Genomic DNA, 125,434 nt, shown 5'->3' with positions numbered 1-125,434 from the left:
ATTTTTTTTTAAAGTCATGTAGTCAGTCTAGCAGACTTTGTTAAAATACATAGCAATTCATGCCTAGATACTGTCTCTACACTTTATACTTTTTTAACACTTGCCTTCTTTTTCATTTGTTCACAAAACGGGATGCACAAACTTAGTTTCAAAAATCTGTCCAAATCAATTTAACAAGCTATTGTAGTGCCGAGAGATATGGAGTCAGAGGCGGTGCAAGGAAGGTGCAAGAATAGTGATTTATTCACAAGCTGCAAAGGACATGTTGTCGGGTCGCAGCCCGGGTCGACAAGAAAGAGCCAAGAGGGTACACACTATTTATAGGTAACCCATAACATGTCCGTGTGGGAACAATAACCGCAACTGTAGTTCCAAGTTTGAATTATGTCCCAGTGGTTAAATAGGTGGTCACCACACAAGCCCCCCCAGAATTCAAACATGGCAAAAAAATATATATCCCCACGTCCGTGGAGGAAGCACCACAAGGGCCGAGGAGGGTGGGGCCGCAGGTGAGGACCGGGCCATGGAACGGGCCACGAAAGGGGGCCGCAGGAGAGGGCAGGGGCCCTAACGAGGGCGAGGGCACCCACACCGGGGGCGGGCCGTCGTAAGGGGGCCGCAGTAGGTGTCGCGGAGAACCCAGCAGGAAAGAGCGCAACCCGGCCGCAGGCAGACGCACAACGGCGGCGGGCACGAAGTCCTCGGCAGGCGTCGAGGTATCCCCGGAAGAGAGGAGCAGTCCCCCCGGGAGGAAGGAGCGCAACCCGGCCGCAGGCAGAGGTGCAAGGGCGGCGGGCACGAAGTCCTCGGCAGGTGTCGAGGTATCCCCAGGAAGCAGGAGAGCAACCCGGCCGCAGGCAGACGTGCCGCGGCGGCGGGCATGAAGTCCTCAGCAGATGTCGAGGTATCCCCGGGAAGCAGGAGAGCAACCCGGCCGCAGGCAGACGTGCCGCGGCGGCGGGCATGAAGTCCTCAGCAGGCGCTGAGGCCTCCCCGGGAAGCAGGAGAGGCCAGACAGGGTCCCGGAGCGCGCCACCCATGGGCCGATGGAGCATGGGCGACGTCCAAAACCGTCGAGGCGAGGTCCAGGAGTGCACCACCCAGGCGTAGATGAAAACGTATTCTGGATTGTGGATGTTAACATGTAATCTCTTTGCGTCTATACTACTGGCCATACGGTAGTCTAGGTTGCCCTCTTGAGGCTGTGAAACGCATGCGCAGTTAGTCTGTGTCGACCTGGAGCATGAGGTCCACTGTTCGTTAATGGCTCAGTATTGGTGTTATGCACGTTGATTGAATAAACCAAGTTAACAGAAGATAAACGTCGTGTTTATTTGTAGTAGACTAACATTGGTAGCAGAGGATGGTTAGCAGAAGATGGCTACTGCTAACTACAAAGTTCCACCGAAGTTCGACGAATCCCGACCATACGAGTGTTGGAAAAATGAAATCGCCATTTGGAAGCTGGTTACTGAACTTGATAAGAAGAAACAAGCCCTCGCCGTTGTCCTGGGGCTGGAAGGAAGGGCAAGGGACATCGCCATGGAAATACCCGCTTTGGATTTGAACAACAACAATGGTATGGACACACTGCTAGCAAAACTAGATGGCATGTTTCTCAAAGAAGAGAGAGACCGCGCATACGATGCTTACTCTTTTTTTAACTGTATCAAAAAGGAGAGCTCGGTGTCCATGGCGGACTATGTGATTGACTTTGAACAGCGATACAACCGAATGAAAAAGTACGACATGTCTCTTCCTGACGCCGTGCTAGCTTTTAAACTTTTGGACACGGCTTGTCTAGACGAGAAAAATAGACAAATGAGGCTGACTGCGTGTACAGATTTAACGTTTGCTGCAATGAAGTCCGCGCTGAAGAGGATCTTTGGGGGGAGAGTGCAAGGCGGCACATCAAACGGAATACACGTTAACGATGAAGCGTTATTCACAGAGCAACGCTCACAAGGAAGATTTAGACGTCCAACAACGCAGCAGTTTGGACAAGTTGGACAACAAAGGCAACCGTCACAGGGATACCCTGATAACCCACTGGATAGGTTCGGTAAGAGATCAAAATGTGCTATATGTCAGAGCACGTTCCATTGGGCTAAAGACTGTCCTCACAAGAGTAGCGAACAAGTAAAGCTAACTGAAGATCGAACAAAGGTAGAGGAATGTGACATTACACTGTTTACTAAAGCCTCACTGTCTGAATCAGAGGTATTCCTAACTGAGTCTTTAGGGACGGCTATCATTGACACTGCATGTACCCGCACATTGTGTGGAGAAAAATGGTTGGACAGCTTCGTCGCTGATCTCAGTCAAAGTCAAGTGAACCAGATTGTGAAAAGTGAAACTCCAAGCTCCAGACCATTCCGTTTTGGAGATGGAAATATAGTGCATTCCTCCAGAATACTGAAACTGCCTGCCAAAATAGGACAGACAAAATGTCGAGTGGAAACTGAAGTAGTCAAAGCTGATATCCCACTACTTCTGAGTAAGACTTCACTGAAAAGGGCAGGAACCATCTTGGACATGGAGAATGATAGAGCTGTGATGTTTAAACAGAATATCCCTCTTGAACTCACCAGTTCAGGGGCCTTATTTATAAAGGGATATACGCTAAAAAAATGGCGTACGCCAGTTTCTACGCAATGTTTGCGATTTATAAAATACTAACTTGACGGGAAAACGTGCGGTCCTCCACGCAAACTCTAACCCATGCGTACGCACTAAGCACAAAAACGGGAGAGACGAGAAACTGCGACACCGCGTTGGCAGAAGGAAGAATGGAGAGAAATATGTGGAAATAATACCATAAACAAAATGTTACCTCTCATTTATCATATTGTAGCAGGATAGACTGTTCAGCCCTATCACCACACGGGGCAACCTTTATAAAGAGGGGTCAGTGTCGCTCTTGCTCCCTCTTGCTCTTGGGCACGAAGGCCACTTCCGGGTTCCGCTGACGTGCTTTCTCCGCTGGCACCGGTGAGTTTACAGTGGCTGCCGTTTGTTGTACACCTAAGAGGCTTCTCAATACTCAAATTTCCCCTCCTCGACTGCTCGACTCCTCGGTTCTCCGGTAGTGACCCGGAAATGAATTTCAGCGCGCCATTTTGAAGGACGTCTCATTTCTCTAAACGCACACCGAGGACCGAGCATCGAGCGTCGAGGAGGCTCTCTGGAGGAGCTATAACCGAGGATACACTGATGGTTCCTCCACGGCTCCTCCACGGATGCATTTCCGGGAACGGTGGAGGCGTGACGCACGGCCGGACTTATCTCAGCCAATGACAGCTCTGCATGCATCCCCTGGATATTATTTTAGAAACTGCTTTCATCGCATCGCGATGTTTCCAGAGAGAACAGCTGTAAGGTCCAGCAGTGCAGTGTGTATAATATATATCACTCAGTATAACAGGCCTACTCTCTTTATTTGCTTTAGTTTAGTAGATATCTACAAACAAAAGAGGCTTCTCAATACTCAAATTTCCCCTCCTCGACTCCTCGGTCCTCGGTCCTCCGGTAGTGACCCGGAAATGAATTTCAGCGCGCCATTTTGAAGGACGTCTCATTTCTCTAAATGCACACCGAGGATCGAGCGTCGAGGAGGCTCTCTGGAGGAGCTATAACCGAGGATACACTGATGGTTCCTCCACGGCTCCTGCGCGGATGCATTTCCGGGAACGGTGGAGGCGTGACGCACGGCCGGATTTATCTCAGCCAATGACAGCTCTGCATGCATCCTCTGGATATTATTTTAGAAACTGCTTTCATCGCGTTGCGATGTTTACAGTGAGAACAGCTGTGAGGTCCGTGCAGAAAGCAGAGCAGTGTACAATATCACTCAGTATAACAGGCCTACATTACTCTCTTTATTTGCTGTAGTACAAAGACCATTTAGTGCGTCACATAATAAAATACACAACAGCTGTAGCCTGATTATGCTTTAGGAGCTGTAAGTGTGTGTTGTAGGCAGTGTGTATGTGTGTGTGTGGTACAGTATGTAGGTGTGTGTTGTACAGTGCGTAGATGCGGCGGACAGACGGGTCTCAGTTGGTTTGGTGTCCTTACTTTTAATTTAATTTCAAATCTTTATTTATACAGATAAATCTCATTGAGATCATTGATCTCTTTTTCAAGGGAGACCTGCTCAAGTAGTTCCACATGAAACATAAAAACATAAATAGAACAACAAAAGGACATCATACAGCATCATTTACATAATTATCCACATAAACAGGTACCAATAGCTTCCGATTGAGTAGCATCCAACCGAGCTTTAAAAACATTTAGTGGCACCAGATTGTTCAGTTTCCATTTAATTTGCAGACTATTCCAAGACAGAGGAGCTGCGCATCGAAAAGCTGTCTTCCCTAAAACAGTCCTAGCAGTTGGCACATTTAATAAAACCACAGCATTCGATCTCAGGCAGTAGCCACTTACAATTCTCCGTGAGATCAGGGAGCAGATATAAGATGGAAGTTTCCCTAACATGGCTTTGTATGTTAGGGAAACTTCCATCTTATATCTGCTCCCTGATCTCACGGAAAATTGTAAGTGGCTTATTATTATTACAAGTTAATACTTGTAAATACAACTTTTGGCCCGTAATTTCAATTCCCCATTTCAGCGACCAAAGAGAGGGGGGGGGATATATCCAGTCTCTGATTGTGTTACGTTATTATGAGAGTGCTGAGCTCTCATACTTTAAATTGTATATATTTATATAAATATATTTGTGTGTGTGTGTCCGCATCTGTGCCTGTTATTGTCTCATTATACGGTATACCTCCACATCATTGACCAATTTACACGTGTTTCCGCGCTGGAAGCATTGTGAAAACAAAGAACTCCTCTGTGATGGTGAACTCTTTCCTTCATACATGGATCAGCGTCCACGGCCCACCACGGAGACTTTACAGTGACAATGGAGGAGAATTCAACAATGCAGAGTTCCGTGACATGGCAGAGAACTTTAACATTGAGACAAAAACCACGGCAGGATACAGCCCCTGGAGCAATGGGCTACTGGAGAGACACAATCAGACCCTCACCGACATCATCCAGAAGGTCAGACGGGAAAATGGATGTAACTGGCAAACAGCTCTAGACTGGGCTCTCATGGCTAAGAACAGTATGCTCAATGTGCACGGCTACAGTCCTCATCAACTGGTGTTTGGCCAGAACCCCAACCTTCCTTCTGTACTGGTTGATAAACCACCTGCGCTAGAAGGTACCACTATGAGTGCTAGAGTAGGAGAGCACATTTCAGCCTTGCATGCCTCTAGAAAAGCATTTACTGAAGCAGAGTGCTCAGAAAGGATAAGACGATCACTACGTAAGCAGCTCAGACCCACAGATGAGAAATATGAGATGGGTGACAAGGTGTATTACAAACTAGCTGAATGCACTGAGTGGAAAGGACCAGGGATAGTTATTGGTCAGGATGGGGCTGTTGTTTTTGTGAGGCATGGTGGTTGCCTAGTGAGAGTGCATCACTCTAGGCTTTCCAAGGTGAACACAAAGGTTAATGAAGAGCAAATGGTACAAAATGATGCTGACACAGAAGCAGGAAGTGAGCAAGGTATAAACAATGCAACTGGTAGTTTAGACAGTGAGCAAAATACAGAGAATGAACAACAGTTTGGTGACAGGGAAGCCAATACAAGTGAAGCGATCGATCCTCCAAACACTTTGAGTAGCGTAACACAAACTGAAATGGCGCATAGGCCTAATGCCCATAATAATCCTGCCCCTTCTGCAGGTGTGAGTTTAAAAACAGGACAGACTGTAACATATATGAACAGAGGTGACAATACTCTACTTAAAGCAAGAGTCTTAGGGAGATCAGGCAAGGCTACGGGGAAATATAAAACCTGGTATAACATGCAACATCTAGAGAATGATGGTAGTGATGGGCAAAAGGAATCAATTGATATCTCACAGGTTGATAATCTCAACATTGAAACAGAAGACAGAGAAGCTGATGTACTTGTAACCAAAGACATCTCATTTGATGCAGCTAAACAGGAAGAAATAAAGAACTGGCACAATAATAATGTATTTGAGGAAGTTAAAGATGCAGGGCAGAAATGCATTTCCACCAGATGGGTTTATAATCTTAAGGACACTCCCAAGGGTATAGTGCCTAAAGCCCGACTGGTTGCCAGAGGTTTTGAAGAGCTGAATATTCAAGAGTTACCGAAAGATTCCCCCACATGTGCCACAGATTCACTTAAACTTATGTTATCAGTGATATGTCAAAACCAGTGGGAAGTCATTCTATGGACATCAAATCTGCATTCTTGCAGGGTATGGAGCTATCCAGGGATATTTATATCCGCCCCCCTCTAGAGGCAGGATGTCAACATTGTAGAGGAAACTTCTGTGTAGCTATGCAGTGGGAGTCACCGACTCAGGAAGGAGACACGGGAAGAGCAGTAGCTTTGATGTCAAACACATGATGGTTTATTTGGAGTTAACGGCCGGAGGATTCACATCACAAGTCCAAGAGTCAGAGGTTCTGACTTCACGGTAGAGTTGCCACATCAATTCTGGAGAGCCTCTCTCTTGCCAGCCCATCTAACTGGTTTCGCAGAGAGTAAACAACATATTTGAGGAGATAGCCTAAACAGTGTGGGAACACAGAGCTACTTGCCTCGGACACTTATGACCTCGAAGATTTTACCTTGGAGTCCACAAATACAGAGAAGGAAGTGTCCCAGTGTACCCACAACACAGACCATCTGTATCCCAGTATTGACCGGTCACAGAATGGGAACAATAACATTATTGGCTAAGCCGCCTGTGTCCTTAAAGAAGGTAAACAGACATCGAGGTTTGTCCTGTATGTTACAAATTGGCATGATAATTGATGATGATAATTATTTCCACAACAAACATGTTGTATGGAAACTAAAGAAATGTGTATATGGTCTTGCAGATGCATCACTATATTGGTACAACAAAGTGAAGGAAATCATGCTGAGTACTGGTGGTAGAGTGTCACAGGTGGATCCGGCAGTCTTTTACTGGTTGGATGAGCAATGTAAGGTCACTGGGGTGCTTGCGTGTCATGTAGATGATTTTCTTTGGGCAGGCTCATCAAACTTTTCATCCAATGTGATCCCCCAACTGCAGTCTGCATTCAAGGTTGGGCGTGAGGAGCATGAACATTTCTCTTATGTAGGAATGGATTTGGTAACTGTTAACGGTGAAGTTCAGGTACATCAACAAAGTTATATCGAGAACCTGGAGCCTATTCCCATACAAGCAAGTCGGGCCACACAGAGAAATGAACCCCTCAACGAAACTGAGAGAGAGCAGTTACGATCAAAAATAGGACAGATCCTATGGGTTGCTAAACAGACAAGACCTGATGTAATGTTTGATTCATGTTGTTTGGCTTCTAATATAAAAGGGGCAACAGTACAGTCTGTTCATGATGCTAATAAGATTATCCGTAAGCTAAAGTCTGAAAAGGTGACACTCAGATTTCAACATCTGGGAAACAGTGATGCTTTGAACTTGATAGTTTTCAGTGATGCTTCATTTGGAAACCTCCCAGACGGAGGTACACAGGGAGGTATTTTTATAACACTTATGGGAGAAAGAGGGAAGTTTTCCCCCCTCTGTTGGCATTCAAAGAAAATCAGACGAGTGGTTCGCAGTACCCTTGCAGGGGAAACTCTTGCCATGTCAGATGGGGTAGACAATGCAATTTCTCTAGCCACACTATTTTCTGAGCTCACTACTGGAAATGCTGGACTGAATGCACCCCCTGTACTCTGTGTGACTGATAACCACTCTCTGTTCGATGCGCTCAAGTCCACAAAACAAGTCACAGAGAAGAGACTCAGGTTGGAAATCAGTAGCATTAAGGAGCTCATACAGAGCAAGAGGATCAAGCAGGTGCGTTGGGCAGACACAAAATCTCAGCTCGCTGACTGTCTCACAAAAAAAGGAGCTTCGGCTCTTGTGCTCTTAAAAGCACTCAGTGAAGGACAATGGGATCTGGGTTAAAGTGTCTGTTGAAATGGAACATTGAAAACTCCTTTGTTTCTTAAATGTTTCCCTACTACTCAGGAAAAAAAATGTTAAGTCACTGTATGATTGTTTTATGATTCATGCAATGTAAAGTTATTTTTGTTTGTTTATTTCTTTAAAAAGATAGAATGAGATTGTTAACATGTAATCTCTTTGCGTCTATACTACTGGCCATACGGTAGTCTAGGTTGCCCTCTTGAGGCTGTGAAACGCATGCGCAGTTAGTCTGTGTCGACCTGGAGCATGAGGTCCACTGTTCGTTAATGGCTCTGTATTGGTGTTATGCACGTTGATTGAATAAACCAAGTTAACAGAAGATAAACGTCGTGTTTATTTGTAGTAGACAAACAGTGGACTCTGGATTTTCTCCCTGATGAGGGGGATGGCGAGCTACCAATGACAACCTGAACACCTCATCTTTCCGCTACCAGTGGTAGGATTTTGAGGACCTTACAGGAACTGATCAAATAACTATTTTCTTTTGGGGGTTTATTTTAATTTTATTTGGGGTGCAAGCACTTTATTTAGAAGAATGTTGTTTATTCCTGTGCCAATATATATATTTTTTCCTTTATAAAATCTCAGTATTCACTTCATTCACTCTGGTGTTCGACTTCATTTATTACCCATCCTTTAAGAACCTGGAATACTGGTCCAGTTTTCACACACCTGACAGACTGGTTACACAGTATATCCCGCAATTTCATCAATTTAACTACTTCAAAATACTTCTGTTCAATGGTAACACTAAGATTTACTTACGTTATGGATGTTAAACACCACCAGAAGATGAACCGGCCCACATCGTCCGACCGGCCCATCGGAATTCGTCCCGAGCGTCCCGATGGCCAGTCCGCCACTGGGCTTCCTACATTATTTAAGGGTCTGTGACTGATGACTGCTACTTTTTTATACCAACATGTTGAAATCCCTCCAAAGCGGCAATTATGCTGCTCAAACCACTTAACCTACACTACTGGATATTTGTGAAGTGGAATAGTTCACTGTAAAAACACAGTCGCACTCCTAATGGTTCCCAAATCACAGTTTCCTGAACTGTGACCTTCTCATGTGTTTGCAGGTTAAACCTACTCATTTTTTTAAATGGTGCTAGGCTAGACTCTTAAAATAGTATGAATAGCTTTTGTACAAAAGAGCGCTTGGTTTTACTGGAATTAGAGCTGACAGGGAAGGAAAATCTAACAGAATAGTCTCTTCTGCAGTGGTTTTGGAGAATGCTTCCCTGTTTGAACCGGTGGAAACTGAACTGTCCCTGATGACTCGACCACTGGACGTTTTAATTTCTGCTTCTTTTGTGCTGGAGCCTGCTTACCCTGCCTCAGAGCTGGGTGGTAGTAAAATATTAAACAAAGTAAATCAAAAGACTGTAGCCAATGTATAGCCTGTATCTACTGTGGATAATTGTATAATTGCATTTGTAAGCTGTGGTCCAATTATATCTACAATCTAAATGTCTTCTTACCTTTTAAATATCATGGTTTAAACTAGCTATACATTACACTTTACATTTAATAAAGCAATACAACATCTTCACTTTTCATCATTTCTACATGTACACAGTTTGAAACTGCTAATCTTTCCACATGTAATACAATAATAATTTAATTTCATGAACAAAAAAAGTGGCTTTCAGAGAAAATAAATGTATCCTCTAGTCTAGTCTAAACAGTCAATTAATTGCTGTTTGTTTTTAAATCACCAACATGTCATTTAAAAAGGTTTTGTATTTTTATGAATGTCCTGTGACAGCTGTCATGTCTTTTCTTTCTGTGTGTACTAACAATAATCCAACATCCATTATTATGTAACCCTTCTGAATACAGATATTTATAATCTGAACATGCTGGAGTTATGACGTCACCCTGCACAGCTGACCATGACAAGCGTTTGGAGAAGCATGCAAACCGTTCTGTCATGGTAGGTTATTGCTTGTAAAGGGAAAACAGGGAATGTATCATTGGGATGAAATGTGATTGATGCATGGCTTAACTTGATATCCTTTTTTTTGTGCCAGGGGACAATGGGTTGTCAGAAGACTTGCAAGGTGGAGAAACTCCTGAAACAGTCTCATGGGGAAGTAGCGTGGAGCCAGAGACAAAGGTTAGCCCCAGCAAAGAAAAACAACCGGATGAGAGGCACAGATAAGGTGAGCGTGCCGTGTTCTTTGCCGGTGTGTTTGTGGTAAAGCTCTCCATGAATAAGCCTTGATTCAGTCGTGTCTGGACACTGGCGGGATCAGCACTTGTTGATGCCTGCAGCCATAATCTGACCTCACTATGCACTTCTTATCTCTTTACTGTCATTATGGCTCATCATTAACAAATGCAACCATATGTGTTGTTGTATTTTCATCTCTTATGAAGATGATTGAGCTACCAATCAAACAATATATTTGAATGCTTTATTTATAGTAAGTGTAATTTGCTTCTTTCCAAAGAGATTACCCATCATCGTATTATGCAATATTCATTTTTACTAAATACAGCCTTAAATATGGAGTCTCTACAAATGTATTGCACTAAGGAAGGTTTGCTATGGTTTTACATTAGTTTATAATATTTCAAAACCACCCCTAAAATTGTATGTTTATATTTGTCGATAACAATACCTACGTTATTTAATACGTTATATTGTCGGTATAGTGTCGGTTAAATTAATATGAATGTAAGCAAAACACTTTTGCTGACAGGGACAGACAGGAAGCCTTGCAGCTATTTAAGTGTGAAAACACTGACTTTTTATAACCTTAACTATGTGGCATTGCGCTACTGTGTAAAATAAAATTACCATTAAGAGACAAGTTAAGAAATAAGAAATTATTTAAATTGATTGTTGAAGCCTCGGTAGTGCAGAAATAAGATGGTACAAATTGAAATGCGGCTGTTATTCAGATGTGCAAAATGCAACTGGGTTGGCTTAAGAAGTTTATATCAGTGTCCATGTGAAGATTAACGTCAGTCTGTCAGCACAGGGTGGTGTTTGTTTTTGGATTGTGTTTGTGTTTGTGTGGCTATATAACAACCTGCTTGGGGATGTGGAAAGTGTTGGTTGATCTAGAAGGGTACACTGTAAGTCCTTTTAAGCTAGTTTGATTAAAAAAATGTATTTCTCCTGCTTCAACTGTGACACGTAGCTTGCAGCATCCTCTGTTTGGTGGTAAATAAATACAATTATGACTGAAGTAATTCTTATTGGTACGACTGTATTTAAAATGTATTGTATTGGCACACTGTTCTCTCACTGAGCCGTATAACTTCTGCTCACAAATGGAACAGCTTGATTGACTGCCACAGGTACCGTAATTTGCTTACCGGGACATTAAAGGTACTGTACTAGGTAATTCACTTTTTGTTATATTCCATGGAATGCTCTTAACATCCCGATAGCAATGAATACATTAAATGCTTTGACAATAAATACATTAAAAAAATTCATCTGTGGAAGCCGTAGCACTGTAAAAAGCACGACCAATCATCTGAGCCGGCCCGGCTAAAGTAACTGGATGGCCTACCTGCCTGTCAGCCTTCCATCTCGTGCACAAACTTATCTCGTGCCCTCATTGGTCATGTGCACGTTCGTGTGTGTTGGAGGAGGGGCTCTGTAAGGAAGTCTGAAGCAGCGCCATATAGATAGAAGTCTATATAAATCTATATATCAGTCTATATGGCGCTGGTCTGAAGGAAGGGCCGGGGCAGATTTTTTTCGGCTGCGTACTTTCAAATTCTAGCACACTCGAGCTGGTTTCTCCATTCTTACCTTTAAGAGAGGAGAGTGTGATTCCTTTTCAGCAACCTTAAGTGACAGTAGCAGTTTGTTCTCACATACAGCCTTTGCCTATTAAAAAAACAAAACACAATCCTCGCCGTGCTTGTTATGAAAGCACAGTCAGAGTTTTCAGACAGGACTGGGATGTTGAAACAAGAGGCTTGCTAGTGCTCAGTGGAGGCTGTTATGGATAGCACTGGAGTAAATCTCTCAGCAGGACAAGGAACTTAATTATGTCTGAAGTCAGAGCCACTGGTTTGTAACCACAAAGGGTAGCATTTATTTCCTGCTTAGGAATGGGAAAGACAAGAAATGTGGTGAACTCAACAAGAGGTTTTATATTGATATAGGATGCAGATCATTATATCATCCAGACTAGATATTATGAGATATTGGTAATCAGACTTTTGTCAAATCAGCATTGAAGACATATACTTTTTGTCTTAATGTGTCTTTGGTGCTGTTGTTCTATATATTCTTTTAATTTGCCGCCTCTTAATATATAAGCTACTGTACATCCTCGTGTTGTGGTTGGTGCTGGGCATCACACAGTCATTTGTTAATCTGCAGAACCCATCACAAATGCGAATGTCAAAACAGTTGTTCACACCTCCAAACGTGTCTCAGTCAGCTGTGTTAAGGCAGGCCTAGAGTTCCTGGTCTGCTTTCTGACATCCTCTGACAGCTGTCTGAACAGTTTTGGTTTCATTTAACATGCTAAGGTAGACAGGCATCCTCTGAATCATTATTAAAAAAACACAAGACCACCAGAAGCATCAGCTATTTGATTCACCTTGCATTACTCTGCCCTCGCTAGTTTGAGTGAGACATGCCTTGATCCCACTTTGCTCTGACAATGTAATAATTCCAGTTTGATGTTAACGGATTTAAAAAAAAGTTCCAGCTGTATTTTTTCATTTCCACTTTACTCACACTTTAAAAGCATGTAGCTACAGTATTTGAACTGTTCAGCTTTAATAAAATTCTATAGGCACAACAATGAAAGCCTACATTATTCTTACTCATGGAGCCATATCAAACTAGACATTTCAAGGTCATTCATTACTTCTACATTGAGAAAAATAGAATAAAAAGAGATCCATGAACACAGTTAAAATGATCTAAGAAGTGTAGTGCTTGTAGTTCTACTTTTACTCCTGTGTTGTTTTTTTTGTTAATTTACTAATGGCCCTGGAGGTGATCTAATCTACAGTTACCCCTAGCTGCTGACGTTATAGTGAAAACATCAGGTGTGTGTGTTGCTCATTGTAAAAGCTCAGCACCTCCCCCTTTTGTGTCTACACAGTTGGGATCATTTGACATCAGTCGTTTATGATGACGTGGTGCCTCAAGTGTTAAACAGCCACAGTGCAAAATAAGCTTCAATTGGGATTGCAGGGAGGGTCCCGCTGGAGGGGGAGGGAAGGCTCTAAACAGAGGTAAGGAGCTGCTGTGGTTGCTAGGCATCCACGCTGAGGAAAGCACATCTGTTTTGGGCCCTGCTCCTCCTCTCTCCTTTTCCCACAACAGAGTGCAGCACCACTGTCAACCACAGAGGGCAGCCATACTGCACATGCTGTGCTGCTCCCCTCCACATCTCCCTGTGGTGAAAAAAACCCAGGATGGCCCAAATAATCCCCTTTAATACCCTTCTGCACTTGATTTCCTGATCTGTGATTGGATGGTTAGGTTGTAACTGCTGTTTGTGATAGCTGATTGGTCTGGCCCACCATTCAGGGAGTGAGGGTTTGTCAAACTGAGCCTCCGCCCTCCGGGTAGCCTCTGTGGCATAATGACCCATGACGAGGCGAGGCAAAGTCCCAGGATCAGCTTGCTAAAAAAAAAATAGCAGAGAAACACTGCAACAAAACTGGGAGCAAAGACCAAAGGGGACGCCAGAGAACCTCACCTGACCTTGCCAGCTTCAATCATGGCTGCTCATCAGTGGCAGTTAGGTGGGCAGGCGGTACGATGGAGCACGTGGCTGGAAGGCTTTATTGACAGGATTGTCTGTGACTGCTGAGAATAGGACATAGAATGACCAATTCTGATTAAGGGAGACGAAAGACATCCTGGAGAGGGAGCGCTGCTCAGTGCTGCTGCGCACTGCACTGCCTCTGCACCCCTGCGTGCCTGTGTCTGTGTGACTAAGCGTGTGTGTGAGATATAAAGTGAGAGAGAGCAAGAGAGGGAAAGGGGGCGTGTTGATGTGCGTGTGTGTGTGTGTGTGCTCTGCTGCACAGTTACGGTAGTGTGAGCTGAGTGATGCTCGCTGGCTGTCTCTCTCTCTCCCTGCGCTGCCTGGCTGTGCCTCTTTCTGCCGAGCACTGATGAACCATTTTATGCTACAGAGCTGCCATAGCCATCGTACCGGTTCCGCTGCTTTTCTGTCCTTCTAACAACAGTAGGAAACACCTGCCACTGCATCGGCCCTTTAACCGCTGCTGCTAAGGTACTGTTACATCCACTGCCTGCTGTCAAGCCGTGTGTTTTTCTCAGAAAAGGATTGTTGTGCTGCCTCTGCTGCAGGATCCCTGTGCTGCTGCTGCTGCTGCTGAGTGAGGAATAAGGAACATCATAACATGTCTTAGTGTCTAGGACGCTTAGCTGCTACAATAAAGGAAATGTGCTTTTCTGGTTATTGCACATATGTAGCCTAGTACTGTAACATGCATTTCTTAAGAGAAGGATAAACCTGTTTTGGGCTGTTCTGCACAGGAGTGCAGAATATCTGGGTTTAACAGCACTGGGAAGAGCCAGAGGACATTGCACATCATTTGCATGCAATGAGGTTTCACTGTCATTTTGTTAAATTGAGTTCCTCATCCTAGCTGAAAACATGCTGCAGTGTTTTTTAAATATACTTCAGTCTGCATAAGAGGATCAATGTGTTTATGGTCTGGGTGATATAACATGATCTTTTGGGGTTGACGTTGGTTCCGGTTGTCACTGCCATGCTGTCAAATGGATCTTTTTGTAGAGTCTACATGCAGGGGAGATGCATAAGTCTTAACTTGAAAAATAAATCATTAGGGTAAAATAAGTTGTATTAATGATTTGGAGATGTGAATGCTAATTGGTAGGCAGCAGTCATCTGATATTAATCAATATGCTCCCATGGATATTTTCAAACATATGTGCAGATTATCCATCAATGATGTACACCAGTGTAGACTGTTATCAATATAAGGCTGTTAAAACAACAGCTTACACTCCATGGTGTTTTTTCCTCACATACCAGAAAATATAGTGTATTTGTATGTGTGCAATGTGCATTATAAATGTAAACTAGATTTATAGTAGGGTTATAGAGGGCATTTAAACATGTATGAAGGATGTAAGTGTTTCTGTATGTTGTGTCATCAGCTTCAGAGCTCACTTTGCAATAAGACAAGATCCTATAGGTGGCAGTCATGAGGAGGGTGGCAGTAGGAATAAACAGTGGAGGCTGAACTGTGATTTCTTACTGTGAGAAAACATGTTGTGTGTGTGTGTTTGCACAGGTATGGATATTTCTGTTGCCTCCCAAGGTTGCTCATTTGAAGAGCTTCCATAATTAGGGCTGTCAGTCTCGACCTGCACCTCTAATATGAGTACTTACAAACCCCCATTCATGTAGCTGCTCCTGTCCTCCTTGACAAGCAGACATGGCCATTCATCATTTCACTGGTTGTCCCTGAGCCGCCAGCAAGTGGCTTTTATCTTCATGCACAGGAGACGAATATTCATATTTCTGACCTAAATTTGTTTTCTGCAATGAGTTGGAGAGAGAAGGCAGGTGGTTGTGTTTGTGGTGCAGGAGTTCAAGGAGGGAGAAAGAGTATTTCATTTCTTTTGTAATTTTAAATCTGGCCCTGGGTCAGATATATTTGCATACAATTCTTAGTGTTTATTTGCTTCCTCTGGTAGCACCAATTGGGTGGGGTTTACCGCATAGGTTCAGACATTTTGTTCTAAGTCACAGAACTGAACTTAAATAAACAAAAAACGTCTGCTCAATGTTATACCATATTGAAGTCAGATTATGTTGTATTAGCCCAAATCTTTATTGATAAGACCCGAGGACATAAGTGAGATTTCGGTTAGTATTTGTTCATGACAAGATGTGAACACTACACTGACTGATATCATCATTCTTTAAGATGATACAACCCTGTTAGCAATCTATTTGTTATGTATGGAAAAGGCATTCTGCCATCCCTCTAAGGACCTATACACCTTCAGGACCTCGAGGTGAGCATGTATGATTGTACCTGACCCCTCCCGCCCCGGTAACAAACTCTTTGAACTCCCATCTGGCAGCTGGCCACAGCAACAAGGCCCACTGACATGGACTTAAATCCCCATCATTACTACTACTGCCTCCTTTCAAGTAGACGTGTATGCATTTCTATTGTAAACATTAACTTCTGTATTGAAGCAGGTTAAAGTTGAAAATAATCTTTCGCAATGAAGGAAGTGTAACATCCAACTAATCTTTGACTTTTCTGAACTGTCATTTTGTGCCACCTTGTATTCTTATATACATGCCAATACTGATATAACTGCGATAAGGTCAAATCATAAGTTCCATCATGGTTGTGTATCAATTTCATTCTTCCCTTTGAGGCTGGTCTGTTTAGGTCTTTATTAGGATGGTTACAACTTTAAGGGCACCGTGCAGCATGTGTTGTTAGAGTCTGTCATCTCTCGTTGGGCCATAGTTAGCAACCTTTTGGACTGTATCTGTATGCAAAGTACGCCACAACACGGTTGGTTTTGCCCAAATTCAATTTGAAGATTCCTTTACAATATCATTCATCTTCAGTATGTTATCAGGTTGCCTAGTTGAAATCTCACAAGAATGCATCAGCGTCTATGTGTAAACATTCCACAGCATACCATAGAATAGATGATGTAACAGGCCCAGGAGCATAACGTTGCAGTACCAGTGACCTGCCCCCTATTCTGGCGCTCTTGTTCGTACTACACCCATCAGGGAGGTTCGCCCTCAGTTTGGTCTTACGTGGTTTTGTGAAGTGGGGGGCATTGTCCCCTATCCCCCCCCTTGATCGGGCCACGCCCTTATTCGAACATGTCCTTTAATTTGATCTCGATTACACATAGGTTAAGTTTCATGACTGCGTCTTGCAAGTTGTGAGGATAACAAAATCCCAAACAAACGCATATGCGCACACAGGCACTTTTACATTTAAATAAAAAGCGAACTGCTCTACCATGTTGTGCTACATTCCTGCTATTGTACATATCACGACATCAGAATAAGACTTAAAATAAGAGTCATTTTGAATATACTAATTTAGTTTTTTCTACAGGAAACACTGTCAATCTGCAGTCAATCATGTCCATTTAATTGCAGAAATCAAAAATTGTGATTTCCATTCATTGTGCTGCCCTAACCCCTTACTAAACAGGATTGCTAGGTTAGAGTGTGTCCTCAGTGCTAGAGAGGCAAGTGAAAGTGAAAGGAAGAGTGCTGAGGTGCTGAACATGGCTGCTCAGTGGAGGGTGTAGCAGTGTGAGCGGAGCATGGCTCAGCATGGTCCTGAGTGACTGAGGCTCGGCTGTAGTAACAGCTGGAACACTGCTGCTGCTGGCGCCTGAATGTGGCCTGGATAAAGCACGTGACCCCGCCACAGTGTGAGGCATTAGTGATATGAACAGCAGGGTCCACGGCCGCTGTTACATAACACCATCTTCACTGGGAAATCTCTGTAAAGATGGCTCCGGGAGACTCAGAGTGACGGCAGAGTGAAAGTGCATTATCATTGTCAGCAGATGCATCACTTGCTCTGATGGTTGGACTGTCCCATGCATGACAAAGCAATCATGTGTCTCTTGTGTGTCCAGAAGGTATTTCCATGTGAGGGCAGATTTACGTAGATGTTTTGTGCTATATATAAGCCTATAGATTAGATCCGCTCTACACACATGTTTAGTGCATGTATCTTTTTGTCTATATGTGTGCATGTGATTGCATGTATCATTATACCAGCGTGAGTGTGTTGCAGTTTGTATCTCTACATATGGACATTGGGGATGTTTACAGCGCATGTTTGTGTTGCGCCATAGCTCCCGCAGCAATAATGTAATGTAAGTAGATATGTTGTGCCAGCTGTCGTCATGTAGGCAGTTTGACTGACTGCTGTAGTCGGGTTCAGAGGCCCGTTAGAGACTGGCTGCTGACTTCTCTGGAGGTCAGAGGAGAGTAGCCAGTAATCACCTCAGGGATCTGACTGCATTCATAATTGATTGTTCCTGGAGTTGATCAGCACTGTCCACTCAATCAGATGGACAACACTGATCTGGTGTGAACAGTCTGAGATTAGATGAGCCAAGAAGTTAGTTGTACTGATGTATTCTAAGGGTGATGCTATTTCCTTTTTCACTCCAGTTTACAGATGTGACTGACAGCTGTGACATTTTCCAAGGAACAAATATTTGCATAAAAGCCTGCAGGTCCTACCCTGGTTGTTCAAAGCTTAAACTAATGCTTTACTCATCAGAGTAACATTGTTATAGACAGGTAATTGATTTATAGGAATTGGTGCCAGAGAAAAGGTTGGACTCCAAGGCAAAACCCCTTTCTGTACACCAACAGGCTTTGGGTTAGCTTTAGCCAGGCTGAACTGATGTAAACATCTATATATACAGTGGGGCAAAAAAGTATTTAGTCAGCCACCAATTGTGCAAGTTCTCCCACTTAAAAAGATGAGAGAGGCCTGTAATTTTCATACCTCAACTATGAGAGACAAAATGAGAAAATCCAGAAAATCACATTGTCTGAATTTTAAAGAATTTATTTGCAAATTATGGTGGAAAATAAGTATTTGGTCAATAACAAAAGTTCATCTTAATACTTTGTTATATACCCTTTGTTGGCAATGACAGAGGTCAAACGTTTTCTGTAAGTCTTCACAAGGTTTTCAAACACTGTTGCTGGTATTTTGGCCCATTCCTCCGTGCAGATCTCCTCTAGAGCAGTGATGTTTTGGGGCTGTCGCTGGGCAACACGGACTTTCAACTCCCTCCAAAGATTTTCTATGGGGTTGAGATCTGGAGACTGGCTAGGCCACTCCAGGAACTTGAAATGCTTCTTACGAAGCCACTCCTTCGTTGCCCGGGCGGTGTGTTTGGGATCATTGTCATGCTGAAAGACCCAGCCACATTTCATCTTCAATGCCCTTGCTGATGGATGCACGTGGGTTTGCTGTCCTGGCTCCAAGATGGTGGAATGAGTTCCCCATTGACATCAGGACGGCAGATAGCTTGCACATCTTCCGGCGCAAACTGAAAACTCATCTCTTTCGACTCCACTTAGAGCGTTTTTATACTAATAAAGGACTGGCTTACCTATTGTAAGTCGCTTTGGATAAAAGCGTCAGCCAAATGCAATGTAATGTAATGTAATGATGGAAGGAGGTTGTCACTCAAAATGTCACGATACATGGCCCCATTCATTCTTTCCTTTACACGGATCAGTCGTCCTGGTCCCTTTGCAGAAAAACAGCCCCAAAGCATGATGTTTCCACCCCCATGTTTCACAGTAGGTATGGTGTTCTTTGGATGCAACTCAGCATTCTTTCTCCTCCAAACACGTCTAGTTGAGTTTTTACCAAAAAGTTCTATTTTGGTTTCATCTGACCATATGACATTCTCCCAATCCTCTTCTGGATCATCTAAATGCTCTCTAGCAAACTTCAGACGGGCCTGGACATGTACTGGCTTAAGCAGGGGGACACGTCTGGCACTGCAGGATTTGAGTCCCTGGCGGCGTAGTGTGTTACTGATGGTAGCCTTTGTTACTTTGGTCCCAGCTCTCTGCAGGTCATTGACTAGGTCCCCCTGTGTAGTTCTGGGATTTTTGCTCACCGTTCTTGTGATCATTTTGACCCCACAGGGTGAGATCTTGCGTGGAGCCCCAGATCGAGGGAGATTATCAGTGGTCTTGTATGTCTTCCATTTTCTAATAATTGCTCCCACAGTTAATTTCTTCACACCAAGCTGCTTACCTATTGCAGATTCAGTCTTCCCAGCCTGGTGCAGGTCTACAATTTAGTTTCTGGTGTCCTTTGACAGCTCTTTGGTCTTGGCCATAGTGGAGTTTGGAGTGTGACTGTTTGAGGTTGTGGACAGGTGTCTTTTATACTGATAACGAGTTCAAAGAGGTGCCATTAATACAGTCAACAAGTGGAGGACAGAGGAGGCTCTTAAAGAAGAAGTTACAGGTCTGTGAGAGCCAGAAATCTTGTTTGTTTGTAGGTGACCAAATACTTATTTTACCGAGGAATTTACCAATTAATTCATTAAAAATCCTACAATGTGATTTCCTGGATTCTTTAGGATGAAAATTACAGGCCTCTCTCATCTTTTTAAGTGGGAGAACTTGCACAATTGTTGGCTGACTAAATACTTGTTTGCCCCACTGTATATATATATATATATATATATTTGGAGTTTTTCTTGCCTTGTTGTCAGTAAGTCTGTGTTTGTGGTTCAGCTCAGTGAAGTGGAGGGCTGTCTGGATCCGAAGGTGAATGATAAGGCCCGAGGGTGGGGCCTGGGGGTGATTATGTGGATCTTACCAAAATCCACAGGCAGTGATGATTATTTGTCAGGATTTGCTTTGTAATAAAAAAGCTTATCCCCACAGGTTCAATCTCGGCCTCAGTCTCTGCCTTTCTGCTTACTTCGTCTGCTATGTCCAAACTCTGCTCATGTTTTAAAAAAAAAAAGAAGCATAATCCTGTTCAGTTTTATGTTGCATAGGTAAGTTTATCCCAAACTTGCTAAATTATATTTTTTACAAAAAAAGAGATACCGAGTGATGTTAAGCCTGGGTAATTTGATTTATTCAGTTTATACTCCATGACAGTAGCTGGAAGAGCAGGGTCCTCTGATGTCTGGGGTGGTTGTTGAACACCATGTCCAATGTGTATGTCTTTAATAAGGACATGGTTTACTCTGTGTATTTTCCACTATGTTGGAGGTTAATTGCACTCTCTTTGATAACATGTTATTTGCAGGCATTGCAACAGACACACTCTGCAGTCAGCTGAAGGCAGACTTGCTGTTTCTACAACACTTTTAATGTTGAGGATGATTAATGGAATGCTAATGTGCTCCAAAGTTAATGCTTTGTGTTTAGGTAGGGTTGTAATTGATTCTAATGTCCTGATCAAGTGGAATTTCACATCAGATTACTGGGAAAACATCTCTGCTTTTCAATAGGTTCTGCAGCACAAAGCTTTTTTTTTGTGCAGTGATTCATCTTTGTTAACTGTATGATAGGGCACTCTACATTGTTCGATGTTATAGGTCTCTGTGGACTTGGTAAGCCTGCTGTCCAATCCACTGCCTCCATGCTGTCCCATCAATGAAGAGGGGCACAGGGTAATTGCATGAAGAAGCTGTAATAAGGTGGATTGAATTAGCTTTGCCCTTACTAAAATGAATCAAAGAGACCGTCATGACATACAGACTCCAAAACTGACTCATTATACCCACCATGCCAGATATTTTCATAATATTCTGTAAATATTGTACTCAGTTTAGGACAGTCTAGGACTTCAGCCCAACATGGGTTTGTAGAAATGCCTGTAAGATGGAAAACAACCAGTGTCTGATTCTGCATGATTAGAAATGCCTGTATGGAATTTACACCCTAGGATAGTTGAAAACAGAAAGCTCTGACAATTATCACAAATAATGTAATTCAATCAGATCTCCAGTCCGTATCTGAGCAGGCCATTCAAAAACACAGTGATGAAATGTTTGTGAATGTTACTTCCAGTATTCAAGTTGTAAAAAAAAAAATCAGGAGGGATGGTGGATTTTATCATATGGGGACATCATTTGTGCTGATAACCCGCCGAGGGTGGGAGACCAACCAGCATAAAGATAATTATTATACTCCTAAAACAACATGCATGTTATGGATGTTCATATACTCCTTTCATTGCTCTTGACCAAGGCACCTCAGAATTAGAGTCGGCCCCGGGCTGCCATGGCACCACTAACATTTAGGGTCAAATGCAGAGGACAATTAGTGCAAAATCTTTTTTTCACTTTAATTTAAAGGGGGGGAGGGGATACAAAAATGTGGTACAAATCTTGTAGGTTAACAGTCCCTCATTTATTATTCAGATGGATCAACTGATTATATTAATAATAAAGTCAAAATAGGGTGTAGTTTTTAGAATATTGAATTATAGTGTATTTTTTCAAAAAAGCAGTTACTGGTATACGATCAAAACTGGTATCTAAAGGGTTACATTTGTATCGTAATTAATTAAATCATTATGTAAATTAAACACTTCATAACAAATTTGAGGAAAACATTTGAAAAATATTGATCCGTCATCATTTTATTGCAGTTCAAATACAAATATGTTATGTTAACATTCCCAATGTCACTTTTTTTAACAGGGCATTAAGTGCAAATTTAAATTGTTTACAAAATATGAAAATATATTAAAAGATTATACAGATAATACAAAATAGGACCAATGTTGTCAATGGCTGCCTTCTCCACTCTCCCCCATCTCATAGAAGTTTCCAAAGATTTTCATAATCATGCTTTTTGGTCTCCATTTTTCTGGCTCTTGCTTTCGGATTGTTAGCTAAGCAATGGCTTTGAAGCCAAGTCTTGACATATACCTCTGGTCTGAACTTGTTCAGTGGAGGGCCAACACACTTGATGAAAAGCAAGGCTGACATGCTTTGTACCTCTAGGGAGCTTCTAGTTGTGGTTAAAATGTTCATCTGACTAAACCCACGTTCACACACAGCTGTGGAGATGACCAGAGTGTTCACTACTTGGAGGAGGGGTTTCAGCTCTTCTGGTGCTGGTGGTATTATTTCATCAACAGTTTTGAGTCTTACCAGCTAGCTAACACGAGAGAAAAACGTAGCTAAACTCCAAACTAAGTTGTTATTGCTGCTTATGTCCATAGATTCCACCTTTGGTGACTAAATTAATGAGTAATGACTAAGATTACTGACTCTTGACTTACCTGAAATGTTATTTTTTAGTATTTTTAAATATGAAGTCCCTCAGATCGCGTTGTCCTCCTGGTCGCTTGGCCATAGAGAACCGCAGTGACGCGTCCTAAAACCCGGAAGTAAGTTAGCATTTTTACCACGTCCGGTTCCTTCGATAAAAAGCAATGCATTTTCTCCATAGGATTTTGGAAAATAGCTCCAAATAAGGTCTGTGTTTGACACAAATTGAAGAAACAGATCACGTTTTGTTCTACGACATTAAATATATCAGCAGTGACCCCGCTGGTGATTTTTGAAGAGTTTACGTGTCTGAAAAACGATGGTTGTTAACAAGTGGCTGAATAGGACTACAGAAGTTGTCCAGGCCATTTTACGTCATTACACCGAACATGTAAAACACTCACGCTAAGTTTGTTTGCCCTGTTCTGCTTGAAAGCAAGTACCTGCCTCCTGCAAACTGTTCAAACAAACACTTCAACTTGTACCATTTACAATCTGTATATTTGAATATGGATCTTAAGTTGGCGTGACGTTGAAGCAGCGACCCTGCTGTAGTTCCTTTATAGCATAACGTTAGCATTTTGCTTCTTGCTACTAGATTTATGATTCGAAAATTATAAAAGTAGGATAGACATGTGGATATTATCCGGCTGAACAAAACGTGATCCATCTCTTAAATGTGTGTCAACCACAGACCTTATTTCGAGCTATTTTCCAAAATTCTATGGAGAAATTGCATTGCGTTTTTGTCGAAGGAACCGGAAGGAGTTTACATCCGGGTTTTAGGACGCGTCACTGCGGCTGCGCTTCTGGCATCGATCAAACAGGCGCATCACGGTGCTCTGGCGCCCTCTAGGGCACTCGCATAGTATAGCGTCAGTGGTAAAAATGTCATTGAGTGTGTGCGTGCTCCCTCGCCCACAGTATTTTACTCAAAATGCGCAAAATTAATGTTGAAATAGCAGTAATACCAGTGCCACGTTCATTGATACAATTACACAAGGGATGGAAAGGGGGAATGGCAGTTTTAGAAGGGGGATGATTTTGACCGTTTTGATTTCAGGGGGGATGCCATCCCCCCTCATCCCCCCTCAACTTGAGTACTGGTTACTTCTCAAAAATGGTAGTCCTAAATAATTATACTTATACATATACCATTGACTAAATAAATTGACATGTAACTATTTAGAAGATTTGATGTATTTTTTATTAAAGAGAAAATCTGTAACTGACAAAATCTGACACCCAAGCTGCAACCAGCAGGTCTGAGCGGTAAAAGTGTATCTGCCGAAGTACAACAAAATTGCAGTTCATTGAACTTGAGGCTGGCTCAAAAATCGAGTCAATTTCCATATACCCATGTTAAAATACTCAACTATATAACATGTTTTTCAGCTTTACACAACATGTGTTTTTTTCTCTATTACTAATTGTTCACCCTAAATATTACAACCGTTGGATGGTGAACTTTTATTAAGTCAAGGCTTAAAGTTACAAGTGATCAGGGGCATGGTCACTTTGAGCAACAGGTGGGTGCTGCCACAGGTCGCTTCCCTGCAATAATGTTTAGTTGTAATTAGGGCTGTCAAACGATTAACATTTTTAATCAGATTAATCACAGCTTAAAAATTAATTAATCATGATTAATCACCATTCGAACTATGTCCAAAATATGCCATTTCTTTATATATATTGTTGTGGGAATGGAAAGATAAATGAAAGATATATCCATTTAACATGTTTATTGTAACATTTTTCTGTGTGTCAAAATGAAAGAGAGCACCTATCAATCATCAAACCGTGGGGTCTTAATTCATTACGTGTTGATTTCTATCAACGGGGGAGTACTTCAGGAAAGTCGACGGGGGGGCTAGTGGAGTACTTCGTGACCACAGAGTGTGAACGTTGTGATCAGCTGTTTTAGCGCAGTTCTCCAGTGAAGGGGGGGAGTCTCCCTCCTCAGCCGGTTGGCGTAGTTTTGGCACAATTCCGTTGTACAGACCGACGTTAACAGCAGCCCTGTCTGTGCACACGGAGACCGACTCTGTCGTCCGGTGATCTAACCGCCTTCTGGAAAAGCTTCACAAGTACGTCGGTACGCAAATGCGCTTTGTGACACAAGTGACGGTACGCATTTCAGATTACGCACATAACCTGCTGCGTACCAGTTATGTGTTACCTGTACTACAGCAAAAGTATTCTCCGTCGGGACTTCCTGCAACAACACCACGCCGTTATCTTGATTCTGATTGGCCAGAAGACATTATCAAAGATGTTCTCTTGAGAAGACGATCACTACGTGACAAAAGTTTTCAAAACCGTTTCAGGTCTTCGGTATTTCCAGACAAGTGGCTACTGAAATCAATCTTACTAACTGCTGTCTGTGCAATTCTCGGCGCGAGTTGGCGGACTTTATTTTGCTTACTTTAACATAATTTTTCATGGTGGTGCTAAGCCATTTCTTGGTATGGGTGTAGCCTACCCCAGCCATACCCTGGCGCTGCCACTGGTGGGATGTATGGGGCGGGCCATTCTGCACATGCGTTAAATGCGTTAAATATTTTAATGCAATTAATTCAAAAAATTAATTACCGCCGTTAACGCGATAATTTTGACAGCATTAGTTGTAATTCTATGTCCAACTCCATGTAGTGTTCTGAGATACAGTAATTGGAACATTAAAATCAATGGCCCCTTTGACAAATAAGTAGGCATGGACTACCCAAATGCTGCTACTGTAGTGCCGAGAGATATGGAGTCAGAGGCGGTGCAAGGAAGGTGCAAGAATAGTGATTTATTCACAAGCTGCAAAGGACATGTTGTCGGGTCGCAGCCCGGGTCGACAAGAGACAGCCAAGAGGGTACACACTATTTATAGGTAACCCATAACATGTCCGTGTGGGAACAATAACCGCAACTGTAGTTCCAAGTTTGAATTATGTCCCAGTGGTTAAATAGGTGGTTACCACACAAGCCCCCCCAGAATTCAAACATGGCAAAAAATAATAATATCCCCACGTCCGTGGAGGAAGCACCACAAGGGCCGAGGAGGGTGGGGCCGCAGGTGAGGACCGGGCCATGGAACGGGCCACGAAAGGGGGCCGCAGGAGAGGGCAGGGGCCCTAACGAGGGCGAGGGCACCCACACCGGGGGCGGGCCGTCGTAAGGGGGCCGCAGTAGGTGTTGCGGAGAACCCAGCAGGAAAGAGCGCAACCCGGCCGCAGGCAGACGCACAACGGCGGCGGGCACGAAGTCCTCGGCAGGCGTCGAGGTATCCCCGGAAGAGAGGAGCAGTCCCCCCGGGAGGAAGGAGCGCAACCCGGCCGCAGGCAGACGTGCAACGGCGGCGGGCACGAAGTCCTCGGCAGGTGTCGAGGTATCCCCGGGAAGCAGGAGAGCAACCCGGCCGCAGGCAGACGTGCCGCGGCGGCGGGCATGAAGTCCTCAGCAGGCGATGAGGCATCCCCGGGAAGCAGGAGAGGCCAGACAGGGTCCCGGAGCGCGCCACCCATGGGCCGATGGAGCATGGGCGACGTCCGGAACTGTCGAGGCGAGAGGGGGTCCAGGAGTGCGCCACCCAGGCGTCGATGAAAACGTGAGTGGCGTCTGGAACCGCCGTGGAGGTGGTGAAAAATGTGAGAGTGTCCACATGAGGTCAACCGGCTGGTCGAACCTTCTCTCCGGCACCAGAAAAAAAAAAACTCAAAAGGGCTGATAGCCGTTAGCACTAGCCGTCGTTAGCCCCACGTGGTTAGCCGCTAGCTGCCAGCCATGGGTAGCTGCCAGCCGTCGTTAGCCCCACGTGGTTAGCAGCCGGGACGTGCAGCCGCACGCCCCGAAGAACAAACCCATGAGATAGCAATGGGGTTGCTGGTCGACCCAGCAGGTCGTGCATCGTCCCCCCGTTGGATAGAAAGCCGATGCGGGAACGGCGAGCAACGTCTCCAGCCTTCTGCGGAGCGCGCACCGAGCCTCAGTCCGCGTGCCGGTGGCAGCCACGGACGTCTCCAATCAAACCCCGGCATTTCGAGAAAGGAACTCGAGTTCCTTTTGCCGTGTTCGGCTCCGTCCCGGAAACTTCTCAAGACGTATCAGGGTCACCAGTGTAGTGCCGAGAGATATGGAGTCAGAGGCGGTGCAAGGAAGGTGCAAGAATAGTGATTTATTCACAAGCTGCAAAGGACATGTTGTCGGGTCGCAGCCCGGGTCGACAAGAGAGAGCCAAGAGGGTACACACTATTTATAGGTAACCCATAACATGTCCGTGTGGGAACAATAACCGCAACTGTAGTTCCAAGTTTGAATTATGTCCCAGTGGTTAAATAAGTGGTCACCACACTACATTTGATATGGGGTTTAACTTCATTTTAGGATTGACTGATGCACCAAAGAGTGCTTAGGTCTAACCAAACCATATTAATTGGTGGGCCCCAATTTGATGATAAAGGATCATGTTCGCTGGTCAGGACACAGTCTGGGTCATAGACAATGTTGTGGGCAACCCTCAATATCTTTTTTTGCTAGGCTGATTCATAGGTTCTCAAGTGACCTGCAATCTTTGAGCATATCTTTTGATATTATAACAAATTCAATACATGAGTTTGTAAATAAGTCACATTGTTTCCATAGTGGATGGCAGCTGATGTTGGAGAGTTTCAGGTTGATGAAGGGACGACATGGCTTTAGGAGCCGTGCCTTGGGGCAGGGTTACAAGGCAGGACAGGAACAGTGTTTGTCCAGATGTCTGCTTGAGTTTGGGAGGTTACGGCACTGCGTCCTGCCATTAGAAACAAACACTAATTGCCCATTGGCCCCGGGTTGGAGATGTGCAGCTGGGGACATGTGGCTAAAAATAGCCCTGCTTGTTCCCATGAGGGGCGGGCACACAGCACCATAGCATTAGTATTCAGCACCAAAGCATGGCATGGACAGAAAAGGTCATCTTCTGGCCATGGCAACACATGTCAGAGTGGGCTACAGCGACACCAACACAGGGTTGGTGAACTGCGAGAGGCACCTCAGGCTTCGCCCCCCTTAGGACTAACCTACTGAACCATCGTCCTTCTGAACACAGGCATAAAATGTCACATGAAAACAGCCAGCCTGGTGTCATGACATCCTATGTTTTGTTTGTAGCCCGGTAGCATACATGCTTGTTCTATGAAGTCTTTACCTCCATGCAGCGATGGCCTTCCATGCTTGAGTCGAGTTACAGCTCTCCCTCTATGACACAAAAGCAGCATCTGGTTCCACCTGACTGGAGGCATGAATAATTTAATAGGGGGCATTATTATTTCCAGCCAGCTCCACTAGCTTGGCAATAACAAGCGGTTTAGGTAGTGCTATCAGCATTGCTGGCTAAGTGGTTATACATGGAGAGAGGATGTTATTTTACCTTGTTGGCATCTTATACCTGGGTGTGGGTTTGTAAGTATCTGGTTGAACGAGTGCTTAAGTGTTTTTTTCATTGATACACTCGGCCAACATGTTGCTTGGTTGTTTGCAGATTTTGGGATGGGAGTAGACAGAGCTGGGTTTAACTACTGGATGACTGATATAATACAATTAAGTCCCCCATCAAACCAATCACGTGATGTCTTGTGTGACATGCACAGTCCACCAGGATTTGATTTCACACCATTATTAAAAACTCTTTTTTTTTTTATATCAAGCGTGATATGAAAATAAACTAAACTAGACTTTGTCGAATGTGTGCTGACAGCAGCAGGTGGCCAGGTAGTCAAGTAAATTCCTTCTATTGTCAGAATGAGATTGTGAAGATCAATGAAGAGAGAGCACACTGTATGCACTGCATGAGTGTAGCTGTTAGCTGTTTTTCCACTTAGACCCCCTGCTGGCTCTGAGCAGCACTCAGAGAAAGTGCTAGCAGATTTCATCACCAGTGGGACTAGCAGGGGTGAAGGGATATTTGGAATAAGTTGTCAAAAAACTGCTCAATTAAACTGTAAAATGGTCATTGGGATGCTGATAACTAACCATTTTCTGTTTCCTCCACAGCTGAGAAATGAAGTTTTGCCGCTCCAGCTCCCACGTTTGCAGCATTTGGACAGCTTTCGTCTTCTAGAGAACAACAGCGGACCCCGACGACTCGACCCGGAGACCCTTAGCCACCAAAGGCTAAAGCAGCAGTTACTGGTGAGTTCTCTGAGTGAAAGGGAGATAAAGGCTTGTTGATGCTGGGCTGGGCATGGTCCATTAGAGGCAGTTGAAGAGTGTGGAGGCATTTGCTTAAAGCGACTGTCTGCAGTTCATGTTCCCCTCTCTCTGCTTTGGATTGTGAACTTTTGAAGCATGAGTTATTTTCCCTCCAGTTGTTGTTTTAATTTTCAAATGAGCTATGTTTGTGTTAACACTGGATAAACGCTTCTACTGAGGCCAAATGGTTAATTTTCTCATAGCTAAGTGGATGCTTGATAATAAAAAAATGACGTTCTGTGTTTTTGTGATACCTTTGTTTAGAGTACTGTTTTACATGTTCTTTTTCATTTCCTGTGGTTTGAAGAGACCAAGTAGCCATGTTGTTGGAAAGTAAACGTTAGATCCATAGTGAAGCTTGCTTCTTCTTCCTCAAGCTTCCTCTGCTGCGATCTCACAGCGAAGGCTGCTAGTAATTCCCCCGGCTTCCCCTGACGTCTGTGGTTCAATATGAATGAGCTGCATCGATTAAACCTTAGTGTGGTACTTGCGCAAAGGAGATGAGTCGTGTATGTGTGCTTGCTGGGGGGGTCTGTGTCTCCTGAGCACTCACCAGACTCTTGTTGTCACGGAGGCGACGATATGAGTGACATATTTAGTCTGAACCTAAACTGAAGCTTTGTTATTAGAAGCTTTTTCTTGAATCTTAATCATTTGAATTTACATTTCCTAAGGATCTGAGGAGAGATACATGTTATTGGTAGTAGCTGTGACAGAAGAAATGATCAAAAGTGCTGTCTGCATTATCGTTCCCTAGTTTCCGATTTGGATATATAGTGCAAACGTACACACAATGTTCTGCCTCCTTCCTCAACCCTCAAAGCTTCTTGTCTCACATACTGAGAGCATGGCCTTCTAGTTAAAGTCCGCCAGCTGTAGTCTATAGGGGTGCGAGGTTAGCACCGCTCACTATAATGGTTCTCATAATGAGGGTGGTGTGAACTTTATATTTATACTCTCGCCTGCCATTTCAGTCATGTGCAGCAGCAGAATCCATGCAACCACACATTTATAAAACTATCGAAAGATCCTGCGACATTTCTGTGTAAGGGATATTTCATTTACAGACAGAATGTTGTTTAGTAGTTTATGGTGTTACTTGGCAGTTGTTGCCTTCATTCAGTTGTAAATCTTCAGATAATTATACCATCCTTGAAAAAGATCTGGTCACACAAAAGCTCTTCCCTCTTACCTGTGGTGGTTGCTGAGAAACGACTGCTTTTGAAGTAATTTTGCATGCTATCATGTCATTAAGCAAGTGTTTTTCATCGCTCAGTCAACAGAGAAAGCGACTAGGAGGAACAGGAGTGTTGGTGAGGTGGCGGGTGAGTGGGTTGGAGATGGTGTTTTTACTTCCCTGAAGAGGAAAAACAGCCGATTATGGATGGTGAAAGTTTGGCATTGCGTCAGCAATTATCAATACTGAACGATCCTACCTAAGACTGAGTGAAGTGGTAATGAAAAACTGACAGAGCATGAGGCACTTCTTCAGCAAGCTCCATTAGCCTGCAGCTCTGTTATCTCATGAAGGAGATGCAATCAACAAACCGCAGACGCACTTTGGTAAAGGTATCTTCCCCGTGTACACAAGCTGTCTGCAGCCGTTACAGCTTCTTGTATTACACAGCATGGGTGTTTTCCTGTGAGCAATCCTGACAGAAGTGGTGTTTTTTTTTACTTTGCAACAGAGTTTGTTTAGCCTTCTTTCTTTCACTGCTGTTGCTTGTCCTCTTTTCGGCATGGAGATTTGTAAAGGGAATTTAAGATGTGGAATGATAGTTGATATTCTGCAAAAGAGGACGTTTACATAACTCTTTTTAAGGGATTACCTGCAGGAGTTTTTGAGATCAAGGAAAGTGGCAGAAAAAAGAAGCAGTTTGTCTTCGGTCTCTTTGGTTAACTCCTGCCCTCATAACTATTCATCACAGGCCTACGGATTTACTGGGCTGTGCTCCGTCTGATGGTCAAGTGAATCATCAGGCCAAGGCACATTCGAGTGCTGATCATAAATATGCATCACGCAAATTGAGAAAAAAAAAAAGCCACAGTCACTTGGCAGGATGGATATCATAGGCTGTGGGAACCCATCATGTTCTTCCAAACAAACCGAAGTAAAAATATTCCCTAGCGTCCTCTTAATGTGTCATGTACTCTCGCCTACACAACCATAAATGCCAGATTTATCATTTCTTTATTCATATTTAGATAACATAAACAGCACACAGAAAGGGCTGAGAATCGATCTTCTTGCTATGAGACAACAGCGCTAACCAGAGAGCCTGTGCTGCACAAGATTTAATGACATTCTGAATAGCTGATGCTGTGTTCCTGCTTTTCTCGTGCCACATAATACTGATTTCCCCCCTGATTCACCTTTATTACTTCATTAGTGAAAGCTCACAACCCTCACGAACACACAGGCTGAAACATCTGCATGCTGGGAAAAGATATCACTTGAGACGAGCAGGTGTAGATTTGATGTTTTGTAATTTTATTTTTATATGTGAGCCTTGTATTTTTATGCGTGTGTGCGAGTTGTGCATGTATTGATGTGGGAGGCCCCTGTGCTGGGGGCCAACCTCATGTTTACATCAGTTGTAATGAAATTAGAGCCATGTGGCGCCCACACTACAGGCCTCCACTGATCCTCTAATTCAATTACCCCCCTTATTAACGCTCACATGCTGCTGGCTGACCCAGGACCGCACACTGCTTTAGCTACACAACATTCACTCAGCAGCTTCTCTATTGAATTGACTATTTATCCGTCATTGTTTCTCCATAATACATGTGTGTGTTCATGACTGAAGTAGCCTCCTCTAAAGAGGGAACGGTTTACATGCCAAACAATGTGCAGCATGCGTGAGAATCTGCAGTAGGAGTGGAGCTTGTGTTTTTTTTCCACTTCATGTTTCTGTCACATCTGTTGCTAATATATGAAGTGATTGTTTATGAAAAACACTGAATTGTTGTTTTGAATTCCATATAAAGCCATTTAGCAAAGTTTATTGTTAATAGTGGGTGTGGGAGGCGTGTGGCGTAGTGGACTAGTGTGTTGGTGTTCGGATCCGGGGAGCACAGGTTCAAACCCCACTGCAGTCAGCATGTCGTTGTGTCCCTGAAGACACTTCACCCCTAATTGCTCCTGTGGGGATTGCCCACATATTGAGTATGTAAGTCGCTTTGGATAAAAAGCGTCTAACAAGTAACATGTAATGTATGTAATCTAATAGTGGTAGTACCAATACTGCTTCACGTATTGTTCTGTTGGGCAGCGCAGGGAAAAACTGATGTTAGATGGGGGACATTTTTCAAATACACTTTAAACCATCTTATTTCCATCTGGACCTTGTTCCTTTACATGTAAAATTATTCTATAAAAAGTCATTACTCAATTCAATCCAGTAAACCATGATGGCATTCTTTCTTTACAATAGATTTCTCATTATTTTTGTATTGACTCTTTAAGCCTACTTAACAATCAACTTCTCTATTCATGCACAAATGTGTACTTAATGTACTATATAATGCATTTAGAGCATTAATCTCAGCGTAAGCAACTATTTCCAAAAATAGTTTAGTTGCGTGTGTGAAAAATAAACAATAAGGTTGTAACTGTATCATAGTTGTGATATAACAATGTAATATAACAAGGCTTATTTGGTTTATTATTACCCTAAAAAATAAGAATAACCCAAAGAAATATCACATACCTACAGTATAATTAACCTATCATAATGTAATTAAAGCATGTTAGTTTACGTGTTTACTACTCAATGAAAACAAAACATCAGCCGTGAGCTTTTAAAATGTCTCATGATAATAAACAATTTATATATACACAGCACATCCAGACTGCTCCTGTCTTTCCCCATTATGTGTTTTCATTATCTGTAAACATGCTTCTCACTCCTGACCGAGACACACGGCTCGGATGTAAACTGTAAGGCTGTGTTGCTGTTGGAACAAGGCCCATCGCTGCTCTGCTGTAACAGGGCTGCAAAGTGCTGGAGGAATGTATGCCATGATTTTACACACTTGAGTGCCAACGCACACACACACACACACACACACACACACACACACACACACACACACACACACACACACACACACACACACACACACACACACACACACACACACACACACACACACACACACACACACACACACACACACACACAAACACGCACAGCACTGTAAAGGCCTTTACTTCACCAGATAACGGTACACTTATGATGCTGAGATTAGGTTTATCCCAGCCTTATCACAGATAGCAGAGAGGGAGAGAATCCTTCCCAGTCTCCTCGAGGGGCTTCTGAGTTTCTGAGCCTGCTGACACCACCACCTTCATCTTCGTCATGATCAGCTGTGTCATTTAGTAAAGTATATTTACTCAAATATTGTTCTTAAGTACATTCAGGCTACTTTATACTTCTACTCCACTACATTTTGGAAGCCAATATTATCCTTTTTATTCTACAGCTTTAGTGCCTCGACAGATTCTTATTATAAGCAAAACAAAATGTAAATAAACTGATAAATGATGATATAGTATTATAGGTTATTATATCAATAGCAGTATATAATGTATATCAAATTAGCTCTACATTTACCAGCTTTTTTGCAAAAATTAGGGCACAGTGGATAATAATCCAGTTATTTCATATAATGCTGACATGGACTATTACACAAAATATATTTCGATGGCAGTACTCTATTACTTTTACTTACGTTTGAATTCAGGACTTTTCCTTTTAGTATCGGTACTTTAACCAAAGTAAAATTCAGTATTTCTTTCACCACTGGTTTTAATGGACACACATTGCTTCTCCGTATTCAAGCAGCAATGTTGTTTTAAAAAAAAAATAAGACCACTAAAACAGGTTTGAGATAACATGTCGGTCCAGTAATATTAAATAAAACCTGTAAAATATATGTAGTCGTGATAGTATCTTATTACGCTGAGCTAAAAGGGACTACATTAGAAATAGCAGTAGAAACATTGCTTCATATCTCAGATTAAAACGCTGCGGAAGTGTCTGAAGTTAAGCTGGTTAATGGGTTTACCACAGGTTGGCGGAATCCCCTGTCTTTTAACCCACGTGAGTGCATGCATGATACAATGAGGCTAAATCGTCTCATGCCCATTTTGAGGATTTCAAAGCTAAATCTCTGCCAAGTTTGGCAATCTCTAGCCACTGCATTGAGCTTATTAAAATTTCAATCTGCTACAGGCTCTCTTTCTTGCCGCGCAGGATGAATGTGCCCTTTTAATAATGTAACCGGTTTTAACAAGATCGTAAAATGTTCATCTAACTTTCATAAGCCCTGTTAGCAAAGTGACAAATTCATGTGATGGCAGGAATCACTTTGGCAGTCCATCAGTTTCAGAAATGAGAACGCTGTTTTTTTTTTCTGTCGATGCAGTGCTTTGGAAGCTGTAGAGTTGTGCCTAAGTTTACAGCTGCCGGCAGGGAAGACTGAGCTTGTTGCTGTGTCACCCCTGTGGCTCTGAAATAGAGTTTAGTCATGATGGGGGAGATTTAGATTGGCCTTCTGGTAACTGATAGTGCTCCACTGAACACTCCCCTTCTCCTCTGCCTCATCTATAATGTACACGAGTTACACAGGGCTAAACCTTGAGAACACAGCCTTTTCAGATGTGATGGCATTTATAATCGATTTATGGCTGATGAGCTCTCTCTGATTTTACGCTCTTTAACACAGTGTGTGTTTCTATTAGTTGAACTGGGGCAGGGTCAGGGTGGCGTGAATGCAAAAGCTGCTAGCTGTTTTAGTAGAGAGTGTGTGTGTGTGTGTGTGTGTGTGTGTGTGTGTGTGTGTGTGTGTGTGTGTGTGTGTGTGTGTGTGTGTGTGTGTGTGTGTGTGTGTGTGTGTGTGTGTGTGTGTGTGAGTGATGCGTCCTCTCAGGCGTTGTTGGAGTAATGTGACCTTCATAGGCAGATTAAAATATGTAGCAGGCATGCATTGATTTTTAGACTGGCCACTGGTATTTATGGACTCAGCCGGTGCATAAATATTGATACTTGTTCTCCTTAAGAAAGATCTGACTTTGTGCATCTGTTCATGTTATGCAATTATTTGGCAATTGAGGTACAGTAAAGGGAAAAAAAGGTATGATCAGGTAGTACCTGATAAAAAAAATGGTAGCTCATGTGTTTTGGTAACCTGAATCTGCTTGTGACCCAGCAGCAGCTTAATAAGGTCATTCCCATTATGTGATGGCTAATTACAATGCCTGTCATTAAAGTCCCCGAGCTGCACATTATAGGAGCAGTTTAAAGGGACAGTTCAAGCCTAAACCTGTGCTGTTTGTCCATTCATTAAGATATTGTTTTTCCAGCATTTAACAGTTTGGCTGACATTCTGACGAGCTCAGCTGGGACCTATGTCACATCCAAATGAACATGAGTTAGCACGCGAACATGCTAAACTGGTCAACATTGTCAACAGTTTACCCACTGAACATCAGCATGTTAGCATTGAAAACATGCATCATAAAGCCCCATATGTGACCTTAGTGCTCCATGTGTTGCCCTGTGACTCGGAAACATAAACCTCTCACTGAGGGCTCAAATCTGAATACAAACTACTTTCTTCCCCGTTATCTGGCAGAAATGTCTACTTTCAAATGAAGTGATCTCGCAGGTGTTTATTCCCTGCAGGGTGAGAACATGGAAGTCCGATCAATACCAATGTTTAATTGTTTTCATAGACTGTGCCCTGTTTTTCAGCACTAAAAACATGGCCCCAGTGGTCTTGTATTACCTATTTATGGATTAAGTATTTTAATCCAATGTTTTGGCATTTGTGGCTTTTATTAGACATCCCCAGCTGAATTAAACTAGGGATGTGGTCGTTAGAAAGACTGGGTTTGGATCAGCTCCACGTCCACTTACCATCTATTTAGTTGGGTGTAATATATATAGGTTTAGATTTTGGTCGTAACTCCATTATCTCAGTGGCATCTATTTTGTGTTCATTTAGTGGGAATGCTGTTAACAGCATTCCCACTAACTGTTATTCTACGCACGAAAAGTTTATTATTATTATTCCGCCGACTTATTTTGGCCCTCTTCTCCTCCCGCATTGAACATCGCAGAAACTCCGTTCAAACATCAAAACGTTCAGCTCGGTCGGGAATCGATAGCTATTACTTTTCTCATTCATAACTTTCATAATTCCAGAGATACATCCCATAATACATCACATTTTTAACCATTGAAGTCAATGGAGAAATTCTTCAACTTCAACAAATCTTCATGCGTCTTCAACTGCTAACTGTTCATTCATACTTTCACTCAGAAACCTCATTCTAACTTTAAAATGTTACACATCTTTCTGACATTATTCGTGTAAAACAAATTTTAAATCTGATTCTTACTTTTAGAGATATTAAACATTGTTTAGACCTTGTTTTAGAGGTTTTCTTCAGATTTTAACATTAACTAGAGTGTGTGATGTCACAGCTAGGAAATCTTGAAATTTGCCTTCATATATTTTTTTAAAACTGCCATAATTCCCAAACCCTACATTTCTGAGACATAATTTTTCATGACAAATGTAGGAAAACATCTCGTAGCTTGAAAAATGACAAATAATTAAGCAAAACAATTCAACAAAATGCCTCTTGAGGGCATGAAGTGACAAAAACGTTCAACATTCCTCCATTAAAGCCCATTGTAATTTCAGGCAGATATTTCCTCACGGTAGCAGCCGCACACCTTTAGTTAAACTGCCAAAAAGGCCACATTATTAACCCGAAACTACACAAAAATTACACTTCAGATACTCAACTTCCTTGACATGCTTCACGTTTTTGAAATTTCACAGATATCTGTTACGGTTCTTCCACAAAACGTTCACATGTAAGAGGTTTATCTCTCATTCAGAACAATGGAAACCTTTGATCTCTGGACGCCTCGTTAGCTCAAATATAAACACCTGTGTAATGGAACACGATGATGTCATCACTCCAACTGAGATGCAGCAGACTTCAACAGTCCAGCCGTGAAGACATCTACGTGACAGTTTTGAGATTTCTTCAAATGCTGTTGCCATGGCAACACAATGCTCGCCATGAAACACGGTTTTCTCATAACTTCAGTGAAAATACTCCAAACAGCCCAGAACTTCACAGGTTTGATAACGATGCAGCCATCAATGCATCTAAGCGTAGTATGGGGTGTCATCAAATGCCAACTCGCCATGAAACACGATGAGAATGTAAGTCCAATTGACACGGTCCAATCGTCCCCCAATCTTCACTTGTATATCACCGGTCCATGCCTCAACAGCTCTACGCCAAATCTGAGATCTCACCATATGCCGTTTCCATGGAAACGCATCCCTCGCCATAAAATATGATGTCACTATAACTCCTATGTAAATGTTCAAAGAATGCTCAAACTTCACATGTGTGCTAATAGTCCAGCCGTGAAGACATCTACGTGACAGTTTTGAGAATTCTTCAAATGCTGTTGCCATGGCAACACAATGCTCGCCATGAAACACGGTTTTCTCATAACTTCAGTGAAAATACTCCAAACAGCCCAAAACTTCCCAGGTCTGGTAACGATGCAGCCATCAACGCATCTAAGCGTATTATGGGGTGTCGTCAAATGCCGTTGCCATGGCGACAGACCACTCGCCATGAAACAGGATGTCGCTGTAAGTCCAATGGACACGGTCCAATCGTCCCCCAATTTTCACTTGTATATCACCGGTCCATGCCTCAAGAGCTCTACGCCAAATCTGAGATCTCACCATATGCCGTTTCCATGGAAACACATCCCTTGACATAAAACATGATGTCACTATAACTCCTATGAAAATGTTCAAAAAGTGCTCAAACTTCACGTGTGCTAACAGTCCAGCGGTGAAGACATCTACGGGACAGTTTTGAGATTTCTTCAAATGCCGTTGCCATGGCAACACAATGCTCGCCATGAAACACGGCTTTCTCATAACTTCAGTGAAACTGCTCCAAATGCCCCAAAACTTCACAGGTTTGGTAACGATGCAGCCATCAACGCATCTAAGCATATTATGGGGTGTCATCAAATGCCGTTGCCATGGCGACAGATCATTTGCCATCAAGTTAGTTCAGAAGTTTGCAGTTCAAATATTCTGCTGCTTTTCCAAGCCTTTTTACTTTCTTTTCTTCTCTCATCACACATTCAAGCCCCCAGTGTTCATGTATCATTTCAATCTAAATTCTTCACTTTCTTCTTACACATTACATTTCAGCATAGCAGTTTAGTGTCAGCTTTTCAGCATAAAGCATTCCCACTAGCAATTTATTCAGGAATTGCATTGTCTAGTTTAGAATGTTATTCTACGGAGGAAAAGTTTATTGTTATTACCGCCGACTTATTTTGCCGCGCTTCTTCTCCCGCATTGAACATCACAGAAACTCTGTTCAAACATCAAAACGTTCAGCTCGGTCGGGAATCGATAGCTATTACTTTTCTCATTCATAACTTTCATAATTCCAGAGATACATCCCATAATACATCACATTTTTAACCATTGAAGTCAATGGAGAAATTCTTCAGACTTCAACAAATCTTCATGCGACTTCAACTGCGAACTGTTCATTCATACTTTAACTCAGAAACCTCATTCCAACTTTAAAATGTTACACATCTTTCTGACATTATTCGTGTAAAACAACTTTTAAATCTGATTCTTACTTTTAGAGATATTAAACATTGTTCAGACTTTGTTAAAGAGGTTTTCTTCAGATTTTAACATTAACTAGAGTGCGTGATGTCACAGCTAGAGTGGAGGACAGCTTGAAATTCGCATTCATATATTTTTTTTAAACTGCCTTAATTCCCAAACCCTACATTCCTGAGACATAATTTATCATGACAAACGTAGGAAAACATCTCGTAGCTTGAAAAATGACAAATAATTAAGCAAAAATAATTCAACACAATGTCTCTTGAGGGCATGAAGTGACAAAAACATTCAACATGCCTCCATTAAAGCCCATTGTAATTTCAGGCTGATATTTCCTCACGGTAGCAGCAGCACACCTTTAGTTAAACTGCCAAAAAGGCCACATTATTAACCCGAAAGTACACAAAAATTACACTTCAGATACTCAACTTCCTTGACATGCTTCACGTTTTGAAATTTCACAGATATCTGTTACGGTTCTTCCACAAAACGTTCACATGTAAGAGGTTTATCTCTCATTCAGAACAATGGAAACCTTTGATCTCTGGACGCCTCGTTAGCTCAAATATAAACACCTGTGTAATGGAACACGATGATGTCATCACTCCAACTGACATGCTCAGAGCAGCAGACTTCAGATAGCAGTGTGCAAACAGTCCAGCCGTGAAGACATCTACGGGACAGTTTTGAGATTTCTTCAAATGCTCGCCTTGAAACACGGTTTTCTCATAACTTCAGTGAAAATACTCCAAACAGCCCAGAACTTCACAGGTTTGGTAACGATGCAGCCATCAACGCATCTAAGCGTAGTATGGGGTGTCATCATATGTCGTTGCCATGGCGACAGACCACTCGCCATGAAACACGATGTGGCTGTAAGTCCAATCGACACGGTCCAATCGTCCCCCAATCTTCACTTGTATATCACCGGTTCATGCCTCAACAGCTCTACTTCTACTACTACTTCAAATCTCACCATATGCCATTTCCATGGAAACGCATCTCTCGCCATAAAACATGATGTCGCTATAACTCCTATGCAAATGTTCAAAAAGTGCTCAAACTTCACCTGTGTGCTAACAGTCCGTCCGTGAAGACATCTACGGGACAGTTTTGAGATTTCTTCAAATGCCGTTGCCATGGCAACACAATGCTCGCCATGAAACACGACTTTCTCATAACTTCAGTGAAACTGCTCCAAATGCCCCAAAACTTCACAGGTTTGGTAACGATGCAGCCATCAACGCATCTAAGCGTATTATGGGGTGTCATCAAATGCCGTTGCCATGGCGACAGATCATTCACCATCAAGTTAGTTCAGAAGTTTGCAGTTCAAATATTCTGCTGCTTTTCCAAGCCTTTTTACTTTCTTTTCTTCTCTCATCACACATTCAAGCCCCCAGTGTTCATGTATCATTTCAATCTAAATTCTTCACTTTCTTCTTACACATTACATTTCAGCATAGCAGTTTAGCGTCAGATTTTCAGCATAAAGCATTCCCACTAGCAATTTATTCAGGAATTGCATTCTCTAGTTGCTCTTAATACTGCATGTTTATATTTCATTTATTTGAAGCTTGAACATGAACTGGCTTTATTTTTGAAATATTTTTGTTATTGTAAATCATCATGAGGAAGATGATTGTGCTCAGCCTAGTGCCCCTTAATTAGATCTGTGCCTGCGTGGAATTAAAGGCCAACAATGGCTGCCAGCGTTTCTCATTCAGACGAGAGGGGGTGGCTGATAAGCCGGCCACTCACGGTGTCAGAAGAATTGCGATGAGCTGTGTCTGGAGTGCTGTTATTTTATTTCTCTATAACCCTCTCTAGCATCCAGGAATTGCTCCTTTGTCTCACTTGGGAATCCTTGTTCATCAGAGCGTTTTGTTCAGCAGTTAAGCTTTTTTTTTGTTGTTGACTATTAAACTCAGACTTCTGCCTCTTGCTGCATTTGGGATGCTGTCTTTTGTGAGGTATTGTTCTTTCTCTGTGCTTTGAGATGAGTGTGAGGGGCAAGAGATCATGACAGGCTGATTTGGGATGACTCACACTGCTGACATGACTCTTTGTCCAATGAATTCACCAGAAAAAAGGCTGTTTTCTGGGACATTTGCTTCGAATGCATCGCTCTCCTTCTCGCTGTCTTTCTCAGGTTTTTTTAGGTATCACCTAGTTTCAGGGAAACGAGAGCTAGCCTGTGAAAGTCCAGTAAATGTGCTGATTAGAGCAAAACCAGGGTGAAAAACCTTTTTATGAGGATCAAAAAAGGATGGCAAGGAGCCAATCTCCCACTCCCAGAGCTGCATCTCAATATACTCTGCAAACTTGAAATGTAATCTGATCGAGGTCTCACAGAGCAAAACATGGCACCGAGCCACTTACCAGGGACTGAATATTTAACTTGCACGAATATTTAACTTGCACTCCCTTAGAGGGTAAGAGAAACACCACAACATGTCTTGGAGTCAAAAAGTACCTTGTTTACATTATCAAAAGGCACTTTTTTTAACCACTGCTGAATAAAGAGACCATCCTTTACCACGTACAGTTGTTACACTGGCATTGAGTTGATATTCATTTACTGCGTGAAACACGCAGCTTATCAGTTAGAGTATGTGATGGTGTATCATTGGGTGACTGGAGCTATTGCAGCATGCAGTAATTTAATCAGCAGGCTTGGATTGCAGCATGGACTTGAGCTGAACTTCAGGATCAGGTTGCAGACTTATATGCTGCGTTTTCTGTGAAGGAGAGCTTAGTTTATTTCACCATCTCTACTACGGTCCGGACAGACTTGTGGAGGCCTAAGGACACAAAAAGCTAACATTTGTTACCTGCTCCTCTTTTGGATATGAGGGAACTAGTCTTTAAGGCTTGCACCGTCTCTGTGTGGGAGAAGGTAAGGCCAGGCCAGTGAGAACGCTTTGGAAAAAGTTACCTTTGTTCAGTGTGGGTAAGAAAATTCAGAAGGTACGGGGAAAGTTCAGGCAAGTTCATTGATTTGTGTCTGTTTGATGGTTTCACAATGAGACAAGTAGCCAGTCTCTGTCAGTGTCAGACACTCTTCTGACCTGTATGTTGAGCAATTGCTTTTTATTATTGTCACAAAAAAGGAAATGCTAGATTTGTAATACAGTAAAAGAGACTCTCCTTTGTATATAACAAAAGTTAGAATTCCTTTAGGAATTCAAAGCTTCATTCATAACATTTCTTTTTCTATTTGTTTTTTTCAAATGTGGTTTTGGTATTAAATCAATCTTGGGTAAACCTTTTAGTGTAAGGGACTTTATCAAGTCATTTAGTCTTATATTCAGGCTTGATTTTTTTACAATCCTGCCAGTATTGTGAAATAGCTCCTCCTTTAGTGCTAGAACGCCTCTGGAAATGTCTCCGATAGGCACAGAGGGGCATATTTCTCCAGTGGACTCTGCATTTAGCCAGAAACTAGCTCTTAGGGATTCATATTATGTCATTCTGCTGGCTCTGATAATATATGATGGATAGGGTAAATGATACATGTTTTTGCATTTTTGTGAAACATCATCAATTCCTCTGATTGGATAGTATGTTGTTGCTTATTGTCTTGGGATAAAACAATTGTAATAATCAATTGATAATGTAAATCAAGCTCTAAAGGTGAACACTTTAAAGAAGTCATTTTACTAATGTGTTTTGGTGAATATCAAACGTACCTTACACTCTGTACTGCGTCATACCCTCTGTGTGAAGGCCTGTCTTTATCACTGTAACATGACTACAATGGAAAGTCAGCCATCATTACTCAAACATTAAGCTCAGACTCAACCGAGTTCCTCATTCAATAGGCTACATGTGAGCTGCTGTGCTGACCTGTTGTTGCATAACACCGAAATAGCACATGCATTTACCTACTGGGAGTCTTTACCTGCTGTTGTTTGATATTTGGTTTGTGCTTTAACATTATTGAAGAGGCAGGGGGTTTGGTATTTCCTTGCTGCATTGCTGCCATAAGCACTGCCTTCGACTTAAAGAATGCCTCTCCCCTCTTTCTCTCTGCGCTGATGATGACTCACACTCCAACACACCCTGCAGAAATCTCCTCTCATGCACCCGAGAGAGGGAGAGAGAGAAGAGAGGGGAAGTGTTCTTTTATATGTGGCTCGAACACACACAATACCGGTTCATGTGTCCTTATCTACCTGCTCTGTCCGTCTGTTTACAGAAGTACCTGAGCTCATCAGTATTTCCTGTGGGATGGAAATGCAGCTGGTGTTTTTGCACGGTTAATCCCTTAGTGTATTTTCTAATTATTCGGGCAACAAATACTCCTATCTGCGACTGAGGCGCTTCAGAAGTGCATTTACATTCATCAGATGAATTTGATGCTTCTAAGAAGGGAGAAATCACAACCTGCGGCCCCTTGCTTCATATCATCCTCTCACTTATTCCCTTTCCTTTTTATCTACGGCTGTACTATTTAATAAAGGGAAAAAGCCCAACCACGAAATAAATACAAGTCCAAATTTGAGGCCATTATTTTAGCAGAGGGAGTTGTGTGTCAGACTAAAGCATTAGCAACATTATATTCATAAAGAGATAGGTGCAAAGGTGCCATTTATAGATTATCTTCTTGATCCTCTCACCACAGCCTGCCCTCCTGTGAACGAGCTAACATTGTGTGACATTTGCAGTGATGCTGAAGTCCAGCCTGCACGTGCTGCAGCGCCGTAGGTCCGCTGCCTTCGGGCTTGCCGCTTCTCTGGAAATAGAAAAAGAGCAAAGAGACCGAGCGTGATTAATGGCCATATATGTGCAGCAGAAACACAACAGGCCTGTCTTTCCGCCATTTCCTAACACACGGCCCCACAGGCAGGCAATTGCATAACAGATCTGCCAACTTGCTCATGCTGATTCTTAATTGCTTTGGTTTCGTTCATTGTATTGCGGCTGCGTGGCCGTGTGCGTGTCAGGTGGGATCACAGTCTCAGAGAGATGTGAGCTGTTTCAGATTCAGAGTGGTTTGCCCCGCAACTCTCCTCTTATTTACAATGCCCCCCAGTTCAGCTTTCAGGACTGTCTTTGCAAGAAACGTTTTTTCTCTCTCCTCTCGTGCCAATCTGGATTTGACCGGCACTCTGATTTTTTTATACTAAGAATGTTCTATTTTTAGCTCACTGTGTCGAAACACGGCTGTCTCATCCTGTGTATGTATGTGCTCACTGAAATAACTTCCCTTCCCCAGAAGGCTTGAGTGGTCTCTTCAGCTACATGTGCTGAAGCCCTGTTTTGCTGCGCTTCACACTGCATGCAGACCCATTACACAACCCTGTGCATCAGCCGTGGGGCCACCGGGCCAGAATGGCAGCCAGCTACCAATCACTGTCCCTCTCATCTTTCCTTTCCCCCCCTGTTTTCATCTATTTTTCCGTCCATCTGTTTTCCCCTTGCCCCCTCTGGTTGTCCCTTTTCACAGTTCATAGTTTTTAGGTAAAGGAGAATGCAAGATGCACTGATTTGTTTGTATACAGCAGACTGTGTTTTTTGGGAGTTGGTAAAAGCTGTGTTTTGCCGCCGGCATGCAGCGTGGTTCTCTCGGTGTACTGGAGTGTGAAGGCAGGTCAGTGGGGGCCAGCGGAAGAAGAGAGGACGATCTGTCCTCTGTTGTCAGCGGACTTCCTGTGTGCTCTGTCTCATCTTAATGCAAAGTAGAGGCTTGTATTTTCAGAAGAATGAGGATAGTCTGTAATTCTCACAGTGCAGCATGTTAGCAATAACAGAGCCTTGAATCCCTTATAATCCGTCTACTGATAAGGATAAAATGGAACATGGAGATCATAATCATATTATCATTAAAACATACTGTAGCTTGAACCAAGTCTGATTTCATTATATGTCTGTGTGTGAGAGAGTTGTTTTTCAAAAAGTAACTCACTACATTTATTCTCTATGCACTTAGGGTTGGGGACTTTAACATCTCATCAGATTATACTGCAACTGGTTCTAGCTTAATATTTAGTTTGTAGGTATATTAGTATAGTTTGCCTTGGCACAAAGTCTGTAAAGAGGGCATGGCAACAGCTAACATGGGTCAAAAACTTTAGAAAAACTGTATCTTAATCTCCGTAATAACTACAATCCTTCATATTTGTTCAATTTGTACAACAAGTGTAAAAACAACAAGCCAGGTTAGTTGTTCCCAGTCTTTATGCTAACTAAAGATAATGGGATGCTAGTTGTAGCTTCATATTTTATGAATATAGCTGAGAGTGGTTTTGAACTATTAACTTAAGTCGTAAAGTTTATAGTTTAGTTTGAGTAGTAAATACTAACTAAACCATGTTCTGTGTCATTTTCTGTAATGTTAGCAAGACACATCATAAAAAACCCAGAATCTGAAAAGATAAATTACAGGCAAATTACGTTCTACAAATTAAAAGCACATAATATTCTATTTAAGTGTGTTGAGAATATTCTGCCTTGACATCTCACATGAGTTGAACCTCAGATATCAACGCTAAGCTGTGACTCTATTAAGGTGGTAAATGAGCCTCAGACGGATATTTGAAGTAGCTCAGAGTTTTAATTGAATGAGCTGGGGTATCAGAGAAGTAATGTCACGCTCTCTTTCACACACAAACCACACATGCACACGCTCACAAAAACACACGCACAGTATTCTTATCCCATATTTTCAAAGCCTGAGAAATGCTTTGAAAAACATGCAGACTTTCTGTATGATATAATAATTCACTGCAGTGAAATTCAAGGCTGCACAGAAACACTTTTGATGTGGCATTGTACTCTGTGTGGAGAAATTAGAATCTCGGCACAGTCTGCATCAACGTGTATGTAGATGTAAACCGTTTTGCAAAACAGCATCTCTTCTGTTTCAAAAACAAACTTTTACTTTGCCAGCACAAATGCCATGGTAACTGCTTAGCGCAGGGCAACATTTGCTTAAGTGTTCTCAGTGGAAAGATAATCAGTAGGATCCTCCCGTGTTACGCAATTCACTGATTGTACTGGACTGTGCTTTGATAGGAGCAGCCATCAAACACTACATTGCATTTTTTATCACTGTATGCTAGCTGCTATGCAAACCGGGTAAAACTATTTCTGTGAAGACATCAGAATCAGAAACAGGTTTATTACCAGGTAGGTTTACACGTACGAGGAATTTGACTAGGTGTCCTGGTGCATAAAAACAAGAATTAAAAACACAAGAAGAGAACTAGAAAAACATTAAAAATATATAATAAAATACAGCAGTATTTACATTGCAATGGAATGAAATAGAGGAATAAAATATGGAATAAAAATCAACTGTAATACAAAATAATGTTGTACATTGTGTGTGCATTAATGTAATGCATAGACATGTTTGTTGTGTTCAGACCTTTCAAACATATAAGCGGTGTTACTGTATGAGGGCTTATTCAAGTTATTGGTCGTCAGTGAGTGAGCACAAAGGGCTTGGATCAGTATTATTGTCAGCTCTGTTCCCTCCAAACCAGCATCAGTCAGCCCCCGCTGACTGGAGGCAGTAGAAACCCATGGCTCTACAGTGGTTTCCTTTCTGAGAACCACAAACATTGATTCACACACACAACACATTTTACTCAATATATTCCGCTCTTTCTCGGCGGTCTCCAAGTAAATCTTGTCTTCTTTTATTGCAGGAAGAACACAATTCTGTGTTGGCCATTCACACAGTTCTAAATTGACCTGAGCTTATTTTTGAATACAGAAAGGAATCATTACTTCTGTAATCAACCTCACAGCTTGTAAAAAAGTGCAGTAATTAGATCCTGGAAAACCAAAAAAGTTCACTACATCTAGTTACCGGAGTAAGACATGAACCCAGCCTCTCTGTCTCCTATCCACTCACCTGATTTGGACCGAGTCCATTTTTTAAAAGCAGAAAGCTAAATTGGACTTATTTTTTTATCCTTCGGAAAACTTAAATTGTGAAATGAAGAGTCCGATGATTGACAGGCTGGAGTGTTGTTTTTATGCTGTTTATCCTCTACGCGTTGTGCAGGAATCAAAGTCCTGACAGCCCCTCTCTGATCCCTGGATGAAGACAAGCGAGCATATTGACAATCACGCCTTATGCCGTGGCAGCCATCTACTCCAGGCTGCTGTTTATATGCTAATGCTGGACTCCCGCACTGCTGTTGGTTGTACACAGCAGGCTGCATATTCGCCTTAACTCCTATTCAGATTGACAGAAATGTCACCTGTCATGATCTTGTGTCTGGAGCACCTGTGAGATCATGATACCTGCTTAATTTAGATCAGTAGAAAAGGTATGCTGATTACAAAATACCTTTCTGTGGCTTCTGAGGAGTATTGGGCCCTGAGAAGTTTCACATTTGCAGTTCTCATTTACCCTGGAGTGACAGGACGCAAGTGGGCAGCGTGGGCGATTTGCACAGCCTTACAAAGCCACTAGCATGGCTGTAAAGGGTACGGGGAAAAATGTATTATGTATAATATTGTTTTGCAATATTATTTCAATAGACTAATGGCAAGTACAGATATTTTATTACATAAATCATCAATAAAGAAATAAAGAATAAATTGCTTTCTCAGTGCTTGAACAGATAATAACATAACATAATTTGCATTTGAAAAAAGGTAATACATCGCAATTCATGCAAATTGCAACAATATCATATTGTGATCTCAGTATTGATTCCCAGTCAAGGAGACGAATGTTGTGTGTCTGTATCCATTGCTGGCATTATTTAGTTTCTCTGTTTGACCACTTGTATGATTTGTCAGTGTGGACAGCCACTCCTCGCTCAGGTAATGAACAGTAATTGAGTGTCCTGTAAATTGGCAGTGATGGTTAATGTCCCCCAGATGGGATTTAAAGGCGTCTGTTTCTGCTGCGATTGTGCCAGACTCCTGTGGGGTGAGAGCCTCACTCTTTATCTCCTCGTGGGCACCACCTGTCTCCCATTGCTGGACACAGAATCTCTTCACCCACAACCTAATGTGAAAACTCCTCACATCAGACTCTGTCTGGTTTAACTGAGGCCAAAAACCAAGTCTGACACCTCATAATAATCAATTCACAGACAGGCAGCCTTTCTAACTCGCACGTTTACAAGCAGATGATCCAGACCACGTACCACCTTACTCTCCATTTTTCTCTTTCTCCGGCATTAAACACCCATTAACGGACACTTCTGCGGGGCCAGGCTGACAGCAGCTCTTGGCAAGCTTTGAAGATTGGACTGAGGCAGGGATGTCTAAGCCTGCTGCTGAGGTTCAGGTCATAAAAAACAAGGATCTGCTTAGTCTTTGCCTGGATTAAATGTAAACAAACAAATCTGTTTACAGCAGTATTGTGAAAAAACGTTATTTTGCCAACATGAAGTTTCTACTGATATGTGCTGGGTCCAGGCTCAAGGGCGTATGGCACTCTCAACTCTTTCCAGGACATGCCGGGGCCCTGCCTGCCAGTAGCTTTGCCGATATCTGTGTTGATAGGTAATAGATTAAGAGCGGTGAATCATCTTAGATACAGGAAGCGCTCAAACGTTTGTGTGAGTTTATCTAATTTAGCAGTGATTCCATGTCAGCCACAGCTTGTTACAAAAAACCTGACTGATAGTGTGTTTAACAAACTTAAACTAGCTTTATTAAATGTCAGGTCTTTGGCAGGAAAAACATTTTTAATCAATGATTTTATCACTGAGCACAATCTCGATTTTATGTTTTTAACAGAAACTTGGATTGAACAAAATAACAGTGCAGCTGTTCTTATCGAATCAACCCCTCCCAACTTTAGTTTTATGAGTCAGGAAAGAATGCATAAGAAAGGGGGTGGAGTTGCTATTCTGTTCAATGATTCCATTCAATGCAGGAAGACATCTTATGGGAACTTTGATTATTTTGAATATGTGGCCCTTCAGCTGAAATGCTCCTCTCGAGCTCTGTTCCTAAATATCTATAGAACACCCAAATACTGTGCAAGCTTTTTTGATGACTTTACTGAACTATCGTGTGTATTGACTTTGACCGTCTAGTCATTGTTGGTGATTTTAACATCCATGTTGACAACCCCCAGGACAGAGGGGCAAAATAACTGTTTTGTGTTCTTGATAGCTATGGACTGACTCAGCATGTGACGGAGCCCACGCACAATAAGGGGCACATTCTGGACTTAATTATCTCAAAGGGTGTGAATATCTCTAAGGTTGTGGTGACTGATGTTGCACTCTGACCATTCCTGTGTTTTCTTTGAGAACTCTATTTCCGTTCACACAAATGTTCAAAAAGAGGTAACCACAAAGCGATATTTAACTGAAAATACTAGGGAAATGTTTACTCAGAATTTTTCTTCCACACTTGCCCCTGCTAACATCTCAGTAAATGAGCTAGTAGATCATTTTAATTCAAAAGTTAAAAATGTTATAGATGCCATTGCTCCAACTAAGGTAAAGGAAGTGTCTGGCAAGAAAATATCTCCATGGAGAAAGGCCATGACCGTGAAAACAGAAAAAAGAGAATGTCGAAAAGCTGAACGCAGGTGGCGAAAAACAAATCTCCAGGTTCACTTTGAAATCTATAAAGAGAGACTTGGCCTTTATAATTTGGAATTGAAAAACGCACGACAATCGTTCTTCTCTGACATCATTACCAAAAACAAAAACAACGCACATGCCTTGTTTGCTACCGTCGACAGACTAACTAACCCCCCAGTGTCAGTAGCCTCTGAATTTCTATCCACCAGGGCGTGCAATGATTTTGCCTCCTTCTTCACTGACAAAATTCAGAAAATCAGACAAGCAGTCAGTCAGTGCCTCTGCATCAGGAACAGCAAATGTGTTGTCTCTGTGTCCACTGTCCACTTAACATCAATTCAAACACCATGACACAATTCCAGCAGATTAATGATAAAAACCTAGAGGACATTATACAACTTCTGAAATCCTCCTCCTGCTGCCTTGATATTATTCCAACAGGATTTTTCAAAGATGTTTTGCCTTGCATGGCCTCAGATCTACTTCATATAGTAAACAAATCTCTTCACTCAGGTATTTTTCCACAGGCCCTGAAAACTGCAGTCATTAAACCGCTCTTAAAAAAGAATAATCTAGATGCTTCAGTAATGAACAATTACAGGCCCATATCAAACCTCCCATTTCTAGGTAAAATCATTGAAAAAGTTGTTTTTCAACAGTTGAGTAATTTCTTGCATTTAAATAACTGTTTTGATGTGTTCCAGTCAGGCTTTCGTCCAAACCACAGCACTGAGACTGCTCTTGTAAAGGTCTTTAATGACATCACTTAAACACAGACAGTGGCAGAACTTCAGTGTTAGTATTATTAGATCTCAGTGCTGCGTTTGACACTGTTGACCACAGCATATTACTAGACCGACTGGAAAACTGGGTGGGACTTTCGGAAACAGTTCTAAATTGGTTTGAATCCTACTTAAAGGACAGAAACAACTTTGTTTCTATAGGTAAATACACATCTGAGTTGACAAATATTACATGTGGGGTTCCTCAAGGCTCCATCTTGGGGCCTCTTCTCTTTAACATCTACATGCTACCACTGGCTCAGATAATGAAGAACAACAAAATAAGTTACCATAGCTATGCAGATGACACACAAATTTATGTAACAATTTCACCAGGAGACTATGCTCCAATTCAAACACTGAGTAAGTGCATTGAACAAATCAATGACTGGATGTGTCAGAACTTTCTCCAATTAAACAAAGATAAAACTGAGGTAATGGTTTTTGGAGCCAAGTCAGAACGTATAAAAGTTAGCGCTGAGCTTCAGTCTGCAATGTTCAAAACAACAGATAAAGCCAGAAATCTAGGTGTAGTCATGGACTCTGACCTGAGTTTCAACAGTCACATTAAAACAGTTACTAAATCAGCCTACTATCACCTAAAGAATATATCTAGGATTAAAAGACTAATGTCACAGCAGGATTTGGAAAAACTTGTCCATGCTTTTATCTTCAGTAGACTCGACTACTGTAATGGTGTCTTCACAGGTCTCACTAAAAAATCTATTAGGAAGCTGCAGCTAATTCAGAACGCTGCTGCTCGAGTCCTCACTAACACTAAGAAAGTGGATCACATCACTCCTGTTCTGAAGTCTTTACACTGGCTTCCTGTGTGTCAAAGAATAGATTTCAAAATACTGCTGCTGGTTTATAAAGCACTGAATGGTTTAGGCCCAAAATATATTTCTGACCTCCTGCTAAATGATGAACCATCCAGATCTCTCAGGTCTTCAGGGACTGGTCAGCTTTCTGTCCCCAGAGTCAGAACTAAACATGGAGAAGCAGCGTTTAGTTATTATGCTCCAAATATCTGGAACAAACTCCCAGAAACCTGCAGGTCCGCTGCAACTCTGACTACTTTTAAATCCAGGCTGAAGACTTTTCTTTTTGTCGCTGCTTTTAATTGAACTATTCATATCTTAGACTGCACTGTAACTTTTATCCATGTATTTTTTCTTTTAATGTTTATTTTATTAGCTTTTCTTTATAATGACTGATTTTAAATGCCATTTTCTTAATGTCTTTCATTTTTTGTAAAGCACTTTGAATTGCCTTGTGTTGAAAAGTGCTATATAAATAAACTTGCCTTGCCTTGCCTTACCCCATTCTACAAAGAATGTTAAGTTAAGGTGTTCTCATTATATTGGTTTTGCAGTGTGGAGAGCCAACTAATTGCTCACCAGCTGTTGAAATGTAGCTAATGAATGGAAAGGCAATGGAGAGCTGTTGCCTGCATCCAGTACTGCTCCTCCCTGCAGGATGGAGCAGCATATGTCTGTGGCTCTGGCCGAAGATCAAAGCGGGAGACGAGCCACCTCAGCTGCTGACAGCCCGAGCTCACTGTGCGGGGCAGGAAGACGGCTAAATTAGTGAAGAGTTAGCGAGTTTGGAAAAAGTTTATCATATTTGAATTTATCTTTTATCTGGGCAAGAAAAGGGGACGCACCACCATCAGAATCCTGCTGGTTGGTGAAGACTGTGTATGGGAGTCCACTGCATTAGTGCTATGATTCATAAAAATCACATCAGCATTAAAACAGAGGTGCTTTTGCTGTCTGATACCGTAGAGCAGGGGTGTCAAACTCAATTTCATCTCGGGCCACATTAGCATCATGGTTGCACTCAAAGGGCCAGTTTTATATATAAGACTATATAAAAATATATATATAAATATTTAATATATATAAAATAATGTATTATATTACATTATTGCCCCTGCATTGGATGATTATCGGATAGGGTAATAACTTCATAATTAACTACGTCTGAAAGCAGAAGTCTAGGTCTCTAAGTCTCTTCAGTGAGAATGTCACAAAATGATTTGAAAAGAAAAGCCAAATTCTGGGGAAAAAGCCAAAATCAAAAAAAGGTGACATTTAGAAAAATAAAAAATAAATTGAAAAAAAAGTCAGATTCTGAGAAAAAAAGGAATATTTTGAAGAAAAAAAGTCAAATTCTGAGAAAAAAGTCACATTTGAGATGCATTGTGGGACATGTAGTTTATGGGCAACGTGCTTCTGTAAATCGGCATGTAACCGTATAATAAACATATTATATTCTTTGCAAGCTCTTGTGGGCCACATAAAATGAAGTCACGGGCCAGATTTGGCCCCCGGGCCTTGAGTTTGACACCCCTGCCGTAGAGCACATGTTGTAATCCAGTGGGTGAAAGAGGCAGACCCTGTGCCATTTTGACTCTTAATTAATCTTATAATTTACCAGTGTAGATGAAATATTGGATATAATTCTCACAGCTGAGACGCCTTCAAAGGCTGCCCCAGTTTGGATGTGAAGGATCACTGCATATACCTCATAATTATCCGTCTTAGTCTACCTTTGACATTTCATAGGTCAGTGATTTTGCATTACCAGAGACATTGGGATAACACTGGATCAGAACAAATAGGACAGCATGTAATTTTTTGTGTTATAATCAGCTTATCTGGTTGGGGCCCAAGTGTGCAGACAAGCAGGCAGCCTGGTTCGATGTGAATTAATTTGATCATGGCAGGTTTGAGAGATTCTTTTCCTCTGTTGGCTTCTGACTGATGTGAGCGCAGATGTGAGAGCACAGCTCCCCGTAGACGAGGAATGAGTCATTCTGGCAAAGTAGACGGCATAAAGGGAAGATGGCTGCTCCTTTTACTTATATTCACCAATATTTTCTCACAAAGACAAGCCTGTGGCTGGTATTTCTGGTTATTATCTGTCTACTGTTCAGTCATTTAAACTGAGTTCTGTGTGTTTTAAATGAAATATTATGTAATTAAAGCTGCATATCGAGTTAGACGGCAGCACATTTTAGTTTAAATTCTTGCAGGGAACAATGCAAAATATTGCAGTTCGACACATGTGGCCACATCATATTAGGGTGTATTTAGTCCCCCCTAATCTAATGTATTAACTGCTTTATTTATGTCTTATATTTTTGTATTGAGTGCCACTAGACATTCAAATTGGGATATTAATAATAAATGTTTTGCCCAATCATTTATTTTAGAGAAATGTGATTTAGAGAGCTTTGAACATTCTATCTAGATATTATTTATTACATATTTGAAATATATTAGATATAGTGTTTTTTACAGTGTGCAACTGTAAGCATACTTACCTACAGATACTAAAACATGTTTTATTTTGTATTGACATTTTAACTAACAACAAATCTTATTATATATTAGAACTACAGACCATAAAAGGGAGCACATATCTATTCATGTTCACATTTACAGAAGAGCTTTGATGCCCAAGATACAATTTATTTGCCTGTATCTGTGGCCATCAAGCTGCTTAAAATAATAAAAAGAGGCCTTTACTGTCACTGCTGCGCCCCACATGTAACTTGATTTCATGTGTGTACAGTTGCATCGTATTAGTGGGTCTTGATTCTCGGTTCATTTGTTCTCCTGTGTTTACTGCCCTGCTCCGTTCCCAATGTTGACACAGCCTCCTGAGGGTTGAACACTCAGAGAGCAGTCCATCATCTCAGTGGCTCTTCTACCTGCACGACTCCTGGCCACTCTAATGAGACTGAGCCGTGAAACTCTGCTCTTTGAATGTTGTGTATTTACACTCAAAAAGTATTTAGTCAGCCACCAATTGTGCAAGTTCTCCCACTTAAAAAGATGAGAGAGGCCTGTAATTTTCATCCTAGGTATATCTCAACTATGAGAGACAGAATGAGAAAAAAAAATCCAGAAAATCACATTGTCTGATTTTTAAAGAATTTATTTGCAAATTATGGTGGAAAATAAGTATTTGGTCAATAACAAAAGTTGACAGAGGTCAAACGTTTTCTGTAAGTCTTCACAAGGTTTTCACACACTGTTGCTAGTATTTTGGCCCATTCCTCCATGCAGATCTCCTCTAGAGCAGTGATGTTTTGGGCTGTCGCTGGGCAACACAGACTTTCAACTCCCTCCAAAGATTTTCTATGGGGTTGAGATCTGGAAACTGGCTAGGCCACTCCAGGACCTTGAAATGCTTCTTACGAAGCCACTCCTTCATTGCCCGGGCGGTGTGTTTGGGATCATTGTCATGCTGAAAGACCCAGCCACGTTTCATCTTCAATGCCCTTGCTGATGGAAGGAGGTTGTCACTCAAAATCTCACGATACATGGCCCCATTCATTCTTTCCTTTACACGGATCAGTCGTCCTGGTCCCTTTGCAGAAAAACAGCCCCAAAGCATGATGTTTCCACCCCCATGTTTCACAGTAGGTATGGTGTTCTTTGGATGCAACTCAGCATTCTTTCTCCTCCAAACACGTCTAGTTGAGTTTTTACCAAAAAGTTCTATTTTGGTTTCATCTGACCATATGACATTCTCCCAATCCTCTTCTGGATCATCTAAATGCTCTCTAGCAAACTTCAGACGGGCCTGGACATGTACTGGCTTAAGCAGGGGGACACGTCTGGCACTGCAGGATTTGAGTCCCTGGCGACGTAGTGTGTTACTGATGGTAGCCTTTGTTACTTTGGTCCCAGCTCTCTGCAGGTCATTGACTAGGTCCCCCCGTGTGGTTCTGGGATTTTTGCTCACCGTTCTTGTGATCATTTTAACCCCACGGGGTGAGATCTTGCGTGGAGCCCCAGATCGAGGGAGATTATCAGTGGTCTTGTATGTCTTCCATTTTCTAATAATTGCTCCCACAGTTTATTTCTTCACACCAAGCTGCTTACCTATTGCAGATTCAGTCTTCCCAGCCTGGTGCAGGTCTACAATTGTGTTTCTGGTGTCCTTTGACAGCTCTTTGGTCTTGGCCATAGTGGAATTTGGAGTGTGACTGTTTGAGGTTGTGGACAGGTGTCTTTTATACTGATAACGAGTTCAAAGAGGTGCCATTAATACAGTCAACAAGTGGAGGACAGAGGAGGCTCTTAAAGAAGAAGTTACAGGTCTGTGAGAGCCAGAGATCTTGTTTGTTTGTAGGTGACCAAAACTTATTTTACCGAGGAATTTACCAATTAATTCATTAAAAATCCTACAATGTGATTTCCTGGATTCTTTCCCCCCATTCTGTCTCTCATAGTTGAAGTGTACCTAGGATGAAAATTACAGGCCTCTCTCATCTTTTTAAGTGGGAGAACTTTCACAATTGGTGGCTGACTAAATACTTTTTTGCCCCACTGTATCTATGGGAACTACGTCTCATGTTTTTGTTTGTGAAAATAGGGATTGCAAATTATTTTGTTCAGCACAGCATTCATTTCTGTGAAGTGCTTGCTGGGTTGTTTATGTTTTGAAATATATTTCACAACAGGATATCATAGTGCTTATTGTGTTTCTGGCAAAAAGTGATTGATTTTGCAAGGACTGTTCAGACAAATTGGGATGCAATTTGCAGCCTATTTTTGTAAGAAAGAAAACAATTTATGTTTTTTGGTAGCACTTGTTTTGGAGTGATACCCAGCCTGGGAGTACGCTGTGTCTGAAAAAGCACCTTGGGTTAAGCATTTGTTCTATTTTTGTATTTGTTTTTTAGGAATAAATATTAGTTTGATAGTTTCATATGGGAAAACGGAAATTACGGGGGAAAGAAACAGCACTTATTCTTTCATTTTCACCTCTTTTTGCACCCTTTGAAGCTCCTGCAAATATTCAGGGTATTCGTTGAATTTGCAATAATTCCTCCCTTTATCAAAAATTCCTAGAGAGACTGAAAAATAGATGCTCGGATGCCCTCCTGGCATGTTTTGTTCCTGGTTTTCAGCGTGTGTGTGTGTGTGTGTGTGTGTGTGTGTGTGTGTGTGTGTGTGTGTGTGTGTGTGTGTATCTATGTGAGTCACTAAGTAAGCTGTTATTCTCTAAAGCTCTATAGATCTCTTCACTATTATCAAGCTATGTGTTCTGCAATCTCTAATGAAATGTTATAATACAGAAAAACAAGCCAACGCCCCAGCTTTGTGGTGCAGGGAGTCAATCCCCAAAGTTGACATGTGTGTTTTCATTGTGTGGTTGATTTTTCTCCAGACATCAGTCACAATAAAAGCTGCGGAGGTTGTGTATGTTTACGAGAACCGTCTTTTGTTACAAGGCGTTTACTGCGCTGCCCTGAGAGATGAAGGTTACCATGTGAACCGAATGACAGTCTGCAGCAGCCTGGCCAGTGAATCCAGCTGGGGATGAGTAAGCCTCTGTGTCTGAGTGGGCAGCAGCAGTGGACTTCCAGCATTTGCTTGGTTGCAGCAGTAATCATCAGAAGATCTCTGAGGACCTTTAGTCAGCGAAATGGATTCAGCTGCCAAAACAGGAAAATAAAACCTGTTTATTCTCTCATCGTACAGAAGTGTCTCTTTATAACAGAGCATTATTAAATTCAGCGTTGTCATAGGGAAATGAAAATATATCACAACGTTCCCCCCCCCCTCCTTTATCTCTGTAGGAGTCTGTTGTGGCTGCATGAGTCATTGTTTAGTTTCCATTAAGGTAAAAGTATCATCTGACATCTTTGTGTTTATGCAGTGGGATTATCAGATTTACAGTGCTCTCTCCGGAGCCTCTCTCACACACTGAGCCTCTCTTTCAAATTAGCTTCATATTCCAACAGCCTTACATTTCCTCTTGGATCCCGGTTTATCCTTTTTGTTCTGCTACTGTCAGTCTCCTTTCATCACTGCTTTTATTAAAGAGGCCGTGCCAGCAGTATTCCCCCTACTTCTCTCTCTCTCCGCCCGTTGTGCTCTTCAGTAGTAGTGTGTTGGACTCGTAAGACATCAGCAGGCAGGTAGTGTAGCTTTGGGTGGCTCAGAGAGGTCAGACCCTGGTGATAGTGGCAGCTTCATTTGTGATTCTGCAGCACGCCAATGCTCGTGGAACCCGGTGGGGAGACAGAGTGAGTAAAGAGAGAGAGAGAAAGGCGGAGAGGAAGAGGGATCCAGACTAGGCTACCCCATTTGCCACTGCTGCATGATGTTTAATATGCCTGATAGAGGAGGCCTCGCTGAGGTCTTATACCCGGAATAAAATGCTGCAGAGCTGAGGAGCTTAGACGGTAAATCCTGCCTCCATCCCATTTCTCATTTTGCCCATTCTCCCTTCTTTTTCATTTGAATCTAGGCCTCACTGCTTTTACGTATCTCTCCCTCATGATGGTACGTTCATTCACTATCAATCTTTTCCCCCTCACCTAAGTCTTAACCCTTTCCTCTCTGCTGCTCATGTCATGTCTGTTTCTGTGTGTGTTTGTGTGGAGGAATGTACTCGCTGACCTCTGGGAGTTACTTGTTTTTTTCCGGAAATCTTTCATTCAGTAGACTGTCTGCATGTTGCTGTGCATGCACACACACACACACATACATGCACACATATACACACACACAGATACACACTTGCAGGCGGCAGGCGAGTACAGTATTAGTGGAGTGCAAGCATCTGTGCCTGCGCACACAGACTTAAGCTGTAGGGGGTTATGTAACTTACTCTGCCATTTCAAATTATTTGAAATCACAAGTGCTTGCTGTGCTGCACTAGAGTACTGTGTGTGCGGGCAGCAGTTTGAGCAGAATAGTCATATACTACATGATGCTAAGTGAAACTTGTGCTTGGGTGTTGAGTAATAGAAGGGAATCCTCTCTTAAAGACCCTGACAACACTCTTGTTAGATGCCTTTTCCTCCAGTCTCCTTAATGGCCTTTCCTTTGGCTGCAGCTAGGCTAGAGAAAGGAAACAAACAAGAAAAGAAGCTCAGGAAAAAATATATATCTTACGAAGTACCACTGACATTTTGAGAGGCAACAAATTAGTGGTAAAGGTGCGGTATGTGCCACTGTTAGAGCTGATGTACTGTATATTTGAGCACTACAATGTCTAGTGCTTCTTCTACAGGGTTGCCTTCAGTTTGATTATAAAGTAGCTCAGCTGAGTTGTAGCACACTGTGTACCCGTATATTTCTGAGAGGATTAGTATTCAGTGATCTAATTAATTGCAAAGTTAACTTAAACAATTTTGCAAAAATAACATGGGCTGCTTCAAAGCTCATCCTAGAGCGAGTATTACTCCTGTGCATGTCTGTCTTTATTTGAGATCTCCATCAGATAGCTGCTGTTCGTAAAGAATCGACCCCTGGTAGAAAACTTTAGCAGTTTTCTTGCTTAGCCATAGGCAGGATTATTACGCATCATGCATATTCATATATATATGAGAGAGAGAGAGAGAGAGAGAGAGAGAGAGAGAGAGAGAGAGAGAGAGAGAGAGAGATAGAGAGAGAGAGAGAGAGAGATGCTACGAGGAGGAGAGAGCGGAGAGAGCGCACGAGAGAGAGAGATTATACAAAGAGCTCTCCCCAACTGCAAAAGATCAGAAGACCGAACGCTGAGAATTTCTGTGTCAATTAGTCATTGAAGAAATGAAACTGTAGTACGTGTTCATTTTGTCAAGATGTTGATTTGCATTGACCGTACTGACGAGAATCAGCATCAGCAAAACTAATATACACCGCATGCTGTTACGGGTTTCACACAATAGTCGACAATCAAAACCACTAGTCGACAATGTACATCCTAGTATAGACTAATTGATCATCTGTAGTTTTAGCATGGTGCATTCGGGGTAGTTGTTGTCATGCCGCATGCGTGACTTTGTCATTGCTCAGTGCCGGCTGCTAAGGCTTCAGAGATGTCAGAAACATGCCCTAAACTCAACTAAAATCATTTTCAGAACTAACCAAACATCATAACTCTGGTTGTTGAACATAGATTGATTTTTATCATTTTCTACGTTGTCAAACAGTATCTCCTGCCTGCTGGGGTTTAGCCAATCAGAGCCAACAGAGGATTCTGGTATTTTACCTTCTACCAGGGGGGAACCTACATTAGTGAAGCTTTACTGGTTGTATTTGAGACCTTATTAACTGCTTTTTAGGGTTAGTTGAATACTAAAATGCAGCTGTTGTGAATGCCCAATGTGTGGCTGTGGTCCCAGGGAAATCTCCATGGTGCTGAGGCAGCACAGGCTGCGTTCAGGGATCACAGCTGAGCCTTGGCTGTTTTCAACTGATTACTTTTGCAAAACTTCCATAGTTTGATTGGTGCATAGTAAAGCCATATACAACAAATGGTCATATTTTTAGATGTGTTTTGTGATATTTTAAAAAAAAAAGTGTGGTAAAGTACATGTTATTATTTAATTTTATGTTTTTTTTTTTTAATGAATAATTGTGTATTATGGTCCTGTCAAATGTATCATCAGTGATTTAGTGAAAAACAGATCCAATATTAACAAGAGTGGGACTATACTAAGGAATGTGTTGCTGTAAGCTAAATGCTAACGTGAGCATGCTAACATGACACAGTAACAATGCTAATGTCGACATTGGCAATGTTAATCATGTTAACCATATCTTTTCAGACAGAAATGTGTAGGGCTGCATGTAATGATTATTTTGTATTATTGGTAAATGTGTTGAATTATTGATTTGGCTTTATTCAATAGAATTTCAAGAAATAAAAAAAGGTGTATGGATGTTTCCAAAGCCCAAAATCATCCAACATCCTAAAAGTCTCTTAAATTCACTTTTTAATTATATACAAACTCAGCACATCCTCATATGTTATAGCTTAAAACCCCCAAAAATGTTGGTATCATTGCTTGCTAAATGATTATTAATCAATTATCAAAACTGTGTTGTTGTTTTTGTGTCGATTGGCTCCTTGAATAATCATCGAATATCTTCAGATGACGTTACTACTTGATCAGTCTGAATCTGGCTATGAACTTAAACCACACTACACAGTCACCTTAAACTAAGCTGTAAATAAATTGATTTCTAACAATGTCCTGTTCTTAATGACAGAGTGAAATTCCTGCTGCGTATACAGTAGCAAACGATATACATGGAGGTAAAGATGGCTGTGCATGCATTTGCATTATTGCCACGAATGCTAGATCCAGCCTAAGGGGATGGTCTTTCTCATCTGTCTTCATCTGCTGTGCAGTAAACGCCTCTTCACTTATACAGGAGCTCATTACTCACAATGGCAGCCATTTGAATCTTTTATCAGAGGGATTTTTAATTGAACATTGGCAAATGTGCTCCAAACAAATAGGCTTCAACGAGCCTGAGAGCTGTGTATTTGTGTGTGTCTGCAAGTCTGCGAGTAAAAAATATATTGTGTGTTGTAGCCGTCTGGTTCTAAGGACTGCACACATTAGATACCAGCCCACATGGGAGATGGCAAGCTGTCTGCGGAGGCTCTGTGATTCACTCAAAGGAAATCATTAGTCAATGTCGATAAGAAATGTTTTTGGAACTTTTCTATTCCTCTTCTTTTTTTTTTTAAATCTTCTCATCATTTGTATTGCGTCAATCGTCTTTGCATGTTGTTTTGTTGACTTTTAGTTCGCCAGAACTGTGGGGTTTCAGGAATTAAGGATTCTATAGAAACTGCAGTTACAAACTCCCCCACCTGAAAAAGTAAATGAATCATCTCTTAAGTATGAAGAATGATCTGAAACATCAGCCATTTTTTAGGACAGATAATGACCACACTGTGATTGTCTACTGCTGCAACTATTGGTTGAACAGTTTTCCCAAGAAGTTAAGGACACCACATTATTGCAGTTTAAACCTAAATGTATTCACATCATCCATCCATCCATCTTCTCCCGCTTATCCGTGGTCGGGTCGCGGGGGTAGCAGTTCCAGCAGAGAGCCCCAAACTTTCTTTTCCCTGGCGACATCAACCAGCTCTGACTGGGGGATCCCAAGGCGCTCCCAGGCCAGCGAAGAGATATAATCCCTCCACCTGGTCCTAGGTCTACCCCTTGGTCTCTTCCCAGCTGGACGTGCCTGGAACACCTCCCTAGGGAGGCGCCCAGGTGGCATCCTAACTAGGTGCCCGAACCACCTCAACTGGCTCCTTTCGACGCGAAGGAGGAGCGGCTCAACTCCGAGTCCCTCCCTGATGACCGAACTTCTCACCTTATCCCTAAGGGAGACACCAGCCACCCTGCGGAGAAAACCCATCTCGGCCGCTTGTATCCGCGATCTCGTTCTTTCGGTCATGACCCATCCTTCATGACCATAGGTGAGGGTAGGAACGAAAATGGCCCGGAAGACCGAGAGCTTTGCCTTCTGGCTCAGCTCCCTTTTCGTCACATCATACTTAATGCAAACTCTTACCCTAACTACCCTAAGAACAAACATTTGAAAAGACCACTACACATTATTTTAATTCTAAAACCACAATAGATATGTATCTGAAATCTTAATTGGGTATTTAATCATGACATCTGTTATGTCATGACAGGACAGTTTTTTTCACAATTTTCTTTCCATCTGAGTGTTTTTAACGCAGCAGGATACAAATACTAGAAAGCGAGCTAACACATACATGCAGTTGAGCAGGATCACTGGTGGAACAGATACAACAGATAAGGCTTTAAAGATGTAATCATACCACTGTCAGCTGCCTGGGGTGAAACACCACAAGGTTACAGATCTCAAAAAGGTCAAAGCTTGTTCAATTTCCTTCCGTTTGTCCTGCTCACTGGCCTGATTGCAAACTGTCCTATTGGATATTGTCGGCACTCGGGTCAAGAGGGGAACCGGCTGAAGTCTTCCACTTGAATGGATTCCAATATATATTCAAAGTTAAACCGAGCTGTGATTGTTTCTGTGATGAAGTGTACATTCATGCATTCCAACATGCAGCATATATTGTGTGCTGTGGGCTCCTGGTGGCTCCGCTGGTGCTTATTTTAGACTTTCTCAGAGACACGTGGTGCCATGAGGGTGTGTGTGCGCGCGTGTGTTTGTGCACACTCGTAGCTCACACTGACACAGATAAAATCCTGTTTAATTCTATACGCTAATCTTAGAACATCCAGCTGCACTTTCACTCCCATCCATAGCAAGGCTGTTCTTCGTACACTGATGGAGCGCTCAGTCCGCTGATAAACAGGATCTGGTTGGTGATGTAACACTTTTGTGTACTTTGTACTATAAGAGCAGTGCAATAGTTGGCTATGCATTGAAGACATGCCCATAAAGAAGGTGTCTGTTCTCTATTCAGATAGGCATATCCTTCATTGTTGAATACCATAAAGAATTCACCTCCTGATTAAAGTGGAGTGACAAAAATATGTGGCATTGCCACAATAAGGCAGAACTCACAGGCAGCTTTGATGAGGAAATCCCACGTCTAGCTGTCTTCCTACTGAGGAGCCTGTGTGGATGAACTCTCTAAATATTGCTGACAGACTAAACAAATGGTTCTCTGTGGAAATTGTTGCAGACTTAAGTCATTTATTGGCTCTAATCGCACATTGTGAAGAAAACTCAGCTGTCAGCTCAGTTAAAAGGCTGCATTATGGAGACATGTCAGGCATTTAAAAACATCATGATGGAATATTGAGTTAGTGTTACGGTGTGTGCAGGAAGCAGGACCCAAATGCAGATTAAAGTGACAAAAATAACTCCTTTATTTCAAGGCTAAACTATTAACAAATACTGAACAGAACACTCACCGTAGACCAAGTCATTACACAAGACGAACCGACAAAGACAGACTAGACTAGACAAGACTAATTATACAAACAAGACACAGGTGAGGAGGGAGGAGAAAACACAATCGGGTAATAAGACACACCAGGGAAACTAACGACAGGGAACCACAGACAGATCTAAAGACAAGACACAACGCAGACAGAAACAGGCAAGACAGGAGGTGAAGACCTTTCAAAATAAAACATGAAACAAAAGACAGAAAAAGATAAGACAAAATACAATAAAGACAGAACTTGACAGTTAGATCGATACTTGTTGAACCTTTTATGAATACAGACTGAAATAATGCAATCCACAGGATCTGTACAAATATTTATAAATCATTTAGTTTCAGTTTATTTATTTTTATTTATTTGAAAACAGAATATACATTTTTCAAAGAAATACACTTTTATAACCTCTGCATTTGGCAAAAGTTGAATTTTGATCATGTCATTAAAGGTAGGGTAGGTAAGAATGTAGAAACCAGCTCGAGTGCGCTAGAATTTGAAAATACCCTCCTCCAACACACACAAACGCGCACATGACCAATGAGGGCACAAGATAAGTTTGTGCACAGATGGAAGGCTGGCAGACAGCGCCACGGCTTCCACAGATGCATTTTTTTAATGTATTTATTGTCAAAGCATTTCATGTATTCATTGCCATCGGGATGTTAAGAGCATTAAATGGAATATAACAAAAAGTGTTTCTGAAGTTAATTACCTACCTCACCTTTAATGTTAATGTCCAGTTCCAGACTCATTTATTCAAACAAACAAAATATATATTCTAAAAAAAAATCCTCTGGAAGACAGGCGAAAAACATGATCATGCCATATTTTGTGATGGTGTGCAAGGGAAGCAAAGAACAGATTTGAAATGAAAAGAAATAAGATATACCTAGCACACGTGCCGAAAAAGCACAGCTGTAATTAATAACATTAATTAGGGGCCTGCCTACTGGGACCCTTAAATCTAACAGAGCCATCGTTAAGGTTATTAGTTACACCTGTGCTTATTCTACTGTGACAAATAAGTGATGTATTCTGGAAAAACGAAAATATTTCGTAAGTTTTTAATCAACCAAAATACAGAAAACAGAACCTTATTCATTTACAACAACTTTGAACTTGTGTTTTATCCTTTTTATCACATTATTCTTAGAGTACACCCTATTTTGCATCCTCAGCATCATCATCATTCCAACCTCCTACTTTTTTTTCCGGCAACAAAACATTTTGTTAGATCAATCGGATAATCCCAGATAATCTCTTTGTGTCTCTGTTGCACATACACCTACATACAGTATACACAGGAACGCACACACATACACTCACACACCTAAACACTGCTGAATAATGAAATGTTCCTGCTCCCTATTTCCCTGCCTAGTTCCACTGAGTTCTCTTAGGAAGCTTCTGTTCCTGACAAACTTTAGTAGCTGTCCTGCTTTTTTCTCCCTTCCCAGGAGACTGAGATCGGCACCAGAAGGAAGGAGTGTGAAGCACTTGAGGCGGAGGTGAAGAAAAAGAATCAAACATGCCAGACTTTGGTAAGTGCTCCAAAAATATACGCTGGCCTCTGAGCAATAGGACGGAGGCTAACATTGATTTGTACCTGAGAGCCTTGCCCGCTATTATCACACAACAAACGTCCCCATAGCAAATGAGTGGCGGGGTCCTGTAATGATAGCTTGTTTCTCAGGCGGCCAGGACTGGAATTGGAAAAATGGGAGCAGTGAACGGCTAGTTGCAGTATCTGTGGGTTGGGTTTTTTTAGCATGGGAAAATGCATTTGACCATGAGAGATACACTTTAGCAGTAAGTTTTGCAGTGTGTGTTATCATGCACAAACACAGAAGATATTCAGCGTATAGCACTATATGATGTATAAAATGATCCTCATGCTGTGGCTATTCGTTTCTTGCATTTGTGCACCCATTAGCTCATGGGGCTCTTTACAACCCTGCTGCAACAATACACATCACTATGTGTGTTTTCAAGTCACCACTGTTTAAGGTCAGAGATATGTAACACATGTCTTGTGTTTTTTGTATGGCGTTTGATGCCCTTTGCAGGACGTTTTCTCACAGTGCCCCAGAAATGTCATTCTGTCAGCTGGAGTGGCCTTCACTGAGGACAAAAGAGAACGAAAAAAAAAACATAAGGTGGCGAGAACTAGCTGAAATAAGAGGACAGGCTTCTTTTGCATGTCTCATCTCATCTTGACATATTAGCTTACTAAACTTTTGAACTGACTTGACTATTGCTAAGATCATTCAGCCAACTGACTGGTTGTGATATCAAGTTTGTTGATTTAGCAAATATTTGAGCAAATATGTGCACAATAGAAAAGGGAAATAAGCTTTACAGTAGGCCCCTTGTGGAGTTGTTGACCTCCAGTTCTGCTGTAGAGTAATGATTTGATCAGTGGATTCCATGTATTGTTTATGCAATAAAGTCCCATATAGTAATACACTACTACGACAATGAAGAAGAATCATGTTTATGTTTTATGTTTATTAAGGATCCCCAGTAGCTTTTGCTCTTGACAAAAGCTACTCTTCCTGGGGTCCGACACTTAAAACAATACAACAATAATACAGCAAGGACATAAGTCCTGACATCATTAACAACATTAACAACATCACCAATATCATCAACAATCTCCAACATCATCAACAATCTCATCCACTTTCAATATCAATCTCAGCCAAGGATGAGTGCACAAGACACCCACCAGTACAAAATATGCGATCAAATTCAATTAGGGTTCACAGCTCACAACGGTACATGGTCATTAGTAGATGGTCCTTCAATCGCTTCTTGAAAGAGGCTCTGGACTCTATTTCAGTAAGGTAGTTTGGCAATGAGTTCCATTCCTTTATCAGAAGACAGGAAGCTGATTGACGGAGTAAAGGGCTTAAGACTGGCAGTTGACGTTGTGTACAGAAGAGTTTGGATTGCCTGAAATTATCTAGGTTACAGACAACTGTGTTTATTCAACTTTTTTTAGTATTTGTATGTGGTGCTAAAGAGGATTTGCAGTTAAAGCAAGGCTAACTAAACACTAAAGTTACCGTTAACCAGCCGTGGCAATCTTGTACCTTGCTATGTTGTATTTATTGTAGTGGGTTTCCTTAAATAAGAAGGATCTCTCCGGCTATATCAGTGCCTCACAGCAAGAACATATCAGAGCTATATATCACAGGAGCACAAATAAAGTTTATAGGATGGTTCTCGTCTGAGGGGTTTTACAATTATAGTAACAGGAGCCCCACTAAGTAGAATAACTAATCACTTCATATTATGTTCTATTGAAATGAAGAGCTAGCTATTGTTAGAGTTTATTCTGAGAGAAAGTGACATCTCACTGCTATGATTTTCCAGCAGTTGTTCTCAAAGTGGGCTCCCAATGGGCTCTGCAGCAAAATGCTGAGTTACATTTCAGTTAAATTCACTCCAGTTTTAGTGAATATGTAAGTGTAGACATTTGTCAGCCTACACTCTGTGGTTTGGGGAGTTTGGAGAAAAAGAAAAAACAATACAGGGAGTTGTGTAACTGTTATAAAAGCTGCTTCATGAATGTTGAAGTCAGCTTATAAAGTACATGTGTGTAACCTGTAGGAGCAGAAGCAGGCAAAGAGTAGTACAGATGGCCTGGAGTGAGTTTTTTCCTCTGAAAGGCAGGAGCTGGAGAGATTCAACAGTAATTTAAATGGCACTGTTTGGTCCTAGACCATTTGAATTCATTCCCTCATGCCCCCAAGCCCTCTTCTTAAGATGAGCTGTCTGTGTGTGGCTCTCTGCCCTAAATAAACACTCCATTAGGACTTTCTTTCGTAGTTGCCCTCCTCTAACGTTCCCTGCCCACAGCAGCACTTCCCTCCTTGCCCATTGTCAGCCTGCTGAGTCCGGGGTAAGCTTCCCAAAGGACAACGTGTCCCCAAATGGCGTGCAGAAATGGCAGGCTGGTCTCCACAGACTGCAGCACAGCTCTGTCTCCTCCTGCACTGAGCTTCCAGAACAGAGACGCAAACACAGACTAGACCAACGTACACTGTTGTGAGGGGATGGCGGGTTGACAGCAATGTCACTCCCTGTTTGGGTCTAACTGGCTCACCTCTCAGTCTCTCCTCAGTTGTTCTCCTTCTCAGGTAATACTTAAGCGTGCACGTACAGAATTAGGTTCAGATGTTAGCGACAGCTCTGATGGTGGATTTTAATAGTATATTAGGTTAACAACGAAAGCATATTCAGGAATATATATAAGGTAATTTTCTCGCCAAGCTTTTAAACTTCTAGCTATTAATTAAATGTCTCCTCATTGAGAATGAATACGTCAAGTGTACACTGAGTGTGTGAGTGACGGTAAACACTGGCATAGCCATCTGGCACTTCCACCTTCCTGTGTGTTTGGTATATATTTACAGACCATCAGAGGAGTTTGCTCTCCTAGCATTATATGCCTGTTACCATGGTGACAAGCATCTGCTATGCCAGCGTAGCTCAAATTTGTATCGGTACTAATCGAAGATTACCACTGAGGCAGTCAGCAGGCAGAATCAACAGGTCCTCAGTCTGGACTGTGGAGCTGTGCTCTCAAGTTGAGATCAGTAACCGTGGAAATGCTTTCCATCATTGTCGGCTTAACTTTCATGAGGAGCTGTGGTAAGCAACAACACCTTCTGTCAAAGGCGAGATTGGCAGCTCTTAGTACTTGGACACATGGCATGCAAAACACAAATGTCAGAAATCAATTTCAAGATGTCTCCTTTTTCTACATGTTTTTTTAGTTTTGCTTTTTGCACAGTGCGGTTAAATCAGATTGCACGCTGTCAATGTGCTGCAACTCTTCGAAATGGCCTTGAACTGGATGTTTGAGTCGTTTTATTGATGTGTACACCATGGAGGACAGTGCTTAAGGGGCACTTAAGCTTAAAGGATATACAGAGGACCACAAGTCCAGTGTAAGGGAAATGCAGTATGTACTTTTACATTACACAATGCAAGCGGGAGTCAATACAGTTCGGCTGTGCATCCGGAAACAGTTGAATCACATTGTTGGCATCTTCACATTTCCACACTTGTATAAGTTAAGGTTTTCGACCCACAAAATTCAATTTTACAAACAGACAGTATACAATCGCTATAACAATGCATTTTATATGTGTTTGCTACTGTTAAAAGTGTGTTTCCTGTGCTGTAGCCTTACCATACTTAATATAGTCCGATTAATGACAACAATTTTCAAGATTTGTGGCTATGTTTTTAGACACAAATCCTGTGCATAATTATAAAGATCATCTCCGGCTCCAGCTGCGCCGGTGGAGTCCAGGGCACTCTCCCCTGTTTAAAGACTGCAGGAGAAGTGTGTGCTGCTGAGATTGCTGCTTAATTAGAAAGAACTGCAAGAAAGCAAATATTGCTCCCAGGACACAATGTGGGTCCATCTTGAAAGTTGTATTAATCTATCTATTAACAGGCAGATCCACTTCTTATTCTTCTATACTCCATCAATAAGCAATGAATGAATTGAATTGTCCCAATAAACAAAAAAAACACTTCTTCTTCTGATGTATTTACAGCAGATTAAGCACTTTACAGTAGGCCGATTCGCATTGTGCAAGACAAATTGTTACATTCTGATAAATGCTTTGATACATGGAAAGGCAAATGTTATGGGATCACTTAATTCAGCTTCCATGTAAACAGTTAATTTCTAAACACAAATATTTCAATTTGGTTAAAGAAATATTGTCCATGTTACCACCGCTTGTGATCATGGTGGTTGTCTATGCTGCACCAGAGCAAATGATGCTGCTTGCACTGAGTCTACAGAGCAGGGGGTAAGTGGATGAAATGTTTGCTTTGCTCCGGTGTTAAATGGCGGAGTTGATTCATCTGTCAGGCTTGTCAAAATTAAACACACAGCTCTAACACAACAGGCTGAGTCAGATCATGTCTGGGCTAAACACACAACTGCCTCTGCACTGCTCAGACACACCCCAGGCCTATACATATTATGGTGTATTATATATCCATCCATCTAAAACATATATAACACTTATAGTTAACTCCACTAAACCACATGTATGTTGGTCAATGACGTCCTATTTCTTATCAGTTACACTTTCTGTTCATATGATGGAGTTGTTTTTTTTACTATTTCCCAGTCTCTAAAGCATTACAGCTCGTTAATCAAACTGAATCTAGGGTGCGTACATTTTCTTTGTACATTTGTGTTAGTAGTCAAAGGAAGTCTCAAATGGTTAATCGCACCTCAGCAGAAAACCTCAGCTAAATAATGTTGGAGGCAGCTCAATGTAGGCCACAATTTATTCTGCATGGGATTCTCTCCCTCGCTGGGCTCACAGGCTCTCCATAAAAATGTGTCCTGCCAAGGGATTATGACGTATACTGATCTCTTTAAAGCGTTAACACGTCGACAGTACAGGACAAAGAAACAGCTGATTCTCTGTGTTCAAAACAATTTGGTTTTGCATTACTATGTGTGCCGTCTCACCCAAATTCCAAAAAAAAGGTTTTATATGAGAATGGCGGCTCATTTAAATGCTTCAATCAACAACAAGCTTTAATTTCACAAGTATTTCAGTCAACTGTTCTCTTCTCAGTGTGCATACAGAGTAATGTTAGCTCTCTGGATTGTTTTCTGTTGCTGTGTGTCCTTCAGAATGAACACCTGGAGGCTTAGCCAGCCCACATTAGCTTTCAAATTGAAGGATCGATGGATATGAATAGGAATGCCAATGCAATCTAGTGCTTGTACTGGAAGCATTAAAATTGACTGGACGCAATTGATGCAGGTTGAAATGCCAATAATTTTTTTGGGACGTGACAGAAATGAAATGAATGAAAAAAGCAGCAGATCTCATGTGTGACTTTGGTTCTTTCTCCAGGCTGTTGTTTACTTATCTCTGCTTGTCCTTGACAGTTCTCTCCTCTATGGCGTGCATATGTGATTACTGAATTTGTGCTTATGCAGTTCATGTCTACATACAAATTGAGCATTATTATTGATATTATTATTAGAAGTAGTGAGTGGTGGCATTAATGCTTTAAATTGTATGGATATGTTCATTATAGCTAGATATGATGCATTATTTAAAACGTATTTCTGTAATTTTCTTCAACCACTAAATATTTCTTAATTACACATTTAGTTTGAGCAAAGGCCAGTATTTTATATAATATCTGTAACTGCCCTGATAGTACAGTATAATTGATGTATAAGTAACTTATATAATATTGATTTAGATCAACACTCATTTGTAATTCTGTTTGTAGTCATACATTCCCATAAAGTATTGTCAGAATGTTGTAATAACTATCTAATGTTTGGTTATAACACCCTATAATTCAGTATACAATATAGCAGCATCTGACCCTACTTCTCTCTTTTTTTACCTTCAGTTAACATTTTCCTGACCAGTTTACCTCTCAGTTGCTAGTTCAAGTCTTCTTGGCAAGGCAAGGAAAGGGAAGCCCCTTTCAACACAAGGCAATTCAAAGTGCTATACACAAATTAAAGGCATTAAATGATACCATTTAAAGTAATGTAGAGTATTTTCTTCCACAGGGAAACCTTGAGAGTGACAGGGCTCTACCATGGCCTTTTGTGTTGTGTTGAATGTGATTTTCCACCCTTATTATACTATTTATATATAGTAATAGTGATCATCAGTCGACATATAGAGCTGAGTTTATTACTAACACAAATATATTTTCCCACAGCAGAAATTAGGACTTATCATAGTAGCAAAAGCAAAGGTGCCTCCACAAGGACATTTACCATGACTCATGTCATACTCCAGTGTCCCAGTGACAGGATCTTAGGCCCCGGCCACACGAAGACGAAAACGGCTAAACGCATAGGATTAACGCAAACGCAATCGCAAAAAAGCTTCCGTCCACACGCAATATTCACTGGATAGTGTCTGTCCACACGAGACAGCTCCGTTTAGCTCCAACCGCTGGAGAAGCTGCAGTACATATGCAGGAGCCTGTACGTGGCGCTGTAACTTCCTCCACAAAAGCAGCGAAGAAGCATGGTTGTCATGGTTGCCCTTCTGTTTATTCTCCGCGGTGGGGGGCCGAGGGAACCGGGCAGAGTTTTTTCGCCAGTCAACGTGTATTAAGTTTAAACCTTCCGACACAATTATAAAAGTGCCGGTCAAAGGTCTTCTTTGTTATTTATTGAGCTTTAAAACAAATGAATAACGACTTTATATAATATAATAATAAAAATACACGGAGCCTCTCTTTTTCCTCCCTCTCTTCGGACAGCGTCAGTGTCTGTTTCATGCAGCAGCTGATCCAGTAATGAGTGACCCGGCCGACAGTAAAAATAAACATATTTATAACTAGGTAGTTTGAGAGGTGTCTCCGTCCTGTCAGATTAGACTTCACTCGCGTTTATGTCCATATCGAGAGAAAGATAAATAATCTGAATTCAGTGTGCAGTTTACTTTGACGCGGGGGTGAGCAGCAGAGGTGGGGAGAGGCGGGGCTATTGCCTCATCATTATCAGAAAATGATCGTATAGGGCTTACACACAGAGCCGTTGGACCCCCCAGAGCGCTGCGTATGCCGTTCTATCCACCTTGGGACCCGTTATCATTTCCGCAGTCGTTTAGTGCCGTATGCGGTCGTCCTCGTGTGGCCGAACGGTCTATATGACACTAAACAGTAACGCAAACGACCGTTTTCGTCCTCGTGTGGCCGGGGCAAAAAGGAAGCAGATAATGTAAATCAGCCATCATTTCATTTATGATTTTCTCCTGTGATGTGACTAATGTATTCTGTGAGAAATACTTATAGCCCTGACAAGCACCTGATTGTTTTGTCTGCATTTAGCAAACAACACATGCTCATTTTAAAATGTTTTATAAACATCACCACAACATTTTCTAATCTGTTAACATGTGTTCCCTTGCATACATTTCTTTTCTAAATCTTTACTCTGTGCTGTATCCATTCTCCCTCTGAAACATTCCTCATAACTAAAACATGAGGGGGAAGGAGCAGGCTCACCATCACTAGCCATTAGGAACACTGTATTTACAGTAAATGTATCATGCATGAGCCAGTAGGTTTCTTAGCTCCCGACAAGAACAACACTTGGCCTACATGCTGTTGTAGCTGCAGTGGATTGCACATCTCAGAGAACTCTCCAGTTGACATTGCAAATTGCATCCACAGTACACCTCACGACTGTTGATTGAATGTAATTCAGTTTTACTCCTCTGCAATGAAGGGATTTTATTTTTACCCTCAGTGTGGTGAAAGGGAGCTCTTTGATTTTCATCCACTAACTAAGAGCTTCAAGACAAACCTTTTCATGGTTTCCTGTTGCAACTATTCCAGCATGTTGAATACATCAAGATACAATCAAGTTTTATTACATTTGTAACACTTATTATCGTTTCACTGTGGCTTAAATGGCAGCTTCTACAACATAGAGAACATTGAGCAGTCTCCTAAGATACATTATGCATGGGCTATTGCTAACAACATGCTGGGTCTGAGTGCTGCGCTCTGGTCCAATCTAATGGGGACTTCTTGGTTTCTAAACACTGTTTATTTTCTTTATGCCTCTTTTGTCTAGGAGAATGAGCTTCAAGATTTCCTCCATGAGAACAAACACTTGAACCTCCATTTGTTCAACAGTAGCAACAAGACATCTGAGTATGAGAAGGTAAGAGATGAAAAGGTCTCGGTTTTGAAATGTTTGACGATGTACATCTTGGAGCGTCTCCAGTTACACTCATAATGATTTTTAGCATGTATATGTCCTTTGATCTGACGGAAAACATGTTTCACTATCCTGGCAGTATGGCTTGATAGAGGACGATTGTTTTTACGTTAGTGAAATATATCTGCCTATATACCTACAACTGTACATAAAAAACTATTGAATACGTTTTTGTGTATGTTTGTAAAACAAAACAAAATCATTCAGACTTCAGGACTTTAGTTTTAATTGCACCTAGAGTAGATATCATTATCCCATCACAACTGCACATGCAGTGTGTGTGTGTTGTGTGTGTGTGTGTGTGTGTGTGTGTGTTGTGTGTGTGTGGTGTGTGTGTGTGTGTTGTGTGTGTGTGTGTGTGTGTGTGTGTGTGTGGTGTGTGTGTGTGTGTGTGTGTGTGTGTGTGTGTGTGTGTGTGTGGTGTGTGTGTGTGTGAACATCGGAGCCTTGCAGTGTATGAGCTATTTATTTGTTTTTCGTTTTCAGCTCACCTTCAGTTCAGCACCTGCCCTATTTGTTTTGGTACAGACATTCATGGTTCCCAGGGGAGAGGATACTAATGATTTCTGTGATCCCCTAAATACTCCTTAAGCACAGCAAAGAGATTTTGAGTGACATGTACTGTAGTGACAGCTATTAGACAGATGCCAACCATTGTGGTAAAGGCATTCATATTGCAATGAGGATTAAATGCGGTAGCTTTGTTTATCCCTTAATGTTTCATATAGCGCCACTATCGGGTCAAAGTTGACTTTTTCTCCATAAATACTTGCGAAACGAATGACACTCCTATCAGCCCTAGCTGTAATTCGTGTTTGGTGCTAATTAGCAATAGCATGCTAAGACGCTAAACAAAGGGGGTACACATTTGACATAGAAAAACATCACCATGTTAGCATGCTCTCAGTTTTGCCCACAAGCCCCACAGAGCTGCTGGCATGACTGCACTCGGTATCAATCCTTCATAGGCCTCGACCTCTGGGGTCTTTACATTAAGACTCTATCAGATGATGTCTGATGCTTTCTGGGTCACACTGTAAGCCAAAACCGCCTTAGGATTCTACATAGATTGAGCGATTTTTCCTATTCTAAGCATATAAATGAAAGCAACAAGCCTCCTATTCTATTAAAACACCATCACCTTCCTCTTAGACCCCGGACCTCAAAAGACTTCAGAGCTGATAACACAAAGTTAGAGCAGATCAACAAACAAAGAGCACCACGCCTCCCTCTATGGACAGGAAGGCAATTTTCCTAACGGAGCTGATTGGCAGGTAGTTGCTGTTGGGGTGAAGAAGGGTGGGATGCTGGTGTATTGACGTGTCATCAGGACCAGGGCGGCTCCTGGAGCAGCTAGCCTGAAATGTTATCACACTGACGGATATGAGAGCCGCTTTTTGCAGGGCGGTGCGGATATTAGCCCTCACTTACATCCCCGTGTTCTGATCCCTGTCGTCTCTGATTTAAGTGGGAGGGGCTACAAGCGGCACCGCCCTCTATCCATAATAGACTATTGACCTGTTTCTGCTGAATCCAATATAGTGTCGTTCGATCCGTCTACATTAGTTCTGACAGGCGCTCCTATCCATGCGGATAGTTTTTGCTGTGAGGAGGCGGGCGCTTCAGAGGCAGACTCACTGCTTTCTGTTTGTGTTTTGCTTTGCTGGTGTTTGTTGAAACGCCCTCCTCAAGGAATCATTAGTCATTCATGGCTGCTCTGTGGAAGCGGCTTTGCCACATTACAGCTGCAGGAACCAGTCATCTTGCTGACGATTAGGGGCCTTTAAAAAGCTGATTGAAAAATCCTGCCTCTTAAGTAACAATACAACTGTGTGGGAGATGGATTATAGAGAATATGTAGACATAGAAAGAGTCACATTTTGTATATTGTTCATAATGGCAGCGCAGACCTCATACGTGTTGAAGTGCTATATATTTTTAATTTAATGTGCAATTGTTTCAGTCAATTGAATGCTTGGTGCTTGGTTAACAATAAAGATTGAATAATGTATGAATGTTTTGGTCTACAGCCGTGGGAGTCAGTGAATGGTGTTACTATTGCATTATTATAATATTTAAAGGCTTATCACCGAAACCAGACATTCCCCACGTCAGGTTACAACAGTTTATGTCTGTTTTAAATGCTATGAACGCTTTAGTGGCATGAAATCAAATTGTTCTTTACAGCAAAGTGCTTGAAATCAAAAGTGACTACCACGAAAATAGGAACAGCGGTTCAATCGAATTCATTCCAACAGTTCATCTAGGCAGCGTATTGTATTCAGTTTTTGTTCATATTTGATGAAACAGCCCTGGTTCTGATTTTCTATTCAGTTCGGAGCAGTTGTGTTTTTGAATTGGATTATCCTGAAGGGTGTAAGAAAAAAGGAAACAATTGGCAAACTGTTAATGAGCCACTGCGCTAGTGCTTGGATACTGTTGTTGAGTCTCAATCTACCTATATTTTTTACAGCTATTTAATAATACAAAACACCTGGTTGTTGACTTATGGTGTTATATAAACCACAATATAATTAGTATTTAATTATTTGAAAGGATGACTCTGTAACACCCCTCTATCTTTAGTTCCTTAGTGTTAATCAGCACTTGCTACATTGGCTTTTGCCTACCACCACCCTGTTGTGAATACACTTATTATAGTCTGCAATGACGTGTGATGTCAAGCTGTTGATATGGGTTTATCATTGCCAACATGGTATGTTTAGGTAATGGTAAACTTTTTGAGACACCTTTAAAGGTACCCTGTGCTATTTATCACCACTAGTTACAATGTTTGACAATCAGGCCCCTATTTTGTTTGTTTTTTGAGTACATGGGAGAAGAAGTAGATTCCTGCTCATGGTTTCACACTCCTATGCTGATTTAATGAATGGATGTAAACATGGCGGGTTCAGGTGAAAAGATTTTATGTGGAAAGAGAGTCATGCAAAAAGGTGTTATCCTAAAGGATGTACACAGTGTTTACATTCAGACTTTAAACAAAAATTATTTAGAAGAAAACTCCACAGGGTACCTTTTTAAATAGTCCATGCAGTAAAAGCCTGTTCAGGATTTATAAACGTTGGTGTTTCCAAGAATGGAGAGGAGTAAATGCAAACATTGTCCATTGATGCATTCTATTCACTGTTGAAATGCGAATCCAATATCTGACCATTTCCAGATTCGAATCTATAGAGTGGCGAAGTCACCCCCATCTACTTCCGGTCCATGGGACCTTATTTCGGAAAAATAATGTATTGAAGTCAAGGGAGAAAACTTATTCTTTCACACACACATACGGGTTTTGGGCCGAGGGCGACACCGTACTTCCGGTATCCGCCATTTCACACGAGGTGCAAGCAGAATATCATAGTCTATTGCCTTAATCAATATAGTCAACTCTAAAATACCCACATATATGCATTGGCATGATAATATTATTGTGACAAGTGGGGTATTCACCTGGTGTTTCCAGAAGATAGACGTAGATGCTGCCAAAATCAACCGAAGGCCACTTTCGAGGGTCGTAATTCCATACATTGTAAGGGCAATCCGACAACCCACACAGCTCTAGTTTACGCTGGTAACGACCTAGAGCACACCCCTCAAGTCCAGAGATGTAATCTGAAGACATGCAGCGATTTCTTCGGTCGTTAATTCAGAAAAAAAACCTAGTGCGCTCTGCCTGGTACGTTAGCTAGCTGTTTATATTGGCACCTCCAGGATTTTTGCACCTCCAGAAAAATATTTATATATGGCACGCGTTGCATTGTGGGTAGCTCGTGACGTCACTGTGTGTGAAAGAATCTTCCGATCCCGTTTGAATTGTGCCATGAATTACACATATGATGTTTATCAATCTTAAAAAATAATTTCCATGTCAAAAAAGTCACAGTTTATCGTAAAACTGTTGAAATATACGTAACTAGAAAGACTACAAATCCCAGAGTGATGTCACAATTGTTTTCCTCCAGTAAGAGATAGCTAAAATCAGCGACATATAGATATAATCTATCTATATGGCGCTGGCTAAGATAAGATAACTTTAACAAGATGCCTGTGTGCTTAGTACCAGGTTGTTATCATACCAGCAATGGGTCTTGCTCGTTCTTTCGCTTCCCGTCTGATGAAAGGACCAGGAGTGGCTGGATCAAGTTAGCTACCTAGCTAGTAGCTAGCACGTTAGTTAGCATTACAGCCATGTCATTTTTATTAGCCTTAATATGAAGTAACATTAAGTAACCCAAAATGTTAAACAGTAAGAGTAGTAGTCATATTTCGTGAACCCTTTGAAGAGTACTGTCACCGCTGTGATCATTCTATAATACACAATTTAAGCCCGGGGGAGAAATGCTAACGCTAGCATCGGCAATCGCCAATCTTTTCTACTTCATGCTATCTGCACAAATGGTTGACATTAAAAATACCAGGCAGTTCAGAGAGAATCAAAGGAAAGCAGCCAGGCAACTTTGCATGACATTCTTCTGGACGTGTTTCATTGTGGTGATAGTGAGGGTAGTCAATCGTGTTGTTGACAAGACAGTAGTGACGGCCATCTTGGTGACGTGTGTTGTTCTGCAAGACCAGAGATGTAGATAATTGAGCGTTTCACACAAACAAATGTGTTACTTCACAGTTTTACGACAAATTGTTTTGACTTGCAAAATTATCTTTTAAATTGACAAACATCATATGTGTAATTCGTGGCACAATTCAAACGGGATCGAAAGATAATCTTTCTCTCTCCATTGACTTCAATACATAATTTTTCCAAAATAAGGTCTCATGGAGGTCCACCGGAAGGGGAGGGACATCGCCACTCTATTAAATGTTAGTTTTGTAAAAGAAAACGGGATAACCAGGAATGGAACAGGAGAAAGACCTCTCCTATATCTACAAAGAAAAGCATGAACCTGCGAGTATTCCTTAAAAGGCTAAAATCAGCGTAAACGGTACAGCTACACTCTCAAACTCAGTGTCTCTGCTCCTTGCTTGTTCTGTCTGCACAGGTGAAGTCTGAGTATGCCCAGCTCAAAGAGACCCTTGGTTCTGTGACGCAGGAGAGAGATTTAGCCCTGTGGGAGAGGAACCAGCTCCAAGGCAAACTGGAGAACCTAGAGCAGGTGCTCAAGGTGAGAAAGCCAGCTCCAAGGGTAGACCTGACCGCACCATCTCTTAGTTCTGGTTCTCCGTTCATCCCGGGATTCTTATTCAGGTTTTTCTTTAATGGAGCCTAACCCTTTTGCCCGTACCTCTTCTCCTACCTGTGCTACTCTGCCTCCATCTGGTTATCTTCCGCTTTACTGTCTAATGTCCCTGACATCTCTGTTGCCTTCCAGTGTCGTGTTGGGATGTCTAACCAGGAGCTCTGAAAGAGTAGAAGCTTGGAGCAGTCCGCCCCCCCCGTCTTTCCTTTCCTATTCCACCCTTTCATGTCATCCTACTCTCCCTCCCCACCTCCCCTTCTCCCCCTGCTAGATTTATAAGGTATCATTGCTACGTCCATCTGTTAGGAAGTAGTCCTATTCAATCCCATTCTGAATGCTTTTGTCCACCTCAGTGGCTGTGCTTATCTGTCACTTTATCCGTGTGCTGCATACAAGACATACGAATGGTCACCTGGCTATATGACCACAGCACCGTTGAATGTGATTTTTTTGCATAAGGCAGGACAAGGAGTTTGGCTGTATGATGACGGGAGGGGTTGTAAAAGGAGATAAAGGGAGACTGGGTCACCCTTCATGATGATAATGTCACCCACAAGTTTGATGAAATTACCATCTTAAACCTTAATTTATAGTGGCATGAAAATGTCATTTGCTTTTCTCACCTGACAATGTCACAATGTATTCACATAGTAGTGGGAGCAGTGATGACACTGGATGACACAGGCACATTGTGTTATGAAGAGCATTCAGTCCTTGTATGGCTTCTTTTGTTGTCCTGGATGACCACAGACGAGTACGAGCACGCTACGGAGTTTGCTCACCCTTTTCATGTAACGTGAAACCCTGTATTGATCATGTGAAGACCACATCGCTGAGGACAGCTTTTAAAACAGTAACCTGACTTGTCACAGGTATCGTGTTACCTAAAGGGGGCAGCAAACCTGACTGTGGATTGATGTATGTTTTTTTTGTTCACACAGCAAAGCATTTCTAGTCCTTGTCCATAGGCACCTTTTGTGCAAAAAAAGATCTCTCTCGCAGATCATGGAACATAAACTGTCCTCACATGACACTTGCTGTGGCATAGTTTATGTCTTTCCTTGTTTTGAGGGTTTAAAGGTCACTACACTGTTAACAGCCTCTGTATGTGTGATGTGTGTGTAACACCTGTGTTGTCTCTTATTGTGGAGTTGAAGACTTGAGATGCATTTTGTGTTGGGTCAGTGTTGTTGGATTTTTAGCTCCACTAACACCAGCCCTCTCTACCCCCCTCCTCTAACCCCCCCCCCTCCTGGCTCTCCACCCCTGCACCCCCTGCGGACAGCATATGCGCGAGGCTGCAGAGCGGAGGCAGCAGCTAGAGTTGGAGCATGAGCAGGCCTTGGCTGTACTCAATGCAAAGCAGCAGGAGATTGAAGTTCTTCAGAAGGTAAGGGAGCTCAGGTTACTAATCACTCACAGCACCAGAGGTTTGGGCTTTCTTGTTTGGGTCACAAGTCAAAGAGCTTTTTGTTGAGCTGCGGTACAGTCCAACAAAGGTGAAAGTCAACTCAAAGGCTGTATTATGAAGAGCAGAGCAAAGAGAGAAACTCCCTATAGGCTGTAGCACTCACCTCTCAACATTTTCACCACGAGAGCTCTCCCAGTGCATCCTCTTATCCCCACCCTTCAGCTGTCTATCACTCTCCAAACCCTGAGTGCTCAACATTTGAGAAGCACTCCTCTTGTTTGTTACGAGCAAGCAAATCAGACATTCAAAACCCAAAGTAGATATGACACTTTTTAGAGGCTTGCTTAAAGGAAAAATGCTGGCCCAGGCCATTTGATGGTCGGGCTTCCTCCTCTGTGCACTGAAGCTGACTCTAATGTCAAAGCAAGCCCAGCAATGGCTGAGATGGCTGATAGTGTGAACATGATAGGAATTGTCACCATAGCTTTTTCTAGAAACAGTTTGTGTGCCCCAGTGTTGCTGTTGCTGCAGTGTTGCTCTAACTTCACAGTCAGCCTTTCACAGGCAGAGTTCTCAGCTTTTTTTCTCTCATTAACAGAAGCTCATTACTGCCTTATCTTCCTTCAGACACTGGCTGCTCTCTGTATTCTCCTAAATTAATTGCCTGCAAAGTAGATTTATGAAATGGTAAAGTACACAGATGCTCTCATATTCATGTGGAACACTTGTTTTTCTCAACAGATGTTTCTAGTTCCCATAAGAAAAATGGCATGTATTATGTTGTGTTTCTATGCAGTTCAATGGTTCTATAATACCCAAACCTCATTCCTCTTGAATGCACAAGCCTCCTTCATTTATTATTTATGGAACATAATTTAACAATTGTTGGAAATTATGTTTGTTTCGACGGAGACTCCGTCTAGGTCATTTTTCTGTGATACAACTTAAACAACCATTCAAACACACACCCTGGCATTGTTTAAATAACCATGTGCCGTAGTTAATCATCTTATAAAGAGAATTAATAGCCAGGATGACACATTCAATTGAAGCAGAATATTTAATAAAGCCACAAATACATTTACAATGTTATGATAGTTCGCATTGGATGAAGGGTCTGAAGCTCATATGACCTTGGTTCTTCTTAGTGGGGGTCCTGAACACTCTGTATTCCTGGAGAATGACAGCTTTCCCCGTGTAGATTATGGAAGCAGTGCTGCTGGACCTTTACTGACATGTTGACAGTTGGCCGTGATATGAGTCAGGCTTTTTCTTGGCTGGCACCAGCAACTTCCAGAAGTCTCTGCTACTTGCCTCTTAACTAATCAAAGCAAACCCTGGCAAATAACCTGTCCAAAAAAAGGATGAGTTGTTGCTTTTAAACTTTTGTTGTTGTTGTTAGTACTAATAAACAAATAATATATACAATGTAAGTGAGGTTAAATGGTGCTGTTAAGTGGATATTTGGTCACTTTGGACAGATACTCTTTTCCCCGATAGCAGTCTTTGTGTAGGGCTGGACTCAACAGTTGCTTATTGTAGATTTATGTTTTAAAGACATGACAGTGGTGTCAATCTCGAGCAAATAAGCATACTTCTCTAAATGTAAAGGTCAAAGAAAAGAAAAAAGCCAGTTTCAGCTTTATAGCTAGGGTTATAACCGTGGTTATAGCCGGAGAAGGACCCTTTATAGAAAAGGAAATAATTTCTAGGTTTGTTAAAACCCAAATAAGATATTTATTTGTTGACGTTGGACGTTGGATGTAAATACTTCTAGTTTGAGATCTTTGGTTGTGATGCTCTCAGGCAAGTGGTGCTCACAGGTAAGTGTAGTAAACCAACACGTTCTCACTCCCATCCCGTCACATATTGACGGCCGGTCAGGGCCCCTCCCCGTCACTCTATTACGTACAGGGTACCCCTTGGAAGTCAGACTTCTACGGGCAGGGCGTCCCATAGGCCTTCATTGCGGACAGCGGACCCTTTGACCGTCAGGCTTCTAGGGGCAGGGCGTCCCATAGACCTTCATAGACCACGTGATCAACAACAATGGCCGACCTTCGTGTTATTCTCGGTGGGAAATGCCTATTTTAAGTTTCATTTGGCCATTAAAATGCGTTTTGATGTCATTTTATGCGATTAATATGAGTTGTTATTTCTGATTATTTGTGCAGTACAGATGTACATGATGTTTAGTTTGCTAGTTATGACGAAGATTACTAAGGTGGTTGCTATGGACGCTGCAACAGCTCCCAGACCAGGTGATCAACAACAATGGCCGACCTTCGTGTTATTCTCGGTGGAAAATGCCTATTTTAAGGTTCATTTGGCCATTAAAATGCGTTTTGATGTCATTTTATGCGAGTAATATGAGTTTTTATTTCTGATTATTTGTGCAGTACATGTACATGATGTTTAGTTTGCTAGTTATGACGAAGATTACTTCATGAATGTGTACACATTCATGGTTGCTAACGTTTAATGTGTTTTTTCACTGCAAAGTCACCCTCTGTACTTGGACTTATTGGGAGAATCTAAAGGCAAGAACATACCAAATATTCATTTAGGTCTTTATTTTAGACCTTTAGTGTTGCCGTCTGTCAGGATACTGAAATCTGTATTTTTCAAATCTTTTTTTCCTTCTAATTTGTTATTCTTTTCAAAATAACACACTGTTATTTACTCACCAATAACACACAATTATCCTTGCTTTTATTTATTGGTTTAATTCCATAATCTCGGGCTTTTTTGGCGTCCGTCAGGAACTGAATTTCAAAATAAAAATAACCAATGTGGTCTTACCTTGACTTGAAGATGAAGTCCATGCTATCCTTCTGGACAACAATCTCTATTACTTTTTTGTAAAAGTCCTCCTTATCTTCCTCTAGTTTCAAAAGTCTAGTTTGTTGTTCGCGTCTATACCGTCTCTGCGTAGAATAACAGTAGCAACAAGGACCTGTGGGCTCACGTGCGCCCCCTTCAGTGCGGCAGAGGTTATGGCTGCCTCCCCTGGTGCTTTTTTCATTGCCGTTGTACGGCGAGCCTAAATATCATATATACGTGAAATAAGTTATTTAGAGACTATGGATGGCGAGGATAAATGTAATAAAGGGATCTACAAACATTACATTGGTGACCTACAGTGAGATGGTAACAGGCATGCGCTTAGGGCCCGCTTTCCATCCAGTTTCTGTGAGGTGACGCATTTTGAGGTGAGGCAGAGCTCATCTGTGCCTCACCTTACCACACAGTAACTGGCTTGAGCGTGCTCACAAAATAAGTGCCCGCGCTAAATTAGTGCCCGCGCTCCAGCAAGTTACTGTGGGCTTACGTGAGGCAGAGCTCGTCCCTGCCTCACTCCTCATCGCTCCCATGTAGTTGTAGCGGAGCTTGGCAAATTTGCTGATTTTGACTATAAAAAGCGATTGGAATCATACAGAAATCACATTTACAACACAGATCAGTGGAGACATTTTATTATTATTACTATTTAGTTTTTCTTTAGTTGTTTTTCCGTTACATTGTAGTATGGCCAGTCTATGAGTATGACAGGTGAGGCTCTGCCTCCCCTGACTGCACGTCGCTGCCTATAAGGGACATTTCGAGCATCATTGCGATTGTCAACATTTTTGAGTTTAGGATGGCCGAAGACACTACACTACCCATAATCCCCAGCTATCGTTTAGGACTACAGTCCCCGTGATTCATCTTCAAGGTCTGGGATTGGATGTTGGAGTGGCAGTGGCCAAGGTTACACCAAGCGTCAAACAGCTGTTTGAAATGGAACGAAACCACGCCAGACTATCCAAAACTGGAATCGAACGCCCCCCCATAACTACTTCACACTACACTATTGTGTTTCGCAAAATGTTCTATGGGACGTCTCTACTGAACGTTTTCGTTTTTCCCACAATTAGAAGTTGCCAGTATTAAACACATTGGTGTTATCAAATGTAAAACATATAATTAATACATGGGTGAAAATCGCTGTACATAATGCGCAGCATTAATATATAGCATTAATATATACCCACATGACAGCTCATTGTTACTTTGTAATTCTACTCCACTACAATTCAGAGGTTAACCTGGTATTTTTACTCCACTACACTTATTTGAGTTACTTTGCAGATTCTGATTAATGATGTGAAATATAAACAACCCTTAAATCAGACTTTAGTTACACCTGAGTAAAATTCAGGTAAGGTGATTGTCAAGTGCCAACAATCAGGAGAGATATTTGATAGTTGGTGCTTGAGAAGACTAAACATGTATCTGCAATTGACATGAATGGAAACGAGTAATAAAGTATATTCATTACTCGTTATTCTCTACTAATAGTTGATTAAAGACTGTATATTATGGCTATTTTGCACATCCCTTTCAAGATTTTCAAAGGTTTATTGACATATCACATACACAACTACGGTGTAGTTATGCAATGAATGAAAAACTTGGGTCACAGGTTCCTCAACAGTGCATTACAAGAGTATAATCCATATGTATAATATCAGTTAAAATAAGTGCTTCAACATAGTTAACATTGCAGGAAAGCAATATATTAGACGTTAAGTACTTTGTCAGGCTTAATATTTATCTGTAGATAGATACCCCCAAAGTTTTTTTCTTATTTAAAAGAAGACCTTAATCTGTTATTTAATGTTTAAATAAAGGTTAATTCGTTTTTCTGTTTTGCACCTCCTCTTATTAATATCTTTGTACATCCTGCACTAAACTGTATAGAGATCACTTATAGTATCTTCTGGATTTTTTATATTCTATATTTCTATCACAGACCTTCTACTTTCCCCCTATGAAAGTATGTACTCTTAATATTCTTTTAATCAAATATAACACATAAAAACAATAATTCAATAACGTGCTTTAACCACTAGGCGGTGCACACAAGGTACACACAGCCATAATAACTTTGTATTATTAGTGTAGGACACTTATGTACAACATCTGAAGATGTGTAGTTTTATTCATGCTTTCACATAATTTTACAGCATATTGCTATACTATTTCAGACTCAGTATTTACATTCTTACATTCAAAATTCAATTCAATTCAAATCAGTAATATCTTTAAAAACTACAAGTCCTTTTATATCAGCTGTGCACCGTTATGGTGTAAATATAACTCATCTATGAATTAGATCAAATGTAAAAGTCAGCCGAATTAGTGTTGATACTGCAAGGAGACGTATTGTGTGAAGAGAAATTGAAGATGTTGTTTAATTGTTGATATATTTATGATCCACGTCAAGTATTCAGTTTCGGCGGCATTTCTTCAGTTTTTCCAAAGGTCTTCTCATCAGGGCTCTATAAATAAAGAACTACGGCAGATCTGTAATATGTAATGCAGCCTAACCGTGTATTACAATGCCGTTATGTGATGACTTTCAAAGAGAAAAGGAAGAGCACTCGGAATTAAGTATTATTTTATTCTTTTAAAAGGTTTTCCGGATTTCATATAATATAAACACCAAATCCCAGCATGCATTGCGGCTAAAACATCCAATCAGCGAGCTTAAACCATAGCTGAGGATCTTGGGTAATCGCTCGAAATGCCTACGTCTGTTTCCGGTTATTTTTATTTTGAAATTCAGTTCCTGACGGACGCCAAAAAAGCCAGAGATTATGGAATTAAACCAATAAATAAAAGCAAGGATAATTGTGTGTTATTGGTGAGTAAATAACAGTGTGTTATTTTGAAAAGAATAACAAATTAGAAGGAAAAAAAGATTTAAAAAATACAGATTTCAGTATCCTGAGGCTCTGAGCCCCATTTATTTTCCTCACAGACAGCAACACTAAAGGTCTAAAATAAAGACCTAAATGAATATTTGGTATGTTCTTGCCTTTAGATTCTCCCAATAAGTCCAAGTACAGAGGGTGACTTTGCTGTGAAAAAACACATTTCCACCAAAAAAAACGTTAGCAACCATGAATGTGTACACATTCATTAAGTAATCTTCGTCATAACTAGCTAACTAAACATCATGTACATGTACTGCACAAATAATCAGAAATAAAAACTCCTATTACTCGCATAAAATGACATCAAAACGCATTTTAATGGCCAAATGAACCTTAAAATAGGCATTTTCCACCGAGAATAACACGAAGGTCGGCCATTGTTGTTGATCACCTGGTCTGGGAGCTGTTGCAGCGTCCATAGCAACCACCTTAGCAACCATGAATGTGTACACATTCATGAAGTAATCTTGGTCATAACTAGCAAACTAAACATCATGTACATCTACTGCACAAATAATCAGAAATAACAACTCATATTTATCGCATAAAATGACATCAAAACGCATTTTAATGGCCAAATGAACCTTAAAATAGGCATTTTCCACCGAGAATAACACGAAGGTCGGCCATTGTTGTTGATCACGTGGTCTATGAAGGTCTATGGGACGCCCTGCCCGTAGAAGCCTGACGGTCAAGGGGTCCGCTGTCCGCAATGAAGGTCTATGGGACGCCCTGCCCGTAGAAGCCTGACTTCCAAGGGGTACCCTGTACGTAATAGTGACGGGGAGGGGCCCTGGCCGTCCGTCAATATGTGACGGGATGGGAGTGAGAACGTGTTGAGTAAACTGACTTTCAAATGCTTCCTTGATTATATGCACTTATTTGCATGCACAAAACTGTTTTATGTTGAATAGCTCACTGTTTTGACAATTAAGTAAACTTTAAAAAAAAACATAAAATATAAAATGGTGAAAACGGTGCAAAAAAATCCACCAATTCTTCTGTTGGTCGTGGCTACGTTAGTCACCCTCAGATATAAGGCACTGTTGGAAAAGGTTTTATCTTGGCCTTGCAAAGTGTCGACATAAATGGTGGCTTTCTTTCAAACCGTTTTCACTCTGAACACCAATGAATGTAAAGGGCTTTTCATTGGTGTTTTAAACTGAAACTTAACTGCAATATAAGTCAAAGTGAACTGAAACAGTGCACCCTGTATTTCCCAGGCTCAGGTTGAGGCAAAAAAGGAACATCAAGGCGCTGTCCATCTGTTAGAGGTGAGCGTCTGGACTCTCGGGGGGGGGGGGGGACTGTGTGTGTTTATGTGGTTTCTGCTGGAGGGTGAGGGACTAGTCAGCCCCGGGACAGACCTGTGTATACCTAGAGCCATTTCCTGCTCTTATTCACCTCTCTACCTTAACCTTTTATTCTCTTATTTTTACTTCTCATATTTTAAGATATGAATCCTTGGCTGAGTGTATATATTTATTTTTACAACATTATTAAACTGACTTGTAAGGCAGGTAGCAGAGTTGTGTAAATAGTCTGTTTTTCAGAAATGTAAAGAATAAAGGTCACAGTCTGCCAATATATATCTGTTAATTCACCTACAATCTAAAAGTAATGTAATAAGGTGATGTGTACAGTATGTGTGAGTGCATTGCAGACAGTCATTTCAAGATATGTATGAGTGATCAAATGTGTAATTGTGCTTTATTTCCTTCCAACATCTCTTTTTACTGAATGGGTGTGTGTTTATGCTTATACAGAACCACTTGGACAGCATGCAGGTATTTCAGAATTGTTTTTATTTATTTACTTGATCTTTTCTTACACCTTTCCCAGTGTAATCAATAAGGGTCTACTGTACCCCCATGTTTACTTTAGCCCTGGAGCTATGGTGATGTAACACCACATTACAAACAAAATTATCCATCTATTTAAGTTTTGTATTGATGATAAACACGATAAATATGCAAGTGGTACTTAAAAGAGAAGAGGTAACTTAAAGCATACATCAGTTCAGAAATAATCTGATGTGTGCTCTTTGCTTTTTGGTTTTCAGAAATATTCAGGGCTGCTTCTTTTCTTGGGCTTTACTACCCACTCAGCTCTGTTTCACATTTCCCATCAAAGCAAACTCACAAGTGGAGAGCTTTTTGAAAGTCTGGAACATGACTGACAGCATAAACTGGAGGTCTTTCTGACTTGATCATAAAGAAAAATTCAGCAACACTCGCTTAACAATTGATGAAAAGATTCAGAATATGGATCGACTTCAATTAAAGACGAATGCCTGGGGCCTCACTGACCGACCTCAATCCCACATAATCAAAGCCCATCAACACGTTGAGGTGTGCAAATTTAACTTTATAAGATCAAACACGTGTTAACAAGTGTGTGTTTTAGATGTGAACAAATACAAATATCAGGCTTCAATAAATGAATGTGGAAAATCTAGTTAACTGGTTAATTACATTGCAATAAAGAGTCTGCAGTGTGTATAGCAGATATTTCAGTTTTTCTTTTAAAATATATAAGTATTAATCATTACATCGATGTAATGTTGCATACAGTAGATTTTTGCTTTGTGTATATGACTGTTTTGTTGTCAAAGGATCACATTGCCAGTGATGAATGTGATGCTTTATCATTGTATCATTGCATGTCTATTATTCAGCATGTTTTGAAAAACTCTACTTGCCATACAACTGTGAAATGTATGATGCAATTAAAACTAATACCTCCTATTTGACTAATTCAATTTTACAAACGCAGGGATTCCTTTTGTTGTGTGCCTTCTAACAGCATGTAATATCCAGCAACAATCTGTGTGCTTGAAATGAACTGAACAGAGCGGCATACAGAGCGCTGAAGCAGCAGGGGGCGTGGCAGTGTGTTGGGCAGTGTTGAAATAAATTCCACGGTAGCTTCAGTTTCCTGAGCATCTGCGGTTCAGACTGTTGTCAGATTGAGGTTGAGAAGTGATTCTCGATGATCAATCATTCAATTTAAGAAATAATGCTAAAGCTCCTGGAATTTCCATTATACCTGCCCAAACAAGTGTGTTCAGTTAGTTTGTGCATTCAAGTTTTCTGCTCTTAAAGTATACAGCTGGTGTTATTTAATATATTTGTTATTGTTAAATAATCCAGTAAAAAGACCACTACCAACATTATTTCATAGTTTTTGGAGATTCCTTTTAATTTGTGTGAAATTAAGGGGACAGCAACAAGGTTTAAAGAGCCCATGGGTTATTGAACATGCTCAAATGTAAATATTTTTTGCAAGAATAGATATACAGTATAGGTCATTTTACTAAACTCTCCCAGAAGTGTTTGCTTCTATCACTAAACAAATACAATCTATTGTTGTATATATATATATATATATATATATATATATATATATTATTGTTCTCATAGTCTAGAAAAACCCTTCCATCCCTGCTACAGCCCATACAAGAAGTGATCACATATTTAAGGCATTTTTATATTGTTTGTTAGCTTCTGTAAACACTGCTACTTCTTGATATAAAAGCTCTCAGTGTTATAACAGTAAATAACCTTGATCCATGTCTCAAACACCTTGGGTCCTTACTGTATATGTTTGATTATTGGGCTGGAAATTGCCTTAAAAGTCCCTGAATGTGGCAACACTAATATTTACTAACTTCCCTACCCTGAATGTGACTCAAGCCCAAAGTCCATTAAGTAAATCAACATGGAAACCAATCTTCTGTATCATTAGAAATATATATATCCTTTGTACAAAGGTAAGGTGATTCCTTAAAACAGCTGAGCACTGGAGATGTTAGCATACGTCGCTCAAACAGAAGTAAATAGTGCATTTGCTGGGGATTATTTTCAGCTGCTGATTAACACTCTTTAATGAGTCCTCACAGTGGTAGGATAATGTACAGTATGAGGGATTTACTTACATAAAGCATACTGCCTATGTTTGTCATAATGAAGGAACATATTACATTTGGCTCATTGATGTGTTTGTAATTTGTTTATGACAACCTTTGGAGCTCTATGACACAGTGGAGAAAACGTTATACTGTAAGGCCACAGCAACAATATTTGTTAATAGGATAACATTCATGTTGGTTTTGGTTTTTTCAAGAGATTACTTGACAATAAGACAAATTATGAAATATTACCAGCCTCATGCTCTTAAGACATGCATACTGCCTTGAAGCAAGACGTTTTAATTTTCGTTTTTTTCCCCAGTAGAATAAGCATCAACTGTAGTTGTGCATGTGTACTTTCAGAAGTAGTTTAAAGATGTTTTTATCAGTAATAAACAATCCATGTTAAAGTCTTAGAGTAATTCTTATTCCATGTTCTATTTGTGTGTAGACAGTAGACGTATAGCATCTGATACGTAGCTACTGTACTGTGTGTCCTCGAGTATGTCTGTGTGCAGAAATGTTAGTCCTGCATCCTGTGGTTTCCTTATTTTTTTCTTCTGTTTTCCTTTGTTCCCATCCTTTCTCTTCTTGCCCTTGTCTGTCTGTTCTGCTGTTGGTCCCTCTCTCTCTCTCTGTCTGTTCTTCTGTCTCTCTCTCTCTGTCTGTCTGTGTCTCTCTCACTCCTCTCTTGATGACTCTCCTCCCTCACCACAATCAGGCCAAAGTCCGCGAGCTGGAGGAGAAATGTCGCTCTCAGAGTGAGCAGTTCAACCTCCTGTCAAAAGAGCTGGAGAAGTTCCGGCTCCAGGCCGGGACGTTTGATATCCTCAGCACTGAACCCTTAACTGTGTGCGGGTCTCCTCCTGGGTCGCCCACCAAATCCCTCTCACAGCTCCTCAACGGACTGGCTGCCCCCATAGGAAAAGGTATGTCAATGTCCCAATTGTAGTTTATTAACGCATGTCTGTCCATCCTGGGAAACTGATCCCTCCTCAGTTTGTCTACATGGGCTTTCTTCCATTATTATTATATCCACTTTGTAAAACCCAGTGAGGCCAATATGTAATTTGTGATATTGGGCTATATAAAAAATAATGATCGATTGATTTCATGTTGTTGTTATGCTTTGTTTTTTTTTTCAAGGTTGATATGTCTCATGGTATAAATTATAACATTTAATTATGGCAGATGCTGTTTGCACCTTGGTGACTACAGTGAACAATGCTAATTGCACCCTGGGTGTATATAGCCACATTATTATGTATTCTTTTAAATAGTAATATTGATTTTTGTCCTATCAAGACAACACAAACTGTTAATGAAAAAAAACACCACCTTCTAGCTGACAGCTTGTGTTCTCTTTGTTTTTGTTAACACACAAATGTTTAAAGTAGAATGTTTCATCAACAGTTCAAGTTTTAATTTATAAAATACTTTTTTGATTGTTTGCACAATGTTTAACCATTAAACAATGTTAAAATGTCGGGTTACTCTTTTGTTTTCTGAAACTCTCCGTTTCTCTTTTTGGTACCGGATAGAAGTGAATACATGTATACATTGTGAAGTGAAGATCTGATGGGAGAAGTTGTTTGTTCCACAGGCAATGAGGCTCCAACAAGCAGATCTTTGATATCTGAGTTCATTCGGCCGCTGCAGATCAGTGGAGAGAAGCCGGAGCTCCTCTCTGTCAAGCCAACATTCCTCACTCGAGGTCGAGTCAGCAGCCCAGCACGGGCCTTCCTCTCTGAGGTATCTGATCATGTCTGTTTGGATAACTTCTGGCTTTCACTTTATTGCACTCCTCCAAACTCTGCATGACATCTGAGCTGCAAAATACTTTATTTGGTAAGCTCAGTTTAATAAGATCCTGTATTAAGCAAGTGGCAAGTGGCAAATCAAATCAAATCAAAATGTAAGAGCTACAAATAATGTTGGACCTTTAAGCTCACTTTTGTATTCCTTTAGTATAGACAGTGGTTTGTAACAACTTTGGGGGGGGGGGAAAATCCCAAGGTGAGTAAAGGGGGTAAACAATTTAAACAAAATGTCCTTTAAATAGTTGTTGTGTTGAAAATTGTGTATTTTTTGGATTCTCTAGATGGACAAAGAGCTCGGCTCAACTACCAGGTCCAAACCGACGTTCACAGGGAAGGTTCGTCTGTGTATTGCTCGCTACAGGTACGTATCACACACAACTATTATTTTTTGATGACATAATTCAAATGAGATGAGGAGATGGTTTCACAATGAAACTTGTTTTACCTTAGATATGTTCATTCAATCATGTATCTTCTTGACATTATGCGGGGATACATCTCTTATTTTTGTTTACCTCTCTTAACATCAATTAATTTACCATAAAATAACTCACATGTTAGCCATATAATAACCAGTGTTATAATAATACATATAAACTGTGAAGTAAGACACTAACTTATTCCCCACCCATTCAGTGTTTTATTTACAACACTTTACACACAGGTAAAACAAATAAGTTTAGCGGTTTCAGAGCATCTTCAGAGTACAATACGCTAAAATAACAAAATCCCCAAACAGTTAAACATCCTACGAGAGGCTGATAATGAACCAGAGAGGTGGCCAAAAAACCATTACTTACATTACCTTTTAAAAGTGAAGTGGATGCTCAGTGTAGACAAGTCATGGCCAAATCTTGCTGGGATTATTTGCTTTCTCTCACAGAGCCTTAGGCTGTGGTCTTAAAGATGATTCAGTGTTTCTATCTCTACAGAAAATTACCTGTCAGCACAAAAAATAATTGGAATTCTCAGAGCACAAATATGTGAAACAGGACCAGAGCTTTCAACCCACACTATCCTCAGCTCTCTCATATTTGTAAAAGAAAACTGAATTCATAGATTAAAAATAGAAACACACATCATATTTTAAAGCAGCACTCGGCAATTATTTTTTTGATATTCTAAAATTGTTGTAGTTAACATTGAAAGACTCTTCTAAAAAATGTGAAATATAACTCCTACAGTTAAAATGCTCATTTATTTTTTCCGCTGTAGTTACAATCCTTATGACGGGCCTAATGAGCATCCTGAGGCAGAGCTCCCCCTGGTGGCAGGGAAGTACCTCTACGTTTACGGGACAATGGATGAGGATGGCTTTTACGAAGGTCTGACCTGTCTTGGTATTTCATCTTTTGTTCTTTATACCACCAGAATGCCAAAATTCTGCTGTCTCTTTCTCAGGAGAGCTGCTGGACGGACAGCGGGGACTCGTCCCATCCAACTTTGTGGAGTCTGTCGCAGATGAGGATTCAGCCTTTGTCAAACACAGGGACACAGTGGCTAAAGAACCTGGCTACCTCAACCACAGTAGCCTGGGGGCTCAGAGACTAAAAGCCGGCACAGGAGCGGGAACGAGCATAAGCCGACTGCTGTCTGACAGACTAGACTGTTTAAGCACCAGCAGCTTGGGCATGGACCTCCTGGGCTCCTCTAGCAACGGGACAGGAACCTTGGATGTCAACATTGACGAGGTCGGTGAAGACATTGTGCCTTATCCCCGCCGCATCAACCTGATTAAACAACTAGCCAAGAGTTTGATTCTTAGCTGGGATCCTCCTGTGGTCCCACCGGGCTGGGGCTCCATCAGTGGCTACAATGTTTTGGTGGATAAGGAGTTGCGCATGAGTGTCCCCTACGGGGGCAGGACAAAGTCTCTTCTTGAAAAGCTCAATCTGGAAACCAACACATACCGTATCTCGGTGCAGGCCATCACTGAGCGGGGCCTGTCGGACGAGCTGCGCTGCACTCTGCTCGTGGGAAAGGACGTGGTGGTGGCACCTTACTACCTGCGGGTGGACAACATCACGCAGGTCTCTGCTGAGCTCTCTTGGATGCCAAGCAGCAGCAACTACAGCCACACCATCTTCCTCAATGGTGCAGAGTACGACATGGTCAAGGCGGGGGGCTATAAGTACAAGTTCTTCAACCTGAAGTCCATGACCGTTTACAAGGTGAAGGTTGTGGCGCAGCCGCATCAGGTGCCTTGGCAGCTTACCCTAGATCAAAGGGACAAGAAGGAGATCTCTGTGGAGTTCTGCACTCAGCCTGCAGGTCAGCCTCCAAAACAATACTCACATTAGCACTTCAGTAAACAACCCTAATGCAGCTAGATATACTGGGATATTTTAAGCCTAGCTAGCACGATTTTAGCATTGCCATTGTCTATTGATTGTTTGTTTGGGCCACTAATTTGTTCAAGGCAGAAATATTGCAGATATGCACACATACAGAGCATATCCTTGGTAAAGATATGAGGTTTTCTTATGACTCCGATAAAACCCATCACGTTTTCACTATTTTATTCATTGCCATGAAATGTGGTAGTCATTCATATCCCCCTCAGGATGAATTCCAATAACTAGTTGTCTTGGTTATCTCCTGCTTTGTCCAACACTTCAGTTTATGACCAACTCTAATGACATTTCTATCAGCCTATCAGCTCTACCTTTTGTTTTGTTCCAATTAGCAAATGATAGCATGCCATTAAAGAAAAGTAAGATGGAGAGCATGATTGACATTATACCTGCCTTCTTTAATACACAGCAGGGTTTTTGAAAATGTAAAATGTAAAGCAACTACTTTAATCTCTCTTTAATACCTGGCCCTTTAGAAGCAAAATGCTTCCAGACTGTATCAAAGCCTTAGTTTTGTTGGTGTCGGTATGTACGAATGGTGTGAAAGGTGTATTTATGATAAAAGGGTAACATTGCTCCCCCCCGATAATTTGATTGCTGTTCTTGTAGCCCAATATTCGGTTTCAAAGTCATCTGATATTTCAAAATGAAAGCCATCTGATAATTTACATCCAACACAGCAATCTTTTTATTTACTCAGCCAAACGCTTCAAGCTTATTACATTTACAAACCTGACAAACATCTCAGCCATTTTCATTTTTCCCCAGCCACTTTTAGATTGCCCTCAAGGATTTGTGTGTGTACTAATGCGATAAGACACACGCATGGTAGATAAACAAAAAAAGGAAAGCGCAATGAGAAACATGGAAGAAGAATTTGCTGAATGGAGCTTTAATGCAGACTGAAAACAGTGCCTCTCGAAGCCAAATTAGTGTAAATAGTGAGCTTAGATCTTTGGGATTTCTTCTCCCATGAGACACAGTGATGCCTTGCTGTTGCCAGCTCTAGCTTGGGTTTCACAGCCTGACAGTGTAGCTAAAGAACATCTTTAAAAGCTACATGTATTGTTCGGTTTTATTTGTGGAAAAACTAAAGCTACAGTGTAGATAGCCATTGTTGGTACAGAACAAATAAGGTTCAGATATGTCATACTGTTGCTTTGTATTTGACTTTGCTTTATTCAACATAAATAGAAGACCAAAACTCCTGTTGTTATGGTATCAGGGTAAGATGCAAGCCGCACAAAACACTAGTCAAAGACCTGAAATAATAGAGAAGTCCAGAAATGGAAAGAAAAAGCCTGAAAGGGACTGAAAGAATGGGAGGACAAAGAGGTATTGAGAGAGAAAGAGGGGAGAGAGGGAGGCTGAAGATTGAATTGACACTGTCTGTTGGCAGCTGATGAGCCTACATGCTGAGAGTTCATTAAATGATCTATCTATTGAACATGTTAATTAGAGGCGTCTGAAATAGTATCAGAATCGTTGGTGTAGGACTGCTGTCAATAAGGAGGACATTGTCTGGAGGCTTTCACATTGAGCATGTATGACTTCTTAGGTTACAACATTTTTTATAAATATTAGTGATAGTCAAAAAAACTCAGTGCCTACCGTTTGTGTCCAGAATTAATGAAAGTATAATCACTGAAATATGCATTACTACACTCATTTCTGTTCTCAGAAGAGCTTGTTGTTTGTGACAGGCGTGGTTTAATAATGACAAGAGGAAATGAAATCTCCAAACAACCACTGCTGCTGTTCCAATATTGTGTGTGTGTGTGTGTGTGTGTGTGTGTGTGTGTGGTGTGTGTGTGTGTGTGTGGTGTGTGTGTGTGTGTTGTGTGTGTGTGTGTGTGTGTGTGTGTGTGTGTGTGTGTGTGTGTGTGTGTGTGTGTGTGTGTGTGTGTGTGTGTGTGTGTGTGTGTGTGTGTGTGTGTGTGTGTGTGTGTGTGTGTGTGTGTGTGTGTGTGTGTGGTCTGCTGACAGCCAGTGTAGAAATGTGATTAAGATTGTGTTGATGGAGATTCTCAGACACACAAACAGCTGCACGTTGGGGTTCAGAGATACTGCTGACTGCATCTGCTCACTCCTTCTCACTGTTTGACTGCAGGGGGGCAGCAGCACTGCACAGATGGGTATGTTGTCTAGTATGCAGTCAGCACTGACAGATTGTGGAAATAGCAAACTGTTTGTTTTTGCTCCATAGAATATTGTCAGCGATAATCTGGCTACAGGATATTGCTGTACATACATTGATGGCTGCATGTTGGCAAACGTGGCTCTTTCCAACACTGTAACCCGCACCCAATACGTATATGAATGAATCACATGATCCATACCATAAACATGCAGAGACGAGCCTCCAGAATCCTTCTACAAATAAGTATTTGAATATAATAAACATTCAACTGTCAGCTGGCTCGATGTAACATAGCACATATATATCATACCAATCATCATCAGTAAAACCAAGAATGCCTTTTGAATAATTTATAATTAATGTTTTTAATACAATTCTTGGTATTACTATGAGTTTAGGCTTTAAACGGTGCTAGATGTGAGAACCCAAATATGAGAATGGCCTTATTTCGTACCACTCTGACTTTGGGAAGTTCACAGTACAGAGGTCAGTACGTTCTTTTTTTGATCATGGCAGTGATGGTTGTTGAGCTGTCTTTCTTTCTCTCCTTACCCAGTGTGTGTGTTGTTCTCCCCAGGGCCCCCTCTTGCTCCCCAGGAGGTGCAGGTCCAGTGTGGTCAGACACCGGGGATCCTGCAGGTCAGATGGAAGCCGCCACCTCTGACGTCTTCAGGAACCTCCAACGGGGCCAGTGTGCTCGGCTATGCTGTATGCACAAAGGGACAAAAGGTACCAAGCGTCAGAACAAGACATTTTCTCTAAATCCTGCCATAGAGTTCTTAGAAAAGGTAGCCTTTGCTTTTCTGAATGGTGCCTTCTATGAGTAGTGTTCTGTTGCCATCTCCTGGTGAAATGATATAATGCTGAAATCCCCCCAGGGTCCAGCATCACCTAAGATATCACTTTAAAAAAGAGAGCTGTAACAGGCTCCATGATGATGTGTCAGTAAGACACTCTTTCACATGGAGCTTTTGTTTGTGTGTGTGCAAAAATGTGTCTATCAACCATGATAGTGTCCAGGTACATTTTAAACCAAAATCAGGGAAGTGCAAATGTAACCATAAACAGTTTTTTGAGATGCAGCTTTTTTAATGATCAGGTATTTCTCTTCAGCCAACACGTATGAGAGCTAGAAAAGCATGTAGTTTGTATGATGGAAGGGTAACACAGTAAGTGCTTCTGCATGCTAAATTCTGAAATGCCTTTGATAATCTGGTTCTCTTTATGAATACAGATAGCAGAAGTCCTATACCCCACAGCTGACTATGTGACTGTGGAGTTGAACAGGATTCAGGGTCTGGAGGCCAGGGAAATCATTGTAAGGACGTTATCCACACAGGGAGAGTCACAGGACTCGCCCGTGGCCGTCATCCCGAACAATCTCTTGGGCTCACCACGCCTCTCCCACCGGACCACTGCGCCGTCCCATCCTATGTCCCACCCACAGTCCCATCCTCCTTACCCATCAACATACCCCCCAAATCATCCTCAGCCCCAGGTGCAGCCTTTGCCTCAAGCCCAGCCCCACACTCTGCCCCACACACAGCCGCACACGCAGCCCGTCTGCCAACCCCCTCGTCATTTCCCGCACCACCCCATGCCCAAGTCCAAACCGTTAGTAAGTGCCAGAGAGCAAGAAACCAAAGAGCATGAGGTGGGAATGCGGACAGCCCCGCCCTGGGAGCGAGCCCCCTCTCCGCTGCCCCCCATGCGGGGGCCCAACCTGGAGCCGCCTCACTTCCAGCCACGGCGATCGCCCTCTCCTCAGAGGATCCTGCCACAGCCTCAGGGAGCCCCCATCCCCAACACCATTGCCAAGGCCATGGCACGGGAAGCTGCCCAGAGAGTGTTTGCCGAGGGCAACCGGGTGCGTAGGGCTTTCATTATATCAATTGTAGCAGTGGATATTAATAAAGTGTTCATATCAACATGTGATAGAAATAAGCCAAGATTTTTGCTTGGTTATGTAATAATGCTTATTTCCCCTATTTTTTCCATTCTGAACATAAAGGGACCACAGCCTGAATTTCATTATACAATAACCATGATCCTAAAAAGTATTGGTTTAATTTTATTTTGAAAAAGATATGGAGCTATATTAGAAAAAGAAAATCGAAAAGAAAAAATGTAGATGACCACATTTTTTTTCACTTAAATTAAGGGGAAAAAAGGATTGAAGGAAGGTAACAATACTTAATAATTTTTTTAAATCAAAATAACATCTCTGTTATCAGGTTGAGAAAAGGAATATCTTTAGTGAGCGAGGTAACGCTTTGCATCCAGTCAACTCTGATGAGGAGGAGGATGGCTACGACTCTCCTCATGCGAGGAGAAGAGGAGCATCCGTGGATGAATTCCTCAGAGGATCAGAGTTGGGGAGACAGGTACTTTGTGTTTAGACAATGTGTATCGCTTTCTTTTAAGAACAAAGCAATCAGTACGTACTAATTAAATCAATTCACATCCCATCATATCAAATGAAAGCCCATCTTAATGAGTGTTCCTGCATCTGTATAACATTAACGTGATCTTATCTAAAAATGTGATGAAAAACTGAATTACACTTTCAGTGCAAAGAGTTTTCAACAGCACACCACATTCAGAATTTGATAATCGCTGTAGACATTTATCAGTATTGATAGATAAAGGGAATTAAGTGGGTTTGCCAGCCAATACGAGTGTAAAGTTGTCCAAGTCTTAAGGTGACATTATTGGTAGTAGACACTTTCTTTATCTACTTGGTAATGGTGACTATTGTCAAATAGTCCACCAAACTAAAAGGATAACATTTAAAAAGTTAAACTTGTTACTTAATATTCTCCTTTTCAACTCTATTAACTTCTCTCTTTCATTTTCCCATCAGCCCCACCATCAACACTACAGCCACAGCGAGGAGTACCACACGGAGAGCAGCCGGGGCTCTGACCTGTCCGACATCATGGAGGAGGACGAGGAGGACCTTTACTCTGAGATGCAACTGGAGGAGGGCCGTAGGCGGAGTATAAACTCTCACAACACTCTTAAGGTACAAATTGCACACCTTCTCTCTGTAGTGGCCAGGGGGAGGAAGTGGGGGAGACAGGGCTTTAGGGAGGGAGAGGGTCTTTCCACCTGCAGAAGTGCTCTCTCTCACAGGCTCTACTACCAGGCCCGTCGTGGCTTTGCCCGGTACCCCCCCACCCACCAGCTTGCTCCTACACCCCGCACCTCCATCACTGCCGATCAAGGCTAAGCTCATGGGAATGGCTCCTTATACATAGCTGTACCGCATGATCAGGGGGAAAGCTTAATAAAGCATAATATTGAGTTATGGTTTGCATTTTTAAGCTCTTCATACGGCAGCAAAGGTTCCAAGTGTCAGGTGTTAGAATGTGATTCTGAAGTGCACATTTTAACATACTTTACTGTATTGAAGGGTCACTGCATATCAAGTGCATATGGGAATCTCATTTAAGTGAGTACTTAAATGGAAATATTCACGTTTGTTTATGTTCGTAATGTTCTAATGTTTAATTTGTCTATTGTCGATGTGAATGTTCACATTATCTGTACATGAGCCTGTCTTCATTTGGTTTGTCAGTTAGTACGTGTCATATGTATGCCATCATGTTAAGAAACTCAGTCTCTGTATTTTAGTAGAATTACAAAGCCAATACAAAATCATCACAGATTTCGTTTTGTCTCGGTTATTTTGAGTTAAATCTGTACAATTATTAGAGTATTTACTCTTTAAATACACTAATGCCGCATCTCTTATGTCATCTCCATCTAATTGTTATACTGTGGCACATTATCCACCCCTTATACTTCTATCATAGACCATTATTGTTTTAAAACATGTATAGTGACTATATAATAATATACCTTTTTCATTAGATATTGTTAAGAAAATAGTCACTTATTAATTGTCAAATTAACTTCTGCAGTTTTTTTCTGTGAGTGCATTGAAGTATGTTTCACTTTATTCTAAATGGTATCATTATGTAGCTTATTCTCCCACTCAGCTTTATGTCATTATCAGTTTCCTTTTTGGAAGATGTATTAATTAATTTCATCATCATAGTGTTTTCACTTATCCCTCACCCGTTAGTCACTTTCTATTTTGATGGATATTTCTAATTACTCACAAGCGAAATTCCCTTTTTTACACATTAACTTCCGGGCCTCGCTCAGATTATCAGTTTTATTATTTTTACTTCTCCACATTTGAGCCCACACCGATTCCTGTTCAGAGCATGCCATTTTCCTCCTCACGGAATGAGACTGCATGTTTTATTACATTGCCACAATTAACTAATTCTGTCTTTATTTTGTCTTTTCCCCCCCATTTGTTCTATTCACATACTGTGTTGTTTCCTGCCTGTTCTAAAACCTCCGAAAAAACTTTTCAACCCTCCTCACAAAAATCTAAACTGAACGTTTTTGAATTGAACTAACTGAACTGTGAAATTGTGGAACTTTGCTCCTGGTCACGACTGAAGGCGTATTACAAGCGCCAGGACTTAGCCGAGGAGAGGGACTGCTGGGACCTCCAGAGGGAGGTGGTGAAGCAGAAGTCGCTCCGCAGCAAGCGCCTCCACAGCATCCCCGAGGTGGCGGAGGAAGAGTCCGACTGCGTGGACAGCATGGGCCAGCGCCGCTACGAAGAGGGCAGGAGGCCAGGGACGCCACATACTCAGCGCAGGATGTACCCCCAGGACCCCCACATGAACAACCATCAGAACAAGAACTCCCGCCACCTGCAGCGGCAGCGCTCCTCGCCTCGCTTCACCGACGGTCGCTGCGGCTACAGCGCAGACGACCGTGGCTTGGTACGACCCAACCGCCAGAACACCAAGAGTCCTGACAGCGGTTTGGACTGCGGCAGTGAGGAAGAAGGCTCTCTAGGCCGAGGGTATCGAGGGTACTACACTCATGGGAGCCCCATGCGGGGGCCCATACAGATCATACACTGCGAAGGCCCGGTAGAAAGGCGTGCGCTGGCCATGGGTCGCAAAAGAACTCTGACTCGCCAGTGCAGCGTAGAGGAGGAGTTCGCTGACATCCCAGCGACTACAGCCAAGTCGGTGCACAGGGGGGACTTTAGGAGCAGGGAGCACTTTGGGCCCAGTCAGGAGGTTGGGCCCAGAAACTACTCCAGGGAGGGGGCCCTGAGCGAGGGCAGGCTGGACGAGCTGGACAGGGTTTATTACAGCCCCCACAGGGAGGCTAGGGCCCATTCTTTGTCCAGGCTCAACAGGGACCAGCCGCTGGTGTGTGATTCAGACTTTCTGCTGTACTTTCATCAGCAAGCTGCCGCCATTCTGTTTTCTTAATGTTGTCTGTTTTTCTTTATGATGACCCCCTTTTTCTTTTCTTTCATTTGCCGTTTTGTTTTTCATTTTTATGACACATTATCACATGTTCATGGTTGGTCCGACTCGATGTTTTATTTTGTATGTGTTACTTTGCTTGTACTCAGAATGTCAGGTGGATTTTAAAGTAGAGTTTTCAATTACCTAAAGGCCATTTACCTACGTTTTGACTTCTCATGTCTTTGAGGGGAAAGGTTTCATGTAAAGGAAAGTGCTGCTCCCGTCTCTTCTTCCCCTGCCTTCTCTCTGGCAGCTGCCGGCTTCATTTGTTTATCTCCATGACTCGGCCTCTGCTGCTGTATCGCACCACTTTGTGCTTGAAGCTCCATTTCAGCATCTCCTGCCTCTCATTGCTTCATATTCATATTTAGGCCAGATCAAGACTTCTGCAGCCTGCGGAGATTCATTTAGCCATCGACCCATACTCATCATCTCTTGCTTGCCTCTTTCACATGTTTCAGCAAAAACAAACTTGTTCATCATCACTTCTCATATTAAATGTTTTGATTTGGTAGTATACATCGCTCCAGGCTAACGTTATAATGGCTTTCTCCATCTAACTACATATTTATCCATTATTTCACTCCTTTTCTTCTCATCCACTCTTTCTCTTTAATCATCAATCGTGCCGCCATTTGCTTTCTTTTCTCATCAAGGAGCTGACATGCACAGAACAAAACAAACCAAACAAATGGTCTTTAGCTAACCATCTGACCCTTTCTGACCCCCAGTCCATGTTGTTGTGTTGGGGGTTGATTTGATTTACTTGTTTTGATGGTCTGTGGGGTTTCCTTATTGTTTCAGTTTTACTATTATTTTGCTGCCCTAAGGACAAATGGAAGTCACAACATTTGCTCTTATGGTTTTTTTCTGTTGTTTTAACAGGATTGTGGGATTCTGTAAATACCTTATAAAGTTATCTAATCTTCAAAATGCAGGCGGTTCGTTGTTCTAACGTCTCGTCTTTTGTTTTCCACTCTAAAGATCATTGGGAACTCTTCATCACATGGAAACTCTGATCGCCTGGACCACTCAGGAAGGAGGGCGGTTCACATCGGCAACCCCCCTCAACAGCGGCAAATCCCATCCATTGGTTAGTGAGGTCACCACATGAGGAGAAGCGTCATCCCACCTGCAGGGCCACTGATGTTTGTGCTATTTATACCATGTGTTTCCCTTACCCATGTGAGCCGAGCTGTACATCTCTCCCATAGAGCTTAACTGTCACGTAGACCTTTAATTTGTGGGGTGAATGCACACCCTGTAGCTGTCCATCCTCACAAGCTGGAATCGCCAAATGTTCACATGCAGTTCTGCAGGAAAGTCTTCCCAGATACACTCCCTATGCCTGTGTTTACTGTGGGTTAACATGTTTACATGACCAACCAATTTGACCTCCCAGCATTGCTGTTTTACACCCAGTGACTCCAGAGTGAAACCTGTTGCCTTGTACACCCCCCCACCTCAGGGCAACCCCATCATCCTACTGTCTCAGCATGAGTGATTGGGCCATGGGGTAGAGCAGAGTGTGTGTGCGGGGATCTCTGACCATAACGTTGTGATTGGTGTCTTCTGTAGAGATCACCATGGACAGTAACAGTGAGGGGAGTGAGGGGAACCTCTCACCCGTCAAGGAGGATGTTAACTATGGCAGTGTAGCTCGGCGCAGGATATGGCGATCTTTGTCCTCAGAGGATCAATATGGTATGTGGTGCAGCTGACTATGACAATTCACCTTGACAATGCCAGAAAAGGCCAAGAGTCGTTTTTTGAACACATGCAGTAATATGGTGGCCTTTGTTCTGTGCTGAACAGTTAGCCTCTATAGCTTAGCTATGCTGAATAAAGCATGAATAAAGCTGACGGGGGAAACCAAGACTGGCCCCTTTCCCGCTTTTTGGAGAATGAAAATCCCTTCCCTGTATGTACTCCTACACCTTCAATTCCTAGAATCCCCAACTCACTCCTACTCTTCCCGTTCACCCTCCATATGCAGGCCACTCACCACCCCACAGTAACTTACCCCGACCTCCTCTTCTTTTCCTTCTCCTCCCTCCTTCATGAGCCAGTAGCCCGTTTGCTTTAATTTTGCATGAGCCGTTTACAATACAGTGAGAAGGAAAGACTGAAACACATTTCACATCTTCAAAAAGTCACCTTTCAGTTGCTTAGTTAGTATTGGTTGCAATACCTCTGAGCCATCATCCAGACTTACAATCTGCCATTGAAACATTTAACATGGTGATCCAAGGGAAGCATGGGGAACTGATATCAGGTTCATCCCTTCCCCCTCACTGATATCTGCGATGCCAGGAACTGCTGGGGCAATTGATGTGTTATCTCCCTTGGGAACGTGCCTCCTTTGTCCTTTTCTCGCTGCACATTGTTTCCAGATGTGACCTCAAAGCATGCCTGTAACACCTGCATTTGATATAGGAATGCTCTCCTCATCGTGTCCAATCCAGGGAAAGCATGCATGTTAATTAGCCTCTGTGAGATAAGGCAGTGAAACAGCAATGAACAATAGTGCAGTGTTACTCGTGTCCTGGTGTGCACAGTCAGTTCAGTTTCCCTTGCAACCTGAAATCTGCTTGACATGTGTTTCCTGTCTGTGCTGTGCTGTACTGTGCTCCCACCGTGCTGTGATGTTTAGAGACTGTCACGCCAGCTAGCAGAGATGTGTGAACGAAGAACCCCACCATGTGCCACGGTTGCACCGAGCCTTTTTCTGTAAAAGCACCCTTTGCTTTCAGTGCGGGAACCCGACTGGAATATGGTTTCCAAAGTAAAAGAGATTAAAACAAAAAGCAAGATTTTCGGCTCTTTTTTCACACATGCATCTCATCGCCCTCTCCCCTGTCAGCTCTAACAAAGAGACATCTTCTGCTCTCATTGCCTCTACAGCCAGCGTGGCTGTATAAGGCTGGTAGTAGCAGCAGAGGCCTCCTCTATGTTTCAGACGGCTATGGCGGGCGGCGAACCGGGCGGGGACGGCGCTCCCCGGAATACTACGAGGAGTCGGAGCCGGACGAGATGACGCGTGTGTTCGTGGCTCTGTTCGACTACGACCCCATGTCCATGTCTCCCAACCCTGACGCTGCTGACGAGGAGCTTCCATTCAAGGAGGGCCAGATCATCAAGGTGCAGTTCTTAGACACTACAAAGACCTATAGACGGATTTGTTTCATGCATAGCAAAAAAATAAAATGATGCTAGATTTCTTGTCTCTTTAAATCCTCTATGCCCAAATGTTGTCTTGGCGAATGCCTTTACTGTAGAAGTGCCTTTTCTAATCCTTGTTTTACATATTACCTGTTTCTGGCATGCCTTTCTTCCCCTGACACTTTGTTGTTCCTTTAGGTCTTTGGGAACAAAGACACGGATGGTTTCTACAGGGCGGAGGTCCGGGACCGAGTTGGTCTGATCCCTTGTAACATGGTCTCTGAGATCCAAACAGAGGATTATGATATGATAGACCAGCTCCTTAAACAGGGCTTCCTGCCACTCAACACTCCTGTGGAGAAGTTAGGTGAGATGTTTTCCTTCTGCACCGCCTTGCATTCTTCTGTTTTTTACTTTGCCTTTATACCCTCCCTGACTTCCAACTTCTGAACTGTCTTTTACTGACATATTTATCCTTTCCTTTGCTCTTATTCTTTTCTGCTTTCTTGTAAAGTGAACTGTGACCGTTTCAAAGATGGCCGCTCAATAAATCGCAGGTCCAGAAAGTCCAAGCGAGGTCTGTGTCCTGTGAGATGCTCTTCTGCTCTTTACTTTACTGCTCCTTTCCTACTCCTCACCATCTTTTTTCATCTATTGACTGCTTCAAACTAATCTCTAATATATATTTTATAACTAGGCTTACCATAACTAAAAACATGAGTGTAGTTTAGCTTGCAAGCCAGATTATGACATTTCAAAGCTATCATGTTTCATCACAGCTCATCACAGCTCATCACATCCTTCAGGAAAGATGATATGTTATTTCCACTGATTTACTGTTTTTCTGTTTATTATCACTTGTTCTCTAAATAGAGAGGAACAGGCGGAGTGGCCGGCAGCATCCGATGTCCACACGAAGAATGGTGGCTCTGTACGACTACGACCCCCGGGAGAGCTCCCCTAACGTTGATGTAGAGGTACTGCCCTCCTGTGGCTCACTTTAATCATTCTCTGTCACCACCATCATGTAAACAGATGCATAAAGCAGTCAAAGCACAAAGATGAGGATGTTCAATGTTTTGTTTAATGATTTCTCTACTTAAAGTCATTTTGGGAGATAAGCATATTCACTGTGTCGCCAAGCTAGATCAGATTGATGCTAGTCTTGTGTCTGTCAGGTAAATATGAAGCTAGCCAGAGAATGGTTAGCTTAGCTTAGCACTAAGGAAATAAGCAGGGCGAAACTTCTAGACTGACTCTGATGAAATGTTTAAATATACAGTATCTGCCTCTGTATTCTGTTACTAGCAAATAACTGAAATTAGCATGTTATACCTAATTCGTGTTCAAGTTCTTATTTTAAGACGGTTGCACACAGAGCCATTATTAAACTTCCATGTAGTACACGGTGTGCACTATGTGTACTTTCTTTAGTGAGTTGTGTGAGTTTTGACGGGGTAGTTTTGTCTAGAGTTGAACGCGACTGTTCTGCAATTATAGGAAGTAAGAATCGCATCATTTGACCACTTCTTCTTCAACTCAGGCAATATGTTACCAAAGGGCTACAGTTAGCATTGTGTAAGATACAGGATTGAATTACTTTCCCGTGCTGTTTTTTTGCCCCCCACCCCCCGTTCACTTACTCTCACCTTTCTATTGGCACTGGCACCGACACAGTATGAGGGCAACAGACTGAATGAGGAGGTGAGTGAGGAAGAGGAGGGTATGGTACTGTCTGCTCTGTGTGTGTATCCTCCCCCGTTTGTTGGAGTGCAAACGAGGAGGTGGCTTCAGATGACGGGCCCTGGCGGTCATGAACACAGCCCTTCATGCGTTTCCTCAGCCAGCATCTCCCCTCCTCAGTTTGGTCCATTGTGTCGACCTGTCTTCTAAATACTGTACATACACTGTGTTTGGTCTGTGTGTTCTGACCCCCCCCCCCCCCCCCCCCCCCGTAGGACAGATGTGCCCAGTGTGTTGCAATCCTGTCTTCAAAGTTCCAACATGTGATGCATCGACAGTTGCAACAGTCCGTCTGCAGAGACTGAGTTGACACTCGTGTTTAAGATGCATCACATTCATTTGGAGAAGGAAGCACAGCATTTCAAACCCCTCCAACCCCAATACACCTGTTGTTTTTTAAACCTGTTTACTGCTGTCCAGTATCGTAATGCTCTGTCTCCTTTGACAGCCTGAACTGACTTTCTGTGCCGGTGACGTCATCACAGTTTTCGGTGAAATCGATGAAGATGGCTTTTACTATGTAAGTTCTAAACATTTCTATTTTCATGTCCTTTTAGCATCTGTTTCTGTTTTCCCCTACTATTTCAGAGCACAATGCATCTTTACAGGTGAACTACAATAGGTACAGTTTACACCAAAACACATCTGTGCGTTCATCATAGAGTTGTGAAGTGGGAGGATCATTTTCATTATCGACTATACTGCCAAAAAAATTTTAGATTCATTGTTTGCTCCTTTAAATGAAAAATGTGAAAAATATCCATCCAAGTTCAGTCTAAGATGATGTCTTTGAATGTTTTGTCAGTCTAAAACTGAAAGATATTCACTTTAACACAGCATAAAACAGAAGAACTGGCATTTTCTGAATTTCAGAGGCTTTTTGCATAACAAACCAAAAATGTCTATCAAAATAGTTGTGATTTTGTTTCTGTTGTTCAACTAATCGTTCAAGCCTTTTTCACACCTTGGCTGCGGCTCATTGGTAATGTAGCATTTATAGCAATAAAAAAAACATGTATGTCTTGGAAACAAAGGAGAAGTCATTAAACAGGTGGCCAGAGCTTGAGTGTACATTTATATTTTCTTTTTAAATGTATTGTAAATCAGAATCAGAATACCTTTATTAGTCCCACAGAGGAGACATTTGCATCGTTACAGCAGGAAAGAGCCACATAGAGCTTAATGTTACATATGTTAAAAAAAGCAAGTTATGATATAATAAAAAAATATATAATAAAAAATATAATAAAAAAAAAAAAGTAAAAAAAAGTGCTTTTCAAAAACCATCCAATACGTCAGCAGAGTTAGGAACTACGATTGTTGGCACCCTCAGTATATAGACCCATTCATTTCCTCCATAGACAATGTCCTGTGATTCATGTTTGGATCTGCTGAATGTACAAATCAAATCAAATCAAGTTTTATTTTTATAGCACATTTATAAACGATTTTTGGTCGAGCCAAAGTGCTGTACATATAATAAAAATTGCCTACAGTAGAGACACTTGGCACAAACTTGTGTTCATGCTTATACATTCTCGCATCGTCCTCCCATTTCTCAACTCTATTGCAGCTTGATTTGAAACTGGGGCGATACTCTGAAACTGAAGGGTAACATTGAAGGTTTCTCATTTCTCTAATTCCCCTCCTCGACTCCTATCCTCGTGTCTTAGTGCCGCCCACAGGAGATGCGAGTGGAGGAGCCGAGGAGGGAGGAGGGGAAGCAGCAGGCGGTTAGAGAAATGAGAACTCCTCTCCTCTGAGCGGTCATTTTAAAGAGACGTCCATTAATGATGACAGGAGGCACAGCACTCTGATGGACAGATGTGTTCATGACGACTTATATATTTACTTTTAATTCATTGACAGTGCGGTATAATGAGACAATAACAGGCTACAGATGCGGACATATACACACACATATATATTTATATAAATATATACAATTTCAGAATCAAAGAGCACTCTCATAATAACGTAACACAATCAGAGACTGGATATTTCCCCCCCCCAGTATTAAAAGTAAGCATAGGACACCAAACCAACTGAGACCTGTCTGTCTGCCGCATCTACGCACTGTACAACACACACACCTACACACTGTACCACACACACACTGTACCACACACACCTACAGCTCCTAAAGCATATAATATCAGAATACAGCTGTTGTGTATTTTATTATGTGAAGCACTAAATGGTCTTAGAAAAATATCGACTCTTTGTTTGTAGATATCTACTAAACTAAATACAAATACAAATAAAGAGAGTAATGTAGGCCTGTTATACTGAGTGATATACATTATACACACTGCTCTGCTTTCTGCACCGACCTCACAGCTGTTCTTACTGTAAACATCGTGTCACCGTTCAAACAGTTAGTAAAATAATATCCAGGGGATGCATGCAGAGCTGTCATTGGCTGAGATAAGTCCGCCGTGCGTCACGACTCTTTGAAACATCTCTGTTGCCGGAAATACATCCGCGGAGGAACCATCAGTGTATCCTCGGTTATAGCTCCTCCAGAGAGCCTCCTCGATCCTCGGTCCTCGATGTGCATTCGATTCGAGGAGTCGAGGAGGGCGAAATTAGAGAAATGAGAAACCTTCATTGAAAGCTAAACTCAGATGTGTTTCACTGTCCTTGTGTGCTTCTCAGGGCGAGCTCAATGGACACAAGGGACTAGTTCCTTCCAACTTTCTAGAAGAAGTGCCTGACGATGTGGAGGTTTTTCTCACTGACTCACCATCTCGATACCCCCAGGACACTCCTGCACGGATAAAGACCAAAAGGGTACATGCTCCTTCGCAGTACTAGCCCTCTGTCATCCATTTTCAGTTCCCTCTATCTCTTTTAGTACCATGTCTGTGCGTCTCATTGAAGTACAATGGGATTTCTGACTTTGGAGCATTACACTGTAAATAAATAGATGTCTAAGATCTATGAAAAAATAAAATTTTAAGACTAATACTTGACAGAGGTACTTTTATTTTTCATGTTTACCGCTGTGAAAGGGGGGGGGAGTTGTGCATTGTATAACACATGGATATTGTATTCATAAAGCATTCTCAATGAGAGTGACTTTTTACTTGTTCTGTCATGTCTTGAAAAAGAGCAGTTAACACTTTTTGCACATGCGTATTTAGCATTCTAACAGATGCTTTATGAATATATTCTGTGTCTGATCTCAAATAATTTATAATAGAGTAAATAGTTTTGTTGTACTGAAAGATGAACTATGTAGTCTGTAGCTCAGCATGTCCTATATTCCAGATGCATGAACATTTTCTAAAAAGAAGAGTCTAGTGTAGTACAACTTTTGTATCTGCTCCTGAACGCCTTGTTTTGTATATTGCTTTCTTGTAAAGTAGCACGCAAAGGTCACTTAGCCTATGTTGCCATCAGAGAATAATTTCAGAAGTAATGATTTACTAAATGTAAATATGTGATGTTATTTTTGTGTTTAACAAATAATGCAATTGTTGAAATATGAATAGGTGTCATCAGATATTTCTTTCCTTGTGTTCTAATTTGCCATTTGTCATACTGCAAACTATTGAAATTCCATCACCATATTTTGTTTTATTCCTTTTTCTCACCCGCTTGGCAAAACAGAAGAAGAGTGTTCATTTCACACCTTAAAGGCTCTGTTTCCGTCACGTAAGTGAGCAACTGAGGATACCAAGATTACGCTCCCCTCGTCTAATGCAGATGTCAAGGGTACCCTTAGCGTCTGGTATGCAACATGTGTTTTTTATCTGACATTCCTTCAGTGCTGCCATGCCTTTGGGTAGTCTTAGATCCCTCTTTGTTTCACCTCAACCCTCAATACTGTTTGTTGGTAGGCGACCGTCACCCCAGCCAATGCATTAGACAAGAAGTATGGTATCTTCAGTTGTTTCTCTGAGTGTTGTACATGACAATGTTCGTCTCCTGCAATAAGTCTCCTGCTGTAACTCATGGTAAGCTAAAAGGCCGTAGTTTCACAATTACATGCACTAATTCAATTTAAATGAATAGTACTTAAGACTACTCCCAGTGCAGAAAACCCTCAAATTCTATGCAAAACTCCAAAGAATGATACCATGAAAATATTGAATTTGGATTTGCAGTTCAAAAGTAATTTGGGCCAATTTGGGATTGTTTTCTTTTATGCAAAGAATAATGTGAAATGGTAAGACAAATTACTTTATGCAAATATAATAACAGTCCATATTTATCCAATCCGTAAGCATTGAAGTTTAAAACAGTGCTAATGCTGTGAACCAAGATTAACTATCACAGTAAATTGCCAACTGATCATTATTGAATTAAAGCGAGACTATAACATTTTAGCTGACTAACGGCTACAGATGAGTCAGATTATGCTGAATTGCTACTCATGTTCAGCATTTAGAAATCTGACAGTTATGTTCCAACCTACCTAATTTACTGCTAACAGTAGCCACCATAAGGTGAATACAACTCTTTATATGCAAGTGTAGGCATGTTTTGTTTTTAACAGTCCCGCTTTAAAGTCAGCATAATGAAATACAAAAGATTTTGATACGTTACATGTTCTGGTGTTTTAACCACATGTTTATATAAATGGAATCTTTGACCATCTGTCTTTCCAAAGTGCAATTTAAAGGAGCCTTTTAGCTCATGATTACAGAAAAGGAATGGTGACTAGTAGTTTCTCTGTGACCCAGTTGTACCAGTAAATATCCATATTTAAGGGGAAGGAAAGTGAATGTGATATAAACATGTCCCAAAATGCAAATGTGTTGAAGTGAGAGGATTTGCCCTATCCTTGATATTTATTGTTGGGGAAATGTTGTCGACAAAATAATGTGAAAGTTAGTGTCATGCTTACATTTTGTGTTGTTGTAGCTAATTCCTAGCAGCTTCATAAAAAATAAAAATGCTGATTCTCCCTGATAGAGGGAGGGGGCAGTGTATCTTTACCTGAGTGCACGGGACAACGTCCAGGGAGGTAGACTTCCGATCTGTGGTGGCCCTGCTGAGGCAGAGAGGACTTAGGAGTCGGGGAGTAGTGACTGAGGGGGGAGGGACGGCTGACTTTTTAACACCCTCAACTGTCCCTTACGGGTCTTCCATTAGGTTCCACTGGAAAACTCGGGTCGGCCCAGAAGAGCAGGCCCTCCCACAGAGCGCCCGCACCCCCCCGGCTCCGGCCCTGCCACCCTGTACTCCTCCAAAGGAAAAAAGGACTGCTCTCCAAAGGAAAGACACTGTTGCAAGGACTTGGCGCTGTAAAATAATTTCTCCACATACTTCCTTGTAGTGTTTTAAAAAAAGAAAAGCTTAGAAAATGCTTTATTCTTGTACATCCATCGTATACTAGAATATTTGTATTTTGTTAACTACATATTTTCAATATATATTATGATCCTGAGACCTCGTTGTCGGCCGGTATAGTATTCAGTATCTTACCTCCAAGTCTGACTGATGTTTGCTGACAGAGACACGGCCAGGCAGTCTGCACATTGTGAGTTACCAAACGTGTCACATTATGAGTCCTACCTGTGTCTGTGTACAGAAATCAGAATGTCAATCAAACCCAGAAGGATCAATTTAACATGGGTGTTCAGTTTTCAATCCGAAGAGAGTTATTCCACACAGCCAGTTGCATAAATGTATGAGAGGTTTGCATGCTTTACTTCAGCACATTCCCTCCTGACCCCTGAGAGAGCATGCAGTACTATACTACAGCATGGCTGTGCAGTATACTGTGACAAATCAGCAGAATTAACTCCTATTCTTCTGCCCTGTGATAGAAGAAATGTCCCCCCCCAAAAAACCTTAAAAGAAAAGGAAGCACATGCTGTTCCTACTACAGGATCTCTGCAGCCTGAATGGAAATGCCTAGCAGATCCAACCTTCATGTATTTGCCTTATAATCGCACAATGGTTAGTTAGTAGTGCCCAGTAGTGCGCACTGCAGGTCCATGCATTCTATTCATTTACATCGGTACCTTCACATAAACATGTTGATCCTGACCTGTGATGTGCAGGGTTTCCATCAGGACCAGAGCTCACATGTAACTGTCCAAGACTCCTGTGGGGACGATGTCTATCATGGTCAAGACTTTTAATTTTAGAAAATAGATTAAACAAATTCTCTCTGCATCCCAAATGTTGAGGCTGAGTAAATGTACTTGTTTTTTAGGTAACTGTTTTTAATGCCGCACATCTGGTTTAAAACAATGACTACTCTACAGAGAAAACTATATTACATTAACAGATCAAATAAATGGAAGTTGATCTTTGTGCTATAGCATCAACAAATCCCTGTTATCGTACTGCATTTGACTAACATGCAACACTTCACTAGAAGACTAAGGTTTCTGTTAACAGTGAGACACAAGGCTACCTCTACGCTGCCCTAACCCTTCTTACCCAACATTTATTAGATCTCAAAAATGTTTATTCAAGCCAATCTGTCTGTTGATGCCTGTTCAGTGTCCCGATTTAGGGTGCAGGATACAAGAACTGTATATCAATATATATCTACACCTTAATGTAGAGTAGTGAATGTATGGTGAATTGAAAGCCAATGTATTTTTCAAAGCTGCCCTAAAGGATAGTGCAGATGTCCGTCTTAGTGCGTGAAATGAAACCGTCCATCTTTATTTCCTCACTTCATCCTCATGTATCTGAAAATCTAGCCTATTTTTTCTATGACTAGAGTTGAACTGAAACTGCCAAAAAAGAATGTATGCAAAACATTCTGTAATACTTTCTGTACAATTCTCGTCCGGACAGCCTTGTTAACCTGCGGTAAGCTGGCGTTCATCCTTCCTATGTATGGACCATTGCTTCTATTCATTTCGAGTGACTGTTGCTCTTTTTGTACTTTGTCCATTTGTAAAATTGTTTTTAAATGTTTATACTTGATTTTCAAACTGCCTTTTTTGTACATTTAACTTTATAATCAAACAGTGCAAGCTTTCCCCATGGTGTCTTGAAGACCATTTTGTTTTAAAAGTCTGCAATTGTGTGCTAGCTTTATGATAAGAAATATCAGCCTATATTGGTGGTTACAAATTATTGTGTGGGTGTGCATGTGCAATCTTTTCTAGAAAAACAAACTAAATAAATTTGATATTTTGTAATGTTTGCATGTGTGCTTTAAATGAACACAAAATACTTAACTCAAATGTTTATTAGAACATTATCAAATGTGAACAAGAACTGCGTAAATCAATACACAAGGTTACAAAAATGTAAAAAAAACTCTGCTTTGGCAAAACTTAAACACGACCATGCCTTTCCATCAGAAGGCAACTTAAACGTCAGAACAAAACGCTCGCCCTTCCTCCTCCTCACTATAGATAGAAGAGCAGGTCATCCAGCTTCATGCTGGGCTCCCTGTGGATGCTCTGGCCCACCAGGAAGGCCATCTTGTGGGCGTACTGGCACGGAGCGGGCACCCTGATGATCCCCTGAAGCACAAACACAGAACATAAACCAGAGCATATCAACTCTAACAATCACTGGTTGACCCTTAGCAATATGTTATTAGCCAATTCATGTTGGTTCTGGAAAACCATTATTTTAAAGTAGATATGAAGAGAATTAAGTTACTTTTGACCAAATCCCTCAGTATTTTTGACGAATTTTCTGATTAAGAGAAATGCAGAAGTTAAGAAGTCTGTTCAATTCTGAATGTAGCATTACTTCACTGCAGCTTTTAAAATCAAGACTGAACAGCACTTACATTATTAGGATATCCAAATATTGTAAGACAATATCTGTCCTCAAGTCACCATAATAATGTTAAACTGCATGGCCAGCCTACCTGCCAGTTGTAGTACATGTGGCACAGCTTGTAGGTGAGCCGCTGCATGTGGTCAGGCTTCAGGCCGCTGCTGTCGTACACTACGTTGTAGTGGGTCGGGGCAACGCTGCCAAAGCGGACATGCTGGCTCACGATGTAGAAGTCATACCTGAAAGGTTGCAACAGTTACCTCCTACTACTGAAAATGTTTAGAATAATGCAGGGCCATCCAGAAACATACCACTCTGGACGGGTGATGACTGAGTCCACCACGGTGCCTGGGGGGGGGTTGGTGGCCTTCCCAGTGACGAGGCTGAACAACCTGCAGCTGATGCGCTTCTTCACCACCACCACAGTCAGCTTGGGCCTATGACCAACAGAGGGAGAGGCCCCATCAGAAAACTGGCCATTTCTGGTATAATGAGCTCTGTTCAAGTCGTTAGGGTGCTTCCATTACCCCACTCAACCAATCAGGGATCCTTCTCAACACATAGCCAAACATTACTTACGCCAAGTATAAAATAAAGTCCTAAGATTCAAGCCTTGTGAATGCTTTGAGAGGGCTCTTAGAGATGAAGTACTCACACGTAGTCTTGTCCCATGGACTTGATGCAGTCCAGGATCTGTGACACCTCGTAGTCGACCACGCTGTGCAGCTGGCCGTCTCCCACCCCGTCTCGGTACACAATGATGCGCGAAGGCAGGCAGTTGTTGAACTTCATGTAGTCTTTCAGAGCACCTGGAACACAAATGAAAACATTATAGCACCGAGGCCAAGATTTGATAGAAAATTAAAGCTAGGTCTATCTCTGACTATCTTCAGAGAATTCTGAAAGTAAACTTACCACACAAGGCCATCTTGAGTCCGTCCATGATTTCCTGCCCTTTGTGCTGCAGCACACACTTTGAATACCACCTTGACAGAAAATAAAAACAGCACGCGACTTATTGGTTGTGTTGTGGCACTAAATCAGAGGGGAAACATGTTACGTGAGGAAAGAGGCTACCCCTCAGATTAGAATACACGGCCTCTGTTATAATATGCTTTATAGTTCAATCCAATTTAAATGTCGAGACAGTAAGGTGCTTTCATAAGGATAAAAAGGCATGTTTGTTTCGCCATGCGTTCATGTACCAGAGCGGAGGCACTGGTGTAATGTGTACACGAACAGCAAATAAATAATGCTGAATTAAGAGTGTTTGGTATCATGATCGTGACAGAAGAACAATGTAGAAACTTTTGAGGGGTTTGTCCGTAGAAACGTACCTGCTCATGCTCTGGTTGAGGCTGGCAACCAGAGCTCCAATGGACCTCCTCCCGGCCGAGATGTCATGGTAGCAGTCGATGCCCACAATCATCAGCTGTTTGAGCTGCAGAGAGAAGGGCAAGTTAGCAGCAAGCGTCATGTCCACGTTTTTTCCAAACCACATTCATCAGCACCTTCGGGTTTCACCCAAACTTGAAACTAATGAAAAGCAGTAAATCGTCTGAATCCCCCAACGAGGTGTTCAATTTTGGGTTCATTATAAAGATGTGGTGGGTAACTACCCAACGGCAGGGTGCCACAGTCCGAGTGCTACATTTTTAACAAATCAAAGTCATTCCGTTGCTTCTCTGTAGCGATCTACCCATGCCTATCAGACAGGCTGCCACACGCTTTTAAATCGCTTCTTAAAACCCACCTCTTCTCCTCAGCGACGTATTAACATCTTTTAGAGTGTTGTTTTTACTTGTGCTGTATCATTTTTTGTATGTTTTGTTTTGACAGCACTTTGGTCTGGAGGTTTAAAATGCTTTATAAATATAGCTGTATTATGTTTAGTGAAACAATTAGCTGTAGCAGTGCTACTCTCTAAAACAACTTAACTCACTCAAAAACTACTATCTCGTTTTTCTAAAACACGCGTTAAGCTTTAATTTCTTCAATGAACAGATGAGTTCTTGTTCTTGTACAACTTACAGGGATTTCCACGCTCCAGAGCTCTCCTCCAACCTTGCAAGCCATCTGCAGAGCAATTTTGGTAGCTATGGTCATGAGTGCCTGGGGTTTGCTGAGGGTCCGGGCCACCACACACTGGCTGGGGGTGGGGCAGTCCACACAGAGGTACTTCTTGATAGAGTCATACTTATCCTTCCTGTTGCTGGCGAGGACCACCACCACCTAATATAGAAAAACAGCATGTCTCATTTAGCTTTGAAGTTACATGCTATTGGGAAAAACTGGATTTAAAAGACATCGATTCTTTCTTCCGCAACATTTAAACTGTTTTACCGCAAAGTACCCGTTTGAGATCGCCATCATCCATTTCTGTAGGTGAAATATTTCCATACAACTTGTGTTTCAGCTCCTGATGATTTTATCTCCTGCCCCTCGTTCATTTTAAGGACGATCAGCCTGGCTTTGTTTGTTTGATCAAACCGATTAAAGAACAACCGATGAGTGGTCCCTGTGCACGTTTTCCTTTTGCAGCACAACAGATATAACTTGAGGTGCCTAATTGAAATATTGTGCAACCCTCAACTAAAGTAATACACCTGAGTTTAAGCATGATATATTCAGCCACTCACCATCTGTGTTTGGGGTGTCACGTTGTGCTGCAGGGCTCTGAGGAGAGACTCCAATTGGTCATCATACTCGATCCTAAAGGAAAAGAACAGCTTGCAATAACTAAATGATCATAAAAACCATCGAATCAGGGCCGTTCATTTTGATGGTCACTGGTCTATAAAGTCGCTGCTTTTTGTTGCAGTGTTTTTTTGCTGAAACTCACATGACGGCTTTCTGCATGCGGATCCCGAGGGGAGCGGAGACTTTGCCGAGGGTCTGCATAAGGGACATCGCTTCGTTGACGTTACGCCGGGTGTGAAACATGAACCACTTGTCAATCGGAGGAGAGCTGATGACAGGCATGCCACGCATCTCTTTGGCCCATTCAGCCATCATGGGGTTGAAGTCATACTATGGGACAAAACAATTATTTTAACCCTTTTACAGAACATAGAAATGAATACATTGAATTTATTTAGAAAAATGTATTAATGCAAACACAAGCATGTACTGTACCGATCTTGATCCCTGGAAAATCCTCTCCCCGGGGAGGACTCGGCCAGTCATTTTCAGGAGTTCCCTGTCAAAGCTGAGTCCCCACTTGTCCAACTCCGCCTGAGCGTCAGTGTTCCTATGGAAACATGTTTGGGGTTCAAATCAAAGGCTGGTATCATAATGCCTCAAGATGTGGAAAATGGCACTTTTGATGTGTACAGCCGCCTCACTCAAGTAAAAAGTGTGTTGATTAGACCTGTTCAGTTGGCTGGCCATTCATCTCAGTATGTGTAAACAGGGATTGTCATAGCCGACAGGAAGTGTGTCATGCTTTTAAACTAAATGTTGCCAAACCTAGGAATTAAAACTACTGTTTCAATCACATTACGAAAGGAGGCTAGAGCGATAAAATTAAAAAATATCACAATTTAACAGATACTGCATTAATACTGTCACTTTAATAGCGCTTTTTTTTAATAGTTTAACGCAATGCGTCCTGAAAGATGTCAAATGTGGAATGAACCGCTGCATCCAGTTCTCTTCATACATTAATTGGGCTTGCATCGTTGTGGCCACAAGTGCACAAATATCACCTACATATGCAAACTGGCGACAAATCTGTTGAGGCGTGACTCCCTCTGTTGTGGTTCCAATTTGGTGTGTTTGTCCAAGTCCTTCATGATGGTGTAGTCAGCTCGCATCTTGTCAGTCAAGCCTGTCAAACAAAATGAGTTTATTATCAAGTAAGGACAAATGTCACCAAATGTTTAGGCTTTACAATGGATCCAGAAAGACTAACTGCTGTCACCAATAACCACACAAGGACTTCTGAGTGCATCTTCACTTTTTTGCTGTATTCTTGTGATCAGAAAAGTAATCAAGCCCGTTAAAACTGACAAATTGTGTAACAAGTGACCTGTTTCCGTAATAATCTCCTCATGAATAAAAACATTTGATACCATGGCTATAGCTGAAGCAGAATAAGATGGTAACCTGTAAGGAAGCAGAGCTCTGGGATGAGCATGGCCGGGCCAGGAGGAGGGCCTTGAGTGGACCCCATCTTCTTCACATTGCTAATCAGCAGCACCTGGTTGTTATCACGGATGTCCAGGCTGTATTGCTGGGAGAACAACGTTTGGATATCAGTGCAGACTAGAATAAGGTTGACATTTAGGTTCATAACTTACTGGTGGGGCTTTAAATAACATAACAGAAAGCAGTAAATGTTCATGTCTTTAATACAACATTTATTAAATTGTGTGTGTGGGAAGTGCATGTGTTGAGGCAGAAAGCTACACCAATGACTGTTACAGTTGCTCTGATCTTTGTGTTGAGTGCATGAAACTTACAGACTTGTAGTAGTCCTTGAAGGAGACTTCTTTGTCTGCCTTTGTGAATGTGTTCATAGGAGTGTGATCCCATGCGATATCATCGATCCTGTAGGTCTTGTTGTTGTACCTATTAAAAAAAAGGTATCGAGAGAATACTGATACATACATAGTGGATAATCCCTTCCAAGCACAGTATTATAAATATGCACATTCATTTAAGAAAAATAAGTGGCAGATTAGGATCCTACTTGGTGAGGACTATGAGACCAATCAGCTCCTTGCCGCAGATCTCAGAGAATCGCTGATCTCCAGTCTTCTGCCTCAGGTTGACCATGAAGTCCAGCACCGTCTCACTACGCAGGACCTTGTGGCTCACGTCAGTGCACAGCATTATGGCAGACTCGTACTGCAGGATGGTTGTGGTGTAGCCTGGCCAGATGGTGAGCCTAGGACAGACATACAGGCTTAATGTGTTTCTGCCTAAAGCTATTGAAAAAAAGTAAGCCTCAACGTCTGAAGATTGCACATCAACTAAACCCTGCTATGGCTTCTTACTGGGCTTAAGTATTCTATGGAGTTTGTTTTTTAAAAGCAGACATCAGTTTTCCTATTATATTGCGTACACATGCACTTGCCATTTTGTTCTTTAAATAGGCAAAAGCTTATGTGAGAGTTATATACCTGTGCTGTGGGATGTTGAGTGGATCCTTGGGGTTGTAGTAGTTGCGTCCAATCTGCTGCATGTCAAGCATTCTCAGGATCCTGAAGACATTATAAAACATTTTTAAAAAACACTTTAAAAAAACAGACATTTGGAGTTTCCAATAAGAAAATGGTGAAATGTATTGTTATCCAAGCCTTTAGTTTTGGACGTAATGATTAAGTAAGTTAATTCAAGTATTGGCGCATGGTACATTTAATTTGGCTGATGCAATACAAATGTATGTTCCAACTGTGCTTACCTTCTGAATATGATGTTGTAAAACTGAATGCACACCGGTGACGTCGGTGGCAGTTCATTTGTCAGAGTGACAGTGATCTGTACCTTTTCTCCCATCCTCGTCTCACTGTGGAGCAAAGTCTCCTAAACACAAAGCAAAAAGGTGTAAAAATAATAATAATTACACATTAGATCGGTGAGAACAGAAAGAATAACCGTTTAACCTCTTAAGCCCCAGGCCTGTTTTTCAGGTCTCAGGCTCGAAAATGACAAGCCTTCTTTCTCGGACATGAGGACCGAAACAATTACAAAAACATTGATTACCATCCAACAGTGAAAGTAAATAAAGATAAAAGTTGTGTAAATGTTTTTCATTTGCCGATTTAGAGTACCTTGTTCTGCAATCTTTTAGGCAAGAACAGCAGAGCTCCATCAAAGCTCCGTGCTGAGCCAAGCGTTTCCTCGTGCTGGAAGAGGAGTGCAGATCTCAGGCGACGGGCCTCCATTGGTGGGTTGAAGTCCACATGGTACTGATACAGCACCCACTGAGGGCGGGACAGGATGCGGAAGAAGTTTGCTGACAACCGGATGGCTTCACCAGATGTTCCTGAGGAAGTGTTCACACAGTTAAGGATTAATATCTCTCCACAAATTATAAAATGTACTTTTATTTAATACGTTGGCATATATTTTTTGTAATGATTACTGACCAGACTTTGATTCCTTAACATGCTCCATAGCCATTCTGGTGTTAACTCCTGCATCATTAAAATCTCTGCGGCGTCCACCCCTTTCTCCAAGCTTCACCTGTTGAAATCCGGCTGAAATCTGTAGAACAGCTAACAAAAACAAATCCAGACTCAAAACTTGATTGCAAGCATTGTGATGCAATACTCAAACTTGAAAAGTTTAAAAAACACATATGCAAGAATGGTGCCATATCCTAACGGGTATTACTTTTCCTTATTTGATCAATCTAATTTCCCTGAATGCAGTCCTTACCATCGCCATATTTGCTGGTCTGGAGAAGGTGTGGCCACATTTTCAATTACCTTAGAACACTTTTCTGTCATACCACATTTTTAAATGCATTGCCACAGGCTTTCAAAAAAGCACGATCATATAGGAGAAATACAGATATCACGATGTTTGACGATACCTTCTGCCGAAAAGGGACCAGGAGCACCTTTCTGTCTCCCTCTTCCGACCAGCTGTCCAGGATCAGGTGGGGGAGCTGGCTCTCCTTGAGCCAAGGACTTCAAAAAAGAAAGCAAATGCTATTATTTATGTGCAATATGTGGAGCTCTGTTCAAACTAGTATGAATATGCCAAACATATTTGCATCAAAGCAGCGGGCCTTTATTTCTAGGGATGCTCCGATCGATCGGCCGATCACATGACGTAAAATACATGACACTTTTCTCTGTGCGCGGCAAAACAAGCTCGCCAAAATAGCTTCACTAATCTGGCAGTATTTTAAGGTGTCCGAAAATGACAATAAAATAGCAGTATGCAACGTGTGTGAAGCAGAAATGCAGCTGCACCCGCTGTGACGGAGCGATGAGCAGAGCAACACACACACTAAGAGTTAGACCCAACACACTTAGCTATTTTATCTACCTCTGGAACAAGCTAAAGTAGTTATAAATATTAGGGATGCACCGAATATTCGGCCACCGAAAATGGTTAAAAAGGCCCTTTCGGCCGAAAGGGTTTTAGCACCGAAAAAATATCACCGAATGTCAGAACAGGCTTACGTTGGTAACCTAACGTGTTGTTGTGATGACGTAATAAAGACGCGGCGACCATGCTCGCGGCTGGCTCACAGGGGGGGGGGGGACATTGACCTTTGTCATCGAGATTGCCCTGAGCCTTTAACAAATCGTATTAAATAATCTGATGACAGACTGTAAACAGAATAGCTGAAATTTTAACAAACTAAATAACTCAGTTACCTCTAATCATTAACCCATGTTTGTATAATGGAGTTAACTCCGTGTGTTGCTGCTAGCATACATAACACCTGACGTGGAAACGTTACTCGTGGATGGGGCTACAGAGCTGCTAGAAAGACGGTCGAACCCGGTACATTCCTCCGTCTGCATGCGGTGCACTTTTGCTAAATGTTTAGACAAATTGCTCGTGCTTACATGCTAAACTCTTATTGCACTTATGGTAACAAGTATTCTCCACATCGAGACGGGTAAAGTTTAACCACACCTCGGAGCGCGTTCTCTCCGCCATCTCCGCAGTGTGCTCCGCTGCATGTAGCAGCTGCGTGTGTGTAAACTGCCCCGCCCCCTCGCACACAGACGGGGGAGAGAGATCTCGTCTGATCGAAAATACATCATAGACGCATTTGTTGTCTTTGCATATTAGAAACGAGTTGGCGACACTAAGACTGCGATATCATGTTTTTTAGCAATAATACATGACATATATAAATGTACTGTATGCATTCAAAAGTGCTGAATAAATGTTTTATGGACCCATAATAGTGATTATTAGTTAAGTTAAGTTAAGTTAAGTTAAGTTAAGTTAAGTTAAGTTAAGTTAAGTTAAGTTAAGTTAAGCCATAATCATGTCTATTTCCATAATCAGGTAGCTGAACAACATTGGTAAAAAATGTATACATTATATATATATATATATTTCTATTAATCATTTTCGGCCTTTCGGCCAACTGTTTCCTATTTTCGGTATCGGCCAATAATTTCCCATTCGGTGCACCCCTAATAAATATATTTATTCTTCACTGTCGCGTCACTCATTACTGGATCAGTGAGCTGCATGAGATACTGACAGGCTGTCGAGAGAGAAAGGAAAAGAGAGCGCTTCCGCTCATTTCTCCCGTGTTATTATCCAAAGTTAATGTAAACTTGAATAATTTACTTCATTTGAATGTAATAATTATGTTGGTTGTGGAAGCGCCAGTGAATGAGCCCCATTAACTGCATTTTAAACATCACTTTTAAATGGAAGATCCTCATAGGCCCCACCCACTCGATCAACCTGCATCCCCATTTATTTCCATGTCCTTACTCCAGCAAACTCTAAGCAGGATTATGGAATTTATTAAGATTTAGATATAATTTATACATCAGTTTTTTTTTATTACTATATATGCATTAGTCCAATGATCACAATTTTACTTTAAAACAAGACACAATGAAAGAACATCTCGATTCTCTAAAGTTTTGTAATACTCATAAATGTGCTAATTGCTATTGGATGTCATTTTAGGAATCAAATTATGATTTAAGGAAATAAATGCCACTCTACTATAAACGATATGTCCAATTACAGTTAGGGCTGTGGATCATCAGTACCAGGCATGATTATTCAGTAGAGGTTTTATTACCCACCACAAGCAAAATAAGATTTACTCAAATTCCTTTATATACTAACATACATTACAGATATAAAAACTTGAGTTGATAGTAATCCAAGCGTAATCTACACTAATAATGCCTTCACTAAACATGCATATGTTGTAATAAAGTAGTCTCACAATAATCAAGGAAATATACACGTTTTTGATCATGCATAAATGACCCTGAGGCCGTTTCTCAATGTCGAGTATACCTGCTGCATAGCCATTATTTCAAGTATACTACGTCATCAAGTGGCGCTGAATGCTGGGCATTTAACATGCATTTAAACAGTCCTTCGGCGCCACTCGATGATGTAGTTTACTTGAAATAGTGGCTCTGCAGCAGGTTTACTTGACATTGAGAAACGGCCAGAGTTTACAGTACACTGCACTTACCGCTCCAGGTGCTGTAGTCTCTTGACCACGTGCCCTGCCTCGTGATTTAGCTCGCGCTCTACCAGTCATTTTCGGACAGTCTCAAATCAAGCAGCTGTTCAAAAAAAGAATACAAATATAATTTTAAAAAAGTAATAATATATATACACACACTGTTTCATAATTATCTAATGTTCAGAGAGAAACTTGACCAATAATATATATAAAAATAAAAACAACAAAATGCTTTACAATAAGCAACATATTTTCATTTTGGCAGACAAGATGGCACCTGCTATTTTCTATTAGCGGATGAAAATTAATGATGGGGCTGCCCAGTAGTAATACCAGCTAGCTTAGCAATTTAGCTAAAATTAGCATGCCAACAGGACATAAATAATGTTGCATCCATTATTAAACATTCATGTAAACCAGCTAGCTAAGCAACGAAGCTAATATTAGCATGCTAACAAAGGCTACCGCCAAATAATGGAAGAACATTTGTATAAAACACTAATTTTCTGACAATGCTGCATAGTGACATTAAAATAGAGTCTCACATCTTCATATCGCATGCCAAAAAAAGAATGTTTTTTTATTGTGTTCGGACAAAAACTTGTGACAAATAAAATGGATTGTGCAAAATGTCTTAAGGAACACGTGTTTAATTTTGCAGTCAAGATGGCGCATGCTAATTAATGGTCAGCATTAGCCGATGCTAAACCAGGTAGCTTAACAACGAAGCTAATATAGCATGCTAACAAAGGCTACCGCCAAATAATAGAAGGACATTTGTATAAAACGCTAATTTTCTGACAATGCTGCATCTTGACATTAAAATAGAGTCACATCTTTATATCTCATGCCAAAAAAAGAATATGTTTTGTTATTGTGTTCGGACAAAAACGTGTGACGAATAAAATGGATTGTGCAAAATGTCTTAAGTAACACGTGTTTAATTTTGCAGTCAAGATGGCGCATGCTAATGAATGATCAGCATTAGCCGATGCTAAACCAGGTAGCTTAACAACGTAGCTAATATAGCATGCTTACAAAGGCTATCGCCAAATACATTCGGTATTCCTTCGCATATGAACCTTATATTGACATTTATAGTTATCAATTTAAGCCATGCACCAAATTCACCACAAGCTATGTTGTTCACATGGTTGTCGACTGATGGTCAATTAAAGTTAACACCAAGGCTAGGACCTCATGGGCAATGATATCATTTCTATAAGCAATACATCTGAACTTCGGCAAAAAATCTGATTCAGACATAACATTTAATGTCAATATCACCGTACGATGTATACGTTTTAATGTATTTAGTGTAATACTCACTTTTAAAGAGAAGCTCCTTACACCGGACTACTCGATGAAAGAAATGGTCACACAGGTGCATCTACAAATGAGGCGCAATTTCTTTATAGGCCTGTTTACTGCAAAGATTAATACGCTTGCAAAGATCTTTAATAATTCATCCAACTCTTATTCATTTAACATACGGCATAAATACCTATTAATGTTTTATATTTCGAAATAAATCAAATAAAGACCTTTTTCAAGGTTTCCTTACATAATTAATTTAAAAGAGCCTATGGACTACTTTTTTTAAGCGCATTGATCTGTTTAACCTTGTGCTGTTGTGTCTGCACTTTTTTATAGTGCTATCTTAATTGTGACCGCTAGATGCCAGTATAGCCCACACAGTAAATATACAGACTAACAAACACTTACTTCACTGAGTCTCATAATGAAGCAATGTTACACTTACTGAAGTACTTTAAGCATCAAACTGACAAACAATTGAGATTTTCACTTATGTGTAAACCACAACAATAGTGCAAATTACGACTCTCTGTATAGGCTTATAATGCCATATGATCTTCAGTTTTTGAACATTAAAACTGTTGTGAAATGTAACTAAGTAGCCCACATGTAATCAAGTGCTTTATTTAAGTACAAATACAAGCCTTTTAACTTTACTATAGTTTTTCCATTCAATTCAGCTCTATACCTCTGCTATGGTACATCCCAGAGGCAAATATAAATACTTTTTATTCTGACAGCTTTATTTATTATTATTTATAACATCCTTTCTAAAAAATTCAAGGATAAATAGTTCCTCTCTGTGTTGATAAAACCTTTCTACGTCTTATGCTAAACAAACTATTTAAAAAATGTGGGTCAGCTTTAAAAGTAAAAGATTTTAAAACTTTAACGCTTACATAAGGTACGTTTTTATTTTATAATGAAATGTGACACGCCATGTATATTTTATAGTTTTGGGTATAAGGATCAATTGTAGTCATTGTGAGCAAGGATCCATCACAGATCGTGTTATTCATTAGTTGAATGTGTATCTACTGTATGTACATTTATTTACTTATTTGTATAACTTATTTGTATTTATTTATTGCTTTCTTGAATTTGTAGCTGCTTTAATAAGTAAATGTGCCCTGTTAGGAGCCATACAGTTCTTATAAATAAAGTCCTATGTAATCTTGGCCTATTTATGCCTGTCAGTAAGGCCTAAATGGATACAGGCTGAGAGTAGGAATCAAAATACAGTAGGCCATGATTATTCTTAAAAATATTGACTATAGTTGAATACAATGTTGAAACTATTTGATGATGATGTCTAAGATTAATTAACACTTGATTATCTAAAGGCTTTCTCTAACACTTGGGCCTTTTGTATTGATTTTTTATTTCACTAATCTGTCTAATTTAACTTGTGACCATGATGAATATTGAAGGATTTATAGATGTACATGTTAAGAATGCTTTAATAAAATCATCATATAATCTTATTACAAGGAATTATTTCTATACAAATGTTTCCTCTTTTCTCCACATTTCTCGGAGGGCTTTTTCAGAAAGATATCTGCAATGACTGAGAAATAAGAGTGATTACAGATTCAGGGCAGTAGTGTCATCAAGCATTATTGTGGGGTACAAAGGTAAAAAGTCACAAGGAGAGTGAAATAAAACACATCAATCTAATAGGTTGTATGTATGAGCATAAAAGTTACACACATCATTTTGCTAAATCCTGAACAATATGACATAAAACGCCCCACAACTGTGATAGCTTTGATAACATAAAAAACACACTATCTCTTAAAAAACAACAAAGGCCACTGAACTAGAGTCAGAATGAAATA

At 41.4% G+C, this 125,434-nt stretch overlaps 2 protein-coding genes across 2 annotated transcripts; one reads left to right on the top strand and one right to left on the bottom strand.

Annotated features, from left to right (window-relative positions):
• The first annotated feature begins 10,200 nt into the window (after positions 1–10,200).
• On the top strand, positions 10,201–112,536 carry rimbp2 (RIMS binding protein 2). The gene is made up of 27 exons (XM_034212509.1): positions 10,201–10,219; positions 28,861–28,998; positions 64,250–64,333; positions 72,409–72,498; positions 77,532–77,687; positions 79,048–79,152; positions 86,159–86,209; positions 86,702–86,722; positions 89,567–89,774; positions 90,449–90,597; positions 90,947–91,026; positions 91,881–91,990; positions 92,067–92,936; positions 95,737–95,888; positions 96,394–97,026; positions 97,394–97,543; positions 98,023–98,184; positions 99,641–100,411; positions 101,498–101,606; positions 103,473–103,654; positions 103,874–104,042; positions 104,190–104,252; positions 104,549–104,652; positions 105,353–105,379; positions 105,867–105,938; positions 108,077–108,211; positions 110,522–112,536. The coding sequence occupies exons 1-27, from the start codon at positions 10,202–10,204 to the stop codon at positions 110,675–110,677; spliced, it is 4,965 nt and encodes a 1,654-aa protein (XP_034068400.1). The 5' UTR covers position 10,201; the 3' UTR covers positions 110,678–112,536.
• Positions 112,537–112,571: 35 nt separating this feature from the next.
• Positions 112,572–123,678, bottom strand: piwil1 (piwi-like RNA-mediated gene silencing 1). Its single transcript, XM_034212547.1, has 21 exons — positions 123,609–123,678; positions 122,286–122,379; positions 119,676–119,772; positions 119,227–119,355; positions 118,909–119,123; positions 118,539–118,660; positions 118,258–118,338; positions 117,825–118,022; positions 117,595–117,703; positions 117,239–117,365; positions 116,843–116,960; positions 116,267–116,381; positions 115,974–116,161; positions 115,771–115,843; positions 115,163–115,363; positions 114,469–114,572; positions 114,047–114,117; positions 113,787–113,940; positions 113,443–113,568; positions 113,223–113,370; positions 112,572–112,866 (listed from the first exon to the last, which is right to left on the bottom strand). The coding sequence occupies exons 2-21, from the start codon at positions 122,352–122,354 to the stop codon at positions 112,750–112,752; spliced, it is 2,562 nt and encodes an 853-aa protein (XP_034068438.1). The 5' UTR covers positions 122,355–122,379; positions 123,609–123,678; the 3' UTR covers positions 112,572–112,749.
• Positions 123,679–125,434: the final 1,756 nt, after the last annotated feature.

Source organism: Gymnodraco acuticeps, unplaced genomic scaffold, assembly GCF_902827175.1.
Source record: "Gymnodraco acuticeps unplaced genomic scaffold, fGymAcu1.1, whole genome shotgun sequence".
Taxonomy (NCBI): domain Eukaryota; kingdom Metazoa; phylum Chordata; class Actinopteri; order Perciformes; family Bathydraconidae; genus Gymnodraco; species Gymnodraco acuticeps.
The sequence above is the reverse complement of the archived record's forward strand: the minus strand, read 5'-3'. Positions and strand labels throughout refer to the sequence as shown.

What these genes read in the sequence shown, in the direction of transcription:
- rimbp2 (XM_034212509.1), top strand. An exon ending in GTTCTGCACTCAGCCTGCAG is followed by an intron (nt 92,937 to 95,736) that starts GTCAGCCTCCAA and finishes TGTTCTCCCCAG; the next exon opens with GGCCCCCTCTTGCTCCCCAG. An exon ending in AGGAGGGCCAGATCATCAAG is followed by an intron (nt 103,655 to 103,873) that starts GTGCAGTTCTTA and finishes TTGTTCCTTTAG; the next exon opens with GTCTTTGGGAACAAAGACAC.
- piwil1 (XM_034212547.1), bottom strand. Translation starts at nt 122,354, where the DNA reads ATGACTGGTAGAGCGCGAGCTAAATCACGAGGCAGGGCACGTGGTCAA. An exon ending in CTCAACATCCCACAGCACAG is followed by an intron (nt 118,023 to 118,257) that starts GTATATAACTCT and finishes TGTCTGTCCTAG; the next exon opens with GCTCACCATCTGGCCAGGCT. An exon ending in CTCAACCAGAGCATGAGCAG is followed by an intron (nt 114,118 to 114,468) that starts GTACGTTTCTAC and finishes TTTTCTGTCAAG; the next exon opens with GTGGTATTCAAAGTGTGTGC.